Source organism: Pteronotus mesoamericanus, unplaced genomic scaffold (assembly GCF_021234165.1).
Source record: "Pteronotus mesoamericanus isolate MK-2021 breed Mesoamerican mustached bat unplaced genomic scaffold, CSHL_Meso_final contig_182, whole genome shotgun sequence".
In the NCBI taxonomy this organism is placed as follows: domain Eukaryota; kingdom Metazoa; phylum Chordata; class Mammalia; order Chiroptera; family Mormoopidae; genus Pteronotus; species Pteronotus mesoamericanus.
This window is the reverse complement of record NW_026555078.1, coordinates 21,393,045-21,536,021: the sequence shown is the minus strand read 5'-3', so window position 1 is coordinate 21,536,021 and position 142,977 is coordinate 21,393,045. Positions and strand designations below refer to the sequence as shown.

The 142,977-nt window shown below is 46.1% G+C and overlaps 2 protein-coding genes across 5 annotated transcripts; one reads left to right on the top strand and one right to left on the bottom strand.

Annotated features, from left to right (window-relative positions):
• Nucleotides 1–22,752: 22,752 nt before the first annotated feature.
• On the bottom strand, nucleotides 22,753–25,899 carry CCDC177 (coiled-coil domain containing 177). Its single transcript, XM_054567015.1, has 2 exons — nucleotides 25,887–25,899; nucleotides 22,753–25,012 (listed from the first exon to the last, which is right to left on the bottom strand). Exon 2 carries the CDS (start codon nucleotides 24,982–24,984, stop codon nucleotides 22,876–22,878), a length of 2,109 nt encoding a protein of 702 aa, XP_054422990.1. The 5' UTR covers nucleotides 24,985–25,012; nucleotides 25,887–25,899; the 3' UTR covers nucleotides 22,753–22,875.
• A 25,590-nt stretch (nucleotides 25,900–51,489) lies between these two features.
• SUSD6 (sushi domain containing 6) lies at nucleotides 51,490–142,377 on the top strand. 4 transcript variants are annotated; one of them, XM_054567365.1, is made up of 6 exons: nucleotides 51,490–51,759; nucleotides 93,175–93,375; nucleotides 132,443–132,640; nucleotides 133,616–133,754; nucleotides 137,042–137,469; nucleotides 138,334–142,377. In XM_054567365.1, the coding sequence occupies exons 2-6, from the start codon at nucleotides 93,255–93,257 to the stop codon at nucleotides 138,357–138,359; spliced, it is 912 nt and encodes a 303-aa protein (XP_054423340.1). In that variant the 5' UTR covers nucleotides 51,490–51,759; nucleotides 93,175–93,254; the 3' UTR covers nucleotides 138,360–142,377. The 4 variants fall into 4 exon arrangements, with proteins under 4 accessions (XP_054423340.1, XP_054423343.1, XP_054423342.1 ...); XM_054567368.1 differs by lacking the exon at nucleotides 51,490–51,759 and adding an exon at nucleotides 51,789–52,137; XM_054567367.1 differs by lacking the exon at nucleotides 51,490–51,759 and adding an exon at nucleotides 72,269–73,171.
• The last annotated feature ends 600 nt before the right edge of the window (nucleotides 142,378–142,977 follow it).

Sequence of the window (142,977 nt, the reverse complement as noted above, 5' to 3'; positions counted from 1 at the left end):
AACCCTCCTTGAGTGAACCATGATGGTCTTGCTTACACTCACCACGTCTGATTTGTCATTTCTTTTTTTTTTTTTTTAAAGATTTTATTTATTTTTAGAGAGGGGAAAGGAAGGAGAAAGAGAGGGAGAGAATCATCAATGTGTAGTTGCCTCTCATGTGCCCCTTACTGGGGACCTGGTCCACAACCCAACCATGTGCCCTGACTGGGAATTGAATCGGCAGCCCTTCGGTTCACAGGCCAGTGCTCAATCCACTGAGCCACAGCGGCCAGGGCTGATTTGTCATTTCTAAGCCACTTGTGTGAAACCCTTTCCTCTCCTTTTGCATGCGCGCGCGCACACACAGTACAGCTTTTTCTGTTTGATGTTCAGGGTAAAGCCTATTAGGGCTGAGGCCTATCATTAGTGGGAAATCCTCGGGAAAGGGTGGAAAGCTGGGGGCTGTGGCTGCCCTCTTAACCCGTGTGATAACAGAATGCAATTTCTGTAAGAGTAGCTCCTCCAGGAGGAGCTCATGTGCCAGGTGCAGCAGCACATGGCTTTGTCTTGCCTCCTCAGGCCGGCTTTGTGGGTTGGTTCCTTCCTGTCCCTCCCCCTCTCTTCACACGAACCATTCTGTCAATCCCTGAACCCTGTGATACATTCCTGAGTTCTAGGTCTTTTGAGCTGTGCTGTCTCCTCTTGCTCCTCTCACAGTCACTGGAGTGAAGAGAGGCTGGGAACAAGATGCATCCTCCCCATTTTAGAGCTATGCTAGTTATGGCACAGAGAGGGGAAGGGGTTTCTTCAGCCAAATAGGTGGACGGGCAACGACGGAGAATTTGCTTGGATAGAGGACCCCTCAGGACACTTCTAGTTGTGACGACAGAACTCATGTCTGGGGAGGACTCTGAATCAAAGTGTCATTAGCCACAGGAACCAGAGCCTTAGGGCCCAGAACTGGGGGTTCTGCCACTGAGATGTTGGCTCCTTCCCTGCCTGTCTTTGCTTCTCTTTGTGTGTTGACCTTGCTCTCTCCCACTGCAAACATCTGGAGAGGACATGGCCATGGGCAGCCCCAGCTTGGCGCCCCCGAGGAAAGAGAGGGCTCTTTTCTCGAGGTTCCGTGTATGCATCCCAGGAATAAACTGGTCCTGCCGCTCAGGTCGCCATATGCCCACCACTTGGCTGAATCACCGTTATGGGCGGGGAGAATGCGGATCTATAACCGCCCAGGCAACCCACCTCTCCTGGGAAGAATATGCGCAGAGGTTGGATGTGGAGGAGTGTGCGCGCGCGCGTGCGCGCGGGTGTGCAGTCCACTAGGACTGGGGTGAGCCGTGTGGAGGAGCAGCGGCAGCGGCAGCGGCAGGACTGCATCTTCCGGCGGCTCCAGCGGCCTCCCGAAGGCTGCGTGGGCGATGGTTGTGGTGGTGACAGCCTGAGGGGGTCTTCAGGAAGAGTGAAGCTAGAATGTTCTGAATGATGTATTTTTTCAAAGATTTTATTTATTTATTTTTAGAGAGAGGGGAAGGGAGGGAGAAAGAAAGGGAGAGAAACATCGATGTGTAAAAGAAACATCAGTCGCTTGCCTCTCACACACCCCCAGCCACAACCCACAACCCAGACATGTGCCCTGAATGGGAATCAAACAGGGCGACCTTTCAGTGTGTGGGACAAGGCCCAACCCACTGAGCCACACCACTCAGGACTTGAATTATATTTGCCTGTAGATGAGTCCGTTCTTGCTAAGAGACGAAGGATGGTAAAGCCCAGCTATTTGGGCCCCTCTCGCTCTGAGGGGTGTGGGGTTGAGTTTGGGTCTCCCTCCCCTGAGATCACAGGGAGCTCTGGCACCAGCTCTGCCATCACAGCCGGGTTGAGCAGAGACAGAGCCTTGGGGGCTTTACAAGATAATAATGAGAAAATTTCCAGAAACGCTCCACCGGTCCTCCCAATGCCACAGGAAACGGATACCATTAGTTTGAGATTCCAGGCTCTCTCTCATCTGTCTTGTGAGGGAAAATTCGCGAAAGGTCCTGAGAGGAATCGGGTCTCATGGTGTGGACTGCGGAGGCGGCACTCAAGAGAGGCCACCAGGTCCTTGCTTTCCGTACCTCTCACATGGAGGTGCCCCCCGGCCCGCCAGGGGGCACCGCACACCCTTCCCCAGGAATCCCTCAGGTTCCCGCGGAGCGGCCTCACCTTCCCTTCTACAGGGGGACTGATCTTCCTGTATTCAGTGAGGTGCCAGCCCTCACCCCAGTCCACCCTCAGGATTCGAAAACAGAATAAGAAAAAATAACTGTCACTATTACATTTTGCGCCTCTTCCCCGCAAAAGACAGCCAATATTAGCACAGAGTCTGGCACTCCAAACGCTTGTGGAACGGGTTCACGGCGGCGCAAGTGAGCAGGTCCACTTGCAGGGGCGACTGTCAGGCACGATGCGAGACAACGTGGGAACGGGCGGGAGCGTTCCTCGGGGGCGGGGTAGGCTGTCCGCACATGGACCGGGTAGAGCAGAGTTTGAAAATACACCCAATATTCTAATATAATTTAAATGGAAAATAATAATAAGAATCCAGCATCTTTGTCATCCAACCACAGAGAGTAGTAAAGCTTTGCTGAATCTCCGTGGGTGGGCTATGTGTTTGAAAATGTTAAGAATCAGGGCCTAAGAGATCGTTTGCTTTAAGTTCCTTGGTTTGGGAGGATGAAGTCTGTCCTGAAGGATACAGCTGGTCCTTGGGACAGTAACCACAGCTTGGCCCATCCCGGAAAGGACTGCTGCTCCCTGGGGTTGGAAGCCTGGGAATGGGGTGGGGCCGCTGTTGGAGATTTGGGTCACAGTCAATCTTATGAGGAGACTGAGGACCGATGTGAGAACACCACCAGGTATACTGCCATCTAAATTGCTTGTTTTCTTGGTGGAATGGTTCATGGAGGACAGAAAAAGGAGAGGCACAGGACTGTCAGGAGAATGACTATTCCCATGCATATGAGAACTCAGGGTTCCCAAGACATCCCGAGAGAAAGAGGCAGGGTGAGAAGGGCGTGGGAGGTGATCACACTGCAACTGTGATGGCGCAACAGGTGATGCCAGCGAGGTTCCCCAGTATCCTCTGGTTTCATTCTTTTTACAAGGAAACCTTCCGGTTGCTCGCGGTGTCCCTTGAGTGGATTTATGCCACCTCAGAAGGATGCGTGCTTTGGGCAAATGAGCGTGTGTTTCCACCATAATGAATGCGTTGGCATTGGACTGGGGGCTGACTGACGCCACCGTCCCTCCCCCGGTGAATCCGTTTCTGAGAGGGTTTTAGAACTATGGAGTCAAGGACCAGGCTGGGCATTGCGGCGACTCCACCAGGGTGTGGAGGATCCAGGCGCCCGGTTGGAAGAGGCCGCGTGACTTTTCCGAAACAAGCATACTAAGCGCATACAACCATCTGTCCGCAGCGGCGAACCTGTTCCAGATTGTCTGCCACCGCGTGTTGTCGCGCAGGGTGTCGCAGGAGCGCCCTGTGTTCCCCAAAAGCATTTAGCAGCTTGCAGGCAGGGGCCGTACTTCATTCACTGCGTGCCCTCCAGGGGGCCTGCTGCAGCCACGGTATTATGCTCACTCTCCACCTCCGCTCCGCGCGGGCGGGCGCTGCGGCAGGGCCTCACGGCCCCAGCGATGCTCCTGGCCGTTGACAGCACACCCTCACCTCCGCCGCCTCAGTCGCCCCATGAAGAACCGGAGGCTGGTGCTTTTAAAGTCTCCATTTTAAAGATGAAAAAACAGACATCAGAGAGGGCTGGCTTCAAGAGAAGGTAGAGATCCCACTTGGCCAGCCCTGAGGAATAGGATGATGCCAGGAGTGATGATGCTCTAGGCCCATGGGGGGCGGTGGCGGGGTGGCTCCTTGGGCTCTTCTCCACGCCCAGGACTGCCCTCCCAGAGTGAGCGCCACGTGTGTGGGCTGGGCCCTCTCTGCCTGCGTCTCAGACAGGAATTCTTGCTCCCTTTTCCTTAACATGTTTTTTCCTGGGACTCACTTTTTCTTAAGTAGTTTTGTGGATTCAAGAGAAAAGAAAAACAGTCTCCTTAAATAAGACCTCAGCGTCCATGAAAGAGTTTCTCATAGAGGGCAGCTCTGTCCACCGGAACAAACGAGCTTCAGAAATAAAGAGTTTGCTTCACCACCACCCCCGCCCCCGACCCCACCCTGCCCTGTCCATGACAGGATAGAGTTAGAGGATACAGGGTCTCTGGTCAGATACTGTTGCCCTGTCCTTACGCTCCTCACACCACCCATTAGTGAGCTGCCCAAGGTTCCCCCACCACAGAAGGTAGAACTGGGCCTGGAATTCAGCCTTTGGACCCAAGTCTCTGTCTGTTCTAGTCTTGAGACAATGTCAAGTCCTGATAGGGTGGTAGAAGAGGGGAAGGTGGTCCTACAGCCTTGAATGTTCTGTGAGGAGCTTTGCGCACTGGTTCTGGGCTCCTGACTGAGCTCCCACTCTGTTGTTGACCCTCCTGCAGCTGCCCGGGGTGGCCTGTCACCTGAGGCAGCTCCCGCAATGTGACCACAGCTCTTGCCCCAGAGCCTGTTACCCAGCATGAGCTAAAGTCCCCGGAGCACCTAAGACTGCTTGAAATTGGAAATTATTCTGTATCTAACTTTCCCTCCCCCTCCTCTCACTCTCTCCCTGTCTTCTTTCCTTTTATCTTTCCTTCCCTCCCTCTTTCCTCCTATCCATTCAAATCTGAGCCTACGCATTCCCAGGACATGCTATCTACTGTCTCCTGTAGGATAAAAAGCATCAGAAACCAAATACTTCCCTTGAGTTTCGAGCCATGCTGAATTATTCATAGACCCAATCCACTGCAAATTTCAGAGTGATTTTTCTTCAAGGTTGTGGTTGCAAGGCTATGGGATGAAAGGATTAATGAACATACGTAACACTCTTGGGGGTTAGAAATACTGTCAGAAGTCAGAGACAGTCCAAGGCCTCCATTTCATGGGGCCCAAGGCCACACACAGAGAAGAGGAATTCTCCACGCAGAGACTCACAGGACCTTGACCTTCCACGGATGAAACCCTGGCCTCCCTGAATACTTTGATCAGTGGGCTGATGAATGAAACACACCAACAGAGAGCTGGTCTCACCCAACCTCTACACCCTTGTAGACTCTATCTCCCTCTTCGCTGGCCCATTGAGAAGGGGATCAGTGTACCCAGAGTTTTCTGACAGAGACACTAGCTACGGTAGTGAGCTCCCCAGCCCTGGAGGTGTTCAAAGTGGCAATGATGAGCAACCATCAGGCATGCTGAGGGAGGAGCTCCTTCTTTTGGTGGGGGTTGGACTAGCTGTCTGTGGATGATCATTCAAAACCATCCTGTGGATCAGTTTGGGGATCAAGATCATCCTCACAACCGAACATCTTGAGAGTCTAGAATTCAACTACCAAAAATAGTTTGGTCTCAAAGCAAAAACTGAACTTTGATTCTCTTAGACTCAAAAATGGTTGGCTTTATCAAGTGTTGCTTTTTGGATTGCCCTGCCAATATTATCGATCCCCTCCCTGTCTCCTAGTCTTCATTTACTCCCTGCAGTGCCTGCTGTTGGCACAATTCTGCTACTGATTCCTGGAGTCTCCCGTAGCCTCACCCACCTTCTAGGTGGCTTTACAAAGCGGAAATGTAGCCTTACGGAGAGGCCAGCAGGTCTGGAGATGAGTGGACTTAAATTGATAACATTACAGCTGTGTGATCTTGGAAAAATCACCTAACCTCTTTGAACTTCACTTTTCTGTAAGAGAAAATGGGAACACCTTATTTATAGGAGTCTCAGATTTAAAGGAAATAATGTAGATAAAATACTTAGTATAGTGCATAGAATATGCCTTCCCAAGTCCATTATACTCTCTTTGGCCTTTGCCCTTCCAGGGGTGTTTAACCTGTGACCTGCAGGCCGCATGTTGCTCAGGATGGCTATGAATTTGCCCCAACACAAAACTGTAAATTTAGTTAAAACATTATGACTTTTTTTTTTTTTTTTTGGTGATTATATGTCACAATGTATTTAATATCTGGGCCACGACAACTCTTCTTCTTCCAGTGTGGCCCAGAGACACCAAAAGTGTGGACACCCCTGCTGAGACTACTCTTTCTTTGCCATGACAGAGACTTCTAATTGTCCATTGATGTCCATTCTCCCCCTCGTAGTTTTAGCTTGACACATGGCTACTGAGCCAGAGGCTATATTCTCCAGCCTTGCTGGCAGCCGGAAGTGGCCATCTGACTAAATTCTGGCCAATGAGATGGAAGCAAAAGGGATGTATGCAACTTCTACAAGAGGAAACTATTGGGCTTCCCTGTCCTCTTTTCTCCTGGAATGTAGAATTGGTGCTGGGGGGTTAGCTTTGATCATGCAACTAAGGAAAACACCCTAGAAGACGGCAAAGTAAGATAGAACGAGCTGGACTCTGGACAGCCCTGTGCCATGGGCCCATCTACTGAGCCTGGACCTCCTGCCTGCCTGTGGACTATAATGCAAGAGAAAAATAAGCCTCCTCCCAGCCTCTGCTCATCCCTCAGCCCTCCGCTTAGACATCATTTTCCCTAGGCAGCTGTCTCGGACCCTCCCGGGACCAGTGCAGCTGTGAGCTTGTAACCGTCCTCACCAGAGCACACATCGCAGGGTCCTGTAAAGACTTGTTGGCTTGTTTGCAACCTCCACCGGACCAGTAGCGCCTTGAGGCAGGGACCACAATCTTACCCGCCTTCTTTTCTTAGGACTTGGGATAGCATAGGAACTCAGTAATGTAGAATAAATCAATGGTAGTACCTCACGCTTGCAAACTGCCTTGGTTCTTGCCTAAAGGGATCTTGAGCACTTCCACCTGCTTAATCCCAAGCTAAAACTGAAGAAAGATTCCCATTCTTTTCTTTCCTCCAAACACCTCTCAGGGCTTTCTTCCATATCCAGTCTACTAGGCCAGGCTCCTAAAGAAGTGCTACCCAACTGGGTTTGTTGACTGTGGCCAAAGTATAGCCTGGCGCCGGACCCCAGTGGTAAGACCCCTGTTGTCGGGAGGCTCCATCCAATGGGAGACCGGGTAATACTTTGATTAAGTCTGTGAGGTGTAGCAGGAGTTACCCTCACTAGATTATTTTTGCTTTGAACACCTCGGCAAAAATAGAGTCTCCCGGTAAATGGTGGGGGGATGGTGTGGATGAGGGAGAATCCATACATCAAATTTAATTAGAAAGGGTGTGCACACGCCTTTATAATTTGTTTTTTAACTTATATACAGCTATAGAGGTCTGTTTACAAAGCTGGGATGGGGCAGTCTGGTGAATTTCTCTGGTCACAGTGTACAGGGAACTCACACTGTCCAACGGACGGAGGCCTTGGCAGCTGGCTCTGCAAGTCAGGGATCTGGCCCCAGGCCAGCCTTTCCTTGAAGACACTTCCCAAGAGCTTTGGCCTTGGCAGCAGTTAGATGCTGCTGCTTTTTATTAGTGCTTCCTTCTCTCTTGCGCCAGACCCTTTTTTAGGGTTCTTTGTGCAGACGGCGGTGCTCATTGAGGCCTGAAGGCTGAGAATAGCAGTCTGCCTGCCTTCCCGCCCGTTAGCCTTGGCTTCAGGGACCGAAAGCACGGCATCATCCACACTCCCAAACCAACCTCCCCTCATGCACAGTTGTGATGCTGCAGCTCAGGAGGCTCAGAAACCCCATACGCTCTCCTGAAGGCTCAGTAGGCCCAGGGAACCTCAGCCTGGGGTGTAAGCAGGTCTGCAAGGGTTGTGCTTACCCCCGAGCAAGCGGGCTGTATCCTTTAGCCTAAGAAGAATGAGACTGGTGCTTTTGAGAAGAAAGGCCACCACCTTAGAGCAGGGCATTCAAGCCCTGCATTTGTCTCAGGCATGTCCTCTACTATGACAAGTAGATTATCACACTGTCCTGGTCTTTGAGCCAGAATCCCACACATCTGGGGAGGGATATAAAGGGCTGGGTTTCCTAGGCACAGCCTCTCATGGTTATATTTCCTCCCCAGTGGAGCACAGGGGAAGGTGGGGTGGGAGGGGTGGCCACCCTCAAATAAGCCATCAAGCAGGGCACCCTCTGGGGCCACTGATCCCCTCTGTGCACTCCTCATGGGTTCACGTCAGCTAATGGTGCAAGGCGACTGTTCCAGAGTTCATGTTCATCTCACCTGTTCAGGTGACAAAGCATGTGGAAGTCATGAATCTCTGTGATCTTAAACTTTAAAATACTCAGTGTATGTTGCTTTTAAGTGGTCACCATTTTACACTACATTCTAGTATAGCTATCCTAAAGCATGTGCCAAGGTCTTAAGAACTATCTAGAATTGATAGTTTTATGCTCTGACTTAATTTTATCTGAGAATGAGGAAGAGAATTGCCCTTATTCAGCTTTGGAGGCTCAGGTACCTCCAGAGCTTTGTTGAAGGTGAGGGATCCCACCCTAATGGACCGTTAGAGTCTGTGATTTGGGTTGAACAGGGAGACCCTCAGCCAGGCTCTTGGCAGCCCTTCCAGCACTTTCTCTCTGAGAGTGAAATTAAGAGAAATAGTTCAGCACTTGAGTTCAGAGGCCTTAAGAATGTGCAGGATCCCCTTCTAGAATGATCTAACTTAAAAATGAGATTAAGAGGTGGCCCAACCCAGATCAAGGTGGTTACAAGCATGAGTTTCACATAGAGTCTTTCCTATAAGCCAGGCTTTGATCCCCACTCAGGTCGTCTGACCCACGTCTCAAGAACTGAAAGCACCCAGCCACCTATACGACCACCAGTCCTACTGGTGAGGCTGGCACCCAGGGATAACTGAACCAACACAGGTGACTATGCTGCTTACTCAGCTTTTATTAATGCAGGTTCAATCCAAATCCATACTAACCTAATAAAAATAATACTAACCTAATAACAATAATACTAACCTAATAGCAATAATAATCACTCGGGAACAATCAATAATAACATCACACAAGAAAACTGGGGAATAACAAACCCAAGTCCCAAGAGTCCAGGTCAGGTCCGGTCAGGGAGGCAATGGGGTTGGGCAGCTTGTGTCTTGCAAGGCAGAATCAGAGGGGCGGGGTTGCGGCGAAGCTCTTCCTCCCCAGAGGCTGAATGTGCAGGATGCAGAATGTGCAGGACGTCTCAAAGTGACCTGCTCTCCGGATGCGTCCCCCGTGGTCTCAAGTCTGCTGCTGTTATGCTTCTTTCGACTGCAAAGTCATGTTAATTTTGCACAATTTCTCATAAACATATTTTTCTTAATTTGGATAAGCACATGTTATTTTCCTCAGTCCCAATAGGCACATGTTTAGGTCACTTCTGATAGCCACATGTTTTGTGCAACCTCGATAAGCACATATAGTGTATGTTGCTCTATTGTGCATGCTCTGAGAGGGTGGTGTTACCCTTCAGATGAACACATGTTGTCTTCCACACTCCCTGTACTGCGCGTGCTCAGGGGTTGTAGTATTTCTCTGAGTCATTGCTCTGCTGCACATGCTCTAAACAGGCTTCACGTCCTGCTCTCCACAGTGATGTCATTAGGGCCACAGGCGAGGAGGCCCCGCGGACCACGGAGCACAGGGGCGCAATGCCCCCTCAGTCAGCACCCAAGCCACTAAGGTGCTGCCAAGCCGGGTTGCCCCCAGGGGTCACCGCCTCGCCGGCCTCGGTGCCCATGCCTCCGCTGCCTTCCCCCATGGGCTGGGAGCTCAGTCTGGGCTGCATGGCCTCTCTTGCCAGCCGCCTGCCCAGAGCCAGTTCATGCACCGCAAAAGAAACCTCAACAAAGTGAAAGACAACCTTCAGTGTGGGACAAAATATTCGCAAACCATATATCTGATGAGGGCCAAAATATCCAAAATATATAAAAAAGGCCTACAACTCAGTAGCAAATAAAACAAAATAATCCAATTTTAAAAATTGGCAAATGACCTGAATAGACATTTCTCCAAAGAAGATATAGGGAAGGCCAACATAAAAAGATGCTCAACATCACTCACTAGTCATTAGGGAAATGAAAGTTAAAACTGCAATGAGATATCACCTCACACCTTTTAGAAGGCCGTCACCAAAAAGAAAAGAGATAGATGCTTGCCAACATATAGAGAGGCACGGATGGTGGGAATACAAATGGCTGCAGCTGCTATGGAGAACAGTATGGAGGATCCTCAGGAGATTAGAAGAAGAACTGCCAGACGGGGGTGGGCAAGAGCAGGTTTATGTTGTGAGTATGTGAAACACAGAGTTTATTCTTATATTATTATATTATATTATTATAATCATAAGCTGCATGTCCTTTTCCATGCAAACAGCTGTAGGCCTATGTTTGCCCACTCCTGTATGGTCTAGCAATTCCCCTTCTGGGAATATCCAAAGGAAAATAAAACACTAACTTGAAAATGTCTGCACCCCCTGTTTATGGCAGCATCATTCTCAGTGGCTGAAACATGAAAGCAGCCTAAGCAACCATTGATGGTTGAATGGATGAAGGAATTGTGATACATGCGCGCGCGCGCGCACACACACACACACACAGAGTGGAGTCTTGTCAGCCATAAAAGGGGGAGGAATCATACCATTTGTGAAAATATGGGCGAAACTTGAGGACATTATGTAGGTGAAATGAGTCAGACAGAGTAAAACAAATACTGTGTGATCTCACTTAGATGAGGAATATAAAAAACAAAACAAAACCAATCTCAGATCAGATTTGTTGTGACCAGGAGTATGGAGGAGGGGGAAGGAGGAACTGGAGGAATGTGGCCATAAGATACACACTTCCAGTTATAAGAAAAATAAGTCCTAGGGATGTATTGTACAACATGGTGACTACAGCTAAAACTGCTGTGTGGTAGGTAGGAAAGTTAAGGAGGAGATTCTAAGAGTTCTTATCACGAGGAGAACATTTTTTTCCTTTTTTCTCCTTTCTTTTCTTTTTATTGTCTCTATATGAGAAGATAGAGGTTAGCTGAAACTTTTGGGGTAATCATTTCATAATAAATGTAAATCAAACCTTAAAAAAATGAGGTTAGTAATAAAAGCTTTTTATTGAGTGTGTGTTGGGTGCCAGGCCCTGCGCTATTCCCTCTGTGTGTGTAATTTCATTTAGTGCTCACAACAGCCTGTGAAGTAGGCACCATTATCGTTCCCACCTTACAGGTGATGAAACTGAAGCTCAGAGATTATATAATTTGCCCAAGGTGATCCAAAGGCCTGGCGTGTCTGACTCTATAGTTTCAACCACTTTGGTCCCAGGAGAATGGGTCTGTATGGCTCAAGACTCCTTGAGTTTAGGTTTGCTTGATGCCCTGACTGGTGGCAAATGGTCTGATTTCAATGCCTCTGACATGAGCACGTCCTTTTAATTCTGTTGGGGTTGAGAGCCTTTAGTATCCCCTGTTTGGAAACCACCCATGTCTGATGGTCATAGAAAAACATTCCCCAACCCTTGCACTCCTATGTAGGGAAAGATCTGAAGATAAAACACCAAATAGGGTGTCTGAATTGCTTTTTGTCTATTGTGAGTCAGGCTTTGCCACTGTAAATGTCCTAATTACTCTCAAAGTTTAAAGCTCCAGAAGTTTTATCTCCCCATGTTGGGCTACAGCCTCTTCTACCAAGTACAGTGATTTGGCACAGCAAGCTTTGTAGAGGGCAACTTACGCAGACACAAGGGTCCTGGCTCAGAAGGGTCCTGTGCTTGGTTTAATGTCTTGCTGTAGCTGCCTTGAAGTTGTTAATAATATTTAAATGAGAGGCCAATCATTTTCATTTTGCACTAGAACTGCAGGTTTTGTAACTGGTCCTGTAATTTAGGAGGCAAAAATAACCCTCTATGACATAGAGTAGCCACAGCCATGAACTGGTTACCTCAGAGCCAAAGATGACATGCCTGTGGCATCCCTTGTCAGCTCACTCTCTTTGTGCGGAGAGTAAGTGACCATGGGAAGCCACCCAGAGGAGACATCCACTGTCCCAGCCTGCAGGGGAAGCTGATGTAAACGTCAGAGCAGGCGCTCAGCACTGGCCCCATCAGAAAAGTAAAGGGGAACAGAGATGAGGGAGTGTTGGGAACTGCCCCACCTCATTTTAGGGACTGCAGCCTCGCCGACAGGCAAGAGGGCCCCAAGGCTGGAGCTGAGCAAGGAGGCCTTGGGAAAATAGGCCACTGAGGAGACAAAACATGTCCCCCTGGCAGGGGCGTGGGCACTGCCTCCCTCACATCACCCTGCTTGGCCCCAGTCAACGGGCCACAAAAAATAAATGTTTTGTTTTTTATATTCCTCATCCAAGTGGGATCACACAGTACTTGTTTTACATTGGTTTAGTCAATGATGGGTAAGACCCCTCGATGGCAGGGGCAACCTAAGACAGGCACAGTTGCATAGTGGCCATGAGGGAAGGACTTGGGGGACACGGACAAGGGGGAAAAGACCCTCACCCCTTGGTTTTGATATGGGCGGAGTCCTCATTCTATCTGAAAGAAGTCTCCTTATTTCTTGGTGGCTCTGCCTTGCCTGCCTGGCTCAGGCTTGAAACAATACTAAAAGTAGGCACAGCCCTAAACTGGATTGGGCGGTTCCCGGGGACAATTAGGCCTGGAAAAGGAATGCATTAAATTCTATGAAACTTACTTTGCTAAGAATGCCCTTGAATTAATGAGTACTGATGTTTGGGGTTGAGCATAGAATATGATCGTTTTCTCAGGTTTCAGGGTTGAGTGGGTGCCACCCTGACCTGAGGCAAATCTCTTGTGTTCCTTCAGTTGCTATCTATGATCTCTATTTGTTTTCTGTAAATGTAGCCTTTTGACATTGATTGATGAGCTTTACATCCATGCTGTATACCCCTGGGTATATGGTTCTCAATAAAAGCCACCTCAAGAGACGGGCTCAGGGGCATTCTCCACTAGAGGGAACTGCCACCCCTTTCACTGACAGACCAAGAGAAAAGTGTCTGGAATGACTTATTTTATGTCCCCATCTGTGACAACCCGGAGCGTACTCTGCAGGACAGAGTCCGCACTCCCTCCTCAAGTGAGCCCTGATGCTATTTGAAAATCCCAGGAGAATAGGAATAGGTAGCTCAAGGCTCCGTGAGTTCGGGTTTGCTTGATGCCTTGACTGGGGTATGTCCTTCGAACTCCATCAGGGTTGAGAGCCTTTAGTATTTCCTATTTTGAAACCAAATCATTGAACCGCCAAACCATTGAAGAGGGCTCTGTTTAAACAGGCAGGGTGAGGGCTGGGGACAGGTATAGTATGAGGAAGGCAGAGGAAGAAGCGCTTAGCTCCCACTAAAGGCTGCCCACAGACCTTAGGTCCTGCTTCTCCTAGAGTCATAAAGATGCTAAACCAAAGGGCAGAGTTGGGAGGGAAAATCGCTGCCATCTGGTTTGGCTCCTGTCTTTACCTCTGCTTCCAACTTGCTCCTTTGGCTTTCTCACTTGCTTATAATTTTTCTTGATGACCCCATGCACCGCCAGCCACAAGCTGTCTCCCAAGAGGCTTTTCTGGGGGAGCTGGGTCTCAAGCAGCCATTTCTGCCCTGCCTGACATTCTGCCCCACGGTTAATGTTGTCATTAAATATTAGGGAGGGAAAGTAGAGACCCCGGCTGACAGACTCTGGCCGCAGTGACATCAGCTGTGGCTGGGAGTGATACGAGTGGGTAGGGGAGGCGACATCTGTGAGACACACCATCTGGACCGTGCTTGAGATTTATAAAGAAACTGTCCATCACCAAAGCACTGGCAGCCCATTAAAAAGCCCGGGTTTTTCTTTTCTAGAGTGTTGTGATTTCCCACCTCTTGTTCAGACGCAAAAGATCTTTTAAGAAGAAAGGAAGTCCGAACTGCTCTGGACCATTTGGCTTCTGCGTTAAAGTCAAGGTTTATAAATTATCATTGGTGGACATCTGTAGACAGATACTCAGTGCTTCCCCAGAATTTGGGGCATGTTCACCCCTGGACTGCCTTGCTGCTGAGGCAGAATTTTGGCATCCGCAGCAGCTGCCCTGTGCTGCCTGTATGTTGTCTGCCCCCAGGACCACTCACCGGCTGGCTCTGAGCTGGCAGCCTGAGGCTCTGCATTGTCATGGAGACAGTTTTAAAAACGTATTGTTGGATTGTGGGCTTATTTCTACCACCTTGAAACAAGTGGGTTTGTAGAAAAGCCACAATGGAGGGAGAGAAAGGGCTTTCAGAGAGTGGAGCTGGTGCCAGAGTAGTGGGCTGCTGTTTGCTGTTTGGTATTCCACACGGGCAGCAGCGTGCTGATCAGCTTGCTTCCAGCGACTCCTGGGAGTGTGCATCAGACAGAAGGCCACTGCCTCTGCAGATAAATTTGCAGATTCTAGGGAAATGAACTGCCATGCAGCCCAGTCTGGGGCGGCGGGGGCCAGTGGGGGGAACCAAGTGAGCCCCCATTCAGATACACTGGCATAAATCTATGCTTCATGCAGGCAGAAAAGCTGTCCTTTGCCTGTGCACGCCGGCAGGCTGCCCTTGGCCTGTCTGTGCCAGATCCTTAAGGGACATCTCTTTCCACATAGGACCTGAGTGCCCGAGCCATCTGGGCTTCTCTCTCCTATTCCCAGTTCCTGCAAGGGCTTCAGACGGCCCAGTTAGGGCACCAGTCACCCTGTTGCCTGCTGCTTTGTAGGTCAAAAAAGAGCTGAATATCAACAATTACATATTGTTCAGCCTAATTGAAAGTCTTGGGTCAATCTGGCATCTTACTTCAGGATTAGATGATAAGAACATTAAAGAAAATCAGTAATAGAGTTTTCTCTTGCCCGATAACCTAAATCATTCTAAATTCCAGAAATCTGTAAGTCACCTTCCAAATGATGTACCTGCTACCAATCACTCCCTCAAGGCTTTGAAGCAGACTGCCTTTCTGTTGAGCTTTGAGCTTTGTATATGTTTTCTGCTACCTGAGGTAGGACCTAGATCTATTTTGGTGCCCACAGAGAAAACAGATACCTCAAAAGCACTTTCTAATGGATTTCATGGATTTGTTAACTGGTTTAATCACAAGTACAAGAAACTATGTTTTTGTTACCTGTATCTCCTTTTTTGCTAGGAATTTTAGTGACTTTTAGAACGCCCCTTGGAGTTAGCTTGCCTACCATTCTCTATGTAGGCCTGACACCTACAGACGGTGAACACATTTTGACTTGGGACCTAAAGAGCAGCTGTCAGTTTCTAAGACACCTCCTCTCTTTTCCCTCCCCGGCCGTGCTCTACCTGCATTAGATGGCTGCAGCAAGGGGCCTCTAACTCCCCTGCTGGGGCTTTGAGCTATTCAGCCATGATCATATATACTCACAAAATAAATATCCTGCCTGAAGTTTTCTATGGCTTCATCCTAGTATTCCCCAATCTCTCTCTCTCTCTTTTTATTCCCCTCCTTTGTTTCTATGCACTCACTGCATGGTCTCCTTTCTTGAACATGATGCTTTTATTTATTTTAATAACCACTCATAAATCATCCCTTTCTCTTCCCAGGGAAGCTCACTTCCCTCTCTCCCTGTCATTTGTTTTCATTCTTTCGGTGGCGGTGTGGTAGGTAGTTAGACAGGAGCAGAGTAAGGATGACGGGCTAAGCACTGAAGTTCGCCATAGCAGAGAGCCCCGTGTGCCCATCGATGGACAAAACTGGGAGAACAAGGACCTCGCTCCTAGGATGACCTTTCCTTCCCTAGCATATCACTGGCCATGTGGTCTGTACCCTCTGACCTCTCATATCGCTGGTCATGCAGCTTGGACCCTACCCTAACCTTTCCTCCGCTGCATGTCACTAGTCATGTGGTAGATCCGCTGAGAGGAGAAACAAGGGACTGAACGGTAGCCTCCTGTGACTCCCATGTGGGTCATTGCACGACCACTCGTTAAGCATTAACCTTGAGAGATGACATCTAGACCTCAGCTGGGTTTCAGCTCCAGGCCCAGAAAAGCAGCAAAACCAGACAAGTGAGCCATGGCTGACATCAGCACCAGCTGCACTGACTAATGACCCCGTGCCCTGGAGGCCAATCAGTGGAGACCACGGCACATCTGAAAAGCTGATGAGTAGTCATTGAGATCCTCCCCTGGGACTGCCCCTAAAATCCCTGCCCTTAAAAGCCCTTAGGAAGGAGGTCCCAGCATCTATGAAGCAGGCCCCTTCCTTCCCCCCTTCCCCCACGCATGTTTTCCTTGCCTCTCTCTTTCTCCTAAGCTCCAAGGGTCCTTCTTTTGCCTAACTTGTTTCTTGCGTCCAGTTCTTCTGTGGTTCACTTATTCTACCTCTGTGACTTGGTAAATAAACTTTCTCTTAGAGTTTGAGTCTTGGCTGTGAATTCTTTCTCAGCCAGAACTCAAGTACCAAGGTTGCTGAACTGAGGTCTAACACTTGGTGTCCTTTCACTAACAATAGCTGCTCAAAGTGGGAGCTCAGGCAGAATTCTCAACCTACCTACAGCAATGGAAGCAAACTATGAAGTGTAAGGCCAGATCTTTTGGCTGAGCCAAGCATGCTAGTTATAGCATTTGCTGTACAGCCAGACTAACTTGAGTCCAAGCTCCGTTTTGCCCGACACTAAGAGTGTGACCCTGGGGAAGTCACGTAAACTTGGTGCTTCAATTTTCTCATCTGTGAAATAGGAATAATAATGTACCTACCTCATAGACATGTTGTGAGGATTCAGTCCGTAAGACAGTCATCTGCACAGTGTAAGTGCTTAGCACACATTAGCTATCATTAGCCTTGCAATCCCAGCATTAGCAAATTATTCCCTTTGGTTATGTGTTTTGCTCACCCTGCAGGTTTTCTTCAAACTAGCATATGTTTTTGAGAGGCAGCCTGCCTACTTTACTATTTTGCTGAGGGCTCAAGAGGGTTCTAAGGCCCACTGGGGCCTCCCTATAGGGTATCCAAGGGCGACAGAAAGGTGACAAAGCAGGAGAGCTTCCAGAAGCTTGCCCCACTCTGTGTCCTCACTTCCTGATGTACAGCGAGGGCTAGCATGGACCGGGCAGCCTATCAGTAACTCTGTGCTTTGATACACATCCAGAGTTGGGAAAGGGATTTCTATAACCCCAGTCCTGCAGCTAACCTCTGGGCAGGAAAGGAGGCTGGGGCATTTTCTCAGCTTTCTCAGAGGAAGCCATTCGTTGAGGATGAAGTGATGCTACTGCACACGACCTCTCTCTGCCCCAGGGTCAGTTCCTACGGTGAGCCCATCAGCCCTCTCCTACATTGAGCTTGTCCTGGCCTGCTTCCTCATTCCCACGTGGCCACGGCAGAGATGACTGCTCATCCCGGATTTGCTGCCGGGTGCCACGTCCTGCAGTACCAGAGCCCCAGAACAGTGGTCCTCCCAAAGCCTCTCCAACTTGGTTGTGCTAAAGATGCTTCCCTAGAATTTGGGTCTCACAAGGACAGAAACATACCCTCCTTCCCCCAAGAAAGATATTAAACATCCCATCATTTTAGACACCATTTAGGAAGTCTTAAAATTTCAAACATTATCATCAGATGTCAATTTTATTGCCAAACACTTGGTAAACAAGGTACTCCCTTCTCCTCCCCCCAGCCACAGACTACAGCGCATTCCCGGGGCCCATTATTCCAGAGCCCCTTCCTTTGGAAGGGCTGGGGGACTTCTGCACAGCCAGGGATACAGACAACCCTGAAGGGCCGCAGTCCAAGCCTGGTGTCCGCCAATACCCCTGGCTGAAGTTCAACCTGCCCCATTCCTTCCCTTACCACCCTCCCAAGTTCAAAATAACAGTGTCCACAAATTGAGTGCTATCTGCCAGGGACTGTGCTGCTTTCCAAGGATTAGCTCGTTTAACAACTCCCTCACAAGTAGAATTTATTGTCCTCATTTTACAGAAGACAAGAGGGGCATGTGAAACAGAAGGTAATAGTTTGAGTAAGTCAAGACACTTGATCCTTTGCCAAACGTTTTGCCTTGAAGGTATGGTAACTACATGGACTGGATTTTCAGAATTGTGTAGGTATTAGCATTCTGCCCCACTGTGTTCCGAATATCAACATTTTGGTTTTGAAATTCCATTTCCCAGTCAGTCTCTCACACTAAGTAGGGGGAAGGAGAAGTGTAGTGGCAGCATGAAAAGGCTTTGTCACCGATGTAGATACTCATGTAGAGGGGGAAAGGCGTGAGCACTTCAAAATGGCACCTCATTTAAAAATCACGTTAGACTAGGTTTTTGTGCTCATGTGGGACATGACAATACTTGATGAATCATACTGCAGACGAGATTACCCATGTCCCTCAGAAAGACACCACCCTCCCTTTCTATATCCTTACATCTGCTACTAACTACACCCTCTGCTCCAGCCCTGACCTCTGTGAAGCCAAAGCAGCACCAGGGACAGTATGAAGGGGCATGTGGGAGAGGCACGGGGCTGGGAGGAGGCGCGTGCGGACAGTGAGTGCATCAGAGCTCTGTGGGACCGAGCACATGCACGAGCAGACAAGATGCTGTTCTGCAAAGCACGTGATCAGGTGTAATACTGTAGGGGTTGCACCTGGCACCCAATGCCACATGCGTCACATATAAGGCCTAAGCAACATTTCTTGAACTATGAGTTTATCTTCTGGATACCTGGAAGTCCCTTCCAGCCTGTGTCAAGAAATACATTTCCTTACATTCCTCTGCCAAATGCGTCCAGGGTGGGGATGCAGTTGTACGGTGAAGAAAATGCAAGTCTCCACAGCAACCGGTTCACCTCAATCACCTGGAAGTCTTAAGAAGTGGGGTATTCTGGTTCACTAAACTTTCTCATCGATTTAGTATTGATCAGAAATCTCTTTTTGTTGTGTTTTGAAACTGGAAATGTTTCTGAAATGCTGAGTTTCTTGGCTCATCAAGAACAGTTGCATGAGGGTGCCGGGCCCAGTTTGGTGATCTGGGACTGGTTCTCCAGGTCCACGATCATTAGCTATGCTGCCTCTGCTACAGGCAACACAGATCAATGCCCTCGAAGGTAATTCATCTCTTTCTTTTCTTACTGTAATGTAAAGCTGATTAAGCGCATGACCTTATGAATTTGACCTGATTAATCAAGGTTCCTCCAAGGGAAAGAGAACAACAATGACTCTGATGATGGTTGATTGGCAGATGGAGTATCCTTAGGAAATGGAAAATGCTTGAAATTAGTGCCTGAAGGACCATCAGGTCTGCCTGTGAACAGGCATGAGGGTGGCAAGGAGGTTAAGCCCAATGCGGAAGTAAAGGTGTCTGCTCATGGCATCATAGCATAAATGGTTCCTAGGATCAATGATCAGAGAGACTGTCTCCTCAGCAACCACAGTAGTGCCTGGCACAGAGCAGGTACTTAGTATAAATTGATTGAATGAATGGAGGCCTGTCCTTGACCTATTTTATACAGATTTACCCTGGTCACCATTCATTCGTCCATCATCCATCCATTGTCTCCATCCAGTGTTTATGTGCTTACCTTATGTGAGATGCTAAACCCTGGGCTAGAGGAGAACAAATGGTAAATAAGATATAGCCCTTCATAAAGAGCCAGTCACCCTGTGTTTCCACAGACTTTTTAAAGGTGGGGGAATAAGTGGTGGGTGTTACAAAATGGCATGGACACAAGCTGCATTCTATATGCCTTTTAACCCAAGACTCTTACTGCCCCCATTGAAGACTCACAGTCTATGTGCTTCCTTATGAAAGGAAATGTCCATCTTCCTGTCCAAGTGTGATGTAAGCATTGGTCACTGACTGTGCAGGATACTGGGCTAGGTTCGTGGGTAATTCCATGCGAAATAATGTCCTGCTTGTTTCCTTAGTAATGAACCAAACTAAAGCTTCTTCGAACCCTTTCCATGCCTCCTCACCTCCCTCCACAGGATGTTCCAAGAAGGTAAGTGTGAAGGTCCTGAGCCACTTCAAGGCTGCGATTTCCAGGATGAGAACTTCCAGCATGGTGCTCTGCTCTGGGGCGAGTTCTGGGCACTTATTAGAATGTCCACAGTCGGAGAAGCAAGCCATTCTCCACCATCATCTCTGCCACACCTACACCTCCAATTTTCTCTTGCTGTATATTTCAGAGTAAGAAACACTTCTCCTTTCTGGCATCATTTCAAAGAGAAGAATATATATAAAAGGCTCAACAAAGAATCTTGGAAATTGCTCCTCCTCAAAGAGCGACATGACCACTTATCTTGGAATATAGAGATGGGTCTATATTCTAGAGGGTAGTCTGAAATTTGGAAGAACCATTTTTTACTAAGTTAGACTTCTGCATTTGTTACTTCTACTTAGCTATATACTTGTTTTTGTAAGAATCCAAAAGTTGTTTTTTTTTTCCTTTACACAGTGCTTTTCTCTAAGTGCAAAACTCTCACTTGGTGACATTCAGATCTGGGCCATTATGGCACATGTGCCAGTATGATCTGCAGTGTGCCTTTCGAGACCAATCCTTTCTGCAGTTGGTCATGACAGTACAATGCACTATCTAGGCACAGTACACTCACACGATCCTCTTTAGTGACTACACCTACAGCTCCAAAATCACAGTACTGAGAGCACCACTTTCTGAGATCATGATCCCCTTGTCCATGAAACCAAGGCGCAGAGAGGTGATCTACCCAGTCACTCAGTAAGTCAGAAAACAACCTGAGTAAAGGGCCAGGTAAGATCCCCTCTGTACTTTTCAGTGCCTTATCCAAAAACCAGATTGTGTCCTTCTCATGTAAATGTACCGACTTTGGAAGTAAGTGGTTTTAGGTAGAACTTCCTGTTAAGGTTTCAAAAGGCCCCTAGCAAATCAGGACCCACAAGGCAATAACCAGTATCACATTAACACTTTAGTTAAATGCTCCTGACTCACACACAATACCAATTATTACAGCTCACTGACATCCTGGTTACTGACAAGAAGAAAATTTGAGGGGAAAAAAAGTCACCCATTCAAAGGAAAAAACCTTGGCACATCTCCTTTCCTGGTTTCATAACATTTTAAGTATAACACCTAAGCACTGCTTCTTTCTACACAATACTCCTGTACCTATTGGCACATGATGGGGCGGGGGGGGGGGCGAATAACAAAGTGTGTGTATGTGTGTAACACCAGACATTTTAGGGACAATTCTGTCCAGCACAATATACATGAAATATGTCTAACGTAGAAGTTTTCTACCCTGATTCTTTTTTTTTTTTTTTTTTGGTAACTTTTATTTCCTGATCCTGGTTTAATGTAAAAAATAATGTTTTATTTCCCACCTTCCCTGATGAAGGCAGAGTCAATGGCTGGCTACTGCTGGGGGCGGATTTCGGTTTCATGGAAGGGAAGCATTCTAGGGTTAAAGTCACCTGAAGACAACTGAACAGGACTTTTTGGATGAGGGAGTGGCCTGGTCTTACAAGCATTTCCCCCTAGAGGCTAAACAACCATATGTTCGTAATGCACTGTTCCTTCCAATGCTAGGAATCCATATTCCCAGAAGCAAACTAAATCATCAGCAGCCCTCCTGCCTCCCAACTCCAGGTTAAGAAAGGCACAAAGAAGACCAACAAATAATAGAGGTGTCACTTTGGATGCAGGAAACCTTGAGGTACCAGGAGAAGAATACCGGCGGCCTCATCTGGCCAATGGGAAAGGTGAGGCACAGAGAGACCAACTAAATACTTTCAGTCATAGGTGAGAGGGAATTTAACGGGGAAGAGGACGAGATATACCACCAACAATAGTGAGCACAGCTCTCAACAGCAGAGAGGCAATTCCAGCTCTTCAGCCACCACAGTCAATTAATTGCCCTCAGAGCCATTGTGATGATTCCTTCACAGAGGGAATCCTATAGTCCAAACTCCCTGGCGCCCACTCTTGGGACTGCATCCAGGGCTGGAGGTTTAGGCAGGATTGGCCTGGGCAGGCACATAAGGTAGCTCTGCTTCTTAAGGCATGGCTGCTGTCGGTGAGGCGTGAACTCCACATTGCGGGGTGAGCATCAGACACCGCCTTCCCTGAAACTACCCTGCGGGAACGCTTCATCAGGTGGAACACTGCTGCCTAAGGGACGCGCCGCCCCCAGAGGCTGGGGGCTTCCTCTAAAGCTAAACAGCATTACCAAATCAACTGATTTTTTTGTGTCACTTGGGAGAATAGGAGAAAAAAGACACAAATTGACCATTACTTGCAGATGATTGTCTAACTAGAAGACCTAGGGGAATTGGTGAAAGAAGAAAAAAAAAAAAAAAACACTATCAGGACTAAGACCAGAATTTGCTCAAGTGGCCGATTAAGTCAAGCATACAAAAATCAATAGTTTTTTAGGTCACTTAGGTGTGGCCTTACACCTTAGAAACACTGTGCTTTACTGTGGGGCCTCCAAGCTTCGGGAAATTTCCCATATTTTAAAAGGTGGGCGTGAGCCAGGGAGCTGTCCCCTCGGCTGCAGTAAGGGCAGTGGTCTCAGACACCAGTATGTGAAAGGTGCCTGGGGTGACTGCTGCGGAAGCAGGCAATGGCTCCTGCACTCTCTCCTAGGGGCGCCCTCCCCGCATCCCGACCCAGCCCGTCTCCCAGCACTTTTCTATTCCAACCCAAAAAACACACAAGCAAGCTTGGCAAAAGGCGGTGTGGGAGCCACCGCGGGTGGATATGGTCAAAGATTGTGCTATGTCATTTCCATACGATCTCAGTTTTTATAAACGAAGGCGGCAAACCGAAAGGTCTGGCGTGTTGGATCTCTTATCGCCTCATGGGTCAGAAGCTTCTAGAGGTGCTTGTGCTGCTCCCCAACTTGGGACTCCCACGGCCAGGTCAAAGTGGCCCCGGGAGGCCCCACAGGGATGAGGGTGGCAGTCTGGCCCTCGAAAGGCGGCGGTCATTTGCGGTCCAGGCTGGCGTGCAGCTGGGCCTCCCGCACCATGCGGTCGAAGGAGCGAGTGTTGGTTTCCTCGCGCACCTTCTCGCGCACGTGGAAGGAAGCCCGCGCTGTGGAGCGGGCGCTCTCCAGCGCGCTGCGCCGCTCCCTCGACAGCTGCTCGCTGCGCTCCAGCTTCCGTCCGATGGCTTGGAGCAGCTCCTGCCGGCGGCAGTCTTCATCCCTCTCCACCTTCTCCTTTTTGGCACGTTGGGCTCGCTCCTTCTCCAAACGACTCTGGCCTACGCGCCGCGCTTTCTGCTGCACCGTCTCCTCGGCCACTTGTGTCGCGTGCTGCAGCCGCCGCTCCCCTGCCCGGGCCAGCGCCTCAAGGCGCGCCTGATGCTCGCGCTCTTTGCGCTCCGCCGCCTCCTTGGCCCGCCGGCCCTGCAGCTCCTCCTTCCGGGCCCGCTCCCGCAGCTCCCGGGTGCGCTGCTCCACCAAGTGCTCGTAGTTCTCCTGCGCGCGACCCATGCTGGCCTCTAGGGAGCTCCGCAGGCCCTCGCGCTCCTCGAGCTCCTGGCGGGCCCGACCTTGAAGCAGCGCCAGGTGGCGCGCCTGCTCGGCCCGGATGAGCTCCCGCTTCTCCCGCTGCAGCTGGTCCCCCTGCCGCTGCTTGATACAAGCCGCGCGCTGGGCGCGCTCCTTGTGGACCTGCTCGGCCCGCTCGCGCCCTTGCTTCAGGCCCTCCTCCCGCTGCTTCAGGTTCTGCTCTTGCTGCAGCTTGCGCAGCCGGTCCTCCCGAGCCGCGCGCTCCGCCCGCTCCCGACGCAGTACGCTCTGGCGCTCGGCCAGCTCCCGCCGCCGCTCCTCGCTAAGCTCGCACTGTCGCTGCCGCCGCCGCGCCTCCTCGCGCTCCTCGCGGCCCCGGCGGCCGCGCCGCTCCTCCACCTGCGCGGCCCAGGCTCGACGACCCTGCTCCCGGGCGCGCTGCTTCTCGCGTTCCTCGCGCTCCCGCCGCCGCTCTGCACGCACGCGCTGCTGCTCCCATTGGCCGTGGGCCGCGGCGCGCTGCTCCAGCAACAGGCGCTCCTCCTGGTGCCGCGCCAGCATCAGCGCCGCGATCTTCCGGTCGCGCTCTGGGACCCCGCGCAGGCCCCGCTCCGCGCGCACTTGCCGCACGATGCGCTCGACGTGCTGAGTGGTCTGAGGTGAGTGGCTCAGATCGCCAAGGCTGAAGCTGCGGGCCGTGAGCGGCACCAGGGCCAGGGCAGACGGGCGGCCCAGAGGGTTGGGGGCGGAGGACAATGACCCCGCGGGGCAGCTGTTTCGGGCTGAAGCGCGCGTTGGCCAGCGCAGCTCCCGAAGGCTCTCCCCGCTGTAGGATGATGACGATGCGCCGGACTCAGAACTGAGGGCGCCTTCTCGCCGGCGGGACAGTGAGTCTAGTGAGTGGCTTTTTCTACCCGCCCGTGAACTCGCGGGCGGAGGTTGGGGCCGGGCCGGGGACGGACTGGAGGATGCCTTGCGGGGCGCACGCGGTGCGGGCGAGGCCGGGAGGCTGGCGCTGCTGCAGCTGCTGCTGCTGCCTGCGCTGGGGACCGAGGTCGCGGCGGCCGCGTGGCCTAACGGTGTGAAGATGCGGCGCTTCTCCTCGCGCACGATGCGCTCTCGCTCGGCCCGGCACTGCTGCAGCTTTGCGCGCCGCTCGGCCTCGTATGCTTCGTACAGGCCGGTGGCCACTCTCATGGAACGGCCTGGGGCCTCGCGCACCAGGTCGGCCAAGGCCCGTGGCAGCAATTCCACTGGTTTGACTGCGCAGCGGGCGCAGGCCTCGAGAGAGCGAGGGCTGGTCAGTACATAGCGGCTGCCCTCGGCCTCTGGACAGTCGAAATTGAAGAGGTCGAGATGCAGCAGCGGGGATTGCTCTCGCCGCCCATCTTCTGTTGCGCACTGGACTTCAGCCTTGCGGGGCACCGCCGCGGAGGCGGAGGCCGAGGCCGAGGCCGAAGAGGCCGCGGGCTGCTGGGCTCCCTGGGCATCAGGGGTCGCAGACGCAGCGGCTCCGTTTCCTCCTGAGCCTCCAGGCTCGGCTTCCACCTTCTCCTCTTCGGGTACGGGGTCCACCATGGCTGAAACGTGTCCTTTTGTGGAGTCTCTGCGGATGACAAGGGAGGGACATCGCGGGATACATTGGAGAGCAGTTCCCCTCTCCCCACCCATATCCACCCCGTCCCAACTTAATCCGCTTTGGATTTAGGCTCAGAGGCCTGGTGGAACGTAAATCAAAATACGGATGCACTGAAAACCGAGGCAGCGGGGGCGGGGGTTCGGTACTGGTGCACAGAGAGCAGCCCTGATCTCCCAGAGCCCCCGGAGTTTGGGCAGAGGCCGGGGCCACGCTCCCCAGGGCGTCTGGCCCGTTAGATTCATCCTTCCTGCTGTAAGTTAAAATGAAAAGATCGCGGTGCGGGCAGTAGCCGGCCAGGGAGGCGCTGGAGGATTCCCGGGAGGATTAGCCCATTTGTTTGTAGTTTAGGCGGGCTACCGGGGATGCAGCTTTGCAAGAACAAAAAAGAAAGCGGCCTGTTCATCCCCCACAGTGCATTGCTGCGCGGACCCCATTTGCCTAGGGAAGAAGTTATGGTTGATTTCTCCCTGGCAAAGGAGACCCAGGCATGGGGCCCAGGGGTGATGGAAGGGCTGAGAGAAATGCCTCAATCCCCAAAAGGCCCCTCTGGGAGAGGTGATCGATCTTGCTCCTGCCTCTTGGGTAGGGGTTGCTAGGAGCTGTGCCCGGCTCCTCCCTGACCCCCCTCCCTTGTTTGCCGGGGATGGAGAAGGCGCCTAAGTCCTCCCAGATGCACCCGATCCCCTACAAGTCTGATGTGCTAAAGGCACCATACACCCCAGTCTAGGCTCCGACACCTGCCCACAGTTACCCTTCGAGTCCCCCCAGCCTTTCCCAACGAGGTGAATTCCTGGAGCTCATCTCGCCTGGCCGCTCTCGGTCCCTGGGCTGGCTCACTCACCGCACGTCCCGGGCTTGGGCCCCGCGCCGAGGGCTTTTGTTAGCAGCTCGCCGCTCTCCCTTGCACCTCTTCAGTCCCCGCGCCGGCGGGGTCGGGTTACTGCTGGATGCAGCCGCGATAGTAGCCCCAGCTGCCACCGCAGCCACCGCCAGCGTCTCTCCATGGGGCCCGCACACGCTACCTACACGCGGGAGGGGGAGTGCGATAAGGTTTCCCTAAAATAACGCAGCTCCTCTCTCTTCCCTCTCACTGATTCTTAAAAAAAGAAGCGGTTCCATCGCTGCTGCATCCACCGCCGCCTCTCGAACCGTGAAAGTACCGCAGGTCTTTCTATAATCCTGGCGCCTCCTGGTGGACACTCAAGGGTGTTGGTTTGTTTGCTTAGAGGGTGACGAAGAGAAAATACATACATATATAATATATAAAAATATATGTATATTACATATTATATATTTGTTTCAGTACTTTAACTGGGTTAGAATGAAGGAGTAGTTTGGTTTGTTTCTCAAGGGGAGAGTGATTAATGGGGTAGAAATATGGCTCCTGATCCAAACTATGATATTATTTATAAAGAAACCCTAAGACTATTCAGATAGATTTGAGGCAGGTATAAGATGTGTGACTAGTGTTTAAAGCAACATTGTAGGACTTCCTGGTTCAAGATAATACAAATTAAAACCAGCTAGTGCCACTTACTGAGTATTGTTTTGAGACATCTCCTCTCTACCCTCCCTCCCATTTTGCGTGATGGTGGCCATAGGAGTTAACTGGGAGGAGTACTTGAGGGAGGGGGTTGGAGGGCGGGTGGGATATAACATTAGAAAGCATGGTGAACCATGTTGTTATTAACCTTGACATTGTTAGGCAGTGAGGAACAAGTGAAAGGCTTAACACAGGAAAATGACATAATTTGATTTATATTTTAGGAACATAATTTTGGCAACAATAGGGTGAGGGCTTCAAGAGGGCAGAAGGAGGCAGAAAGCCCAGTTAGCTGGACACTGCGGTCATCCAAAGCAGGGATGATTGGGACCTGAATGGGAACAACAGTAGGAGCAGCCGAGTGAGAGGTGGGTGTACAGATTTCTAAAATAGAGAGTAAAGCAATACCCAAAGACAGCTTGGCCCTGGGGTGTGAGGTGCAGTTCAGGGTCAAGGGTGAGCAATAGGAGCAATGAGGCGGCTGGGTATACGACAGACTGAGAACGTGGATCCAAGAGGGAGGATTAGGTGGCCAGGGAAGGATGGGTTCTTTTCGGACCACTTGAGTGGGAGGTGTTGCTGCTCAGCAGGTGACTGGATAAGTTGTGTCAGAGGCCTGGACTGGAGCTAGAGTTTAGGGCATCGTCACCCTATTTGAGGTTCCTAAAACCAAAAGAGTGAGGAGATCCCCCAGGGAGGTCAGGTGGAGCAATAGGGAGGTGGGCAGGGCATTGATGGTGTGGCTAAGGGAGAAGGAGTCCATAAAAGGGACCGATAAGGATAGGCAGGAAAGTCTGGGCTCGTGGAAGCAAACAATAGAGCACTTCAGAAGGAGGGTGTACCCTATTGTTAAGGCAGCAGAGGTCCAGGAGAGTTTGCCTGGAATTAAATTTGCCTGAAACTAATAGTGAGAGTATCTTTGGTGACATCAGCAAAAGCTGCAGCGGTATTGCCCTGGGGGCTGATGCCAAACCACAGGAGGTTGAGGTACAATGGAAGGTGAGAACGTGAGAGTCACTGACTCTTGACATTTGGATGAGAGTGTTAAAGACTGTGGAGGGTTCGAGATTTTGTATTACGTCCATGTAAACAGGGTCATAGATGTTTACAGAAGACATGAGACTCTTGGATCAGAAACAAAGGACTTTGTTACTGGTGGGACAGCAGGCAGTATGAGGTTGATGTTTTTGCTGGTTCACCTTGCTCCCCAAGTCCCATGGAGCATGAAGAGGTGGGCTCAGGTAGATGCTGCACATACAATGGGTATGTGTCACAGCTGAATGACCCTAAGCTTAGTAAATCCTAATCTTGTGTTTATGTATTTATGTTTGTTTATTTAAAAGATTTTTTAAAATTTATTTTTAGAGAGAGGGGAAGGGAGAGAGGGAGAGACATCAATGTGTGGTTGCCTCTTGAGCGCCCCCCCAACTGGGGACCTGCCTCGCAACTCAGGCATATGCTCTCACTAGGAATGGAAATGGTGACCCTTTGGTTTGCAGGCTGGCGCTCAATCCACTGAGCCACACCAGCCAGGGCTGGCTATTTATTTATTTATTTATTTATGTCCTCACCTGAGGACATCCTTATTGATTTTAGAGAGAGGGGGGAGGGGAGAGAGAGGGGGGGAGAGAAACATCGATGTGAGCAGTGAACCCACTTCTTAGGTATGTGCCCTGCCTAAGAATCAAACCCATGACCTTTCGGTTTATGAGATGAGATTCCAACCAAGTGAGCCACACCAGCCAGTGAAAACCCTAATCTTTTAAAGGGGGCTCCTAGCAAACCTGTTCAGCCTTTTCTCCAGAGGAAGTCTTAAGAATTAGACACACTAGTTGTTCAAATGCCAGCTCAGCCAGGCTGTGTGTTTTGAGACAAGTTTCTTAGTCCCTCTGAGCCACAACTTCCTCAGAAGAAGAGTGCATACAATAGTGGAAATATACTGTCTAAAGAAAATAATTACCATCTAGAAAAAATAATTTATTAAATATCCTGTTAGATCCTATAATGTAATAGCTCACTGAGAGTTTGAGCTGCTGTAACAAATTGTCATGCACTGAGTGACTTAAACAACAACTTATTTCTCACCGTTCTGGAGACTGGGAAGTCCAAGATCAAGGAGCTGGCAGATCTGATGTCTGGTGAGGACTCCCTTTCCGGTTTGCAGATGGCCATTTTCTTGTATCCTCACATGGAGGAAACCAGAGAGAGCAAACTCTCATCCATTCTCTCTTATAAGGGCACTAATACATCATGAATTCTCATGACCTAATCGCTTCCCAAGGGTCTCATCTCCAAAAACATTGCACTGGGTTTCAGGTTCCAACATATGAATGTGAATGGGGGAAGGCACAAACATTCAGTCCATAGCACTCTTACTTTGGACAAAAAAAACTTATACAGTGTAGACATTATTATCATTTCAATTCCACCTAATCAGCCCCAACCACTCTTCTCAGCTCTGTGCCCTTGTGTTTATTCCCCTTCTTAATACAATTCTGTTCACAGAATAGAGATTATTCACTCCAAAGTTCTAAATCGGGAGTTGGTAAGCTATGATCTGTGGGCCACATCGACTGGATGCTTTGTAAATCAAATTTTATTGGGACACAGCCATGCTTTTTTGTTTACATATTGTCTACACTGCTTTTCAAGCTGCAGAACTGAATCGTTTTGACAAAGATTGTATACTCTCTAAGCTTAAAATATTGAATATTAGGCCCTTTAAATAAAAATATCACCAATACCTGGTATAATGACTGATAACAGCTTGTGGCAGTTATCAATTTATTCCTCTAATTGCTCTGTTTACTACCTGCTTTGGGATAATGGACTGTATGCATTTTCTACTAGACAATGAGCACGATGTTAAGATTGGCCAGTAGAGGGAGCTCCAGGGATATTGCAGGACAAAGGTGCTTGTCTTTCTGGTTCCTGTGTGCTGTGCTTTTTCTTGCTCCTCCTGCATGGTAAGTGGTGCAGGTGTGTGGGGACATCCTGTGGCTTCCTGTTCCAGATGCGTGCCTTGAGCAGTCTCTTGGTGACCTTGCCGCCCAGGTGCAGGGCTGGCGAGTAACTTCCTGAGTGAGCCTTTCTGAGGCAGACAGCGTGTGCTCTAAGCCTTGTGCCCTGACCCCCTCTCACCAGCCTCAGCCCACCCTTGAAGATTATTTCCTGCTTGTCTGACAACTATGGAGCAGCTATGCCCCAGATGAAATTCTGCGCTGCCCCTATGGGCTGCAGCCACACCTTCTCCAGTGAGGTCTGAGCCCCAACCTTTCTGACGGGCTCCCCTTCCCAGTTATCCTTCCTTGATTAATCTCCCTCAGCTGTAGGGGACCCTTGAGAGATTTCTTTATATCTTTGTATTTACTTTTGGTTCGTAGTTTAATGCCTCTTTATATTAAGCTTCCTGTGCTTAAGCTACAATGTGGTTTCTGTCTCCCTATTAGACCCAGAATAATACATAGCGTAAAGTGTGACCATTCCTAATTCTAGTAACTAAAGCCGTCAGAAGGAATTTAGGACACAAACCAGCAGGTAAAGGTAATACTTGTTTAAAAAAAATAAAGGGTTTTATTTCATATTTTACTGAAATGATATATGTTCATCACAGTAAGAAGTGTAAAAATACAGAAAGGAAGGGAAAAAATCACCCAAAGAGCCAGCTTGGTGCGAAAGTGGCAGGGGCTTGTAAGCTGCAGGAGGACAGGTCTATGTCTGTTTCTGCTCACAGCTGCTTAGGGCCTGGTGCATAGTAGGCACTCCTGCTGAATGCATCAATGAGAGAGAATGGGGTTTAATAAGTGTTACCTTTCCCACCATATACACTATGAAACTGGCTTTGTGAAAATATTTTGAGCCATTAAGCCACTCTGAAGACTCTTCAGAGACAGGCGTTGTACACAGGTGGAGCTCACATTTGAGAACTGCCCTGTGGGGCAGGAGAGGCCAACCTGCACTAAACTGGGGAAGTGCATCGGCACGGACCTCTAGAGGGATTCTTACAATTAATCTAATGGAAGTTTCCTCTGACTTCTATAAGGGCCACTCCCCATTCCATTTTGCATGATACTGGGGAAGTTTCTGCATTCCTGAATGTGAACAGGCGTTGGGGGCGCTGCCCTACGGGCATGTGTCTATGAGACATTTATGGGTCTACTAGGAAGAGCAGGCTGCTGCGCGGGAGTCTGGCTTGCTTCCTGCTTCTCCGCCTCTCTTACTGGGTCATGATGGCCTCTGGCAGGAAGGCACCTGGCATGAAAGCACGAAGCTCCGCATTTTAGGCCCCTTCTTTTTTCAGCAGGGCTGCTCTGAAGTTACAGCTCCTGCTCCCCACAAGCCTCTTCTCCCACTATCCAACACACACACACACACACACACACACACACACTCTCCTTTTTTAAAAAATTGGACAATTCTAACTTCAAACATTGTACACTATTGCCCTCCACGATGTCTTAGACCAGTCATCCTTGTGTTTATATTTGGAGATTCAGAGATAAGTCATATCCCATTGTTGGAAATGATGGCCCCCTTTTTTGCATGTTTTTCTTGAGGCTCAGCCATCTGCCATCAGGCTCCTTTTACCCTTCCAAATGTGTCAGTCAATCCCACAAGAACAAAAAATGCACTGAGGACTTATTGTTAAAGAGCACCAAGCTTAGCGAGGAAGTCTGGGAACACTGAGAAGGGTAAGACAGGGTCCTGCCCTGACTGCCCATGGAAGTCAAAACACCCGAACACTCAAGCAGTTAAAGAATAAAAGTCAAATCAGTTACAAGATTTGATACACAAGATAAAAGAGTGAAGACATGGCAGGATGTGAATAATACATTACTAATTAATTATTATTAATTAGTAATTACTAGCTAATGTTAGGTAAGCTCTTCAACCTCTGTGTCTGAGTTCCTTTCTTGTTTATATTAGCCTGCTCAGGCTGCCATAAAAAATACCACAGACTGGGTGGCTTAAACAACAAAAATTTATTGTCTCAGAATTCTGGAGGCTAGAAGTCCCAGCTCCTGGTGTTTACAGGTTTGGCTCCTTCAGTGGTCTCTCTTTGGCTTGCAGGTGGCTGCCTTCTTGCTGTGTCCTCGGGTGGTTATCCCTGTGCCTGTGTTTCCTGTGTCCTAATCTCTTCTCATAAGGACACTAGTCATATTCAATAAGGGGCTGCCCGAATGACCCCACTTTAACTTAATTACGTCGATAAAGGCCCTGTCTCCAGTACCATTGCGACGTGTTGGGGGTGATGACTGCAACGTGAGACTTTTGAGGGGCTACAATGCAGCCCATAACGCTGATGAAATGAAAACAATGATTCCTGGCTATCTTTGGTCAAATACTGATTGACCGCCTACTGTGTGCCAAGAGCGGGAATCACGCTGGGGGAACCCCGTCGTCATGGTGTCTACAACGGGAGAGATGATTATACATCAATCACACAAGTGCTGGGAAGGAGAGGGACTTCCTGGAGAGTATCAAGTCAGGCGCAAGACGGCCATGGCCTGCACAGAAGCAGCAGCAGCGAGGACAGCGGAAGCAGAAAAAGGTTAAGGATATTTATGAGAGAGAATCGGCAGAACTGGTGAGGGATGAGGTGTGGGATCAGAAACTGGATGTGGTGGTGTGAAATGGAGGAGGAAGAGGAACAAGTTTTTTTTTTTTTTTTTAAAGAAAAATATTTTATTTATTGATTTTTACAGAGAGGGGAAGGGAAGGAGTGCACACCCCCAACCAGGAACCAGCCCAGTGTGTGCACAACCCAGGCATGTGCCCTGACCAGGAACTGAATCAGTGACCCTTCATTTTACTGGTCAATGCCCAACCAGCTGAGCCATGCTGATCAGGGCAAAGAGGAACAAGCTTTGAGCAAAGATGAAGAGTTCCTTTTTCAGCCTGTTTAATGGCCAAGTATATCAGGTGTCTAACCCCATAGTTGAGAACAGGAGCTTCTGAGTTCACAAAGCTGGGTTCAAATCCCAGCTTGTCCATGTCCTGGCTATGTGGTCCTGGGAGAGCTACTCAGCCTCTCTGAACTGCCATTTGTTCACTGTAAAATGGTATGGTAATATACCCCTTATAAGGTTGTTGCTGAGAATTAAATGAGGTAAAAAATATTCAGCACATAGCATAGTTTACCCATGTATAGTAAGCACTCAAAAAAAAAAGTCAGGTCATTGTTATCAGTATTAAATTTGAATGAAAAGATGAGCAAATCCATGCTTTCTTTGGTTGATTTCCATAGATCATGTCTCTAATTTGGATTGAGTTCCTCTGCTCCATTTGGAAACATTGCCCTCTACTTATTTTACCTTTGGTTCCTAGAAATCAAAGGATTTCCCTGGTGCTCAGTTGTTTGATTGAGCTGGGTAGAGGGCAGGATTATTTTGTTTTCCCAGGGTACATTTTGAAAGGGCAACTCAGTGCTCACTCCACATTCTCACTGCAGGTGGCGCCCTCCCCTGTGCCTTGGCCTCTGAACGAGAGACCAGATCCTGCAACGACAGAAACCAGGTCTGAAACCACCAAACCAAATCCTTGAAGCCCAGAATGCCCAATCTACCAGAGGGACAATTTCACAAGGGAACTTGAAGAAAATATCTTCCTCATTTTGGCTGGAGGAATTCCCTTGTACCTACCTTTCTCTAAGCAGGCCATGCTGTTCCATGCTTCTGTATCTCTCCGCATGTGCCATTTGCTGGCAATACTTGTTCCATAGGACTTCGTCTCACTAACTCCTTCTCATCTAGCAAAACTCAGCTCAGATGTCACCTCCTCAGTGAAGCCTTCCTTGACTGGCCTTTTAGTTGGGGTTGAAAGCCTCTCCTCTGTGTTTTCACCACACCCTGAGCATTTATTTCATTTGGATGGAGCTACAATATGTGTTTTTAGACATTCTTTTATCAAGATCCTCAAACGTAAAAATATAGACTAAATGATGTAATAATGCCAATCTTGCAGAACTGTTATTTCTGATTTTCCTATCCAGGTCCCCACTAGATAGTGACCTCTGTGAGGAGTGGACCTATATTTTATGACATTTGTCCTTGGTCCCTGTGCCTGACATAGATACCCAATAAAGGTTTGAGGAATAAGTGGAGGTACACTTGATCCCATTTCTCTACTCATACTCTTCTCCCTCTTTCCTCCTTTTTTGGGAATCCCCCCCATTGGCACTGCCAGGCTTTGATGAGCAGCTGCGGACACTCCCAGCAGCACTCAGGACTAAGTGTGGCGTGGCGTGATACCCCCCCTCCACCAAAGTTTGCTGTGGGCTTTGGAACCACACACAAACGTGCCCAAATTTCAGCTGTCGTGTAATGAACATGACAAATTACTTAATGTCTCTGAGCCTCATTTGCATCATCGGTAAAAATAAAAATTGTTTGCTTTGCAGAGCTGTTGAGAGAATTAAATAAGATGCCTGCTCGCTTGGCCCATAGTAGGTGCATAGTAGGTGCAATGATGCTCGTTTCCTTTCCTGTGGGTTTTAGGTCGATTCCAGGAAAATGACTTCATCCCTGGAGAAGAATGGCCGTTATTTGTTCTGTAGCGGGAACAATGACAGCACGGATCTTTGGGAAACACTGGCCTCCCCTGCTGGGTGCAGGGAGTGGAACATCTGCCCCCCTGCACACCCATGCCGCCTGATTCTGGTAACACAGGCCAGACTGGCCAAGGTGAAATAAGAAGGGCTGCAGGGGCCCTGCACTGTGTCCTTCCGCTTCCCGTTAGCCACCCCTTTATTCGCTTTGCATCCCGTTCATTCAGCACTCCATATTCTCGAGTGCCTTGTGTGTGCAGGCACGGGGCACGGTGCTAGGACTCGGTGGTGGACAGACTCAGCCACAGCCCCAGCGGAGCCTGTGGTGCTTGTGGATGGGATGGGGGAGAGACAGGTGCACGTTGCAACAAGGGATAGGGCCCTGAATGAAAGGTGTGGGCAGTGAGAGGGAATAACAGGGACTCTAACACGGTCTAGGGGATGGGGGGGCTTCCCTAAGGAACTGACCTTGAAGCCAAGATATAAAGGACAAATGGGAACTAGCAGACCGAAAGCAGGGGAATAAGAGAACCCTTCCATCTTTTCACCCCAGCTCATCTTCTTTCCCCATCAACTCGTGGGGTGTCCCATGTGGGGACCTCACCCAGAGCTCCCTGTCACACCTCCCAGATGTCCTAGCCCAGCCCCACTGGCCCTCCTCTCAACTGACTGAAGGGACTAGATAGAGTCCCTTTTTAACCAAGGAAGTCACCCTAAGGTGGCAGCTGAGCAGTGAGTCCCTTTCAAGGAGCACCTGCTGTCTCCTCAAGGCTGCAGACAGAGGAGCCGTCTTTAAAAAACAGCTTCTAAACACTGAGACGCAGGCACTTTCTTGCCCATGTTTTGGGGAATCACAAATGGCTGCCGACTCTTCTAAGCACAGCCTTCTTTTGAAGGCAGCCTCTCTTCTCTCCCTAGTCACTGGATCCATTAGCTTCTTCCTACCCAATACAACCCAACCGCAACCCCCAGAGCCTGTCCTTCCTGCTTTGGCAGAGGCCAGGGCCTGGGGCAACCCCAGGGGACTGAGAGCACACACAGGTGTTCTGTTGCTGGGCAGTGGTGCCCAGCCCAGCCCAGGGCAAAAGTGAACTTGACGTCAGCCCTGGGTGAGGTCAGCCAACAGATGGCCTGAGAGCCTCAAAAGGAAAATAAGGCTCACTAAGAACAGAGCTAGGCTGCTTTTATTTCCTTTTCTTGACTAGGCTGGTAGATTAGGGCAATGCTGGGATTCAGAACAATCAAAGGTGAGATCCTGGATATGCTTTGTGGGTGGGAAGGGGAAACATGTTCAGGGTCAGACTGTAGCCAGATGGTGTCATCTCTAGTGGCAGTGCTGTTCCAAAAGCTATACTGTTCAAGGGTTTACCCACAACTTGTATGTAGACAGGGTGGTCAAAGATGACATTGATGTGGGCAGAGAGATAATAAAGGCAGTCAGAGCTAGTATTTATATGCCAGGCATGTTTTACTTAGCCACATACTTCTTACTTTTTATTTAATGCTCATGGTGACCCCGAGAAATGGGAATTATTCCTCATCAGTTGACAGATGAGGAAACAGACTTAGAGGGGTTAAAATGCCCAAGGTCACACAGCTAGCAAGTGGTGAGATGGGCTTGGGCAGCCATCTAAAGCTCTTCACCAGCACCAACGAACTCCATTCATTCATTCACTCCCTCATTCATTCATTCACTCAACAGATAATTTATTGAGGTCCTTCCATGTTCCAGGCAATGTTTGAAGCAGGGCAGATAAGATCCTGCTCTCATGGAACTTAGATCATAGTGAAGAAGAAAACAAATTAAAAGGATAATTTCACAGGAGTGCTATAAAAAATAAAGTGGGATAATAACATAGGGCCATTTTAGACTGAATGGTCAGGGAAGGTGGTTCTGAGGAAGTGACCTCTGTGCAAAAAGGAGCCACAGTGGGAGGGGGAGCATCTGAGGGAGGGCCCTAGGGCAGAAGTGGATTTGGCACCTTTGAGAAACAGAGTGCTGGACTTCAGTGGGGTTTAAGTGAGCTGTGATTCTAGGCTGAGTTCCGAGAGCTTCATTGGAACAAACGCATGCTGTTGGGCTCAGAACAGCGACTGCCTAAACACAGGACACGATGGACTTGTTTAAACTGGGCTGGGGTGAGAGAAGCTAGTGTCTCAGTTGATCTGGTAGTCAACATAATCTTTAGTTGCTCTGATAAAAGGGGGGTCTGGGGTCGACCCTGGGGAGGAGGGGATGACCCTGTCCTGTCTGAGCAGGTCAGACCCCACCTGGAGATTTGTGTGTATTCTGTACACTGTACTTTAAGGCATCAATAGAAGAATTAGATTGTCCCCCTAGATGTCTCCACCAGGGTCATTGGAAGTCTCCACCAGGGTAGAGTGCAAAAGGTCAGAAAAGTCATTGTCTGAGGAAGAGGAGAGTTACGGAGGCATGCAAGCTGTCTCTAGAGAAATCCAGGATCTATGGAGTTTTAAGAAATCAGATTTTTTTTTCCCTGCTACTAAAATGAATATATGCAGACATTTTCTAAAGTAGAAAAAAGTATAAAGAAGGAAAATAAATCACTTTTAATCCTCTTAGCCAGAGGCAACTGCTGATAACATTTGGTAATTTCTAAGGTAGGAGCTATCTCTGGAAAGATACACAGGAAAGTCATGGCACTTGCCTCTGGGAAGAATTGGTGGAGACTGGTTTTACTTCTCACATTGGTACATTGTGAATTTTATACCATGTACATGTAATATAAAAGTATAATCTTATATAAATAATGGTAAAGAGTAGGCTCTTTGGATTATATAAGAAATAAATGACTCTAGTCATTCGGACTGTTGTGAATATGTAACATAAGGTGTCCTTACAAATTAAGTTTATCCATGTGCAATAAAATGTGCCTAAACTACCTCCGAGAAGCAGACCTCCTGTGTTGTTTCAGCGTGGCTCTGGGCGTGGCCAGAGCAAGAGACCCCTGCGGGCCTCTTTTCCTTTGTGCTTGCTTTGGAGTCAGAAAATTCATATTCCAATTTCTACCACTTACAGCTACTGACCTTGAGTGAGCTACTTAACTCCTCTAAGGAAGAAGAACCTTGCTTTCTCCCTAAGTAAAATAAGGATACAGGGTCACAATTCCTTATTCATAACTGTGAAATCCCAGAAGTTCTAAAAACTGAGGGGTTTTTCCCCCCCTTAGTTTGGCATAAAAACTGGTTAAGTGACAAAATCTGACCTGAACTAATATGAAGTCATTTATAGCTTTATTTATTGCACTTGATAAGACAGTTCAAACATTTTACTACAGAAAAGTGAATGTGTGGGCTACACAGTGTTTGCACCAGACTCCACCGAGGGTGTTATATAATATGCAACATAAACTCCATATCACCTTATAAAACAGGAATTCTGACTTCCAAAGCATATCTAGCCCAAAGTGAAAATAAACAAATAAACAAACATACACATATATATATTTAAAATAAAAAGTAGTAGGGTAGAGATTGCTAATTGCTTACCTCATATCTGTTCTTACCATCTTGCTTAACACAGAATCCTGATCGATTTTATTGGGACTAGAAATGTGCACAGCCAAAACATTCCACTTCCTAGTAAATAAGGGTGGCCAATAAGCTGTAATTGGAAGTGGTTAGGTGAGGCTTCCAGGAACGCATCCCATCTTCTTCTTACTGCCTGAATGGTGGATGTGATGGCTGGAGCAATGGCAGCTATTTTAAGTATGTTTAAGCCACAGTAGTTACATCTCTGTTAAAGATAATACTAACTCAGGCAATGGCCTAGTAAATGGCATAAAGACTTATAAGTGTCATAAAAGCCCATAAGAGCACACAGAAAGAGATGCGCTACCCCTGGAGATGTTCTGATGATGTTAAGGACATGCCCAACAGGAAGGAGTAAGCTGGCATTCCCTCAGCTTCCATCAGAGCTTGAGTCCTTGCCATGGGAAATAAGTGCTCAGCAATCTTATTGATGCTCAGTTTTCTAACCCGTATTGCCAGTTTCAGGGAGAGAGGGATAAGGCATCTAGGGTGTGGCTATAAGATCCCAGAAGGAACCTTGGCTCCCTGGAAAATGTGTGGAAAATGACCAGTCAGTGGTGATGGGCTTTCACCTAATCCTATTCCTGAACCCTGGAGGTCCTGAGAGAGCCAGTCCTATAAGGCTTGGGATGTGGTGGAGTTGGCGGCGGTGGGGGGGACGGATTGGGGGGGGCGGCACAGTTGCTGAGAGCCTTGGCCCTGAGAGGCCCCAGGATGGGCTAGGCACCTGGAAGGTTAGAGTTAGAGGGCTGAGCCTGAGGCAGGCCATAGGGCAGCATGTGCGGGGGGGGGGGGGGGAGGCAGGGAGGCAGGGGGTGGGGAGGCAGGGGGGCAGGAGGCAGGGTGGACCTTAGAGATCCTAGCATGGCTTCCCAAAGCAAACGTTTAGTGCTTCTACAAAGGCTACAGAGGACCCATGGGGAAAGAGCAGGAGGGCTCTCGGGGGCTGGAACTGGGTAGAGGGGTCTAGAAGACTTGTTGCAGGGCTCTGAGGCCAGAGAAACCATGGGCATTTTGTGTTCCTGAATTAAATTGTTTGTTGCAAGACACTGGATTGTTAATTAAGTATATCAGATCTTCCCTGCAAAATTGCGGTGAACTCCATCAAATTATTAGTTGTTTTTGGGCATCTATGTCACCACTTGTCACAAAAGCTTTGTCTTCTTCTGACGCATATTATAGAGCGATATTCTGAATAATTTGTAAAGCTGGAACCCAGGGAGCAGAACTGTGGAAAGAGTGGTCTTGGTTAATATGATGACAAAATATTCAAATGCCCCATAACCAGATGAAAAGGTGCACTGAACGACACTCCTCTTAACCCCAAATTACACAATCTATCACCAGAACTGACAACTATTTCTTCTTGAGGGTTGGTATCCAAATTGAATTTTAAATGGGTAAGTCACACCTGTCAGTTGTAGTGCACAGCCTTCCAGTGCAGGGTGGAAGGGCCAGAGCCGGAGCAAGTGTGTGCAGGCCCTCTCTTCTTCTCATCCTTGTGCCTCCATCCTCTATCCCCAGCTCTTCTCGGCTCCGTGGAGATCAAAGCTGCTCCCCCGACCATACAAAGCCACTGCTGGAAAAGCCATATAAACGCAGCAGCTCTTTGCTGACTGGGACTGGGAGTGGTGCCAGGCCAGCGATTTTGGAAGGGAAACCTTCCAAATGTAGATTAAGCCTCTGGAGCAGATGTTGCCTGTGAGCCGCCAGCATTCAGAGATCTGTGCGGGCTGCAGGCGTGGACTGGGATTTGGGTTGCTCACAAAACTGGTGAACAAAGACCTGTAGATGTAAAGGCCAAGGAAGGGTCAGCTGTCAGGAGTCCTGGGGGAGCCTGCTTAGTGTCCAAGAGACTGAAATCACAGTGAGTCATTTCACATGGAAAGAAAGGGCACAGAACAAGTGTCCCTGTGGACACCTCCCTGACACCTCGCCCACATGGTACTCAGTGGATATTCTTCCCTCTCCCAGCTTTACACTCAGCCTCCCCTTTTAAAAAATGGGAACAATGTAATTCCTGAAATTTGCAAAGGAGTCAGGCTTTGAGAAACCGTAGAAACAACATAGGCGCCATATCCACGAACCACGCTGTTGCACACAAAGCCCAGTGGCTGAGAGAGAACTGATCTTACTGCCTTTGGGAGGGGGTCATTTGAGGGACCAGGCACGTATGCCAGCTGGAGGACATCTCCCTTCATTGCTTTCTCCCTGGGACTCCTGTCGCCGCCAGGATGCAGAACAGCCTGCCCCCAAGGAGCTGTGCAAGAGAGGCCTCTGCGCGGATTTGAAAATCAATGCCAGGTTTACCCATGGAGTGTTCTGGCTTCCTCTACCAGATGCCCTCCAGCTGCCTCTGAGAGGCCCACAGATTCTTTCCTAAGGCCCACTGCATGCACTGCCTTTCACTACCGAGTGCAGGGCAGGCTTCCTGGGGGTGCCACCTGTGTAGTAGTTGCACAAGGCTTGGTGCTCAGAAAGACCCTGCCTTGGTTTAATGCCCTTGTTCTGACATCGTCTTGAGATTCTTAATACTTTTAATTTTGAAATAGGCAAGTGTGTTGTAAGTGAAATTCAATGAATCAATGGAGCATGCATGAGATAAGACACCTGGTGACAGCACATGGCAGGGCAAGCAGCAGAAACACAGTGCAATGGCCCTGCTGGCCCTGCACGTACACGCATGTCTGGGGCAGTCTGGGTCTCTACTAGATCCCAATGTGTCTGGGTCAGACCTGGGCCCAGACTGGTGGCAGTGACAGGGGTGGTGACAGCAACCCCAGGAGAGTGGCGGGGCTCTACAGGAAGGCTGGGAGGACCACTTGTGCCCCTGGAGCCCATCCTTTAAATGTCTGTACAAGTGACTCCTGGCCTGAGCTTCTGGACAGGAATTGCTGGCCCTTAGGCAGTAAGTGTTGTCTGTAATTACTACAAAATAAAAGTATATAAATAGATATTGCAAGAGAGCATAGTAGGGACTTATTAGGACTCTCCACGGGGGCCCCCCCCCACCGCGTAGCTCAGTTGGTTGGGTGTCATCCCACACACCGAAAGGTCACTGGTTCCACCGAAAGGTCCTGGTCACGACACATGCCTGGATGGCAGTTCGGTCCCAGGTGGGGCATGGATGGAAGGCAGACGACTGATGTTTCTTTCCTTCTCTTTCTCACTCCATTTCCCTCTTTCTAAAATCAAAAATAAGAATAAAATTTAAAAAATATTTAGTATCTTCAGTTTTAAAAACTGCTGCGAAATTGCAAAGCAAATCTTCACAGGCTTGGGAAGGGAAATTAGATTTAGAGGTCATTACATTCAATGGAAGAGAACACTATATTCATATGAAACTTTGGACAAACCAATTAACAAGCAAAACAATTTCAAAATTGATTTTTTTCTTATAATTGAAAATACAATGAAAGGATGCATAAATAGGTATTTTAAATTACATTCAAAAGATGAAACCACTTTCAGTTTCTTACATGAACTATACAAGGGCATGTCAGAGGAAACATTAAAAGCCTATTGTACAAACTTACATTTAAAATCAAATTCAGACTTCTGTGTGAAACTGATAGGTATGAAGAATTAAATCTGCTTAGAAAGATTGTTCCATGAGAACCAATAGCTCTAAATGTACTAAAATTTATATTTTGAAATAACTGATCAGAAATGTGTTCCAGCATTAGCTGTTCTAGCCCATAAAATATTCTCAAGAGCTTCAGTAACAATTGTATCAGCAAAAAAAGTCTTCAAAATTAAAAATTATTATTGCTATTTTTAAAGTATTCCTTTTTTAAAGATTTTATGTATTTATTTTTAGAGAAAGGGGGAGGGGAGGAGGGAGGATGAGAAACGTCAGTGTGAGAGAGAAACATCTCTTGTGCCTGCCCAAACTGGGGACTGAACTTGCAACCCAGGCATGTGCACTGGTCAGGATTGAGCTAGTGACCATTGCTTTGCGGGATGATGCCCAACCAACTGAGTCACACTGGTCAGAGCCAAAATTAAAAATTACTGAAAATTATTTGCAATCTTGCACTTGCCAAAGAGCAGCTAACATCATTTTCAATTATACCGATTGAAAATAAAGTTGCTAAAAATATGATTGTTTTAAATTATACATTTTGATGACTTAATAAATGAATTTGCAGAAAAGCAAGCCAGAAAATTTTTATGATCAATCAAGATCTAACATTAATGAAGTATTATTACACACATTTATAAAATATGACACCAAAAATACTTTTTTTACGATTTGTGAGTTTTTGCTACTCATGTATCACTATTACCCTTCTAACCTTTTTTAAGTAATAAAATATTTCTTAGGGCAAAAGCTTTCTATTCTAGGACCGTGAGCAGCCCTTTTTTGCTACTCTTTGAAGAAGGGATTTTTATTTTGCATTGGGTCCCAGAAATTCTGTGCTCTGCCTTGCCTTGCTTCCTTGAAGGTTCTCTAGATTCTAGCAAAGCCCATAGACATATGAACTCATATTTTGAGTTCCTCTAGACTCCAGAGCAGTGGTTCTCAACTGAGGGTAACTTTGTCCTTCCCCCCAGGTTACATGTGGCAGTATCTGGAGACATTCTTTGTTGTCACAACTAGGGGGCTGCTATTGGCATCTAGTGGGTAGAGGCCAAGACATCCTACCATGTACAAAGAATTATCTGGTTCAAAATATCAATAGTGCTGCAGTTGAAAAATCCTGATTTAGAATCTCCAGTTGTGGTTTTGGGCCAGCAGAGCCCCGTTCCTGGTTTGAAATGCAGAGGCTCAGTCTCCAGCCCAAACCCTCTAAATCAGAATCTGCATTTTAAAGATCCCCAGGCGGTTAGTGTGCACATAAAAGTTTGAGAAGCACTGAGCTAGGGGATGTGAATCTCTAACGACATGTGGGAAGGAGACCTTCTCCGACTCTTCAGTCATGCCAGCCATACAGGGACCCCAACGACCAGTGCTGTTCCTGCCACTTTTCTCATGCTTCTTGTTCATCTCCCAAGCCTCCCCTGCCCTGCCCGCCCTGGGTCCTACCCACCTCCGTCCACCATGTGACCGGCAGGCCCAGTTGCCAGGACACCATGAGTGGCGTCTGGCAGCACTTCAGTCCTGGTACTCTCTGGTTTTGAACTTGTACCTCTGTTAAGCGAGTCTGAAGAGAGAAGACCTCAGGCTGGTCTCAGACCTGGGAATGTCAAAGCTCTGGTCTGGCTCCCAGCGGTCTCAGGTCTCCCTCTGTTGTACTGGGCCTGAGGACTCGGCCCTGTGCCTCCACATTAGGGACTGGTCCTCTAACGTGCCACTGTTTTCAGAGCACAGCCTTTGAGCATGCTGTTTCCTTCACAACAGCCTTTCCCATTTTAGCTGCCTCTGGCTGAGCTTTCAGGACTTACTTGTCTGCCATCTTGGAAGCTTTCAGTTTCCCTCAAGGCCCCCATAACTAACAGCAGACAGATCTGTGACAGTGGCCCCAAATTCTAGGAGGGAAAGTAAATGGAGGTCAGTGGGGGCTCTGGCAAACGCAGGGTTGCTCACCCTACGAACAGGTGCGGGGCCCTGTGTTCACAAAGCTTTGGATTTTTATTTTTTATTTTTATTTTTTGGCTTTGTGTCTAATTTTTATTCTGAACTGTAAAGCTCTTTTAACTAAAGTACAGTTGGCATACAATATTATATTAGTTTCAGGTGTAGAACATAGTGAGATTTCACATTTATATGCCCTACAAAGTGATCAGCACAAAAAGTCCACTATCCATCTGTCACCATACCAAGCTATTGTGGTATTACTAATATTCCCTATTTTGTACTTTATATACCTGTGACTTATTTATAAGTTTGTACCTCTTAATTCCCTGAGCCTTTTTGCCCTTACTCCCACCGCCCAACCCTCTAGCAATTATCAGTTTTTCTGTATCTATGGGTTGGTTGGTTTGTTCATTTCTTTCGTTTTTTAGGTTCTACACCTAAGTGAAATGATACAGTATTTGTCTTTCTCTGACTTAATTTCACTTAGTAAAATACCCTCTAGGTCTACCCATGTTGTCGCAAATGGCAAGATCTATTTTTTTCATGGCCGAATAATATTCCAGTGTGTATGTGCATGTGTACAAACACCCACGTATCCACTTCTTCTTTATCCATTCATCTAGTGATGAATACCTAGGTAGTGTCAATAACTTGGATATTGTAAATAATGCTGCAGTAAACAGAGAGGTGCATATATCTTTTTGAATGGTTTCATTTTCTTCAGATAAGCCTCCAGAAGTGGAATTGCTGGGTCCTTCTTTGTCTCTTGTTATATAGCCTTTGTTTTAAAGTCTTTTTGTCTGATATAAGTATTGCTACCCTAGCTTCTCTCTCTTTTTTTCATTTCCATTTTCATGAAATATCTTTTCCATCACTTTATTTTCAGTCTCTGTGTGTCTTTCAATCTGGAGTCTTATACAGGCAGTATATGTAAGGATCTTGTTTGTATTTTTAATCTATTCGGTCACCCTATGTTTGTTTTTAAAATTTTTTAATTTACTTATTTCCAGAGAAAGCAAGGGAGAAAGAGAGGGAAAGAAACATCAATGTGTGGTTGTCTCTTGATGCCTCCAGCCAGGCACCTGGCCTGCAGCTCAGGCATGTGCCCTGACTGGGAAATCGAACCATCGACCCTTTGATTTGGAGGCTGGCACTCAATCCACTGAGCCACACCAGCCAGGGCCAGTCACCCTATATTTTTTCAATAGAAAAAAACACTTGGTTAACTTTCATTTAAAGTAATTATTGATAGGTATGTGCTTATTGCCATTTTAATTGTTTTTATACTAGATTTATAAGTGGTTGGTCTACTATGTTTACTATGTTTGCCTTTACCAGTGAGATTTTTTTTTCATATATTTTCTTATTTCTAGTTTTGGCCTTTTCTTTTCCACATAAATAATTCCCTTGAACATTTTTTGTAATGCTGGTTTAGTGGTGATGAACTCCTTTAACTTTTGCTTGTTTGAGAAAATCTTTATCTCCCCTTCAATTCTGAATGATAACCTTGCTGGGTAGAGTATTCTTGGTTGTAGGTTTTTGTTTTCTTCATCATGTTGAATATGTCATGTCACTCCCTTCCGACCTGCGAAGTTTCTGTTGAAAAGTTAGCTAACAGTCTTATGGGCATACCCTTGTATGTAACTAGTTTTTTTTTTCTCTTGCTGCTTTTAAGATTCTCTCTTTAACCTTTAACAACTAAATTATAATGTGTCCTGGTGTGGGTCTCTTTGGGTTCATCTTGTTTGGGACTCTCTGTGCTTCCTGGACTTTGATGTCTGTTTCCTTGGTCAAGTTAGGAAAGTTTTTAGCCATTATTTCTTCAGATAGGTTTTCCATTCCTTTCTCTCTCTTTTCTCCTTGTTAGACCCCTATGATTCTAACGTTAGTATGCTTGATGTTGTCCCAAAGGTCCCTTATGCTATCTTAATTCTTTTTTCTTTTTGATTTTCCAGTTGGGTGATTTCCACTATTCTGTTTTCCTGATTGGTGAGCCATTCTTCTTTGTCATCTGATTTGCTGTTGATTTCCTGCAGTGTATTTTTCATTTCAGCTGTTATATTTTTCTGTTCTGATAGGTCCTTTTTTAGAACTTCTATATCTTTGTTCAAGTTACTGAAGTTCTTGCTGAGTTTATTCATTTGTCTGGAGAGTCGAATGAGCACCTTTATGACTGTTAGTTTGAACTCTTCATCTAGTAGACAGCTTGCCTCCATTTCATTTAGTTGTTTTTCTGGGGTTTTGTCCTGTTATTTTGTTTGGAACATATTCTTTTCTATCCTCATTATGCCTGTTAGTTTCTATGTATTGTATTAGGTAGGTGAGCTAAATCTCTTGGTCTTGAAAGAGTAGCCTTATTTTCCTGTGGGTCCCTTATTTAGAAGATATCCTGTCCCCCTTGTCACCAGAGCCAGGTGCTCTAGAGAGTGGACTAGTGTAGCCTCCTGTTGTGACTTGGCCACAACTTCTATGGACACACTGGCAGGCAAGGCCGGTCTCTGGTCTCTGGTCTGCTGGCTGTGAGGCCTGGCTGCAACTCTTGCAGGCTCACTGGCGTGCAGGTCAAGCCTTCAATGAGGCTGGCTGCAAACCCCACCCCCGCTGCTGCAGACACGCTGCTGTGTGCTGGTGCTGAGTGATGCCCCCCACTGGGCATGGCAGGGCAGGAGGTCCTCTGGAGGGGTGCCACCCTGAGGTCCTCAGAGAAATGCCAGGGTGGGATGAACAGTGTTAGCAAGGTTAACAGTGTCAGGCAAGCTAGGTTAAAGAAAGCAGGAAAACATGGCACCCACCAGCACCTCTCACACAAGAGCAAGTTCCAACAGATCCCTGTCCCTCCAGCACACACCCTAAAATTAGCCAATGTATCACCTTCATGTATGACCTGGGTGCTTTTCTAACTGCTGCCTCTGTGCCAGAACTCAGAAAGAGCACAACCTGGGTTTCCGGCAGTCCTTTGGCTCTCCCAGATGTAAGCCTCGCTGGCTTCCAAAGCCAGATATTATGAGAACTCTGCTTCCTGATTCAGGTAATCAGGTGAGGGCTCAGACCCTTCACTCTTCGGGGGTAACCTTCGCAGTCATGATAACCATCCCGCTCATGAGTCACTGCATGAGGAATGGGGAGCAGGGTAGGTCCTGACTAGGCTTAGTCTCTACTCCTCCTACCTGTTTCAATGTGGCTTTTACTTGATATCTGTAGTTGTAGGAAATCGTTTCTGCTAGTCTTCAAGTGTTTCTCTGAGACAGTTGTGCTATATGTAGTTTGCAGTTTTGGTGTCAATGAGAGGAGGTGAGCTCAGGATCTTCCTACTCCACCTTTTGAACTTGAAGCCAGGAGCCTTGCTCTTGAATGCCAATTTAGCTTGTCCATGAAAAGTTGTTCCTTGTGGTTGGGGCACTGCCCCTGCAAGAACTGTGCCTCTGGATGGGATCACCCGAGTCACTGCCCCGACTCCTTTGCCTGCATCTCGTGTCTGCCAAAGCTTTGGATTTTTAAAGAGAAGCAGAAAGTCTGGGGTTTTAATGCGAAATTCTGATTTTCAAATACTGGCAGCTAAATGAAAAATTAAAACAAACCAACCACAAGGTAGACTAAACTCCTCTGCAGGTAGGGGTTCAGATTTGCTGCTGGTAAACACATCATGTTGTATTGTCATTATTTGTGGATCTCTTTGTCTTCCCATTCAGCCTGGTGGCAACTTGAGAGTGGGGCCTAGAACAAAGCAGTCCTCAGCACATACCTAGTGAGTGAATGAATGAATGAATGAATGAGTCTATGCTGCTACTACTTGTAAGCTCTAGTTAACCAGTGGGTTTAAAGCCATGGTTTGTAGTTGGCAATGTCATACTGCAGGGGTTGTTTGGACATGTATGGGGGTATTTTTGGTTGTTGATTGAAGGCACCATTGGCATTTAGTGGGTAGAGGGTTAGGGTGAATAAAAATATTATCAAGCATTTATTTTGTGCTCATTGTGTGCCAGGCTCTGTTCCAAGTACTTAATCGAAATTAACTCATTTAATCTCTCTCTCTTTAAATTTTTATTTATTGATTTTAGAGAGACAGAGAGAGGGAGAGAGAGAGAGAAACATCGATTTGTTGTTCCACTTATTTATGAACTCATTGGCTGATTCTTGTACATGCCCTAACCGGGATTGAACTGGCAACTTTGGCGTATCAGGATGACACTCTAACCAACTGACTTACTTAGCCAGGGCCATTCTTTACAACAGCCCTATAAGGCAGATACTGCCATCATCCCCATTTCAGAGAAAAGTATTGTTGGGGGTGGGGGTGGCACTACAGACAGGACAGCCCCACACAGCAGGGAACCATCTTGTGATTGTGTGTCCCACAGGCTTTTGTGTGCCCTGCTGGGTATTTATGTAGAGAAAAAGAAACCTATTTATAGTGACCAGAAATACAACAGTCATGTAACTGCATGCAGGGAGAGTGCATTTTATTTTTCAGCACTTTCCCCAGAGCTCACCATTTTAGAAAAAATGCACAATAGACAGTAACATTGCTCAAGGCATCTGAGGCACTAACATCACACACCTACAACCATCTGCACTTAGTGATTCTAAGTACAAGCATTGGGTCGATTAATTTTTTAAAGTAAACTCTTTATTGAATAACTACATACTTCAAAAAAGTGAGTCATGCCCTGGCCTGTGTGGCTCAGTTGGCTGGAGCATTGTCCCATGACCGGAAGGTTGTGGCTTCTCTCTCACATTGATGTTTCTCTCTCTCCCTTCCTCTTTCTCTAAAAAGCAATGAAAAAATGTCCTCAGATGAGGATAAAAAAAATTTTTTTAAGTGAGTCACAAGTATTAACCTCTATGAACTTCTGCAAAGTGAACACACCCCTGTGTAACCAGCGCTCAGATCAAGAAACAGAACATTCTCAGCACTGGCCAGTCCCCTCATATTTCCTTCTACTCACAATCCCCCCTTAAAGGTAACTGCCATCCTTTCTACCACTTCTAACACCTTACATTAACTTTGCCTATGTGTTTGAATTTTATATACCTGGAATCACATAGTATATGCTTTTTCTTGTGTCTGGCTTCTTTCAGTCAAGATTATACTGTGAGATTCATCAACGTTGTTGTGTGAATTGCTGTCTGCCTCCTTGGGCAAAGGGCAGAGAGGAGAAGCAGGTAATCAGGCTGGAGGGGGCACCTAGCCAGTTATGAAGACACAGCAGGTAGACACTCTTCTTTGCTACCTTGGCTTATCCTTGAATGTAAAATGGGGCTCATACTTTTACTCAGTTTACCAGATCTGTGTCAGAAATAAACACGTCATCAAAGACTTGTCAGTACCTCAGAAAAAGGAGAAAAGCAGTACTTCTTACACACAGCTGCTGACTGGGCATCGTCAGGTGCACCTTGTATCAGGTACACAACTTCCAGGGCTGGACTCAGAACTGGGGTGTGCAGGGAACCGTAGTTACCGCTCTGGCCAGCCCCGCTCTGAGCCCTGATCTCTGACCTCTGCAAAGGCCCCTGAGATCAGTGGCCAATGGGGACTGGGCCACCAAGCCTGGCTCTCATACGTTCCTGACATGTCAGAGGAGGGATGATCCAGGTAATGGCACAGGCCCATATATTCAGACAACTGCCTGAGCTCTGGACCTTCCTCCCCAGGAGTGGGAACCGCCCCTCAGCTGTGCTGGCCTAGCCCTGCTGTTCCACCTATCTTGGACTCTGACTTTCTGAGGTGGCATGAATATTTCTACCTCCCCTGGGGACAAGCAGGTTTACTTGTTTACTTCCTTAAGACTTTGGAGGCTGCCCAAGGAATCTTGAATCAAAACAAGGGAAACCTCATGCTAACTCCTGTCTGAGGCCAGACAAGCCAGTCATCTGCTTGGTGCCTCAACTCCCTTATAGGTAAAATTGGAGAATAATGTCTCATTTTATGGGGATATTGTGCAGATTAAAGGAGCTAGTGTGCAAGAAAGCACTTTTTAAAAGATCAAGAGATATGTCAAGACAATTTAGGCCATGATTTGCTATTATTGGAGGTAGAAGGGGCCATATATTTATTTGAAAAAAAAAAGTACATTTTAGAACAAACAAGAATGAATTCTGGTTTTGCAAAAACATATGATGTGCAGTTTTTGATGTCATAAGAATCTCTCTGAGCCTGTGTCTTCATATGTAAAATGGTGTTAACGGTACTTGACTTGGAGAATTGTTGTCAAAATTAGTTGTGAATAATAGAGTGAAGAAATAAAATGGAGTCACTATAGTCACTCTGCTAAATACTAAAATCAGGAAGAATTAAGCATGAGGAAATTATTCTATTCTCGTTTTTTAAACTAGCCTGGGCACTTAATCTTTTGAACTTTACAGTTATATATATAGATCTATATCTATATCTATATCTATATATCTATATCTATCAAACCTTCAGATAACCCAATGATTCCCTCCTGAAGGACTAAATTAAAAAATGTGCATGTATCCAGACGGCCTGACATCCATTATCCAGACCACAGGTCATCTCAGATCAATCCACAGGCTAAGAATGCAGAACTGATTCCTCTCAAGGATGTATTTTTACCACAAGAAGGCTTAGTTTGTGGTGCCCTGGTGGCTCTGTTAGAGCATCATCCCATACACTAAAAGATTGTGAGTTCGATCCCCTATTGGGGTGTGTATGGGAGGCAACCAGTGGATGTTTCTCTCTCATATTGATGTTTCCCTCTCTCTCCCCCTTTCCCTCTCTCTAAAATCAATATATATATCCTTTGGTGAGGATTTAAAAAAAAGAAAAAAGAACTCTTAGCTTTTCTTTGTTCCTTGGAACACTGTGTAGAGACTAATTGTGTTTCAGGTTTACAAACCCTAAGACCTTTGAATATTTATCATTTATTTCTAACCAAAGCCTCCAGACTCTTTTTGAGTTCGTTTGGCAGTGGTTATAAGCATAAAAGTGCCTACCCAGTACCTGGCACACAATAATAGGTGCTGTCATTTCTGTTGTTATAAGTAATAATGATAGCAACAGAGGTACAATATACTAATTCTGAACCTTTTCTCTCCTTCACTTTCAGGGAGCCAAGCTTCTCTTTCCTGCCCTCTAAGTGGTACAGGCATAAGCTACTAGATAAGATTCTTGGGAGAGAGAGAAGGAATATGGTGGCCTCTGACTTACCACATGAATGACCAATTTATCCCGATTTGCCGAGGACTGTCCTTGTTTTAGCACTGGAAGTCCTAGTCCCTTGAACTCCCTTAGCTTCAGGCAAACTGGGATGACTGACTTCTCTACAAGCAGGTCCAAGTGCAGATTCTGGCACTGATTATCAAGCAGGAATGTCTCAACATTTACAGAGCACCTGTCAGACAGACACTGTGCAAGGCCCTGGGGCACAAAGATAAAAAGTCACAATGATCACCATCAAGGGGTCACAAGCCCTGTAAATATATCAGCGGAAGACATCTGCTAGGACAGCAGTGTGATCACCAATAACTGATGTAGCCACAGGGCACAAACTACTCATAAAGCAGGTGCTAGAAAACAGCCGCAAGAGGCAAGACTCTGGATGGGAAATAAGGTTAGGAGTGTGGCGGGATTTTGGCCAGTCCTCTACCTGTCCTAGCTCTTAACTTCAGTTTTCCCAGCCTTGAGATTCGTAGTGTGCTTTTAGCGTGCTGAGGAATCACTTCAGAATGTTCATTAAAACAGATTCCTGAATCTGATCCTAGTTTTCTGTAATAGGAAGGGCTGGAGGTGAAACCCCCAAATCTGCATTTTTATACCCACCCTCTCTGAGCAATTCTGACGTTGTCAGGCTCTGCGCCATACTTTGGGAAGTACTGCTTAAATCATGATCTGCCTCAGCAATAGGTCTGGCGAGTGATTTAAAAGCTTAATAGGCAACAAGCAACAAAGTGTCTTGTGAACCTGAGAGCAGACTAATTCTTTGCAAATAATAGTAATCCGATAATGCAAATAATATAAAAAATCTAAATAATAGTAAAAGAACTGGAGGACGCATTGCAATTATTACCCAAGCCGAGCCTGTACCACCGCCCAGTCCCCTCCAGCGCAGTCGCCGTGACTGTCTCTTTAAGGCCCTCCCATCACCCCCACCCCCGCTCACCTTTCCCCAGGCGTGCGACCCGACCGGCGGCGCGTGCGTGCTGGCGGCCGTCGAACGCAGGAGCCTCCCAGCGGGGCGGTCGCGGCGGCGCGAAGGCGGAGCTTCTTGTGTACGCGCCTGGCCCCGCCCCTGCTCCTTTCCTTCCCCTCCCCCATCCACAGTTCTGCCCCCGCCCGCACGGTACAGCTGGGTCAGTGACGCGGGAGCAGCCGCCGCCGCGTTCCATTCTCTTCAGCCGGCGACAGCTTCGCGCCCTGCCTCCCGCCTTCTCCCGCAGCGCGGGCTAGCTCCAGCCGGACAAGGGCACGCGGGGCACGCGGGGTCTTGTCTACACCCGAGAGAGCTGCGGGCGCGCCCAGGCTGTGGAGCAGATCCCGGAGCCGCGGAAGCTGCGAGCGCCCCCCTCCAGGAGGTCCCTGCGCTGTTCCCCGGGTAAGTTGTCACCATGGCCAGGGAGCGGCGGGGTCCGGCATTGTGTCACTGGAGCTCCCGGCCGGCTGTCAGGGGCCCGGGGTTGGCGCGCACCGCCCCGGAGGGCCGCTGGGGAGCCCCGGTCGGCCGCCCGGCGTCAGCTGCTCTGCGCTGTCTCGCTGTCATCCGGCGTGGGCCGGCCGGGCCCAGTGCCGGGAGGGCTGCCGGGGGGACTGTGCCGAGGCCGCGAGGAGGACTACACGGCCGCTTTGCGGCCGGGAGCGTAGTGGCCGGGATCCGGGCACGGCGCCCCGGCCTCGCCCGGCGTTCGGGGTCGCGCTCGCTGCCTGCGAGTTCAGGGTGGAGACCACAGTTGGCGGATCGCTGGTTAGGAAGGAGGTAGGCTGAGGCCCTCTTTCTTTTATCACTATTATTTTCTACGCCAGCAGACTAAACTGCGAGTCCCGCGCGTGGGTAGGTTTTGTTTAGCGACGGTGGATTTCCTGAGCAGACCTCGTAGTTCGCGTGCGTGAGCCCCGGAGCTTTCTGCAGCCCCGGCGTCCCGACTGGTCTTTAATCTCAAAAACTTTTCTTATTATCCCGGCTGAGACTCACCGAAACCATTTCCTGTTTACATATGTAGACTTTCTTTTTTTTCCTCCTGCTTTTCAGAGACTGCAAATATTAGTGTAGGTCTAACCCTCCTGTAGCATTGTGGCTGTGGGGCTCCTGAACGTGGAAAAAGTTGCCTGTGTGATGAGGATGGGGGAGGTGGTTTGGGGGACCGTAAGACCCAGAAGGAAAGAGGCGTCAAAATCAGGTCTTTGGCCTAATGCTGTTGTTCCTACAGAATGTTCTCTCGGTGACAGGCAGCTCATTGGGCTTTGTTGCTCTTGCTCACTGGGCTTGCGTGTGCTTTGTACAAAGGTGCACACGCAATCTGTAGGTATTTACTCTCTTTTTAGATCTGCAGAGGTGCAAAGTGGGTCTTTCCATTTGTTTCTTGATCTTTTCATTCCTCTAATTTCAAATATATGTATGAATGATGTACACACACACAGGCACGCACACTTTTTCTGTTTTGGGAATTCCACACCCAAATTGTCACCATCTAGTGGAGGCTAGTAGAGACATGTGCTTGGCATTGAGTTCTGAATTTTATGAGCTTTGCGTTTTTAGCAAGATGCATAGTCAACCAGAAGCGAAATTTTCAGTTTGGGAGGGGATGTCTCCCTCCACCTCAGTAAAGGGGAGGTATTTAATAAAGCCACAGTAATAGTAGTGATAGGGAAAAGTTCTTGAGGACTTACTGTATATCAAGTATTGTGCCAAGAGCTTTACTTTCTTGATCTCATTTAATAAACAACACCTTTTTTTGGTAGACATTATTATTCCCATTTTTTTTTTTCAATCGAGACCAAAGCCAAACAAATAACTTGCCCAAGGTCACAAAGATAGCTTGTGGCAGAGCCCACACTGTTAACTACTAGGTTCTACTGTTTCTAGTTTGCTTACACTTTGGTAAAAGTGGAGGCATACAGGGGTGTCCAACCCGTGCCCCACAGGCTGCATGAGGCCCAGGAGGGTTATGAAATGAGGCCTAACACAAAATCGTAAATTTACTTAAAACATTATGAGATTTTTTTGTGATTGCATGTTTCAGTGTATTTAATGTGTGGCCTAAGACAACTCTTCTTCCAGTGTGGCCCAGAATGCCAAAAGGTTGGGCACCCCTGCAAATCTGTAGTCTTTTCAAAGCACTACTTCTTCAGGCTGTTTTTCAGATCCTGAGCACCCTTAACTCTTTCTCCAAGATACACATTTTGGTGTGGTTTGCACAACATTCATTTGTTCATTCTTTTTTTTTCTTTTTAATTTAATTTTTTAGGGAGAGGGAAGGGAGGGAAAAAGGGAGAGAAACATTGATGTGAGAAACACCAGTGGGTTGCCCTCCATATGTTCCTGGACCTGGGAGGACCTGGGACCGAACCCACAACCCAGGCATGTACCCCAACTGGGAATCAAATCCACAACCTTTTGGTTTGTGGGACCTACACCCAACCAACAGAGCCATGCCGGCTGGGGCTCATTCTTTCTTTTATTCAGTACTCAGAAGTATTTCCGTGATACAGAATGTATGTCAGGCACTGTGCTAGGTATTGGGGATACTGAATAACTAAGACAGAACCCAGCCATGCTCTCGTGGTGTTCACAGTCCTTAAGTCAATTTTGTTTTCATTTATGTTGTTAATTTTCATTGTTGGCCATTTGCTGCTTAAGGAATTTTAGCCCAGTGAGTTAACTAGAGGCCTGATAGATAGGACTTCCTGCCTGCACAGCAACTCTTTGAATACTTTAGTAGAAATGGCATGTGAAACAAATCCTCACCTACAGCTAGACTGCAGCAGGTCGCTGGGTGCTCAGAGTAGGGCCTGCCCCCACCTTTGCCCTTCTATGTTTGAATCCTGAGAGCAAACTCACTGTCAAATGGTGGAGTTCAACTTATTTGCCGAGGTGTGCCTTCTCCAAGCCTAGAATTTGGACTGACAGAAGACGAGGGGTCTAGGATAAGGTGTTTCAGATGCAGGCTGGCAAATTGAAGAGACCTCAGCACTTTGGTTTCCTGGCAGGTCTCCATCTCCTGGTGACTGAACATGTGCTCTTATGTAATGGTGCATCTCCTGGCAGGGGTTTTCCTTCCTTGCTGTTGCTGGGGCAGCAATTCCTGCATACACATATATGGCTTCTTAAAAGTAAGGACTTAATTCAGATTTATTGCTACTATGCATTGTTTCACTTTCTCCATGCCTTTCTATCCCCCCAGATAAAAACTTGCCTAATGTTTTAAATCTTTCCTTGTGTTCTTTTTTTCCCTATTTTCAGCTCTCCTGACAACAAGGTAACTACTGGTATCTGTTTGTGGGCTCAGAGAAGTACAGTATCTTTAAAAAAAATTATTGAATCACATAATCTTACTTCCTTACCCAAACAAGTGAACTGGGGAGAATGTCTTTAGCAGAGCCACTTGCAGGCAGAGAAGGAAGGTCAGAGAGCACATGTGCTTGTCTTTTTCCCTCTAGTTTCCTGAGTACCAAGGGAAATTCATTGAGAGGTAGCAGCAGGGTTATAATGCCTCTTACAGGTCTGAAATGCCTACTTGGAGGCCTGAATTTCAGCAGCTCCGTTGGGCCACGTTGTATAAGTGTCATGCATGAAGCATTTTACCAAGCTCCTGAACTGACCAGTGATCTCCTGTTGAAGCTGACAGGCAGTACTCATTTTCCCTATTCTGTCTGCCTGGACAGTAAAGATGTCGTGTTTAGGGGGTATTCCATCAAGCAGTAGGAGAAAGATGTGAAGGAACAAATAATAGAAGATGCCCAGTGCCTTTTTTTTTTTTTTTTTAACTTTGAAAGCAAATATTTCTCTGGTGCAAACTTGAATGGTGACGGTTAAGATACTTGGGTTAAGGATAAGCATTGGGACAAAAGCGTATGTGATAATAGAGACTCTTTCCCCCAGTTTTTCCTCAAGATGGCTTCAGTCTAGGGGTTCCCCACGTATCCCACGGTAGCGAAAATCCATTTAGTGGAATAGTTTTTTTAAAAAATTAATATTCTGCCCTGGCTGGTATGGCTCAGTGGATTGAGTGTTGGCCTGTGAACCGAAAAGTCACTGGTTTGCTTCCCAGTCAGGACACATGCCTGAGTGGCGGGTCAGGTCCCGAGTTGGGGTGTGTGTTGAGGGGCAACTGATAGATGTTTCTCTTCTCTCACACATCTGTGTATTTCTCCCTTTCTCTCACCCTCCCTTTCTCTCTCTGAAAATAAATAGATAAAAAGTCTTTTTTAAAAAATTAATATTTTTAAGTTAGGTTGCCACATTGCCGGAAACTGGGAAACTAGAGCAGTGAGAAATAATGCCTGTCCTGTGGGAGGGCTGTTTTCTTATTGGTGGGAGTGAAGGATGTTGTTTGAGGTTGGGACTGGGGGTTTAGGGATGCGGATTTGAAGCTGCTCATAGCTGTGGATCTGTGACCAGTGAAACACTTTGAGGACATCATTGGGGTGACTGTCTTTGAGCATCAAGATCTGTTCACTCCCGCCCTCAGTTGGCGTCTAGGCAACAATAGCCTTTGTTCCCTAGGAAGATGCTAAGTTTATATCTCTGTAAAAATCTTTACCTGAAAAAGTAGAGGTGCCGGGGAAAGAGTTACCTGTTATGAGCCTTAAGTTTTTGCACAGAGCGTGTAGGCACCTGTGGGTGTTTCCTTTTTCTTGTGCTAATGTGTTTCTGTGATGGTGTCCTCTTTCTTTCCCTTTTAGTCCTTTGGCCTAGACGCCAGCAGGCTTTCTCTGATTGTTCTCTCATCCTCTGGTTCTTGCCCAGGGTGGAAGTCTCCACTCTGCCAGTGGACCTTGCAGTGGCACCAGGCTGGTTCGCTTCAGCCATGAAAGGCCACCTGTGCTGTTGTCAGGGCTGGGGGACAATTGAGTCCCTGTGAAGGTATTGGTATAGCAGCAGAAGAAAATGCAACGGTAGTGGAAACTAAATGAGTTTCACAGAGTCTGGTGTTGCCTGTGATGTATTCTCTTACCCTGGCTCTTAATCTCAAAAGAGGAAAATAGCTGCCCTTGAAACATCTGAAGGCTGCATGCCAAGAATTAGAAACAGGATATTATTGAAGCATTTTTTCTCAAGCAGAAACAGATGTACTTCCCTGTTACTGTCGCTAGTGTTAGTAGATCCTTAAAAGTACCTGATAGGTATGTGCCCTTAAATATACTACCACCTCCCACACACATATACAAGTGTTACACTATTTTTTTTTTTTTTTTTTTTGGCAAGGCCCCTTTCCTTGATTTGGGGAAAGTGAGCCTGGGATTCCTGATGGCAGTAATAAGTTCTCAGTGTGTTTGCAGACTGTAGAGTTGGTGACTGACAATTCTTTATTACTCAGAAGAGGATCTTCTGTGGTGAAAATGAAATGATTCAGAATTCTTTTCTCCTGTAGTTGGAGATTGGGCACAAAACCTCATAAGAAGAGACACAAATAGGGGCTCCTTCCCAGTCCTCCCTTTCTTAGGAGCGGGAGCGTCCAGTCTTTTCAGGTGCAGCCTCCTGCCAGCAGTGACTTGCCTTCACTCACATACGTTTGAGATCAGAGTGTGGAATTGCTCAGTGTGTATACTCTCCTTGCTGAAATTTTGGCTACACTAGGCCTTGGCTTCTGACAAAGCCAGTAAAATGAAACTGGCTTCTGGGAATGGGGTAGGAGTGTTTATCCCATTTTTCCTTCTTTGGGCTGTTCTGAGTTGATCTCCATGCACTGAGTGTGCGGAGGTTTAAGAAAGGGAACTTGAAGAAGAGAACAAGGTCGTTTTGCTTATTTTGCATTTTAAATGGTAGCTAGACACACTGTAAAACAGCTGAGGGGGGATTTTTAAAAAAATCAATACACTGAGACAATTTTACACAAAGCTTGGTAAATAAAGGAGAAAAATGTCACTGTGCTTCTACCATTTTAACACAAACATCTTTTCCATGTATTCTCTTTTTTATTTTAATTGGTAATCTGGTTACATTTATTTTTGTATTTTTTTCACTTAGCACTATACCATAAACATTTCCCTTATCATGGCACATAGCCTTCTGTAATTATTTTAATGGCTTTGTAATATTCCATCAAATAGATAATTTTTGGTTTAAATATCATCTCATACATTTAGATTACCTCTGAGTTTGCTCCAGGAGATTTTTTTTCAGAAGAGGGATTTTATTTTGTCTAATATATATATTTAAAACAGCTTTATTGAGGCAGTTTATCATAAAATTCACCCATTTAAATCATACAATTCAATGGATTTTGGTATATGTACAGAATTGTATAACCATCACCACAATCTTATTTTAGAACATTTTCATCACCCCCAAAAGAAACCCCATTAGTAGTCACTCCCTGTTCCTCTATAGTGCTCCCAGCCCGTGGCCACCGCTAACTGATCTATTCTCTGTAGTTTCCCTATTTGGACATTTTATATAAACAGAATGATACAATATATGGTCTTTAGTAATCGACTTCTTTCACTTAGCATAATGTTGTTGAGGTTTATCTATATTGTGGCATATAGCAATACTCATTCCATTTTATTGCTAAATAGTCTGTTACATGGATATACCACCTTTTGTTTATCTGTTCATCAGCTGATGGACATTTGGGTTATTTGATTTTTGGTTATTAGGAGTGATATTGCTATGAACATCCACATATAAAGTTTTTTGTGGACCTATATTTTCATTTCTCAAGGAGATATTTTAAAAGCTGCACTCATATTTCTATTTTGGAGTTACCATTATACTTAGCCAGCTCATATTTCTATTTTGGAGTTAGCATTATACTTGGCCATGCAGTTTATTTGGGGAAAAATAGTGTTATAGCAAAATCTCTTGGTGTTGAGGATAATGCCCTGAATTAAGAAAAGATATTTCACACACACACACACACACACACACACACAGAGAATTTTGTGTTTATGAAGCTTGAACTCTCCAATAGCATTGTTTCCAAATCTTTGGTGCAGAACTTTAAACAGTAGTGAGAGTTGACAGATGCAATAGTGCCTAAATTCAGTGTACATGTACTGCTGTTTTGTTTTTTGTTTTTTTTTTAAAGAACATTTTCAGCATGAAGCTTCAGTTCTAAATCATGTGTTTTATGGAGAGAATTTTACCATGAACCCCACAGAGCCTTCCTTATCAACTGTAATTTATAGTTCTCGGAAGCATTTCCTTTCCTAATGAAAAATCCCATGCCAGGGTTAGTGCACTTGCTCAGAGGCTTCTGCTAGGCTGGGGAGTAGAATACTTACTGAGGAGATAGCCATCCAGAGAGGTATGGGGGAGGGCTGTTTACTGGGTGGACCTCAATTGCACTGGAGGTTAAAAATATAGATCATGCCAGACACAAAGAAGAACAGATGGTGCTGCTGGGAGCATCATTTCCTCTACAGGATCTACCCTTGGGTGGTATTATATCATACTAGCCAAGTTACTGAAATAGTGCAGTAGCTGGTCTTGCTTTCTCTGCTCCTAGATCAAGAGTGCATATGCTGGTTATCTAATTTTTTTTTTTTTTAAATAAAGAATAACCCTGGCAGGTGTGGCTCAGTGGATTGAGTGCTGGCTTGCGAATCAGAGGGTTGCTGGTTTGATTCCCAGTCGGGGCACATGCCTAGGTTGCAGGCCAGGTCCCCAGTTGGGGGCACGTGAGAGGCAACCACACACTGATGTTTCTCTTCCTTTCTCCTTCCCTTCCCCCTGTCTAAAAATAAATAAATAAAATCTAAAAAAAAAAAAAAAAAGAATAAACTTTGCCCTGACTTGTGTGGCTCAGTTGGTTGGGTGTTGTCCTGCAAAGCAAAAGATCACTGGTTTGATTCCTAGTGAGGGCACATTCCTTGTTTGCAGGTTCAGTCCTGGTCTGGGTGTGTAAGAGAGAGAACTGATCAATGTTTCTTTCTCACATTGATGTTTCTCTCCATTCTCCTCTCTCTAAAGATAAATAAAATTTTTTAAAAAATAAACTTTATGCTTAGTGTTTTTCAAAAAATATCCTCCTCTTAGGACATGCCCATTAATTTTACAAAGAGAGAAGGGAGGGAGAGGGAGAGAGAGAAACATTGATCAGTTGCTTCCCATATACATCCCTCCTGGGGATTGAACCCACAACATTTTGGTGTACATGATGACCCTCAACCAACTGAGCCACCAGGCTGGAACAGGTCACCTTATTTTTTTATTGGAGGGTCAAGATGATTCTACCCCAGAGAGATATGTGGGTCACAGGGCACATGCTCTTTGTCCAACAAACTGAACAGAAAGCAGGAACTTGAATTATTTTCTCCTATGTCTATATTAGGTTTCTGTACCTGGAGCCAAGCCCAAAGATCAGTCCTTCCAGAAAGTAGTTGTGTTTGTGTGTGCGTGTGTGTGCGCGCTCGTGTGTGTAAATGTAAATGTGTGTGAATGCAGTCATAACATTCCTGCCACAATTCATTGCCAAAAGTTTTGGATTTGGAGTGGGCTCTATCTATTAATGCAAATTCTATTCCCAAGTCTTAGGAGTCTCAAAAGGCTGAATGAAGTGACATAAGACTCTTATCTGAAGATTTGAATTCTTGACTATAGTATATGGATGTTACTACAAAACTCCTTGCACAGCGAAGAGACTGTAGGCTCATGAGATGCTGGAGTTGGAAGAATGGGACTTTGGGATCATCTCATTCTACCTCCTCACTTTATAGAATGGAAAAATGGAAAATGGCTTCTCAGAGCTGACTTCCCTGAGTGGTGACAAGGCCAGGGAAGAAGCCAGATTCCTAGCCTAGTGCTCTTTTTACCCAAGTGTGTTCAACTTCTCTTCTCTGGGCCTGTCCCAGGAAAGGGGATTGGCAGCAAAGCAGGATGTGTGATTCATATTGTTAGGAACAAATTCATGCCCCTTCTTTGATTGTGGTTTTGAGTCTAATAGTGAAATTGTTGATACAAAGAGGAATGAGGCTGTAAGGGTAGAACTGTTCTTAAAATGGGCGCTGTTGTCTCTGCAGTTTGAAAACCACTTCTGACTCCAGACCAATAAGATGTGTCCTCTGAGCCATTTTCCCCTTTGGGTGTCCCTTGCCCACCTGTGACCGTGGCAGGAACTGGTGTCATCTGAGGGGTAGAACTGCCCAATAATTGGAAACATGCTGTCTAGGAGAGCTGATGCTTTCTCCCTCCCACCCCAGTAGCAGACCAGACCCTTCTTGGCTGTGGTTCTTATTTCCTCAGGTTTATTTTATGTGGGTTTAACCACCCCATCCAAATGCAGTGTGAACACCCATCTCTAACTGTCTCTAACCAGCCAGGAAGGAAATAAGCTGCCTTTCCCTATCTTGAGCAGTTTCATGTTCATTGGGTGCTGGTCTTTTAGTTGGCAAGCTCAAGACACATCTAGAGAATTAGGAAATAGTGTGCTGGCTGGTCCACACCTCTCTCAGTCCTTGATTCCTGTCCTCCTCCAGGTAGAAACTCTGCCATGGGAAGGCCATCTACCCCCCTTGTATCGGTCCTGTGGGGATTTTGCTGGTTACACAGCTGTATGACAAGAAAAACAGGCTCTGGATTTCATAAGAGTTTATCCGTCCATCTTTTTCCCCCCTTCACTTGCACCTTGAAGTCACAATAATTTGTGAGCTGATAATCTGGTTGAGTTGTGACATCAAGCTGGTGGGAGGTGGGTATGCGATTGCTGCAGAAACCGAAAGGAAGTAGATCTAGTCATTTGTTAGGCAAGTATTTAGTGACTACCTGTGATCAGTGCTAGGTACACATTGATACTTGCCCTCATGGAGTTAACAGTCTGGGGGACTCTCCATAGATTATTTAATTGGAGAGTAGTATTGGAGAAATCTCTTGCGTGGGGATGTCTTTTAGCTCGACGACTCTGAAGGAGTAGGTCTGACTTTTTCAGTGCCATGTGTGTCCCAAACCAATAATCACCTGGGAAGGGAGGAGGGCTTGAAAAATACTCCTGGAGAATTCCCCTTGGCCTCCTGAGCAAGAAAGCAAGGTGCTTTTCATTGAAGAGTGAGCTAGGTTTAGGAGTTTGGTCTGGTGTGAGGATTTCTTGTTTTCTGGCTTTACTTAACCAATCAGCTTTTCATGTGGGAATGAAAACTTCTTCTTCTTCTTTTTTTTTAATAGAGAAGAGCAGGTTTGGATTCAACAGTTAGAAATTGGGAGAAGAAAAATAGGATCAGTGGCATGAATATCTTAGGGAATCTTTTTTTCCCCGTCTTTCCCAAGCCTCAATTTTGGATATAAATGTTGATTTGTGATACCTCTCTTCCTGATATATCTGTGGCTGTCTAACCTGCTGGAGGCAGTAAAGGAACTAATACAATACTGGCAAAAATAAGGCTCCCAGTAAACGCACACACCTTTGTATTTTACCTCTCTATGTAGCCTTCTCTGTGTAGGCCCAGGTTCCAGGCTGAGAGATTGAAAGTCCCATGAGGTCAATGACTGTCTCATCTACTCCTTTGTATTCAGCTTCTGGATTAATTTGTTAATTGATAAGTTACATTCTCATGCAGGGAAATAGGAAACCTGGAATTGCAGACAGGACAAATTTGCACTTGCTCATGAAAAGCAATGTAACAACCCCTTTCCTGTTCCCTCACCCCCATCTAAACATAGGGACTCTAAAGGTGAGTATGTCAGTATGTTTTTGTGTACTGATGGGACAAAAATGTGGAAGTGTACATAATTGGAAAAGGGCAGCTTTCATCTCCTATGGAAAAAGCATCTCCATGTAGTCTGAGGGACTTTTATTTTTATTTTTTGGAGGAGAGGGAGGCTATACAGACAAAACTCTGGTATCTAGAAATCCATGCAGTTTTTAGGTTAGTAGAGGGTCCAGCTCGGGGTATGCCAGAGCAGAAATTCTCACTTCCTTGGGTTCTAAGGGTTCCGTGATGGTGATTTGGGGTACCTCTGCAAACTTACTCTGTACCGTGCATTGTTGCAGTCTTCTTTTTGTCTTTATGCAGGTGTGTTCTGACTCCAGGGAGCAATAGTGGGTCCAGTGTCTCCTTGAGATGAGCCCCCCACCGCCATGCTGTTTCCAAAGGGGGATTGTCTTGGCTTCAGAACTCATGAGGGTTCCTGAAGGAATGTCTTCTTTTTTTTTTGCTGACTCAAGAACCCAGGCTCTCCTGTAGGCAAGGCTTGATCTCCTCTTCCCCATTGCCTTGGCCTTGTTTTCAGAGGCAGAAGATGAGTCTGTGTGGACAGTGAGGAGGTTAGAGGTAAAGGTCCTGCCTCGCCTAGGACAACTTAGATTTGTGGAAGCATAAAGTAGTTCTAATGTTACTGGGTCAGGTTGTGCTTGGCCAGCTCTGACTCTTTTTTTCCGTTTAGTTGGGAAGGTGGAGGAGTAAGACTGGCTGTGGGCCAGGCATCGTTTTCCCTTTTCCTATGTTGAATGGAAATGGCCAGTTGTGTTAAGAAGTGGGTACTGAGTGGGAGGCAGTGGAGGATAGTGGGCTTTGGGATCTGACTGATCTGCTTTCAGTGTTAGCTCAGCCACTTACCAGTTTTACTGTAAAATGGAAATGATACTGTCAACATTGCCTATTGCTAGAAGGGTAGCTGCCACTATATCAATGATTATACCTGGGATAGGGAATTCTAGGCTGAGGAGTTGTAACAGGGAACTATAATTTCTTAAACTTTTATTGTTTGTCATTTGAAGTGTTCACTGGTATATCTAAATTAATTAAATTACATTTAAAAGCACTCCCTCATGGGATTATTATGAAAATCTAATAAAATGGGGTATTTAAAACACTAGACACAGTTTCTGACAGCCAAAAGATATTGAAATGGCAGTTTATTCGGGGAAGAGTGATATTAGTAGTCAAGCTTTGCTCTTGTAGTGGTAGATTTTGTGTCTGGTTTGTGTGGCCTTGGGTAAGTCTCTTTGTTAAGACCCAAGACCCAGCTTCTTTAAGTGAAAATGGGGGATAACAATATGGAAGAGACATGTAAAGCAGTTAGCCTGGTATCTGTCACATAGTAATTGCTCAGTAAATACGAATTGTTGTCAGCACTGACCAGGGCCACAGATGTAAATGGCACCACTAATCTGGACAAAGGGAATTGTTGAGGGTCACCTTGGTGGGGCTGAGTAAGGTAGAGAGGCCAATTTAGGACCTGGTCCTTTCTCCACTTCCCAAGACAGATGGATCCAGAATGACAAAAGGGAGGGGTTTGTTTCCCCTCTCCATCCTTCTAGCTTGGCAGGCAGTAGACTCCTTACCACTGCCCTTGCAAGTTCAGATGTCTCAACTCCTTTAGGTCTGGTCTCTGTTAAACTGCCCTGCTGCTGTGATCTACACTGACGTCTCAGCAGCTGAGTCTGCTCATCTCCCATTCTTTCATTCTGGAAGGTCTGCACAAGCACGCGCTCAGCTTCTCTAAGGCAAGGCATCTCTCCACACCACTTCGGTACTGCCCGTAACTTCCCCTTTGCTCTGTAACTATCTACCTATTTGTAGGATTGAATGGTTGAGTTGAAGCCAGACTTGGTGGGACATCAATTTTGATCTTTGCTGTGGGGTCCTCTTCTCTATATTCACACTTTGAGAGAAAAAACCGACTGATTTCTGACCAGTATTGTTTCCAGAGAGTGAAAGATTCTTGTCTCCAGGTTCAGTTGTGGGGCCAGAGCAGATTTTGCCCCTGGTTTCTCACCTTGGGTTTGTACAGTAGACTTCTCACCTTTGTCCTTGGGTTCTCTCTTAATCAGAATTTCCCGTATTAGTCTTGCTCCCTTCTTCACGGAGGCCATGAAATACTCACCAGTTGGTAAAAAAATGTAGGCAATGCAGTGTCAAAAGTTGAACCAGTCTAGGTTTGCCTTGTGGACTGGATGAGGAGTGTGCAGTTTTTCAAACTCTTATACTTGATAGTTTCTATATGTTTCAAATACACCCTTTTCCAAATTTGCAGTTAGTGGTGGCCAGCAAACATTTAGTTTTTGTTTCTTTAGACTATATGCTTGGTGTAGGTATTGGTTCACATTTTATAATTCCCCATCAGGATCTAAAGAATATGAGGGGCCTGCTGTTGAGGAACTCACTTTTGAATACGCAATACCAATCCAGTCACTGTACCTCTAGACAAGTCAGCAGTGACTCCCAGCCTGGTTTCTTTTTCTTATTAATGGCATCAAAATGCTTCCTGTTAGCTTGGCAAAAGTAAGATTCCCGGAGGACCTTACCAGCTTCATGGAAAGGATCCTCTTACTCTTAGGTAATCTCAAAATAAGACTCTTCAGTAGAGAAGCCACCACCCCCCCCGCCAGCCTCTTTATAAAAAACCCTCTAAAACACAAGTTGTTCATGCAGTTTATCATGTTTCTATAGTATTTATCTTATTTTTGAAGATACACTTGCTTAAATTCATTCTGGTTATATGGGTGGTTGACTAGACGTTTTGGAGGAGATACTTATAAAAGAACCAAGCTCTGGGTTTGTTTCAGGCCTAACCATGAATTCTCAGGAGCATCTTCAGGGTGCCAGGGAGAGAGGAATGGCACACTGCCTTGGAGCTGTCATCTAGGATGCCACCTTTTGGGAACCATATTGTAGGCAGTCCCTGGCCTATGTGAAGCTGTGCCTGGGTCTTATAAGAAATGAACCAGATGGTGTCTCTAGGAAAACTGACAGATGTTCTTGCTGTCAGAATTAAACATTTTTACTTGTAAATGTAGAATTATGGGAGTCTTTCTTTTGGGGTTTTAGTGCTACCTTTGCCTTTTCTTATCCCTTGCTTCTGGCCAGAAGTGACTCTCAAATCTGTGTCTTCCCATCCCCTTTGGTTACTTTCCTCACCAAATGGGTCATTTGTGGTAGGGGGGTATAAGGTGCCCGTCCTCTCTTTAGTGTAATTTGAAGGTTGCTGATGGGACCATGTGCCCAGAATGTACCTGCTACACAGGTAACATTGGTGACAAAAATATTCATCTCTCAAGTTATTCCTGTGGATTAAGACATTTGGATGTAACAGGTATGATAACCTAGAAAGAGAGACTGTATCAGGGTCACAGAGCCCAGAAGAGAAAAAGGAAAACTCCTGTAGGGAGTGGGACAAGGCAGAAGAATTGCATTCATGTGTTGTGTGCCAGGCACTGTGCTAGGTGCTGTACCGAGGTGGGCGTGTCGTCCCTGTACAGATCAGAAAACCAAGCTTAAAAAGTTAAGTGCTGTAGTTTACTGGACTGGAGCTAAAAACCAAGGTTGGAGTGATACCATAACTGTGTTTTTTTTCAGAGCAGGTAAAATATATGTGGACAAGGCAATTGGGGTAGAGAATGAGGTGATGAGGGAGACAGAAAACAAATGCCTGGGGAGAGGAAGGCAGGGCGGGGATGGGGCTGCAGTGGAGGTGCGCCGGGGGGTGGGATGTCCTGGGTGAAGGGTGTGCAGAGGATGGGTAACAAAAATAAATCGACTGGCAAAAAAGGTCGGGGTATCACTTGAAGTGGGGTATATATAGCATTGGTATGACGGCAGCTCTCCCCTGTAGGAAGCTCTGTGGGGTTTGTTTGTGGCCTGGAGGACCCGATAGTCTCTGTATTTAGGCAGGTGGCAGTTGGGCCCTGCAGGAAGCCTTTAAATCCCTGGTATTTATAGACTGGCCTGTACTCTATTGAAAGGCAGCTCCCATTTCAGTTGGCGAAGGCAGCATTATCTGCCTTTGAAACACTGCATTTATAGATCCTCTGTTGGCCCAGCCAGAGAGGCTGGGTTGCGGTTATATTATCACGACTCCCTGCTGCCTCAGAGGTTGTGGAGGGATAGTTTGCTCTGAGTTACCTCTGCCTGCACCCTGTCCTGCAGATGTTCAGGTCTGGGAAGGGTAGCCAGGAATTCCTGGGTCTTTTTGTTCAAGGTAGCCAGGAATTCCCTAGAACGATGAGTCTGATTTCTTTCCAATTCCTTGCCACAAGGCCGGGGTTGCTCTGCCCTACACACAGTCCAATTCAACCTTGATTTATGAACACATACTAGTATGTGTGGTGGGGGGTGGTATACAAAGATGACAAAGGCAGGCCTCTGACCCAGTGAGAGGGATACTAAGTAAACAGCTCCAATGGTCAGGCTAGTTCCTTTTTCTTGTAGCTAGAAGTGTTCGTAAACTCTCAATCTTGTCTAACTTAAATGGTTATTGTGAAGATTGATTGTAGTAATAATAATGAATTGAAGACTACTTTGAAAAAAGTAGAAAAAAGCTCTAGATTTATGCAAAACTTTCTTAATGTTACAAAGTAGACTCATAATAAAAGATAACACATATTGAGTGCTTTCTGTGTGCCAGACACTGTTGTAAGTGCTTTTTATGAATTAGCTTATTTAATCTTCACAGCAATTTTGAAGTACAATAGGTTGCTTACATTATACTCATTTTACAGTTGTGAAAAATGATGCCAAAAGAGGATAAGAAACATCTTTGTCCGATGCACAGCTAGTAAGTAGCAGAGCCAGGCAATCTGAACTCTTGTCTACACCGTATCTGTAAAGATGGCAAGGAAGTCAGAGAATAGAGGAAGGGATTCCACCTCAAGGAGAGGCAGCAGCCAGGACTTACCTTCAGAGACCAGAAAGGAACAGGGAAAGGTCAGGCTGGTGCCTGAGAGAGTGTTAGCATTTCTGCAGAACTTAATTAAATTACAGAAACTGTTTCCGAACCTGATGCCGTCTTTCTTGGGTGGTAATGCAATTGAAATAGATAATTGAAGCCAAGGAGGAAGGACAGCCTTGGTGAGCTCACGTATATGGACGTTGGACACTTACTGACTCTGACTAAAACAGAGGCAAAATTTTAAAGCAAGCACTTCTTTATTTAATTTACAAACCAGTGTAAAGATCCCAGGCAATGTGCTTTGTGTTGGGACTTCAAAGAACACACAATAAAAAACAAACAAAACAGAATAACTCTTCCCTCTCAGGCTGTTGCTGTTGAAGTTTCTATTAAGGATATCTTCATTTGATCATTAATATGCCGTGTATCCATCTTTGGCACTTATTTTTTTCAGAGAAATCAAGCTCATTTTTTGAAGCGCGTCCAGCCAGGTTATTTCCCATGGGGAAGATTGGCTGTGGAGAAGGCAACCTCTTTATCAGCTGCTTGTTGGGGGTGGAGAGCGAGCTCCAGGAGATAACGGCTCTGATTTCTGTTCCATTCCACTCCGTTCTGTCAGCAGCTTTTTCAGCCTGGGGTCCCTATGACCCAAAGTGATTATCTGTCTCATTAGCAGTTCAGGGGAGTTAGCCATCAGTGTTTGATGACCTATTCCCAAAGTTTTCAGTAGCTTTAGAAGTTTCTTAGAGTACCCCAAAGCAGTGTTTCTCAAAGCGTGCTTTAGAATCTCTGACCACCCTGTCTTGGGAATCAGTTCCCTTGTGGATGGGACTCTGCAATCCAGACACACTTCCTAGTGCTCTGGTTCTGATGTAGAGCTGGGAAGCCAAGGCCAAGCCCACCCCAAGAGGATGAAGAGCCATGGGAATAATCTTTAAAGCCTCCTTGTTTCCCTGTTATAACGTATGGGAATTTTTGTCTCCTGTTCTATGATATATCCAGAATAATATTAACATTTAAAATGAATTACATTGCCCTAGCTGCTGTGGCTTAGTTGGTTGGGTGTTGTCCTGCAAAGCAAAAGGTGACTGGTTCGATACCTGGTCAGGGCACATAACCGGGTTGCAAGTTCAGTCCCTGGTCAGGGCATGTGTGAGAAGCAACCAATTGATATCTCTCTTTCTTTCTCCCTTTCTTCCCCCTCTCTAAAAATAAATAAAATCTTTAAAAAATGTCTCTAAGTGCTTACCTAAATTTCAAATAAATAAATAAATGAAATGAATTACATTAACGTGGAATAAATTTGAACCTCTACAGAGATTGTGTGCTTTAGTGTCAAACTGCTTACTTTGTAATCTTGGCCTCATGAATTGCTATCTGTGTGACCTTGGGCAAATTTAGCCTCTCTGTCTTGCCTAAAATAGAGATAGTAATAGTACCTACCTTTGAAGGTTGTTGTGAGGATTAAATAGGATAGTAGAAGGAAGACGTTTAAATCCATGTACAGTGATTAAGCAGTCAATGACCAATTAACAATGATGTTCTTGCCACTATTATCCTGAGGTTTCGTGAGTGTAACCACCCCACTTGCCAAATCGAGTCCTGCAGCAGGACCAAACATCCCACTCCCCATAGACACAGCCAGACACAGGCTTATTAAAAAGCAAAAAACAAAAAAAACCTTTGCCATCCATAGGAAGCCTCAACAGAGCACTGGGAAAATGCTTTCTGATAACAGATTCTCAGTCACATTCTAGTTTTAGTTCTCTGAGGACCCTGTGTGAAGTGTATAGCATGACTATTCTTAGGTAGTCAGAATCTGTCTCAGGTTGGGGGGGAAGTATGAGTTTAGAAAATGTCAGGCACTCGAAGTTGTTTTAAGCAACTGTTTGTTTTTCACTCAATCTGCACTCTACTCTCTGCACCGCCCCCCAGCTATTCTTGTTTAATGGTTGGGAAAGAGGGCTCATCACACTTTTCCTTTCTAAAGGTACACATCTCAAATCGATTCCCTTCCAGAGATTACTGGGATTACCACTGTTTACCTGTTACTTTGCTACTTCAGTCTAGGATGGTGAGGGATGCCAGAGTGGCTCACAGGGTATTACGGGGAGGGGCCATGTTTCTGGGAGCCAGGCTGGCCCTCCCGTGGCTTATAACCTTGTACTAGGAAGCCCTACTTTGGGACAAGCACTCAGCAACACCTTTGCCCCCAAGTATCCTCTCCCCTTCAGCGCAGTTAGCGTGGAAGGCCAGCTACTGATTTCCAGAGATGCTGCGTCCTCAAACATTTCCCCTGGTCTATGTAGATTCTGCTTTCCTGGTTTTGTACTCACTTTTCTCATAGACAAATGGTGAGGGATCTTGGGCCTCTTTTCAGATATAGGAGTATATTGACTTTCAGGGTTGATACTTTTTGGTCTCATCCCTCCTCCCTTATTAAATGCAGCTGGGAAGGATCTTCGAGGAGGAAAACTCATTCTGTAAGGAAAACACCATCTCAAGGCTGCTGCTTTTTTTTTTTTTAAATCTATTTTGAGTTTATTCTTGTGTTACTTTTTAAATGTAGTGCTCCCTCCCTCTTTTCTCTCCTTCCCAGAATAAGAGCTGCCAATAAAACTTTAGGATTCTTGAGATGTATTTATCTCTGTTGTGATGGACAAAGGAATTGTCAACTCTTCTGTATTAATACCCTTTACCCCCTTGCAAATGGGAATTACAGGAAATCATAACTAGAACAGAAAACCTTGGGCAGATGGGAAAGATGGAATGTGTAACCCCCGTTCCCAGAAACAGGCAGAATGGCCACGCTGCATGACCCTAGCCTTCGGTGGTCAGGGAGCTAGAGCATGGCTCCAAGATAATGTCACCATCTGGGAATTGAAACCTGAGTCCACCTGTTCTCTGACTTTTATGTCATCATCACTGTGCCCCTCCTTTCCAGTCATTAACCAGCCCCTGCCAGTTCTTTCTTCTGTAGGTTTCTGTCACCACCAGCTCCCTGGTCAGACCTCATCAGCCTGTCTGGCCTCTGAGGCTGCTTTAGTCTCGCTTGCCAGGTTCATCTCCTGTGAACATTGTTCTTGTCTCAAGTGAGATGAGGTCAGAGAATGAAGAAGCCCTGTCTGTGTGGGAGGTAGTATCGCCAGCCCTTCCCATGGGGGCGGGCTCCTTGAGGGCGAGGACCATGTATTCTGGGGCCTCTCACATAGTAGGTCTTTAGTAAATGATTATTGAATTGGATTAGGTTGAGTTTACTGCTCAAGAATTTTCATTGGCTCCCTACTACTTACTGAATCGAGGCTGAATTTCTCTGCCTGTTTTTTTCATGACTGTACAAACTGGACTTGCTAAAAGAATTCAGTTGAGTGCTTAATACTTTGTGATAGATACTAGGGGAACTATAAGAATTGTAACATGCCCTGAAGGATCTCAAATGGATTTTTTTTCCTGTTCTTCTCTTATTCTTGCCCTATTACCCCTATCTTTCCCCATATGTCCCCCAAATCCCCCAATTTATCATTTTGACTTCAGTCTCCAGCCCCAGAAATTTTCTCTTTTCTCCATATATATTCAGCCCTTAAGACTTTCAGGTCAGGTCTCCCTTTGTTATTTTTTAGGGCCCTCTTTGATTGTCTTGGTTCTGAGTTTTCTTTTTCTTTTCCTGCCTTCATTATTTTGTCACAAGTAGCTGCTTGTTCTTTCTTATTTTCTAATTATTCATACCTCACGATTTAGCATTTTACTGCATCCACCTGGAATGCTGAAATAGATCCTCCTGCCTTATTGTGTGCCTTGATTGTTTGCTGTCTGGATATGCGGCTTCCCCAATTCCATTCAAAATTCTTGGTGAGCTGGGGCCTGGGTCTTCTGTGCATTTTGCAAGCTATCTATAGAGACTGTCAGGAAATGATGATGTATAGGGTAGACAAAGGAACCATTGGAGATGAAAGGTGATCTGACAAGTGCTTAGGGGTGTGGTTCCTAGCAGGATTTGGATGGCCTAAAGCAGAGCACAGGCTGCAGGCAGTAAGACCATGTGTAGGAATTTTAGGGCTCTAGAAACCAAGACCTGAGAGAAAATGGAAAGGACAGATAGGGTCAGGCTTGTCTCCCAAGAGTTCATTCTGAGATTCTCTTGAAGCCCTGGTGGAAAATGTGTGCATCCCAGAAGTAAACCAGGGTTCTTGGGGAATTGTGGGGAGGCCACATGCCTGTGTGGTAGGTAAATCTGCCCAAAAGGTGGGCATGAAAGGTCCCTGGCTATGGGGAAGCTTACAGCTTAAGGGAACAACAGTTAAGGGGTAACAGCGAGCAGACCTGTCAGACTGAGAATTTGATTTATTTGTAATAATGGCATTTGTATAGATTCATCTGGGAAGTTGGAGGATTTGAATGAATTCTATAAATAGAAACATTTTCTTTGCCACTGATGAGGCTTATAGGCTTATATTGCATTTTATTTTGAATGATAGAATCTTGCATGAAATTAAAAGCAGTGTCTCCCTTTTCTGACTTGGCAGATGTTTAAGCATTGTACCCACTCCCCACTCCCCCCACCCCCCACCTCAAACTTCTTTTAATTTTTCAGACTCACCTAGCATTGTGAAATAAGTTAGTAACATCTGTGGGCTGGGACCAGTTTCAGTGAACTAAATTCTTTGTAATCCAGTTTAAATCTGTGGGGCACATCTAAACTTACTGGAATTCTAGGTAGGAAGTATGGTTGTAAAGACAAAGCCATTTAATTGTAGCTTGTATCAAACTAAAACCAGCTTGAATTTTCTCTTCACAAACTTTCTCTGAAACACCTCTTTAACTCTTTCATTTTTGGCAAATACGTATTGAGATGGCAGCCTCCTTACTGTTGTGATGGAGGGGTATAATAAACCAGAGGGTGATTTCCTAGAATCCCTGAGCCTTTGAAAAATGCTGTTCCTTTTGGAAAAGAATAAGTGCAAAAGCCAGACTGCCTGTATCAGATTTACACCCTCTTCCCATTCTCTTCTCAACTAGTAAACTATGGCCTCAGCCTGTCTGCCTAAAAACATGATGGATTATATTTGTTTAAATGTCTGTAGCAGTTTGGTAATGAAGTTTAGCCCTTTAATAATGATGGTGATAATGTTGACATAAGAAAATGTCCACATATGTAGAGAATTTTTATGAGTTTATTCGAGTCAAACTGATGACGTATGCCGGGAAGCAAAATCTCAATGGATTGAGAAAATAATCCTGAGAATGGCAGTTTTGCAGCCTACTTTATACACTAGTATCAAAGGAGGAGGTGTAAGGAGGGTTGCATGAAATTCATGGGTGGTCAGGTAAGGAGTGGGGAGAAAGGATGGGCGGGAGGACTCTCGAGGATTGCATAAAAGGTAAAATGGAGAAACACATAGTTTTACACTGGTGTGGCCAGGAGAGTTAATAATTAACATTTATAGCACATAGAGATGGTGTGCGGGGAACAAGATAAACAGTGAGGGATTCTGTGGTCTTGTGCACTGGTGTCAGCAGTTGTGCTTTCCAGGGGTAGGAAATGAAAATTACTCTGATATTTTAAAGGTGTGTTATCCTAGATGCATAAGAATAATGAACTGAGCTCACTTACGGTAAAGATTGGCCTTTGCAAAGCCTGGTAAGTGACTACCTGCTATGACCTGCCCAAAGTTAGGAATTTGTGTGGTTACTTTACATCTCTGAATGGATGATGAATTGATGATGATGATGTTTGTTAAGCTGCCTCGGGACCCTGCTTATTAGCCTGTCAGGTTTCTTGCATAGCTCCCTTTTCATTCGCAGTAATAGTAGACACTCAGTAGCAGGTACACTTAGTCGTGAACTGTGAACTAGTTCTTTCTAAGTCTCCCAGGGAGAAGCTTACTATAAATGTGAAGGTCTTAGTGTTGAGTAGAGGAGGAAGCAGCAATGGAATATAATCATCTGCCCCAAGATTACACTTTAGAGAAGTACTTTGAACGAAGCTATGTTTTTTTATTTGTAATGGGTGTGTTACTTCTTTTGAGAAGGCTTTTTACAATAGTATGATGGTTCCCCTGGAACTCATAGAAGGATTCGTTTTTGATCCTCTCCTGTATTTACAGCTGGCTTTTCCCCTAGGGAAGCATTCATCTGTTTGAAAAAGCAGAGAGAGAACACAAGAAGTTTTCTCAAACAGTGAAGTCTGGAAATCAGAACTGCATTTGCCTTTCAGGAGGGCAAGTTCTAAAGAGCCGTTGTTTGGGTGAGTGACACCCTCCCACCCCCACACACACTTGCATACCCTCCACCCAGAGGTTCCTTAATGGCAGATGTGAAGGAGTTTAGGACAGAGGGTGCCCATTATGGCTCCTTTGTTGTACCAGATGTAACATCACTTTTCAGTCCATTTTTCTGGCAGATCACTTTCTTGCCCTGAGTATTCACAGGCTGGTGTTGGCCCTGAAGGCCAGGGTCAGCCTGTGGTGATTGCACTTGAGTGTGGGGTCAGAGGCAGCATCTGAGAACATTTTGGGGTAGGAAGTATTTCTGATCGTTAGGACGTTTTCATCATACCAATGCTTCAAGGCCTTGGAGGTTCACCAGGCATTCAGATGAGGTTAGTAAAAGGGCTTAACCCTAATGCTCCTTACCCTCTTTCTGCACCCTTTTAACCAGCTAGCTGGTTATTGATAGGCATTTTTGTTTTGTTATGAGTAAGGGAGGAATTCTGCTTTGCAGTTGAGTAACTGTGCCTTCTCTTCAGATTTCTTTAGAGTTTACCCCGGAAAAGCTGATAAGCACTTTCTTCCATTCTGCACACACTGATCTAGAGTGGATGGCAGGCTAGAGTCTGGGGGACCTTCAGTAGCACATTGAAGGAGGATATGGAGGTGGCAGTAAGGGCAGCTGTGTCCTGTAGCTCCAGTGGCTTGGCCCCCTGGCTAATGGCCCATCCCCTGAGGCTGGGCCAGCGGGGAGGCCTGCAGCTTCCTTGAAATGAGTGTTTCCCCCAGCGAGGTTAGTGTGACCAGCCAGAGAAGGGGCGGGTGGTTCCTAGGGGAGAGGGTGGAGGACTCTTAATTTAAGCCTGCCTGGTTTGGCAGTAATTCAGACTCACCTATTTCTGTGTTGGCTGATAGTTCCCTTTAGCTCTCAGAATAACTCTTCTTCATTTCCAAGGGGGAGCCCATTTTTGCTAAAACACACCCTCTCCCAGAGCTACAACTTACCTTGAATATTACTGTATATGTCTTTTGCCTCCTTTTCAGAAAAGGCAGGTAGCCATTCCTGATTTTTCATAAGTTGCTCCTGCCTCGTTCCTGGAGACTAATGCTGCTGGGCTTCCTCATTTAGCAGGGGTCTGGACATGAGCCATTCCTTGGGTGCTCAGAATGGATGGAGCACAGTGGAGAACAGTGCTGGGGCTGGCACTCCATCTGAGAGGGCTCAGTGGTCAGTTTCTGATTGGGCGATATTTGTGTGAGCTTTGATTCTAAAGAGTTAGGAGAACTGAGTTCTGGTTCAGTCCCTAACAAACGCTGTGTCCCTGGGCAGGTCATGGGTCCATCTTTAGGCCTCAGATCTCTTAAAATGGAAAAATTGGGCTCTACAAGACAAACCTATGAGTCTGTCCCTGGTCAGGGCGATCAGAGGCATCAAAGGATGGGACAGAAGTTGCAGTTCCCAGTTCTCTGTTGCCTCCAGGATGTTGCATGTGCTCTTCCCTTTCCTTGGAATATTTCTCGTCCCCTCTTTACCCACCTCTTTCTGCTCTGCCTGGCTAACACCTTCCTAAAGTCAGTGTAAGCTTAGACTGCTGCCTGTATAGGTAGGAGTGTTCCTCCTTTGTGTTGCCATATTGTTCTACGCTCAGTACTTCTCCCCTGTATTACTGTCTGTTTTCCTTGTTTTTCTTGACCCTATCATGAACTTCAGAGGTCAGAGACTGTCTGCTGTCACCACTGGATCTTTAGTTGGATGGTGCAATTTCTTGAATGTGGCGAATGCTGAATGATTAAATGACCCTTCCCAGGCCAACACACCCCAGTCCAGTCTGGGAGCTGTTCTGGGTCTTCCCCTATCCCCAGCTCACCAAGGGCCTTTTTCCAATGAGCTGTTTGTTTGTGGGTGCTGGAAAACCTCAGGTAATGCTGAGAATTATTTTGGAGGTTCTTCTCATTGTGGCAAAGCATTGGGTGATGTTGCCACTTGCCCTGGGTACTCTTTCAAGGTATAGCTTTCATCTGGGATGGGCCCCAGACTTTGCCCTGTGTCTCTCCATCTCCAGACCTGGGAGGGGTGTGGGCAGACAGGTCTCTGCAGATTGCTGTCTTGGCCAGTTGCCTAGAGCTGGACCTTGCGACCTGTTGCTTGTGACCGCGATGGGGTGAGAGGTGAGCAGCAACCTAATCTCCTTCACTGCTCTAACAACTGGGCACAGACTAGTGTCCCTTATCCCCACATTCTGTCTTCTGTTCCAGGGCTCTGTTACGCTACTCTTCATCTCGGTCTTGCTTTTGTTCCAGCTGCTGCCCCCCACCTCTCTGCTAGGAGAATTCTTGCTGGATTTTTGTTTACTTCTGTGTGTGTGCTTTGCCCTTTAGCCCGTGTCCCCAAGAATCTTTATGTAATGTAAGACAGCAGCAGCAGCAAACAAATCAAAACAACTTTAGAAATGATACTTTGGACTCTTCTTGGTCTCTCATCGGATGCAAATGATGAATCTCTTTCCATCAAAGTTTGTACCTTTGGGTTCACCACCCATTTTTCCAACCTTCCTCCTGTGGAATCTGAATGGCAGGAGTGGGCCGAATTACTTAAAAGAAACGCTCTAATTTTTCTTGTACTTCAGGCTTTGCCTCTTTCTGGCCATGTGTGGACATAGGAAAGAGGCAAGGAGAAAGTTACCTATCCCCATTACTCTTAGTGTCCCCGGGTTTGCAGGTTCTGCACTGGTGTGGGGTGCAGCACATGGGCGGGGTGTACAACTGCAAGGAGGTGGGTTCAGGGGAGAATGTGGACAGAATCTTAAGATCCTCTTTACCAAGTGAAGAGGTGACAAAGCAGGGAATAGAAGGACAGCAAACTCTAAACCAGGACTTCTCAAACTTTAATTAAGCATATGAATACCTGGGCAATCTTATTAAAATGCATATTCTGATTCAGTGGATGGGGATGAAGGGTGAGATTCAGCATTTCTAATAAGCTCCAAGATGATGTGAGCGCTGCTCTTCCATAGCCTGTCCCCGTAAGTTAAATAGCAAGGCCCCAGCTTTCCTCCTCCCCTGAACACCCATGAAAATGATTGCCCTGGGTTAGGGAGGGTGGAGGCTGGTTAGGGCTTTCATATTTTAAACCTGAGAGTCTGGGCTGGGCTTTCAGCTAGTGTTTGCAGAGCTCTTTCCTGGGTCCCTTGTGCCTGATCCTGGCTACTTTGGAGCTCCCCTTTGGCCTAATTTGGTTTCCACAATATAAGAACCTCTGCCCTTAAGAGGGTGGATGTGCATATAACAAGACTGAATTCTTCCACATTCTCTTTGGCTCATTGTAAATAGATAAGGTCAAATGAAGTACTTCAAGTAGAATTTTAGAGCTGGAAGAACTCTTAAATCATTTTTTCTAACCCCTTTATTTTACTGAGGAGGAAATGGGCCCAGAAAAGTTTTGTGACATGTCCAGAATCAAATAGTTAGTAGCAGAGCTGGGATTAAAAGCCAGATGTCTGAACTCCTGATCTTCTCCCTCAGAGTTTGGGACAACTGGACAATCAGAATTTTGTTTTGAGTCCTGACCGGTGTGGCGCGATTGGTTGGGTGTCATCCTGGAAAGCGAAAGGTCACTGGTTCAATTCCCAGTCCCGGTAGGGGCGCTTAGGAGGGGTAACCAATTGCTGTTTCTCTCTCACATCGGTGTTTCTCTCCCTTTCTTTCTCCCTCCCCTCTCTGCTCTTTAAAAATAAATAAGTGAAATCTTTTTAAAAAAATGTTGTTTTGACAGCTGGAGGTAGGACAAGAAGCTTTCCAGTGATGTGATGGAATTTGTACTACATATATCTACTGGCATCTACTGCTGCAGCTCAGCATTCCCTTAGGCCAAGGTTCTCAGCAACAGCACTGTTGACATTTTGGGCCAAATAACTCTTTCTTATGGGGGGCTGTCCTGTGTATTGTAGGATGTTTAGCAGCATCCCTTGCCTCTACCCACTAGATGTCAGAAGGCCCCCGCCAAAAAAAGTTATGACATTCAAAAATACCTCAAGATGTTGCCAGATATCTTGGAAAGGGGTGTAAAATTGTTCCTAGTTGAGAACCACTAGTTAGGCAACAAGGTATTTGGGGAAGGAGGGTCCCTCTTGGGCACTTACTCTGGGGTTTTTTGAGTGTGTGTTGGTCTTAGGGTTACAAAGAAAGCATAAAACAGATGGGGCTCCAGTCTTCCTGGGATCTTACAGTTTAGTGATGAGACCAGACCAAGCAGTGCGTAGAACAGATACATTGCCATCTTCCTGGTCTGGCCAAGGTGTAGCGCGCCAAGCTGGCCTCTGACGAATGGTGTGCTAGCCCAAGGTATTTAGTGAGGAGGAGACTTTGCTGCCCTGGACTGGATTGTATAGCTAAGAACTGAGCAACTCTCATTCACATTTTCAGTTATTCTTACCTACTTGTCAAGGAGTATGTGTTCATTCTGAAAACATTTTATCTGAATTTGTAAAGGTCAGTCAGACACATTAACCAATAGATGTATACACTTGAAGAGAAGGAGGCCTACTTAAATCTGAAGCTGGAAAGGCTAACTCATTCCTTAATGAGATTTACTTTTTATTTCTAACTTGATTTTCTTCTGCTTTGGGATCAATCCTCCAACAGATCTTTTTGTCTCTTTTCCAGTGTGTTAAGCAATATTGCCGTAGGACTATTTCAGAGCTACAGTCTGTAATGCTCTGAATACATAGGTATACATAGGTATAAAACATGGGTAAATACCCCTTTTGTGAGCCTAAGAAAGGGTCTTTATCCCTTTTTTACTCCTCATAGGCTATTGTACTTACATATGTTTTTAAGGCCACTGAGACTGCCCCTCTGCCCCCACAGACTTTCCTGAAAAAACATTGTTCCAGAACACAAAAAGGATTAGTGATGGGAACTTCATAGTTATTGTCAACTTTGCCTTCACAGTATCAGATTAATTTTTTTTTCCAATACTTTAAACATGATACCCTGTTGCTTCCTGGGTTGCATTGTTTTTGATAATAAACTTGCTATAATTTTTTATTCCTCCGAATACAGTGTCTCTCTCCTTATTCGAATCCCCAATGGCTGCTTTTTAAGATTTTCTTTTATTATTAGTTTTTAGCATTTTGATTATTATGTGCCTGTGTTTTCTTCTTGTGCTTTTTTCTTTTCTTGGAGTTTGATGAGCTTGGATCTGTGGATTTATAGTTGTTTTAATCAAATTGGGAAAATTTTCAGCCATTATTTCTTACAATATTTTTTGTGCCTACTCATTTGTTCCCCCCTACCCCCATCCATTATACATATGTTAGGCAGCTTGGTATTGTCCCGCTGCTGACTGATGTTCTGTGTTTATCATTTTAGGAAGTTTCTATTGTTTTCAAGTTTTATTTTTTTCTTCTGCAATGTCTAGTCTGTTAGTCCCATCTTGTCTATTTTTTTCATTTTATAGTATTTGTATCTTTCCTTCCAGAAGTTCAGTTTGGGTCTTCTTTATGTCTTCCATTTTTTTCCTCATCATTTGCTTTCCTCTTCTTTCTTGAGCACATTAAGTATGTTTATAATAGAGATTTAACATCCTTGTTCACTAATTCTATCATTTTTGTCATTTTTAGGTCTGTTTCTATTGTTTGAGTATTATTCTAAAATGGTCATTATTTCTTTTTTTGTCCCCTTTGCCTGCCGTGTTAATTTTTTATTTGAAGCTAGATACAGTGAGTATTATGTTGCTGAGTGCTGGAACTTTTTGTATTCCTCTAAATAAATTTTGGACTTTGTTCTTAGAAGCAATTCCAATTATTTGGAATTGGTTTTATCCTTTCAAGGCTTGCTCTCCAGTTTTGTTAGGACAGGTCCAGAACCACCTTTAGTCTAAGGCTAGGATGGTTCCACTACTGAGGCTAACCCCTTCTGGAAATTCCGTCGATGTCCTGTTAGGGATTTTTTCCACATTGGCTGGTGGGAACATGAACTATTTCTGGCTCTCTGTCAGTCCTGGGGTTATGCCACCTACTTCTTCCAACTGGTTCTTTCTCCACCTTGCTAGTTTCCTTACACATGCACAGATCAGTTCTCAGCTAAAGACTCAAGAGGATCCATTGCAAATCTGGAGTTTTTTCTCTTTGCAACTCCCTCCTTTAATTACTTAGCCTGCAAATTCTAGCCATTTTGGCTGCCCTAAGTTCCCAGCTCTCCCTTCAAATCAGTGAGATTGTTGGATTCTTTCAGGTTTCTTCTCCCTATTCTGTGGCCTGGAAACTCCTTAAAGAGTTAGCTGGGACTCTGGGAGGGCTCACTACACTTCTTTTTACTTTTCTTGGGACGCTGCCCTGTGCTACCTATGGTTGAATGTCTGAAAACCATCATTTTATATACTATATCCAGCTTCTAGTTGTTTAAGGAAAAAGAGTAAATCTACTCCCTGTTACTCCATTGTGACCAGAAGTAGAAGTTCCTTAGGCCAATTTTTAATCTTAGATGTCTTTTTCCTCCTCTGTTCTCTTGTTGAAAATGGGCCCATTAAGACAGATTTTATTGAGAATTCAGCCAGGTTCAGGACATACCAATTTGCCAAACATTTATTGAACACCTACTGTGTCCAAAAAAACAATGTGGTTTAATATCACACATGTGGTATGTAACTTTGCCTGTATTCTGATGCTGTGCTTTTAGCAGAAGGCTGTTATCCTGGCATGAACGTGCGCATACACACACTTTAAGCCTCCTTCCTGTATCCCCTGACCTTGGTCCATTTAACCTGGGCAACTAATTGAACTAACAGTCACAACTGATGAGCAAATAGCAGATGCTCAGCTGCTTTTGCATGAATTAGGCCCAAATAGCCCTGTGGGGAAAGGAAGGAGAATTACCACTCTATGTGCAGTGACTCTTCCATCTTACCTAGTCTTACTCTATGCCAGATACTATATTAAACTCTTTATATGTGCGAATCATGGACACTTCATCATTCTATAAAGTAGGTATTGATACTCCGGTTTTGTATGTGACAAAATGGAGGCTCACAGCAGTGGCCGTACACCTGAGAGCTGTAGGAAGCAAGGAGCAGAAGCCTAATTGAACTCCCTTTCGTGTGACTCTTAAATCCACACTGATTGGTGCTTTCATTAACTGTTTCATTTCCCTCTTCTGGATTCAGCTTGTCTTCCTGTCTGGTCTTTGGCACTTTGGCTATATGTCATCCATGTGTTTCTACCTCATATTGTAGTTATTTGTGTATGTGTCTTATCTCTCCAAGTTGACTAGACTCTTTTTTAAAAAAGATTTTATTTACTTATTTGTAGGGAGAGGGGAAGAGAAGGAGAAATAGAGGGAGAGAAACATAGATTGGCCGCCCCTTGCATGTCCCCAACTAGGTGTGACCTGGCCTGCAACCCAGGGATGTGCTTAGACTGGGAATTGAACTGATGACCTTTTAGTTTTCAGGCCAATGCCCAACCAACTGAGCCACACTGGTCAGGGCTGACTGTAAACTCTTTAAGGGCATGTGTTTTCCCCCATCTTTGTACCTTTCATAGAATCTAATATGTGTAGGTGCCCAATATGTATGTTGAATGAAGTCAGTAAGTTCCTTAAGAAAGATACATATTAGGAATGAGTCCAGATACCTTGTCTGAAGGGAAATATCAGATTCTCTCATTAATTTATGATGTTTCTTTCTCATTTGCTGTGTTTATCATAATCCCTCTTAACATCTTCCAGGACGTTACCTGGACTTTATAGAGTTTTTTATTTGATATCTATCTCTTCCTGACCTTTGACTAATTTGAGATTACTTTTGGAGTCTCTATGTGGAGATTTAAGGGTATATCCCTTGTGAATTAACCAAATTCCTTTCTTCTAAGGTCCTGATGCCTCACATGGAAAGAGCTAGCAATAAAATTGAAGCTAGAACTGGAGTATATAGGCTTTGGTGGAGGGACTCTGTACAATTAGAGGGTTGTGTAAAGAAGGGCATACGTAGGGGGCTGGGGTGTGCAACTAATCAAAGAGGAAGGAATAGTGAGCAAGTTCCTGTTTCTCATTTTTGTTTGGGGCCTCACAGTGCAATCTGGACAGTTTAAAGGAAGTTTGGGTAATTTATGAGGAAGAAGACAGGAAGAGTCATGGTTTGGTTATAAATTAGGAGGCTTCTTGGAATTTACACAAGATGGAGAACATTTGGAGCCAACAGACAGTATCTTGTTTGGCTTAAGTGCATACTTCATTGGGGCTGTTAATGTTCAGTAGATGGAGATGATGAACATGTTCTTAGACTCCTAAACCTGAATCAACCTCAGGAAAAAATACTCAGGTAACATTTGAATAGAAAGGAGGGAAATGGCAGAAACTAGGACCATATTTATGGAGAATCTTAAGGCCTGAGAGTCACTAGGAAAGGTCAGTTCTCTGGCCCTGCCTGTTGGTTGACTGTTTCTTCTCACTCATGAAGTCTACAGAAGAGATAGCAGTTTCCGAGGAGGGGTGGCAGGGTGGAGAGGCATTTTTGCTGTCAAACACTAAGGGACCAAGGAACTCTTTAATATTCCCCCCTCAGCTTCTCCCTACCTTAGGCCAACCATAGCCTGTGGGGGTGTCATTTTAGATGGGCTCTCCCTGGGGTGACTGAGCTATCTAGATAGTTCAGAAAGCCGTTACTGAAATCCATGGGCTAACTGAGAAGGTACAACTCACAAGATACAAATTCCTTCTAGCCCAGCATCTAGTCTGTCTTCTACCTTCTTTTCCAACTCCCCTCCCACCACCCAATAGCTTTGCCCTTAGTTCTATCTACTTTCTCACTTTGAATTCATGGTAAAATCAATATGATCTGCCCTTAGCACTCTAATGAAACTGTTCTTGATGAGGTCACTATTGATGGTGGCTGAATCCAATTGGCATTTTTAGTCTTCCATCTCACTGGACCATTGCTGCATCTGCCAACTACCCCTTACATTCTCCTTGAATCTCTGTGTCTTTCCCTTGACATCTGTGATGCACCTTATTTCTCTGTACCTGATATGCCTCTTTAAAAAATTAGTGTTCTCTCCAGGATTCTGTCCTTGACTCTCTTCTCTTCTCGCTCAACTCTCTTGCCTCAGTGAGTTCTTCTATTTTGCATGGTTTCAACCATCACTTACTCTAGGGCTATATCCCAAGTTCAGAGTGCTCTGCAGAGTTTCATACTCATTTCTGATTTGCCTGCTAGACTCTTCTACCTGGATATCCTTCAAGTACTTATAATTTAACATATCCAAGAATAACTTGAACTAAATTCATTCATTCGTTCTTCAGCAAAATCTACTCGTCCTCTTGTGCCCTTTTTCTCCTGCTGTAGCTTTTACCATTTATCCAGTCACTTAAGCCAGAAACCTAGGGGTCACTCTGTTGTTCTCACATATGCTATCCTATTAATTTTTGGAATCTTCTGTGTTTGGCACGTCATGGACACTGAATGAATTAATGAATGAATGAATAAAAGAAAACATAATTTCATCTGAATTTAATTACAGTTTAGCAGTTTGTTTTTGATAAAGCTGAATACTTCTGGTTACAGGCTAACTTTTGGGAAGAGTGTTTGATTTTTGGCTATATTCATATTATGTTAAGTAAAGGGCTTTTGTTGTTGTTGTTGTTTAAAACAGGAATACTCTGTGGAAGGATTAATCACTATTAGAAATGGGTGGATTGGCCACCGTGCTGTCCTCTGGGGCTGCCCCAAGGACCTGGTGACAGGTAAAGATGAGGTCGGTTAAGTCAGATGGTGCTGGCCCAGGAGGACATTGTCCTTGGCGATCGTGGGAGTAAGAGGCGGCATATTGTGGGTGAACTGGCCACATGCTCTGTGTTTAGTGCAAGGGATAGGCTAAGACTTTTCCACTCTGGAGGGAAATTTATCCCTTTACTTACTGATAAATTTCCTAATTGTATTCTGCTTTTTTCACGAACACTGAGGATGTGTTTGTAGCTGTCATGCTTTGCCAGGTTCATTCCCCTTCCTTTCCATCCAGACCCCTAAAGAAGAGTAAGAAAAGAAACAGAGAAAGTGACTTACAGAATTACAGGATTTTGGAGTCAGAGAAGTTCTTCAAGTAACAGTCATCTAGCTCAGCCCTTAAATTTTCAGATGATGATGATGATGATGATGATTGATGGTGATACCTAGAATACCTACAGTCATTTTTGACAACTCATTAGGTGCCAGGTACTATGCCAAGTGCTTTACATGCATTTCCCATATAATACTTACACTAGCCCTGTGAGCTATCTATTATTAGTGTTATTTTAGAACTCCAGAAAGATTGGATAACTGCATTGGCGTTAAGAGTATGCTGAAGCAGCTATTGTGCAGAGAGATGAAACATCTTGCTTGCTCAAGGTCACATTTTCCAGTTAGAGGAAGATATGCATAGAATCCAAATCTCCTGACCTTGAACTCAGTGAGCATGTGTTTTGTTTTGACATGAGAATTTATTCTTTCTGGTCATTTTTGTCTCACTTCTTACTCAACCTTTTTAATTTCAGTGAAATTGAATGAAATAGAGGAAAGGGTGGTTTAGAGTTGGGGTTTTGGTGAGGTTTTAAAGTTTATTTTTAAATAGGCAGCCTTCCCAGACTGACTGGGAATGTAGCAGAAGGCCTGAGAACCAGGAAGTGACACAGACCTGTTTATACCATCCCACTTGGAGGCCTTGGAAAGCCGTCTACAGAGATGGTAAAAGGTAAACATAACTGCATCAGCCAGTTCTCTTGGGTTCACTATTTTTGACCTGGAGGAGGTGTTTCCTGCGTAGCTATGAATACTTTGAAAACCAAAATCTAGCACTTAAACATCCTCTTGAGTAAATTGTGTGTGTGTGTGTGTGTATGTGCGGGCGCACGCACGCGCGCATATAGACAGATACTGTATATATTATTTCATGTTACCAGACAGCAGCAAGCAGCATTCCATGGGTCTTGGGAGCCAAAACCATCACTTTTTTCTCTTTCTCTCCCATTATTTTGTGAGTTGTTTTTCCATTTTATTTCTTTACAATGGGCGCTACACATGCAAAATGGTCCAGCTCAAAGCTTTCTCTTTCACTTTCCCTCTACTGCCAATCCAAAGTATTTGTTCCTGTCTCCTCTTTGTTCTTATAGTACTTTTTTTTTTAAATTGGGTCCTAGTAACAATTTCACAGTGTTATACAGATAAACATATAATTCCTCTCACGTAGATTGTGAATTTCTTGACAGTAACAACTACGCCCCACTTCATTTGTGGTCACCCAAGCCTTGCACTGAAGATAGTCAGTAAATATTTGCTGAATTGTAGTATAGGCTCTGCAAACACAGAGCCTGAAGAAGTCAGATTTAGCACATCAGCTTCCCAGACTTTATTTGCCAAGCGAGCATTGAAGCCTGTTCCAGTCAGTTCTAAAGGGGACAAAACAGAGGGGTGTGATGACACATAGATGTATCTCTGGACTCTACAGACCAATTATAGTTGCTTCTGCCAAGCATCTGTTTTGCTGTCTGGCTAAAACTTTAGGATTTAGACCCTTTTACCCTCCTCTTTTGTATCTGCTGCTACTTTGACATCTGGTATTGCCTACACAAATCATGTCTTTGGATTTATTTTTCTTCTCCCTTCACAGAAAAAGTAAATGTTGTGCACTTTGGGGCACAGAAAGAGGCAGAATTGGTGTTCTCTACTGGAACTTATTGCCTGCAGTAAATGCAGCATATAACAGTTAAGTAACTGAGAGTGGACCCTGGGGAGGGATATGATTGGTTGTCCCATTCGTGGTCCAGACAGTGCTGCCAAAGGTTCAGAAGAGCCTTCCATGCTTGTGGGCTGAATTGATGAGTTTTCCCAGAAGAGAGGCAATTAAGCTTGACCATGTTTTTGGAAAATAAAAGAGCAAGGAGCCCTTTGCAATTGGAAGGCAGGAGGAAAGCCTTCTAGACACCTTGGATCCCAGTTATCTGTAAAATGGGGGCAATAGCACCTATTTAATGAGGTAGGAAGAGAGAGAGAGAGAGAGAGAGAGAGAGAGAGAGAGAGAGAGTGTGTGTGTGTGTGTGTGTGACATACACACATGTAAGCTCCATGCCCTTGTCCTTCCCTTCAACATATTCAAGCCAAAAAGCCTCCTAGGCCCTCTTAGACTCAAATATTACTTTAGTATAGTCATATACACAATTATTTAATTTAGGGGGGAGAGATTTCTAAATTCTTTAAAAATATTTTTTATAATGTCATGGTAGAGAATCTTGGTGATTCACTTGTTTAACCTGTTGGCTTTTCTTTTGTCTAAACTAACTTTGTGTTTTAAGCTTAATTTCAGGGTCTGTATTTTCCAGCCCAGCTAAAACATTGCCTTTAGGAGTCTAGGGGGGGCTCAGTCACAGGCTGTTAGAGCAGGAAGGGACCTTAGCCAGAGCTAATTTGAGTGCCCACTGTTCCAGATACTGTTCTGAATCCTTCACGTTTACCTCATTTCCACCCCACAGCAATTCCGTATGGTAAATATTGTTTACCCAATTTATAGATGGGAACTGAAATTAGCTTGCCCTAGACCACTAAACTAATAATTCCAAGCAGACCAGACATTCTGGCCCAGTCTGGCAGCATCTTTCCACGATCTCAGGCTCCCTGAGAGATATTTAGTTGAACTGTTTGATTTTACTGAGGAGGAAATAGGCATAGTGAGGGAAGTGATTTGTCCTAGTTCAGCCTATCAGTTGTTGATGAAGCTGGGCCTAGAGAAGTGGTTTCCTGCCTTCAGAAGGTCAGAAATTTATGGCCTAAGCCAAGGTCCTGCTTATAGGCACTGTGTCTTCTTGCTCCTGTTTTCTGTCCTGTCCTTAGTCTGCCTTGTTTTGTTCTCTTTTGCCCTCTCTTGCATCTTTTTTCTGTCTGGGCCACTACAGCTCTGCAGTGATCCTTTGTGTGTGAGGGCTGGGTTTTTTTTGTTAGATGTTTGTTATTTTTGGAAAGCACTTTAGGAACATTGTGTACAGATGGCCTGTACAAATGTGCTGATGGATTGATTAAACTCCAGAAGGGAGAGTGGTGTCTTCTTAGTTTGCTGCAATGCAGAGGGACAGAGATGCTAGGATAGGTCTTGGGAGACAGAAGTGTACAAGGAAAGGACTGCTCATACTGAACAAAGAGGCTGGACTTCACATTTCTTCATTCCAGTCAGAACTTTTATTACCTTACGTTTTCAGAGGAAATACTTCTGGGCCCCTCCTATTCCCTAGAAAACATTCCACATTTCTCAGAACTGAAAGGGCATTTGGGGATTGTCCAGGCCCATCCCTGAGGACTGGGAGGAAGGATTGACTTGCCTGTGGCTAATTCACTGTGGGTCGATGGAGCTAGGACTTACGGCTTGCTCCCGCATTCAGGTCCATGCTGCTGTCATCCTGGGTAGTCTCTAGAAGAGGGGTGTTGGAGACTGTTGAAGAGAAGGCTTAGGGATGGGCTAGTAGTATGTGTCTGCTGGTATTCCTGCTGTTTGAAGCCTGAGGAATAGGGTAGGTGGAAAGTGTGACAACCAGAGGATGTAGTGAGCAGTTGTGGGGGAGCAAGACAGGGATACAAGAAAAATCAGAGCAATTAAAAAAAAACAAAACCCTCTTAACACCTGCCCTGCAGTGGCTCGGGTGACTTGTGAGGGAAGCCAAGGGTTATTGTTGCAATTTGTAGGAGGTGAAAGTTTTAAAAAATTTACTTATTGACAGTAGACAGAGGAAGGAGGGAGGAGAGAAACATTGATCTGTTGTTCTACCTACTTACGCATTCATTGCTTTTTCTTTTTTTTTTTTTTCTTTTCCCCTGACTGGGGATCGAACCTGCACCCTTGGCATGGGGAGGATGCTCTAACCAACTGAGCTACCCAGCCAGGGCTGTAGGAAGTGGGTTTTAACAAGAGTTTGATATTTGTGTCTTCTGGGCTTTGGAACTGGAGATTAAAAAGAAGTGGATAAGGTAACATACTGCTCTTAATGATCTCAAAGTCCATCAGAAGATGCTGTGCCTCTTGAAGCACTCAGATGCCAATGGCACAAAAGAAAGGGTAAGATAGAGAGGTTAGCAAGATTGGAAGGAACCATTTATCCACAAGGGTAAGAATAAACTGAAGACATCTAGAAGTAACTTAATTTTGGCCTTTTTGGGGGGAAGAGTGGGAGGCACTAAGATTTGATCAACACTTAGATATCTTTTGCTTCTGTGGCCCAGCCACTTCAGGGTGGGTGGCAGTGAAAAGGGGAGACATTGAAGGGAAAGAAAAAGGAGAGGTAAGGGAGGGCCTCCCTAGCATGTTAGTCGCTTCTCTTACCACACTGCTCTGGGGAACTCTGGACTTCACAGCGTTAGGACTTCTTATCCCTATACTCTGAAAAGTGATTAGCTAATTAAATTCTGTTCACACTTCAGGAACATGAGCTGTTCTTTGTCTTCCCCTGTCGCATAGCAGTATCAGGGTCAAGGAGGATGATTAATCAAAGGATTAAACTTTCTTGTTAGATTTTGTACCACCACCATTCCTTTTCTGGACTCGTTTGAGGCAAGAAAAGGATTTATATTGGTTTGACTGATCCTGCCCCCTCTCCTAACCAATGGAGAAATGGGCCAAGGTTTAGGAAATATTCTGTCCTGAAAATTACATGTAAACTAGGCCAACCTCACAGAACTGTAGGTAAACCCACCAGGGTCTGGGAGCCAGGCTTGACAGTCAGGACCCTTTTGCTTCACACAGAGGAGAGCTTCACAGAGTGTGACTCAACCCTGTTTCCTCCAGCAGGACTATGACATTCTCTGCAGGGTAGACCCCCAGTGCAACCAGGCATGTGGTCTGAGGAGATCTGGGCCCCAGGGTGTCTAGGAGACCAGGTGCCCTTACTATTTCATGGCTGGCCCCACCTACTGCTGCTGCCTCCCCAGGCTGTGAGCCGTTTTTGAAGGTGACTTCCAGGATACCTTTAACCTTAGGAGGCTCTTTGGTTAACCTGGAAGCATCTATGACAACAGCAAGCAAGCAAACCATGGGAACTTTGGGCTCACATTCCAGGTTGACCCTAAAAACACCATAAACCTACCATACTTGTCATCATCACTTTTATGATGAGAAGTTTCTCAGATAGCCCTTTGCTGTCATTGCTTCTGGGCTAAGCCTGTAAATAGAGAGACTTGAGTCTTTTTCAGTTCGTAGAGTAGTTCCTCATATTGTGTCTCTTTGAGCCTCACTAGAGACTAGCGAGATATTCAGAGCAATGAACAACCCCAATTTATACATGAGGAAAAAGGCAGAGATGAGGTGAGTGGCTTCCCCAAGATTAGAGCCATGGCTTAAGGGCAGTGTTCTTCCCCTTGGAGGGTCATTGTGGACAGGATGTGATGGTTCATGTCATCACATTCAGCCCAGCACAGTCACCCAGCTTTTGATGTTGTGGGTTTGCAGAGGTGAGAAAGGCCAGACCCTGTCCTCGAGGGGCTGACAGTGTAGCTCATGGGGTCTCCTTTTACCACATTCTATTGGGGCAGCAGCACTAGTCCCAAGAAAGAAAATAAGAAGGGTGAACGCAGATTTTCTATGACTCCTCACTCCGTGTTTTGAAGGAGAAAGCTGGCGGCGGGAGGAAGAGATAGCTTATACAAAGAGAAGTTTGGATGCCACCAAGAATTCTGTGGCTGAGAGAAACCTTAGAGCCTTTTTTAGATGTGGAAAGGGAGTCATGACCAGCCATGTGTTTGGTGGCAGAGGTGGGACTAGCTATAGCCCCAGGCTGGCTTCTCTCTTCTCACATCTAAGTTTAGATGGTATATGCCCTATAAGGTTGGGTGTGTGCAGGCTTTGAAAATGAAGCTTAGTTCCAGGGTCTTCTTTAATCATACTTTTTTCCTTTTTTTTTTACTGTGGTGAAAAGCACAAAATAAAATCGGCCATCTTCACCATGTTTAAGTGTACATACAGTTCAGTAGTATTAAGGACATTCATAATGTTGTGTGACCATCCCCACCATTTGTCTGCGTAACTCTTCATCTTGCCAAACTGGAACTCTGTACCTGTTAAACAATATAACTTCCTATTCCACCTCCTGATAACCACCATTCTACTTTCTGTCTCTACTTAATCATATATTTTTTTTTAAATTTGGAGAAGTAGTCACTAATATGCCAAAGGAATATTGAAGTGAAATGTATCCCCCCCCGCACAAAGTTTTTGCCTGTGTGTTTCTCTAGGGATAATTTGTTCTAAAGTGTTTTTCTTTTGACTTGGTCTAAAGCCACAATTCAAGGACAGACCTCTCTCCTTCCTCCCTGCCTGCTTTCCTTCCTTCATATGTTCAAAGCAGATCTTTTCTTAAAATTATTAGATGTGTAGTGTGACCCTTTCTGCACAGTAGCTGGATTCTCGTGTTGTGGGTGATACCCTGGCAGTTGTAGGGATTCACTTTTCTCTGTATTATTTTTGAAGTGCTGACCCTTGGCCAGACTTGCATGTAAATACTCCATTGACTGCCCTCCATTCGTCTTTTTCCTTTGCAAAGCCCTCATTTTCATCACCCCATCTGTTCTGCACTTGATCAGGTCTTAGGCTTCATGTTGGAATTGGTCCCTTGTCAGTGAGGGAGGAGCCAGCTCTTTCTTTAAAAACAAGAGTTCATCTGTGTACATCTTTTCCCCAATTTTGTACTCTCTCATTTACATGCAGCCACAGCAGGTAGCCCTACCAGGAAGTCACCATTCCCTCAAGGCAACAAACAGTGGATCATCAAGAATGACACCTGTTTGTCCACATCACAGCACATGCACAGCAAATATTTCTGTAGTGAATGGATGAGGCCGATCAGGGTGATGTTTTGGGAGTAAGAAGGGGGTTGGTTCTCCTGGAGGCGGGCATGGTGTGAGGTGTCAGAAAAGAATTCTTCCTGAAGATGACCCTGTGCTGAGCCCAGAAAGTGACTGGGTCCCTGTCAGAGGGAACAGTGGGGTTTATTTGCATGTTGGTTTGTTGAGGAAGGAAGCAGGTAGTCCATAGGAGGACCGTGCTACATTAATTTTATTTTATATTTTATCTGTTTAAACAAGGAGTACATGCAGAAGGTACAACACTCAAGGAGATTAAAAGGGAATACATTTGGTGAAAAATTATTTTTCTTCTCTGTTAACCACTCAGCTCCCCTTCCTGAAGGCAATTATTAGCTACTGGTATCTTGTGCATTATTCCAGAGAGATTTTAAATGCACGTGGCTGGTGGGGGAGGGGAGGGTGTCCTTTAAAAATACACTCATACACAAAAATGGTTTTCTTCACATACTAATTTTGGAAGTCATTGTATACTACTATAGACTGAACTGCCCACTGCATAGTATTTACTATACGAGTGTATGGCAACTTATTTAACTAGTCTCCCTTCAGTCTTTTGCCAGTACAAATAATGCAGTGAATATCTTGCATGCACACATGTGATTTCTGAGGACAGAAATTGAAGTAGAATTGATAGGGTAGGGAATATGTGCATTTTGACAGATACTGTCAGAGAGCTACACATTAACTATAAAATAATAAATGTAAGATTCTTTACCACTTAGCATCTCCCTCTCCCCAAATCCTCTAAAATCCCTGCCAGAATGAGCTTCCTAAATGAATTTGGTCTTGTAACTTCCCTGTTTCTAATCACTGTAAGCTCCGCATGGTTTCAGGGTATAGTGTAAACTCCTTAGCCTGGTCTCTGCCTCCAGCCTCTGCCAGGAGTGCTGTGCTCCCATTGCTTTTATCCACTTGTATTTGTAAAAGGTGTCTCCTTTTTTCCTTCTTTTTCATTAGACACATCCTTTAGTGGTGAGCTTAGCCATCACCTCCCCTGGGTAGTCTTTGCTGATGATTTCCATTCTTGCACAGAACACCTAAGCACCACTCTGATCTGGCCTCAGCTATTCACTACAGAAATATTTGTGGTGCGCATGCTGTGATGTGACACAAGCAGGTGTCATTGTTGATGATCCAGTGGTTGTTGCCTTGAGGGAACAGTGATTGCTCACGGGGTTACCTACAGTAGCTGTATGTAAAACAGCAGCACCAAAGGGCCTATTGCTAAGTGGCTGGTGGCCCTGGGCATATCCATTAACCTCTTCAGACCCTAGTTTGGCATCTGTCAAGTGAGAAGATGAAGCCAGATAACCTCCAAGGTCCCACAGCTCAGATCTTACTATTAATTACAATAGCACCAGCAGCCGGTGTTCACTGAGGACTTGCAAAGTTCAGGCACTATGTCAAGTGCTTTGATCCTGATTCTTACATCAACGCTATGAAGACACATGGTTACTGTCTCCATTTTACAGATGAGGAAACTGAGGCTGGAGAGTAATTTGGCCATAATAAAAGAAACATTTGAATTCTGGCACTCTAATTCTGTGGTTCTTAGCCACATAAATGTATACACATTCCATACATTTACATACACACAGTTTTATGTACTATTTTGGATCACTCACAGACTCCACCCCTAGGACTCTGCATGAACCATCCTGTTGTACAACTGTAAAGGCTCAAGTTAAGAGTCTGGGAACAGAAGACCACAGTCACAAATATTTGTGGGTAGTGGGTAAGGTCCCAGCGGCTAGCTCTGTTCTTGAACCCCTGGCTCATACTCATTGAAGACCCTCACAGATGCTTTTCCTTTGGACTGAGACAGCTCATTGCTGTTTGCAGTAACTCTTTTTATAAGGGGAGCATAAGCCTGAGTCAAAGCTTCAGACATGGATTAAAGTCAGGTCTGGATAATATCTCTGACAGAGTCTCAGGGGCATCCTTTATTAGGGTGGCAGATGGCAGACTCCCCTGTCTGTTTACATAAGGTCTTTTTAATGGAGAAGGAGGTGTTGTATGGAATTAAAATAAAAAAGGAAGTGTAATCTTATTATTTGCAATACCTGTTATAAGCTAGGATAAATTAAATCAAATGAGTTAAGTAAAATATAATAGGCCCATATCATAATGTGTCATCAATCCAGCTGCTTCCCTGAAGGCATGTAGGAAAACTTCCTTAAAAGCCTTGCTTCCTGTTTTTTTGGGTTTTTTTGTTTTTTGTTGTTTTTTTTTTTAAGATACTGGTTCTTGCCCTTCTAAAGTCTTTGTCTGAACTAGAGTGGGTGGTGGGGCTTATTAACAGCTATAGCTGTCCTCCCCCCACTCATCGTCAGGTCCAGCCAGCCAGTATGGTCTCTGGGGTCACCTGTGAGCTGTTAAGTCAGAGTCAGGTCCTCAGGGGCTCATCCAGCCTCAGGCATTTGAGCAGGCCAAGCTGGGGGCCCTTGGCTCTCACTGCTGCATTCCTTCCCTAGGCGGTGCATTCTCCCTTTAAGACACAAGTTCATTCTCATTCATATTCTCATATTCATTCTCTCTCTCTCTCTCCCCGCTTCTCTCTCCTCTCTTCTGTTCTCTCCCCCCCCCTTCTCTCTCCTCTCTTCTGTTCTCTCTCTCTCTCTCTCTCTCTCAGTTAACTTGAATTTACTCTGAGTGCAAGTGGCAAAGGCGAAGCCAGGCTCTGATGCAGCAGCTCTGTGTCAACAGCTGCCTCCCTCCTCCTCCCTGCTGGAGCCTCCCTCCTCCTCCCTGCTGGAGCCTCCCTCCTCCTCCCTGCTGGAGCCTCCCTCCTCCTCCCTGCTGGAGCCTCTGAGGCAGGCAGGCAGGCAGGCAGAGTCCGGGCAGTCTCTGAAAGCTTTGCTGTGTCCGACTGACCTCCAGGTGAGCTGGTGAGCCAGTGCTTGTCTCCCTGTCCTATCGCAAGGATCTGGCTCCTAGATGCCGATGCTGTTTCGCAAACACCAATCGCAGCTGTTTCAGGCCTTGGTATTTCCCCAGGAAGGAGTTGAAAAGCCACCGAAGTGCTTGTGTCTTCTTCTGAAAGCAGGAACTCAATTGCTAGAATTCTTTCAACTCTGTATGTGCTTATGGCATCTTTACCAAAATGCCTACTTGTAACTAATATATGGATAAAATTTTCACTTCACTTATGTCTTTGTTTTTTGTTTTCTATAGGTGAATCTACCCCTGGCTGACTTTAGAATTCTTCTGGCTTTTAATTTTCTTCTTTTTAAAATAACTTGGACGGATAAAAGATGTGCCATGGCAGGATAGCACCAAAGAGCACCTCAGCGTCTGCCGTGGCCTGTGTGGGACATGGAGTGTTCCTGCCACTGGCGATCCTTAGCACCCTCCTTGGAGACGGACTTGCCTCAGGTGAGTCCTGGCCTGCCTTCTGTCCGTGGGAGGGAAAAGACACGGTGCCTTTGTTTCCCCCAAAATCTGGGATAGGGGATTCTCCGTCTTCTGGGCAGTTACAGGGAGAGCCCGGCGGGGAGGCCTTTGTGCTGCGGTGTAGCAGGGAGCCAGTACTGCTGGTGTGGCACCAAGGGGCCTAATGCCCTGGATGGAGCACAACTGTGTAGGACTCTGCTGGTATTGACATTATCACCCCTCTCCCCGCTGCTGTAATCATCAGGCAGGATGGCGGTATGGGATTCAGAGTGCAATGTACAGGTAAGGGCGCAGGCTTGGTGCCAGACTGCCTGTGTTCAGAACCCAGTCCTCCTGCTTGCTCGCTCCGTGACCCTGAGCCAGACTTGACTTACGTAAACCTCAGTTTCCTCAGCTGCAGAATGGTACCTAAGGTGGTTATGAAGATTGACTGAGATAACACAATAAGCACTTACTGATTGTTAGCTCTTTATTAGTTGTTTCTTGTCTTTCTGTTGTTTTTCTCAGAATGAGTAAAGAATTCAAGTATCATAAGTTAGTGAAGCAGGACCAGGTCATTGACACCACAGACATCGTGATCTTGGACAAGCCACTTACTCATTCTGTGGCTCAGCTTCTGCATCTGTTAAATGAAGGAGTTGACCTGGATAACCTTTAGGGACACATCTAGCTCTCTCAGTCTATGCTTTCATGATTCTAAGGACTTCATCCTGTTGAAGATTGTAAGCTAGAAGAGCCCTAACAGGGCTACAAATGCAGCAGCGAGCCCTTTGAGGTTTGTATGGTCCTTGTTGCCTTCAGCAGTGCTCTGAAGACCCTTCTAGGTTTTCTTCATGTGGTCCTCTAGACCCGGAATCCTTATTAGAAAGGGCATATTTGGCTGTGTGTGATAGGCCTCTGGGTGATGCCACAGAACCCGCCTCTGTATCTGCAGACACCAGTAGTGGTCTCAGTTATGATTGAGCTTATCAGCAATGGTGCCCCTGTCGGAGTTCCTTAGATACATGTACATGGCAGTTTTCTTTGGCCACTGTTCTCTGGAGTGGGATCTCAGCTAGACTCTGGAAGGGGTCTTGGGGGAGGCAGGTACGATTCAGAGTCTGCATAGCTCAGCGCTATCTCTTTCATTCCCTTTCTATGAAATCCCATCACCCATTTACCCAACACATACAGAACAATGAATGGTGCGATCTCATTTAATCTTATTTTTTTTCTTCTGAATTTTTGGGAGAAACAATTGCTGATCTTTTTGTTCTATCATCACTTTCCTCACCACCCACATACAGATTTCCTCTTCTGTTGCCTCTCATTTATCTCATTCTGATACTTAACGCAAACCTTTCCCATAAGCCTGAGACATCATGGGCTGTGAGGAACCCCTGGCACAACCAAGGAGGCCTCTAACACTTGGGATCCCACAGTGTCGACGTCATGGTTATATGAGATTTCAAAGGAACAGAAGGCCAGCCTACACCAATGTGCAACAAAATTAAGCAGAGCCCACATTCATAGGGCCACTCTGAAGCCAGAGGAGGCCTCTAGAACAGCAGTCACAGAACCATAGAATGTGGAGACCCTCTCTTGTTCACCACTGTATCCCTAGAGTAGAAGTTGGCAAATTGGTCCACAGGCCAAATCCTATCTGCCATTCGTTTTTCTGTAGCCTGAAAGCTAATAATGGTTTTAAATAATCGGAAAAAATCAAAAGAATAATATTCTATGATACATAAAAATTGTATGAAACTCACATTTCAGTATCCGTAAATAAATTTTATTGGAACTTAGCAGTGTTCATTCATGTATATATTATCTGTGGCTGCTTTTGTGCTACAATGGTAGAGTTGAGTAATTGCAACATAGACCATATGGCTCCCAAAGCCTAAAATATTTAGACTGTAAAATATTTTGCCCTTCATAGAATAGACTTGCCATTTTACCCATTTACAGAATAAATGATGCTCAATAAGTAGGTGCATGAATGGAATGACTGTCAGCAGGAAGGAAGGAAGCTAAGACTGGTCCAGATCCAGGACAGACTTTAGAGGTTGTGCACTTGCCGAAGGTCTTAGGGCCAGGACCAGAACCTGGCCTAGTGCCTGGTGTAAAACCATGGCCATCCTCTTCCAAGGCCCCATTGGGGAAGCTGATTTGGCTTGTTACCTGGCTGTATTGGGGTCTGCCTTCTATGTCTGAAGTCTTTGGCTTCCTTATCTTCATTAAGCTACCCCCCACCTCACCCTCCTTTTTATGGGCCTCACCCCTGCCTCTCCCCATTTTCCAGCTATCCACACCTTCCCAAGTTTCCATCTAAAGTCTGAAATCAATTATCAGGGACTGATGGTTCCAGACTGTCTGGATAAAGGGATTATTATTCTACAATGTGGAAAAATATGTCTATAACATGGGTTCAACCGAGGATGGGAAAGTTGGCTCTGTTATTTTCATTCCCTCCCCCATCTGCAGAGAGTCTTCTCTCTCCTGCTATCCCACCTCCAAAGTCTTTCTAATCCCCATAAAACATGTGTACTGGTACAGAGCAGGGTGCAGGCAGGGGGAGGAGTTTTGCCATTTCTTAGATCCAGTGTGCCAAGTGGCTGCCAATGTTTTTCCCTCTCTCTGGAGTTGTCTCTGAGGGAAGAAGATGCCCACTCCTTGGCCTAAAATCCAGAGCACACCTGTATGGCCCTGCCTGCTTTGAGCAATGTGCCAATCAAGCTTGCCAAGAAACTAATATTCTCAGATACTCTGAAGTCAGGGAAAGGCAATTTAGTTCAGGAAAGGTCTCGTCCTCCTCTTCCTGCATTTCTTAGCTTTTTCTGTAGCTGCCCCTGAATAGGCATTCCAAAGGCATTTTAAAATGAGGTGTTGGTAAAGTTCACAGCCTTGTTACTCAGTGGTCTCTAGTAGACCCTGACTATGTTTATGTGAACACGCACATTCATGACTGTGAGAATCCCACTGGACATTGGTAAAGTGGGCATATTCTGGGGGGCATTTCATCTGCATAGTCTCTGGTCACAAACACCATAGTCACCCTAGTCTTGGTCATACTTGCTCAGGTTTATAAGAAAAAAATCATTTATGAAGACACACTTCAGAGTTCTGGAATAAAATTATGTCATGTTTGGAGTTCAATTTTCCATCCTGGTTTCTCTTGTCCTTAGTTCAGAGTTGGTTGTTACAAGGGAGAAGGTGTTAGGCATTGGATCTAGCTTCCTCCTAGGTCATTCCTTTAGCAGAGACGGGAAATTATTGAAAGTTTCCTTTTTAGGAATGGCAATAGGAAGCATATCTGTTCTTCACACACGGTCACACTGTGCAGGAGAAGATCAGAATTAAAGATAAGATCTGTGCTCATACTACCCAACTTGCCTTTTGTAGGGGCTCAGAGGATTGAGGATCCCAGCGATGTAGCAGCCTCTCTCAGACCTCACACTCCTTCCCTTTGCCTGTGATCTTAATAAACTTGCTGTATGACCTTAGGCAAATCACTTGACCTCTTTGTCTCTTCTATAAAAGGAAACAAGATACTTAAGGATGCTAGTTCAGTGGTGTATAGACTAATAAAAATGATTGGAAGGCACTTGACATGTAATATGTGTGGTGTAATTCTCAAATAATAACAACAGAGATGGTATGTGACCCACTGTTGAGTCATACTGGGCAGGAGACTGGATGCAGATGGCATCATTTACTGTCTTTAAAAAACAATACTGAAGATGCAAAGTCATTTTTTGGGTTGGGGATAAGGTGTTAAACTTGACCAGGTGAGGAAAGATTGATTATTTCTGGGGTCCTTTTTGTCTTCCATGTTTGTATAATTCAATGGTCTCAACCCAGCTGGCTTGCTGACTCATGTAAAAAGCTTTTGATTTTTATTCCCCTTGCCCTTCCTTAGCATATTTATTGAAAAAACTTAGTATTTTAATTTTTTAAAAAATCCTCACCCAAGGATATGTTCGTTGATTTTTGGAGAGAGAAGGAAGGTGGAAGGAAGGCGGGGAGAGGGAGAGGAAGAGAGAGAGAAGAGAGAGAGAGAGAGAGAGAAACAGAGAAACATCAATGTTAGAGAGAAACATTGATCAGTTGCCTTCTGTATGTGCCCTGACTGATGATTGAACCTACAACCTTTTTGGTGTATGGGACAATGCTCCAACCAACTGAGCCGCTTGGCCAGAGCTAATACTCAGTATTTTATTAGCGTCTGATTTTTTTCCCCTTAAAATGCTGCTATGACACTTTATGCCATGTTAAACATCACAGAAGAACCTAAAGCAAATTTAAAATAGAAGGGAAAGCAGTAATCTGTGTTTCTAAAAGCAGAGAGAAAGCCAGGTACTTTGTGTTCATTGAAGATGGAAAATACTGAGAACTGGGCTCTCAGGGGGGTGATGGCAGAAGAATGCTGACAGGTGGCCCTGGGTCACCTCCCCATGTCTGAGGGGCCTGGAGTCAGAGATAATGCACTCTGAACCGAAAGGAAAGGACAGGTAAGAAACTGATGCACATAGAACATTATTTGTCAGGCTCTGTATTATCATCCCGTTTAAAGCTCTCAGAGGACATTTGAGCTAGGTGGTCATGTGTCTGTTTTACAAATGAGAAACAGAGGCATAGAGAGGTTACATAACTTGCTCAGAGACCAGCAATTGTAGGTAGAGCTGCTGGTTGGGATTTGTGCCCAGTCTGTCTGACTCTGTTGCCCATTGTCTGCTGAGAACCACATTACCTGTGCTAAGTTGCAGGCTCCTATGAGACCTCTTCCTTGCGTTGCTCTACTGGAGCACTCAGATGAACATTTAGAAGATTATTTTGACAAAGGAAGAAAAACACCATTGGTTTTCTCTCCTGGATAAAGGATGGAGGAGTTACCATGTTCCCCTCTGTGGTGGTTTCTGTTCTCATTTACAATGGCCCTTAGTTATTTGGTTCCCAGTTTAGGCAAAAGATTTGTCAAGCCAGTTCTATTCTTGGGAAGGATCAATATGGACCACAGCAAATTGTTTGCTAAATGAGGTTGTAGTTACCAAAACATATTCAGAGCATCTTCCTGTCAGGTGTAAACACTGCTGACGAAATGAGTAATCTCTCCATGGTGTAATTACCTATAACTATAAAAAGACTTGAGGATTGTGGTAGGAGGCTGGGCAGGTCATTATGGGGCTTGTTACATTCTGGTGTCGTGAAAAGACATTGAGAAATTACCTTCTTCAGGGTTATTGTGGTGCCATGTTTAGGATATTGATACAAATTTTACACTTTAACTTGTGAACACAGAAAACTGGGAGTCCACCAGATTGAACACCTGAGTGGTCTCGGTTGGGTTAAAGTTCTCATTAAACACAGATTCCATTTGCCAAGCAAAGATGCCCCACTATCCTGGGCTAACTTGAGAGTTTGGAGGTTATCCTTCTTACCTGCCCAACTCTTTTCTGCAAAAGAGAGTTACAGAGTGCTAATTTAAAAAAAATAGGGTTAGCACTCAGTGTTCAGTGACTTCTAGGTGGGGGTGCAGTTGGACTCTTTTCACCACCTCTTAACCATCGAAAGATTCCTTTCCTACTCATCAGTCGGAAGCGTGAGCCTGGAGAGGGTGAGCAGCCCTCCCAGTTCAGGTGGCTTGTGCTGGTATGGCTGGCTGCCTGGACTGTGGCCAGGTCAGGAGTGACCTTGACCCACCTCATGTTTAGCTTTGGGACCTAGAGGGACAGAGGCATTTAGAGACAACCTGTCTGTGGTGTGTGTGAGTGAGAGGGATGTCGGCTGCGGACTCCTCCCAGCCCTGTTCACCTGCCTTGCCTTAAGCACCCCTAACATATGAAATGAGAATTCACTGGAAGATGAGGGTGAGATTATAACTGCTGAAAAACCCTAGGGTTCTCACTGACCAGTGTGGCCTCGTTGGTTGGGTGTCATACTGCAAGCAAGGGGGTCACCAGTTTGATTCCTGGTCAGAGCACATGCCTGAGTTGCCAGTTCTGTCCACGGTCAGGGTGTGAACAGAAGGCGGCCAGTCGATGTTTCTCTCCCTCTCTTTCTCCCTCCCTTCCACTCCTTCTCAAAATAAATAAATAGAATCTTAAAAAGAAAAGAAAAACTGTGGTTTCTTCATGTAGCTGTCTCTTGTCAGGTAGAATACGATTCAATTCATAAATGCCTTCAAATGACAAATGCCACCTGTAGCTCTCATGGAGCCACTGAGGCCACTAGTACAGCTCAGTATAATATCTCACTGTCATTATGCTCCAATCCTGTCCCTTGGTTTTTAGAGAGGCAGTGCAGTCTCGTTAAAAGCGTGGGCCCTGGAGTCACAGTGCCCGTGTCTGAATGCCCCCCGTACTCCCAGCTGCCTGTGTTACCCTGGGTAATTTGCCTCATCTCACCGTGGATGTTTCCCTAGAATAGGAATGATCATAATGCCTATTTTACAAGATTGTTTCAAGGATTGAATAAGATAGTATATAGAAAGCACTTAGGACCGTGCCTGGCACACAAAGAAGTAATTCCCAGGCTGGAAGATCAGGTTCTAGCACCAGTTGGTACGGCCTGTACCTCCTCTGACACTGCAGCCAATTATTGGGTTGGCCAAAAGGTCTGTTATGTTTTTTTCTGTAGAATAAAAGCGACATTTTTTATTTTCACCAATGACTTTACTGGTATGGATATTTTGTTGAGTACGTCCCACTATTGGCTTCTAGTGGGTAGAGGCCAGGGTGCTGCTAAATGTCTTCCAATGCATAAGACAGCCCCACAGCAAAGAATTATTTGGTTGAAATGCCAATATACCAGGCAACTTCTCAAACTACTTTTGACATGTTCAGTCAGTCACAGCACCTTCTTCGGCACTGCACAAATCTTTCTTTTTGCATTTCAGTTGCGTTTTTACCTTTCTTGAAATAATAAAGCATAATACACCAAAATGTTGCATATCTTCTTCCATCTTCAATATTAAGATGGCTGCACAAAAATTCACCAATTTTGGTATTTTTTTAAATGTGTGCTGATATGACAGCTGTCACAATACAGTCTAACAAAATTGTTTTGAATGAAGTTAAAGGCAACTAAGCACTACTAGAGCCATCGTATGGAAAAAACGTAATGGACTTTTTTGGCCAACCCAATAGTTCAGGCAGACTCAGTTAGAAAGTGCTCCTTGTTTTTTCTCTGTCTCCTGGGTCTCTCAGATTTGATTCAGTACATCCTGCAGACTGCACAAATTCTTCATAATTAGCATTTTTAATTCTCAGATGCCACATCTTGGCATTCCACACATGAAGACAAGTGGAAAAGAGCAGTAATGCCCCTCTGCAGTGTTGGTGCTGGGGGGGTCAACTAAGTAGCCTCACAGTAAGCCGTTCCCTTCAGTGAGGCTCTCTTGTTGGCATTTCAGAGCCTGGGTTCCTCAAAGCTGCTATTTGTTAGGAACTTTTGGAGTCATTTTCGAAACCTTATAAATTTGAGAATGCCACACAAGCGTCTGCTTTTTAAAAAAAGATGTATTTTATTTCATCAGCGCCAAGTTATGATTGAAGGATTACATTTCAAAAGATTCCTAAACACATCTGGAGAATACAACATTAGAATTAAAAAATGAGAACTTGCCTATCTTCTCTCCATTTGGTAGTCCTTTGCCTCCTCCTGCTTTTCTCAGCTATATTTGACAGCATTCCTTCTTTTAAGAACCTTTCCCACCTACATTCATTTGCTTCCCCAGAGATGGATATTTCTCCCTTGTTTAACTTCATTGACTTTTTAGCTCTGCCAGTAGCCAAATCTTTTAAAGTACTATTGTTTAATCATTCAGAATTCTGGAAGTAGTGCAGAAAAGATAAACAGATTCCCTTTAATACTTTGTTCTTTGCTAAGCTTTTTTTTTTTTTTTTTTTAAAGAAAGTCACGGAACTCTTTTAGGCGTTTCAGCCCAGGAGGGGAAATGTGTTTCAGGAAGCTATGGCTGAGTACAAATAGGGTTATAAAATAATTCTGCTGGAGCCTGTGTTATCATGAGTAAACAATACTTTATGAAATACAAAGGATCTGATGTGATCAGTGCTTCACGTGTAGTAGACACGTGTCTCCTTGGGAAAGGGCAGGACCTGTGTGTTTATTGTCACTGGCTTTGAGTTCTGACAGTTTGGCCTTGTTGATTCTGGTAGTGGTGGGAGGCACAGAGAATGTAGTTGGGATTGTCACACACCAGACAAGGACTGAGTGGGCGTGTGGAGCTGCCTGTTATTGTTTACTGAGCACTGATTTTGGGGCAGCTGAGGTAGAAGCCTTGGATGCTTTTGCTTCCCAGTTGATCTCAATTCTTTGGAGGCCAGATTACAGAGGATACTATGGTGTCTTGAGCCAATGCAGCTCCACTAAGTCCCCTGATAACCGTGTATGGTTGCTCAGAATTGCTGATTAATGGCCTGTGAATGTAGCTGGTGACTTCATTAGGTTGTGTAAATCTCTTCTAACACCCATCATATAGTAGACACCTGCAGTCTTTGATATTTGAGGTCTTATATACATGTGTCTCTCAGTATTGATTCTTGTTCTCTGTTCTTAGTTTTGTAAGTGTTTGCACATAAGATCCTTGAAGGCCAAGACAAAGTTTTTAATACTTTGCTGTAATAGGACAATGATCATTCCAGGTGGACCCAACAGCACATACCGGAGAAGGTATTGTCAGCACAGGTGGATCCAACAGCACATACCGGAGAAGATGCTGAGGGAAGGGGGAGATCCCTCCAGGCAGGAGTGTACAGAATCATGGCCTGTCCTGTATGTGAGGAGGAGAAGGATAAGTCCACCGCTGTGTGAGCAGCAGCCACCAGTGGGACCTCCCTACTGGTTTATGGTTCCCCATAAGAGTTTGGGAAGTGAAAGTGCCCTCATGCTTCAGGGAGTGCATGCGGTGGGGCTCTTCTGAGAGGGAAGGAGTGGAACTGGGCCGGCTGCCCGGAAGAGTTTATTGTGGTGTCCTAACTTTCCACCTGGATGAAGATCTTTGAACCCAGTGGAGGTCCCCTTAGGTGATGCGGAGGGAGGAAAAGTGGGCCTTTTTTACCCACGGGGAGTGAAGGTCATGTGCAGGAATGCATGTAAAAACAATGTTGGCTCTAAAACATACCTGCCATTAGAGAGGGCCTGGGGAAGGGCGGCTTGGATGGGTTTGGCTTCCCTTTCTCACCCACAGTTCCCTCTAGCTTAGTCCCTAAAGTCAAGGGAAAGGGGACACCTTTCTTCTCTTTTCCTGACCATAGCACCCTTAAACCTATATTATCCTGTTCTTCCTGCGACTGGAGACCCGCCTTCTCCTCTCCTACCCATACTCCTCTTTACCCTTTAAGATCCAGTTCAGAGTCCTATCCTCTGTGAGATGCCACCCATCACCTTACCCCTAGAATCAATAGGGACTGAAGGAAGGAGGGTAGGCTTTGTGTGTGTGTTTAAAAAAAATTTTTTTTTAAATCCTCACCTGAGGATATGTCCATTGATTTTAGAGGGAGGGAATGGAGGTGGGGAGGGAAAGAGAGAGAGAAACATTGATTGGTTGTCTCCCATGTGTGCCCTGACCAGGGATCAAACCCTCAACCTTTTGGTATACGAGACGTCCCTTCAACCAACTGAGCCAGGGCTCTATACTTTTTGAATGGAATAAGCAGGAGCTGCTGGTCTCAGGTCTTTCTTTTGGGAGGATGTCAGAGAGGTTTCCTATGAGCAGGATTCTTTTTCCAAGAATCTTGACCATCTTCAATCTGAAGGGATTGGACAGCTTGTTAAGTCTTCAGGGGCTTTCATCTTTAGGGAACTTGAACCCTTTGTGCTGAAGATCATGACACACAAACCCTATAGACTTGTTCCTGATGCCCACTTAGGGTTGCCAGGGTTGCTGCAGGACAGATTGGGTTTGGTATTTTCATAGATGACATTAACTCCTTTAGCCAGTCTGTGCTGACATATGGTGGACAGGTAGGACAGCAGGAGGTATGAAATGCCATGGAGGGCCTTCTGGGACAAGGTACCAGACTGGATCTCAGTGGAAGTTACCACACGTAGTTGGGTCCTCATAGTCAGCCTGTGAGAGGAGGGCAGCTAAGCCAGGAACAGTGCTCTACGCCAGGAAGAATACAGAGCTGGTGGTTTAGTGCTCTGATTTATTCAGTTACTTGTTGAAAGGCTACTGGATGCCAAGCCCGTACCAGCTACAGTTCTGCGCGAGACATGCTGTGATCAGGGAATTCATTGAGTCATACTAGAATACACACATGTGAGGGATACCTGACTCAGATTGGGATGGCCATGGAAGACTCCTCTGAGGGAGAAGGGTATGTACATTGAGACTTGAGGGCAAGTAGCGGGTAGTGAGTAGGGGAGACAAGATGGCTTAGTGAGGTTAGGAATGTAGTCTCTTGGGCCAGACAGGCTAGTTAGAATCCTAGTTCTGCCAACTAACATGCTGTATAATTTTGAGCAACTTTCTCAAAGGTGATGTCTCTTGGTTTTCATATGTGTGAAACTGGGGTAATCACATACTTACCATCTAGGGTTGTGGTGTAATCATCATTGTTATTATGTGGCAACTTACTGGTGGCGGGTACAGCCAGCCTGTTGGGGGCAGTCTGGAGGGAGGAAAGGGGGAGAGTTACATAGTGTCTGCTCTGCTCACCTTGAAATTCCTCTACTTTGAAGGTGAGAAGCTGGAGTGTCAAAAGAGAAAAATAAATAAAATCTAGCTTTAACCCAAGATTTCAGAGATACGGGCTGAACGTCACCAAGAGCACAGTTTGAAGGAAGCACCCAGAGGGGTGAGGTGCTAATGGTGGAGGCAGTTGCCTTTCCTGAGTTGACAGAGTTCCTGGGGAGGGAGGAGGAAGAGGAGGAACAAGTACCTGTGCTGTGTGCTGTGTGCTGTGTGCTGGAGTGTCCGAAAGATCACAGGGTTGAAGAAAAAAACAAACACCAGTTAATGGATTAAGGGTTGAATGAATCTAAACAGGGAAATCAGGAGGGCTGGAGGGGGTGTTGATTTTGGTACACGTTACGGAGAAGATGGGGGTAAGAAGAATGACAGTTGGGCTCCTGTTTGCCCAGGGGAAGAGAAGGAAATTGGATAAGTGAGGCTGCCCTTCCAGGCTGTGGAGGGAGGGCACTCAGGGAAGGCCCCCTCTCCTCTGCCTCAGCCCAGCAAGCCCGTGGGAGGCATGTCTGACAAGGACTCCTTGTTTCAACCAGTCTGATGCACCACACAGGGTCCCAGGTGGGTCTTGGATGGAGTCACAAATTGCACAGGGGGGAGGCCAGAGGCTGTGGGAGGTTCCTAACTGACTGGGGAGGAAGAGGAGTCGAGGAGCAGCTGGCGTCTAGGGCGTGCAGATGTATGCCAGGACTGCCACCTTGGATCAGGCCAGGGGAATCGGAGACATTGGGGTGAGAACTGTCTGTGATTTCATGTGTTCAGGGGCGCAAAGAACTGTTAGGACTTTCAGCAGAGATGTGTCTCGGGTTTCTTTAGAGTGGCTTTCAGCACAGGAACCCATTCTTCATGCTATTGTTCTCAGTACCTTGTTGTTAGAAGTTTAGAGGCTTTGCAGTCCCTCTCCCTGGCACCCAGAAGTTCTGTTGCCAGCAATGGCAGGCCCTGGCCTTGCAGGAATAAGTAAGATTGTGAATATAGGATTAGGTGAGATATTATATGCAAAATTGCTGGGTCAACAATAAAAGTCACTTTCAATGGAAGGGATTAGTATAATGCTCTATTTTTTAATCAGCATCTGTTTTCTGAATTGCTTAAAACCCTGAGTTAACACTAACTGGTTAATCCTTCATCCATCTCTGGGTGGGATCAAACTAAATTTTCCAACAGAGCTCCAAATCTTGAGTTTGAAACACAGATCTATGGAGTCTAAATCTAAAGCTTGGACCTCTGAATATGATACAATGCCTCATTTCTGGGAATAAAGAAAGGAAAGGGGGGGATGATTAATTTTTTTTTTTTCACAGACAACTGGTCATGTGAGACAAGGGTGTCATTGTCAGGATTTTGAAAGACCTAGAAATCTGACGTTCATTTTCCACTGAGAAGCCACAGAGTCCCCATTGGGAATGAGGACCTGGAATAAGCTGGAGAGGCAGAGGGGTAGTCAGAGCAAGTTTTGGGTAAAGAACAGGGAAGCAGAAAAGGAGCTAGCAGGGTTCTTAATTCTGTTCTGTTTAGGTTGTGGTTGGTGTTACCTGAGGTGCCAGATTCTGCATCACAGTGCCACCTTCCTAGTACCCACCAGTGGAAACCCACCTGCCACTGCGATGTGTCCTAGAAAGTGTTAGGCGGACCCAGAGAAGGTGCTTATTATATTCTGCACTGTCTATGGTGAAGCCGTATGTAGTTGGGTTCAGGAGCCTCCCTGAATGTCTGTCTGGCCCAGGGCAGTTTTCCTGCAGAATAATCACTGGGTCCTACATTGAGCAGGATGTCATCTGGGAAGGATGGCCTCATGTCAGTCCTCCAGTCGGGGAGGCTCAGGCCTTTGGGCCCACCTTTGTCCCTTCTAAGGTCTGGTGAAGAGAGGTTCTGCTTTCTTTACAGTACTAGCCCATGCTTTCCTGCCTCTCTGGTCAAGGCTTAAAAGTTCGTTTGTGTGCATTCTTACACAAGATCTTGAATGCGAGAAGCAGGAGAAAGATATGCTGAGTTGGGACGTTTTTCCTTCCTCTAGTGGCAGCTGTGTGGGCTCCTAGGCTTGAAATTCTAGAGGTCATTCAGGTGTGCCAATTAATGCTCACATACTTGTGAGAGAATCAGCAGGCTGAGCCTTCTAGGTTGTATGTGCCATTGGGTCTCAGATTTGTGCATCAGAGTCCCCTGAAGGGCCCAGACTGCTGGGCACCACCTGCAGAGTTTCTGATTCAGCAGGTCTGGGATAAGGACTGAGAATTTGCATTTCTGCCCAGGGTGATCTGGGGACTCTACTTTGGGAACTGCCAGTTTACGCTTTGGGTGAACAAGCCCATCTTACCCGTTTCAGAGCAAGTTTTGGTAGGGTGGGGATAGAGAAATGGAGTGGCCTTAAATCCACTGGGGAGAGAGGTGGGTCAGAAGTAGGGTGCTACAGGTGGACCAGCCGAATTTGAAAACTGGGAAAAGTTAAATGATGAAGGAGGATGCTGGCAGGTCTCCCTCTTACCTACTCTGGGCTGGTGCTGGCCCGTGCCAGTTACCCTACAGAGAAGAGCCAGACCGGTGAGTCCCTTGCTGGGCCATCCCTTGCTGGGCATCTGTGTCCTCCTCCTACTTCTGTTCTGTCCTCTTACACAGCAGTGAGTTCTGAAAGCCTGCATCTTAGGAAATCTTTCCACAGCTTGGGGTCATGGTATGAAGAGCAGGGCCTTGAACTGGGAGTCCTGGGCATCAGCTCTAGCACCACCTCTAAAGAGTAGTAACTGAAGGCCCTCACTTTGCTCAAGGGTGAAGGGAGGGTTGGACTAGCTCTCCATGTCCCATTGAGCTCTGATACCTTGGATTCTGCCAGGGTCCCCAGGGTCAGGAACTTTGCTTGCTTATTACTTGTTTTTTTATTTTTTATGTGTGTGAGAACTTCTGTTGATAAGCTGTACTGAATCAGAATCCAATTCAGAGACTGTCTTACTGAAAGTGAAACTAGAGAAAAGTTTGTAAATGGAGTTACTTTGCTTTTTAGAGAGTCTCTGGCCTCTGCAGTTCTGCTGCTTCCATAAAACCTGTGTCCAGAGAGGAAGGACTTAGCATTCTTGTTGGGTCCTGATCCCTTTACTCCAGATCTTCACATTTGACTGGAAGGTTTAGCAGGCTGTCTAATCAATTCTAGTTTCCAGCGTGCTGGGGATTGTCATTCCACATTTTTTGCTGCCTGGCGTTGTGCTCATGGTGGGCCTATGTCAGTGTTTGCTGGGTGGATGGGATAGAAGGTTGTATCCATGTACCTTTTTCCTTTTCCTTTAGTTTCTCCCTCCCTCCTTCTTGACTTGGTATGATTGCTCTGTTTTGCCTTTCATTCCTCCATTTCCTCTGCCTCCTCCCTCCCTCCCTCTCCTTGTGCTGTGCTCAGTTTAACTCCTCTGCACTCCGGCAGAGCCGGCCAGGGATGCTTGTAGAGTGTATTAAGGGTTGGGGGTTGCCTGTGGAGATCACAGAAGATCCTACTTAAACCTTTTCTCTCTCTGGTCTACTTTATCTGGGCTAGCTGTGATTCACAGAATGTTTTCACTGTCCTAGGGGAGTTTGCTCTTCTTCAGATTGAATTTGACCTGTTTTCAGCCTTTCTTTCCTGCTGTTGGCAGACTAAAGGACACCAGGCACATCCTACCTCAGAACCATTGTCCCAGCCTCTGTTTGAAGGGGCACAAGGAAGATTTCCCAGACTTGGTTAAAGGTCACGTAGCCCCTCTGATCCTGTCTGGGCAGCTAGCTTTCAGGCAGCTCAGACGCCACTAACCTCAGGTCTTTGCTGAAACAGGGAAAGATTGGATCGATTTAATTCATTTTAAGTGAAATCACTGGCCTTTTGATGAGTCCATTAATTTCCTTCCTTCTGAACACCCTCCTGTTAGCAGTAATGGGAAATCCTGATTCTGTTTTTCATTTTACCCCACTACCCTGCTTTAATCTGAGCCAGCTGGATGCTTACTGCACTCTGCGTTTTCATTTACTAGAAGGGAGGTTTGAAGATGATTTTAATGACTGCCTTTGACAGTACTTCCAGAAGCTAAGACTGTTGCTGTTGCTGCGCTTAAGTTCACACTCATTTGGGGGCCTCAGTCTTGCTCATATCACCTTGCTGCTATATAATTGCTTACTTAGTTCCTAGTGCACAGGTGGAAAGGATCCCCATGAATGCTCTCTTGTGCCAGGCAGTATATGCAAGTTTTTCACCACTCAGCATTATTTGTAAAGCTCCTGGGGTATGCCAGGCACTGTTCTAGTCACTGGGTGTTTCCCTGGCACCTCCTCCCTGCTCTGGTGGAAGCACAGAGGCCCAAGGGGATGAGGTTCCAGCAGGGTGGTGGCTACCTACAGACGTTGGGAACTGTAGTCTCCGATGCTTTCTTTCTCTCTGTTTTCATGGTTGCAATGCCTACTTCTGTACTTTCCTTTCTTGGCTCTAAAGAGGGGTAAATAATATGAACCACTTTTGAGATGAGAAATGATAGGTAGCAACAGCTGTAACAGCTTACCACAACTGGCAGTTGACAAGATGTAAAACACTTTCTTGTATATTTTCACATTGGTGTCTTCACAATAAACTTATCATAGCCATTAAAGGATAAAGCTGGGATTTGAACCCAGGTCCCCCCATTGCAAATCAAGTATTTTTTGTACTACATTGTATGTGTGTGTGTGTGTAATACTGACTTCCCCATGCCATTGTCTTTAGCATTATTTCAACCACTTAACTGTTAAAAAGCTATTCCATGTACACTGGGCCCTCTGCCAGGAACTGAGGGCCTCACAGTCTGATTGGAGGAAAAGATAAGATGGAGTACATCTTTGTTCATCTCGAGTGGTTCAGGGACTGAATACTCTTAGAAAGAAGAGAATTAACCCTGACGTCATCCAGGAAGGCTTCCAGAAGAGCTGAGACTCACACTGGGCCTAGGGGGAAGGCAGGATCCAAACCAAGGCAGAGCTGGGAAGGGGAGTTCGGTTGGCATTGGGCTGCCCGAGACTCTTGGATACAGAGTAGGTAATGAGGTTTGGTTCCTTCGTCAGATGCTTCCTCTGGGGTGATGCTTTTCCCACTTGACCTTGCTTTTAAAATTAGATTCCCACAACCCATGCCCACAAAGAATCATTCATATGGTCTGGGGTGCAGCCCAGCCATCTACGTCCTTTAGAAATCATTAAATAATATGTTACAGTCTCCTAGCCCTTCCCTTCTTCCCCCTGAAAAGAAACCAAGCACACAGGTTTCACATGTTCCCTCTTAGAAGCAGAAGCTGTTGCCACCATAGTTCTGTTGCAGATGGTGACAGTAGCCTACACTTTGAGAAACGCTGAACCACCTTAGGGAATACTGGTACTGTCCATGTCTCAGGAAGCATGAGGAATTAGGGACCTGGGTTTTAACATCATAGAAGCCCCACTTCTGAGGACTAAGTGTTCAGGATAAACTCAGGATTGGGAGGAGTGGATATTAAATGATGTAAGATCAGCTGACTCTGAAAGCAGCTGGGTCATTCTGGCTGCTCCCTTGACTTGAGGGCAGGTGGTAGGGCCATCGAGGCTGAGTACCTTTGAAACAAAGTCCATGCTAAGAGTTACTGCACGTTCCTCTGACAAGCATTTTTACAGATATGTTTGGTAGTGTAGCTTTCGAAGGCGGGGTCAGTCAGTGGGTGGGTGGAAACAGGTCTGGGATTCAGGATCATATATGTTGAGAGCCTTGAAGGCAAATCCCTAGGATTTGGCAGTCGTGGTGAAACCTATGATTTCTGTCTATATTTTGAGGCCAAATGGGACCTAGAGTGGTTGTGAAGATTAGAAAAGTTACCAAATACCTTGTTAAGAAATGACATGTCTTAGTTTTGGGTTATCATAAAATATCTATAAATATTGTGAAAAGAATGAACACATATGTGCAATGATATTCCAGGTAATAGCCACTTTCTTATTTTCGAAATCTCAAGTTTACTTATTTATCTTTATATCTACACATTGTTTTTATTTTTTCCCATTCCCCCACCCCTCCCCTTTGGCAACCATCAGTTTGTTCTCTATATCTATGGGTCTGTTTCTATTTTGTTTTGTTTGTTCATTTATTTTGTTTTTGGTTTTTTTTTTACATTCCACATGTAAGTGAGATCATATGGTATTTGTCTTTCTCTGATTTAGTTCACTTAGCATAATATCCTCTAGGTTCATCCATGCTGTTGCAGATGGCAAGATTTCATTCTTATTTGTTGCTGAATAATATTGTGTATGTGTGTGTGTGTATCACATCTTCTTTACCAATTCATCTATCTAGGTTGCTTCCATATCTTCACTATTACTAGGAATGCTGCAATGAATGTAGAGGTGCACATATCCTTTCAAATTAGTATTGTATTTTTGTTTTCTTAAGATAAATATCCAGAAGAGGGATTACTGGATTATATGGCAGTACTATTTTCAATTTTTTGATGTAACTCCATGCTATTTTCTAGAGTGGCTGAACTAACTTTCAGACCTACCAACAGTATATGTAGGTTCATTCTCTCCTCTTCACATTCTTGCCAACTTACTTGTTGATTTATTGATGATAGCCACTCTGACAGGTGTGAGGTGTTATGTCTTTGTGGTTTTAATTTGCATTTCCCTGATGATTAGTGATGCTGAATCTTTTCATATGTCTGTTGGCCATCTGTACGTCTGTCCTCTTGGGAGAAATGTCTGTTCAGGTCCTCTGCCCATTTTTTCCCCTTTCTTTTTTCATTTTTGACATTAATACGGATGTTCCCATTCCCCCCCCGCCCCCCGTTGCCTGCCTTTACCCATGCCCTGCACCCCCTTCCCGTTGGCCGTCACCATGCTGTTGTCTGCATCTGTGAGCTCTGCGTGTGTGTCTTTGGCTGGTCCCTCTGCCTTCTTTCATCCAGTCCCCTTTCCCCCTCCCCTCTGGCAGCTGTCAGTCTGTTCCATGCCTCTGTTTCTGTTTTGTTTGTCAGTTTATTTTGTTCACTTTTTTGGTGTTAAGGTGGCCACTTTAAATCTATTAACCCTATTTTCAGTTTTTCAATGAAAATTTTCATACATTGAAATGTATGACTAATATTATACGTGGATATTTGCAACTTAGATTTAATATTTTGGCATGTTTGCTTCAGATCTTTTCCTCCAGGGGTAACCAGTATCCTTAGTTGATGTGTATTTTTCCAGCTGTGCTTCTATATTTTTATACATCACAGGTATTTTTTTACATTACATGTAAGTAATGTACATTCACATGCACAGGTTTTATATTCCTAAAAATGAATTCCTAAGCAGTATACAGTATTTTATATGTTTTGAAATGTATGTAATCTTCCATAGCCTCCTTTTGTTCACTCAATACTGTTTCTGAATTTAACCATGTTGACAGGTTTGTTTTACCTGCAGTATAGCATTCCACTGTGTTAACATACCAAAAAATATTTGTAACCATTCTCTCATTGATAGATGTATAGGTGACTTCAATTTTTCACTGTTAGGAACAGTACTGTAAGGAACATTCTGTACGTGTGTCCTAAGCATGTATACAGGATTCCTCTGGCATACACTTCTAGTAGTGGAGTTGCCGGATTATTAGAAGTGCACAACTTCAACTCTACCTAATGTCAAATCAAACTAGGTATATTAATTCATACCACTAGTGATGCATAAGAAAATTCTGAGTTCTTTGCATGCTTTGCAACAGCTGGTATTGTTACCATTTTTGCCACTCTTGATATACAGAAAATGGAATCCCCATGTGGCTTTAACTTTGTAATTCCTTGATTATCTTCTCCCAATTTGTAGATTATTTTAACTTTCTGTATGGCAGTGGTTCCCAAGGATCCATGAGATCCTTTCAGGAGATTGACGTGGTTCAAACTATCTTCATATTAATACTAAGATGCTGTTTGCCTTTTTGCACCCATTCTTTTACAGATGTACAGTGGGAATTTCCAAAGGCCACATGGCATATGTTGACATGTTCACTCTGATATTTACTGTTCTCGGTTTTTTTTAAAAAAGATTTTATTTAATTTTAGAGAGAGGGGAAGGTAGGGAGAAAGAATGGGAGAAAATCCTCAATGTGTGGTTGCCTCTCAGGCACCGCCTACTTGGGACCTGGCCTGCAACCCAGGCATGTGCCCAGACTAAGAATCGAACTGGCAACCCTTTGGTTCTCAGCCAGCACTCAGTCAACTGAGCCACACCAGCTGGGGCTACTGTTCTTATTTTTAAAAGGCATTTACAAATAAAAATTTTTTTAGTTTTATTTTCAGCTATGGTATATATTGATAGATGTAACACACAGACAACTCTTTGGAGGTTCTCAATAGTTTTCAATTGTGTAAAGGAACCTGTGTGAACAAAGAGTTTGAGAACCATTGCTGCTTTATAGAGTCAGCTTTATTAATTTTTTTCTTTCTAGAATGTGTTTTATTTGACTTATTTAAGAACTCCTTTCCAAATTTCATAAATATGGGCTCTTATATTTTCTTTGAGGAGTTTTGGAATGTATTTTTGTGGGTGGCATCTGCCATTTCCCAGGCCCTTCGACCACTAAGAGTAGTTTTTAAAAACTGTATACCTTCTCAAACACATTTCTGTAGCCTGAATAGGGCATTTTCCACGTCTATCCTTACACATTTTTTTGAGTTTTTCCTTTTTTGGAGGAGGGAGAGAACGTGTGAGACGATGGGGGAAGGCGAGGCAGAGATTTTTGTCACCTTCTCCGGACCCCGTTTGTTCAGAAGAGTCTTCCAGCATTTTGCAGAATACAGCAGCCGGTCCTCAGAATGGTGTACAGTCTAATTGGGACCCTGAAGTTCATTAGTTCCTTGCAGCTTGCTGTCTAGAGGGCCAGAACTCACCACTGTCGGGGATTCTGGAAGCACATCCGCATTCCAGAATCCGCATCTCCGCTGGGCCGGTGAGTTTCTGATAGCATAAAAGCACCTGAGCTCTTCTTCCCTGTTGTGGTGAATAGTGGCGGTGGGGGGCAGGCAGCCAGCAGGTTAACTCCCGTCAGGGGCATAAATGCTGGCCTCCTCCTAGAACAAATAACACCGCTGACATCCAAGGCCTCATATCTCTCATCAGGCTCATTGGTTTCTTTGTCTCCAATGTCTTACCCACCTTCCTCCGCTCAAATCTGTGTTCCACCCTGCTGTCATAGTAAGACAAACTTTCAGACAGGAAGCATGATACTCCTCCCTTTAAAAGAAACAAACTCAGGGCTCTCTGTAAGGCTTATATTAGGTCCGTACTCTTTATTAGCAACATAACCCTCCTCTGCGCTTTCAGCTTGCTCTCCCACCCCTTCCCTGCTCTGTGCTGTGTCCTGGAACTTTACCAGGAATTTTATCATTCTCATAATATATCGTGGAATGTGCCTCAGAGCCTTGCTTACACTGTTGCCTCCATCTCAAATGTTTTCCATTTGTCTGTTGGAGGAGAGCCTGTTTGACTCTCAGACCCCCACAAAACTCAGGAAGTATGAATGCTGAGAGGATGTGTCCTTTTTCATCTTGGTCTTCCCAATGACTCAGGCTTTCCAAGCAAAATGAAAACTCAGTTAATTTTCATTAGACTTTGTTTCACTTGTGGCTTTGTTAGGGGACAGCTGCTATGTCTCTATCCCTCCCCACAAGTTCCTTCTGCATAAATTCTACTTATAGGCTGGGTCCCTGTCATTTTGCAGCCCAGTTCTTTTAGTAGCAAGAGAAGGGGCTTTCTTTTCTGTGGTTAAGGAGCTGATGTAGACATCTGATAAATTGCGTTCAAGTCTGTCTTGCTTACAGGGAGGGAATGCACTGAACAGATGGATGGAAACACCTTGTCCTCACTTTCCTCACCACCAATTCAGTTAATGCTCACTTTGAAAGATAATAAATTGATATTTATTTTAAACTGACTGACATACTTAAAAAGTGGCTCATGCATTGCATGTACAAGTTCATGCTGCCAGCAAGAAGACCCTGCTCATCAGGGTAAGAGTTCTGGATGGTGCTGTTTTTCCCATTTAGCCACACCCAGCCTCCTGCATCCCCTTCAGCATCCTAAAAAAATTAAATTTCATGAACCCTTGAAATCTGTTAGCGATGGAAATTAGGTAGATTAACTTTTATTTTCTGAAGGAGCTTTATAGCAGGAATCCACATGGGTACAGGTACTGAGGAAAGGGACTCCTTCTGCTTGAAAGACTATAGGCAGGCCAGATGGCCTGCAATAAAAGGCTGGAGTGGGGAACTGGGAAGGGGAAGTCTCTGCAGGGGGAGCCAAGCCAGAGACTGTAAGCTGGCAGGAACCTCATTCACATCAGTATTGCATCTGAAAAAGTTGACTTTATTTGTAGTTTGTTTATGGCCCTTTCATTACTTCTTGAGAGTGGTCACTATTTAGGTAGGGGAAATAAGATAACAAAAGGAGAAGAGTTTTATCCCTTGGCTCAGGCTGCTGAAGAGGGCAAAGTTAGGGTTTGATCTGCTGCACACTGCCTTTTAGTCCATGCAAACAGGTTAGGTGGATATGAATTCTCAAGTTTAGGAGGAATCTTGGGCTTATGCCACAGAAGTGAGGTCTGAACACTCCACAAATGCTGTTACTAGTTACATTAGGTCTTCATACCGACCTGAACCCTGAACCCGAGAGCTTTCCTTTGTGGGTGACACTTTTCTTTGTTCTTCCTTGAAGAGTGGTGCTAATGTTGTAATGTTTGATTAGTAGTAGTTTTAAAAGTGAAACATGAGTGGTAGTAGTTAGATAAACATTGCAGATAAAGCAAAAATTATCTACCCTAGTTTGCCTATGCCCCCTCCCCTGAAACCCAGGTACTCAAATATATGAGAAAACAATCCTTAAACCAAATGTATGAAGTACAAAATTATCCCTCCCAATTTTTAAAAAAGTGTTGTTATTAAAGGATTTTTACCATCCACCAAAGGAGTCACTGCAGTTTTTAAGTAGCAAGTGTTCCTATGTATATAAAATATGATTGCATTTTCAACCAGCTTTTTAGGATCACATCTGTTGTTGAAGGCGTGTAAGAGAATGAGAAGGTGGGGCAGCTCCCACTAGCACTTGGGCAGCATCAAATGAAGCATTGGGTTGGGCTTCCACCTTGAAACGAGGCTTAGGTCTACGTCTGGTCCTAAGCGTTTGCCCCCTTTTTTCGCTCTGCACCTCTCGTCTTTCCTGTGCCCTGCACAACAGGCCCTTTTGCCAAGGATGAAGAGAAGAGCCTGGATGTCAAATCTTTCCTTTCTGTCCTGGCAGGGAAGCTGTTCTGTTTGTTTTCCAAGAAGACTTTTTGCACTTGGGGAATTTTTTTCTTGCTTCTTATGGGAAGTTGTTTCATCATTTCCCAAAAATATACTGTACCTCTTGTTTAAACAGGGTGCCCTTGAAGAGCTTTGGAGCCTGAGGGGTGTGGAGGTGTTGCGAAATCCTTTGTTTGCTCTTTGATGTGAGCAAGAATGCTGGCTGTCTGCGGGCAGAAGTCTCAGAGTTTGCGAGGACTGGGTCCAGGAGTGGAATGTGGGGAGGAGAGACTCCATGGAATGCAAGAGCTGGGGTCTTTTTAAGCATCTAATGAGTCCATGTTGTACGAGGTGTCAGCCCTTTTGCACACAGATATTTGTCCAGTGCCTTAACTGTACCCAGGCTGATGAAAGTGGCTTCTCTACCCTTTTGAGATGCTCATGGTAGCCTGGAGAGGCAGGACCAACTCATGTAGCAGTGGTGGACAAATGATATGTAACTGTGTGCTAGGTCATGTAGCCATGGCTTCTTCAGTTCAGAGGAAGGAAATTTTTATAGAAGAGACCACTAAGATCAGGCCTTGCACTATGGGTTGGGTTTGAGTGGACAGAGGAAAAAGTGGAGGATTTCGAAGAGAGGGGAGGAGGAGGAGTTGAGAAGAGCCAGGAGGCTGATCTGAGGCCATGATCATGGGTGAGTGAGGCCAGTGGTCGTAACTTAGCGGGACTTAGTGTCGGAGAAATGGAACAAGTCAAATTATGGAGAGCCTTGTATATCCAGCAGACACATTTTAAGACTTGTGGAAAGACATTGGCAGCTTTTTAAGTACTCTGACAAGAGATCATCCCTAGGTAAAAATGTATTTAGGGGCAATATTAACCTACCAGAGTAAATTGGAGTTGCTTCTAGGTGGGCAATAGGAGGGAACCCTGCTTCATCCATAGTTCTTGGAAGGAAGTTGCGGTGTTAGGTGCTGGGTGGAAGAATGCCCTGGTAGAAGACTTTTCCTGTCTTGCATGAGCATGGTCCCACAGTACCTGTGGCCTGTGGCCCTCTGCAGCTCCCCCTGGCAGGGTGCAACAGCTTAGGCCATAAGGCTGTTGCTGGCTGAGTGAGTAGGACTAGCTATTGGGTGCCACCCTGAATAAAGCTTTGATCAGGCCCTCGTCAGTGTGGAGGTGATAGCCCATGGTGGGCCCAGGGGGCCCAGGCATAAATGCATAGCAGGTTCTAGGCCTCCAGCAGGCCATTTTAGAATGTGACTGGCCAGGGATTATTGCGTAGACCTAGGTGACACCAATCACCTCATGCCTAATCAGCAGTGAAAGTGCTGTTTCCAGAAGCCTTGCCAGTGCTGAGTACTGTCACCTTCCTTTGTGCCCTATGCTTGCTTAACAATTTTGTATAAGGAATTTGGGTAACTTTGGATTATTGGTAAAATCAAAGAGGACCAGTCAAAAAGTGCTTTTCTCTATCATGGTATCTCCACTGCCAGGTAAAATGGAAATTGGGAAAATAAGTTTTTGTTGAGAGAGATTATCAGTGGAGACAAACAAGCATAAACATGTTGTGCTTACCATAATATCTATTAATTTCCAGTAGGAGGAGAGAAAAGTAAATGACTGCCATGGGCGGTACTGCCCAGGTTTGTTAAATCGGAAAATTAATGACAGTTTCAGTACCAGTTGCTGTGCCTGGACCGGGCCACCAGTCTTGGCTGACCCACCCCCAGCTCCTTGGCACAGGCCCAAGGCACGGCCAGTACAAAACATGTTGTGTAGCCCTGGGAAGCAAGCAGTTCCTCTTTGGGGATCGTCCCAGCCTGTTGCCAGGCCAGGGTGTAAGCCAGGCAGAGGCTTTACTGCCAGCCTTAGCTCTCTGCCGAGGGGTTTGGTGCCCTTGTGCAAGAGAGGTGCTAGGGAGGAGTACTTAGCTTGGAGCTTTGAGTCTTCAGTTTTTGCCTTATGTCATTGCCTTTAAAAGCCAATGCCTTCTTCCCCTTTCTGTGAAAGCTGCAAGGCCCCTGATATTCTGTTCTAGATGGCTGGTAGATAAACAGCTGTAACTGTTCTGAGTAATCATTTTGTTACAGTTGAGTAACAGGATGGCTCCTAAAAGATGGCTTGAGTTTCCGTGGCCCTGACCACATTTGCAGAAAGCCAGTGGTCTTTACTTTTGTTTTTCTCTGTCTCTCTGAGAGATGATGCCCCCTGGGAAGATTGAGGGGATTGGTGAGGGGAGAAAGCAGCAGGCCCAGAGTTCAGAATTAGTTGCTCTGCAACTTCTGCGTCATTTTGGGGTGTATGGTTTCATTTAGTTTTGCATAAAGACTGAAAATAGTACAATGAGCCAGCTCTAGAGCACATTACCCACTTGCACGGTCCGCCAGGCACACTGATTCTGTTTCCCATAGGCTAGTTGCTCCCAGTTGGGGAAGGAACTATTGTTTTACTAACATTTTTCTACTCTAAAGTCTGGCTGGAGGCATCTGCAAGGACCCTAAGAATTCCTGATTGCAAGTGTGGCAAGCCTTTTCCATCAACAAGGCATAGAAGCTGGGAAAACCCGGGATGAGCTGTCATCCTGAGTAACAGGCCTGTGGCAGGTGCTGACTAGCTTGACTTCCCTCAGTGCAGTGCAAACCTCTGAGCCCTGGATGCAGTCCTGGCTTCTCTGTTAAATGCAGGTGTGTGTTTGTCGCTGCGTGCTAGAGGCCATTGGCTCTGGATACATTCTTCATTTGTATATGGGCCTACTTAAGTATATTTTCTCTAGGCCCACCAAGATGATTCTGGGCCTTTGGAACTAGGAGGCTGAGGAGGCGAGAAATCCAAACTTCATCGTTTGCAAGGTGGTTCTGAAACAATGCCGAGCAGTTGGCTTTTAAACATTTGTCTTAGGAACAACCTGTACTCTGGCATGTTGTAAATCGACACCCCAATCGCCTTTGTGTAGTGAATTTGGACTTCAGTGCAGCAGCTGAGAAAACCTTTTGAGCAGCCTTGAGGTGTGGCTTCTTGCCAGCCTACAGCACACCCTGAGCAGCCTTGCCTGCTCCTTCTGTGGGGCCTGTGGGTGCTGAAGCAGTAACCTGAATTTTTGGACCTTTGTTTTGTAAGGATGGGTTGAACATGGAAGAATGGCATTGCTGATGGTAGTCGCAAGAGGGTAGGTTTTCTAAAGTTGATGTAATAATTGAGGAAAAGATTTTGAAGTTCACTGAACATGTCAGAAGTGGGGAATCATTAGTGTCAGTTGAATGCTCGCTGACTATAAGTCAAAAGCCTTGCTCAGTTGTGAAGATGAAAAATCAGGAGTTAAAGAATAATGTATAGAATGCTCAAATTATGTTGTTTAAGATTGTATCTAAAAGGCAGAGTATAATTAGGCATTTTACAATCTTGTTTGGCTTTCTGAGAACATGATTTTCTTATAATATATGAACCTATTTTTTGACTTTGGGGGGCCCTTTTAGGGAAATGGAGGGGACTGCCTATACCCAAGCTCTGGCGTGACTAAGACTTGTGCAAAAACAAAACCCTCTTTGTAAGTGTGCAAGGCCTATCCAAAACGGAGAGTCTGTGCTTTGGAATATATTCCATGTTGACCCACTCTCAATGTTTTAATGTTGTTCCTCCTGCATTGTACTCACTTACATGTTCTCACCTTTTTTTCCATTTAGACACATTTAACCTATGATTTTATCTGTCAGATGGGCTTCAATTTTTTTAATTAATTAATCTTTAGAGAGAGAGGAAGGGAGGGAGAAAGGGAGGGACAGGGAAAAGAGAGAAAGATCAATGTGTGGTTGCCTCTTGCATGCTCCCTTTGGGGATCTAGCCCGCAACCCAGGTATGTGCCCTGACTTGGGAATCGAACTCACGACCTTTTAGTCTGCAGGCCGGCACTCAATCCACCAAGCCACACTAGCCAGGGCAGGTGGGCTTCTATTTAAAGAGCTAAGCTGCTCAAACATTGCTAGCCTTCTCGATCTGGTAAAGCCCCAAGTTTTGGGGGGTAAGAGAAAAACAACCAACAATAAATAAACTAGTTCCTAGATTGTAAACTTTTCATGTTCTTCAGTCTCAGTCCCTAACTTTGTGGGTACAGAGTTTGTGGTATGTGTGTGCTTCAAGCAACTAAGTTTCTAAGGGCAAAACAAACAAACAAAAAACCCCAACATCCCCGCACCAGGGAACCATGATAATAGAAAGAGGAAAAAAAAACTCTAATTAGAGCAGTGTGGCAGACTTCTCCCATGCCTGGCTGGCCGAGGCATGGAGTTGATAAGCATACAGTGTCTTTCATACTTGCCATTACAACATGTTAATTAAGAGAATTCAGCTGTGGCACCAGCTGGGGATGTCTGGCTTTGTGAGAGATTGCAATTAGATGCTTTATTTTCTGTTTTCTTTTTCCCCTTTCAACTTTGGTGGAATGCCTTTGAGTAGGGGCTTTTAGTCTCAGCAGTATAAATACTTTAATGTGCCTAATTATGTAATCATACACTTACACTCTTCTGTGTACATACATACCGTTTTATGGATTTTTATCCTCTTTTCTAGTACATGAAACAGTCAGCTTGTGTTTTTGGTTGGTGTGGTGGAGCCAGACTCTGTGCTTTGGGCAGGAAAAAGAGGAAGACCAGAGGCAGTTCGTGATTTTCCTCTGGTTAAGATCTGCCCCTTTGCCCACAGCCTCCCCCACCTCCCCTCCTTGAGAGAGAAAGGGCACAGTCCTTTCTCTCTCAAATAATTAGTATCTCAATAGTTTTTTTTTTTTTATCAAAATCAAGGTAATTTAAATAAAATAGGACTTTATAATACTGTATCCTCCGTTAATTTGCAAGTGCAGTCTTGCAAAGTGTATAGTGTTATTTTTCCCAGGCCCTCTGTTCCACGCAGGCACAGGGCACGAGCCTGGGTGTGAGAACGCATGCACACAGGCACAATGGAACCCATTGATTTCTGGCATTCAGCTCTGACGAGAGGTCCTGGGACCCCAGCTGTTAGAATCAGGACCTGGGAGCAGCTGCTTTTGGAGATGCAGTCCTCCAAGGACAGGCCATCTGTTGCCCTAGGAGGGAACCCCGAGAAAAGAAAATGACCACAAGATACCTTTTTGTATTTCTCTCCTCTGCTCCAATCCCTCCAGTTCTTTCGTGGCCCCCTTCTCCAAGGCAAATTTTAGAAGCATGATGAAAACTCACATAGCTTTCCCTGCTGTCCTTCCCACTTCGCCACACCAGCGTACCCAGCTCCCCTGAAAAGTAGTTTTCAGAGTAGGCAGGCGGGCTTATATGTTTGGTTTCTTTGGCTGGATTAGCACTATAGGACAGACTTTCATTTTATTATTAGTAATATATGACTTTGCATTTTAGGGCTGGAAGAGTCCTTAAAATCTCATTTTATGGAGGAAGAGCCCAAGATTTTCATTCTTTAGATTTGTATTCAGGGCCCTCCTTATTCTGATGCTGGCCTGATTTTCTAAATTTCCAGCTTTCCCCTGTTAAACCTACAGTCATTTGCTGGTTTCCATATATGTACCACCTCTTCTTGCTGCTCTGCCATTGCTCCTACCCTTATCTTCTCCTTGCGTGTTCTTCCCACTCTCCTTTATCACAGGCACAACCCCATAGTCACTCTTTTACGTGGTCGTAATCCTACTTCCCTGTGAAGTCTGACACATTGGCACATTGCGAGGTGCTCAATAGAAGATATTTGTTTAATTTACAAAGGGGTTCCTATTAAGAAAGTGAAACCTAGAGAGAATAAGAATCAACACATGTAAATTTTTTTTCTCTTCTGGGTGAAAGTTATTAAACCCATTCTTTAAAAGACAAAAGATTAAAGGGTATTTTCTATTCACCTGTGTGACATTTGGACATAGTTATCTACTGATACACAGGATGGCTGAGGCTGCCAACAAGCAACGTCTTCTTACCAGGAATCTCGGACTGGTCAAAAGTGGCTTGCCAGAGTCAAAAGTCCAAAGGTGGTCAGGAGAGAAGAGGAGAAACCATGGGCCTCATTGTGACAAATAAAAGCAGAGTTGAGACTCTGTCCCTGACTCTGTCCAGATCAAGGCCTAAGCTTTACTAATACACCTGTTTTGAGGTCGCTCAGTGATCAAGGCGTCACAGCAATACGCTAGAGCTGAGCTGATACACATGCAGGCTAAAATCAAAGGTGAACAAAGCCCCAGCCATGTGGGAAAGCACCTTGAAAGCCAGGTGCCCTGCTTTGGACCTCACAGCAGGTTTATTCGAATTCCTGTTGTTTTTAAAGTTCCTTAAAGAAGCTTAAGTAAGGCTTTCTCAGAGAAAACTATGTGGGAAGAATTCCCTGGAGAGGAGAGGGTCTTTCTCGCTGCCTGAGAGGAGGAAAGGGATCTGTCTGCTAGGAGTGCTCTGTGGCGTGCAGTCCCTCCACCGACCTTCATTGCCCTGTCTGGTCTAGATCTTTAAAAGACCCAAATGTTGGAAGTAGGGAAGGACAAAAAACGAAAACAAAAACCCGGGTAGTTTTGACTCCTCCCTGCCCTTGATCAGCTGATGATAGCACAGGGTGATAAGGTTCCCCTTTTAGGAGGTTCAGAGGAAACCAAGAAGGCGTGACAAGCTGCTTTTCCTGTGGCGGCTGTGTGGGAAAGGGTGGTTTAAGATGGGTGCTTTAAAGAAGAGGATCCCATCCCCCACACGGTAGAGGAAGAAGAATGTCCACACCAGCGGCCTTTGTAACTTCTGACTCCATGTACCCGTGCTCACTTGTCAGTGTTCCTTACCCTCGCTGGTTTCAGAGGTGATAAAGGCAAGACCCTTAGCCCTGGCAGCCTCATTCCACACCGCACCTCAAAAAAGCCCACCTTTGCTTTCTCTTTTATATGTCCCTAGTCCCTTTCTCATGAGTCAGGGCTCACTTCATGGCGTCCCTTAGCCTCATGGTCTGTTAGATACATCTTCTCGGTCACAAGGAGACCTAGTCACAGCCCTTTCTTCAGGAAATTCCCTTTAGACCTTTACCCCTCAATGACGGGTAAGTGTTTTTCAAACAGCTGTGGTGTTTTGCTCGTTTTAGGCCATCACCTCAGCAGATTTTTGCCACTGTTCATAACTGGAGTTTTTACCAATTACTTTCTTTTATTCTTTGCAGCTCTGTAGGCCTCGGTGCATATCAGTGGCCTGTTGGGGACCTGGGAGAAGCAAAATGCTGTCTTACTCACTGTTTGGTGGTACATGGCAGACGCTGTTTATTTTGGGCTTCGGTAGAGATGGCCCAGGGTCCCTGGACAGCTTAGCTCGCAGAAAGGCAGCCCTTTATATAAGCCTAAGTCGTGTCCCTTTTCTGTGTTTCGTGGCAACCTTCCTCACATAACCCTCTTGGAAGATTTGTGTTCTCAGCTAAAAACACTCCTATAAGTTTCTCACTTGCAGCCTTGGTATCTGTGATGCTTAAATAGCTCCATTGTTTGTAGTGCTCAGAGATTAGTGAAGGAAACTGTCTTGCCTTCCCCCTCAACTTCTCCAGAAAAATGTGGCCCCATGTAAGGTATGAGCCAAATCCTCTGGGCTCAAACTCACCAGTCCACATTCTTCTCCAAACAGGAATCACTGTAACTTTTTTCCAGATATACCTCACCCCCATGTTATACTTCTGCAGGTCTTGGGCTAAATTTTTTCAGTAGCATCTGCAATGAGAAAGGGCTTTTCTCTAATAGAGAGCAAGGCAGAGTTTGAATTTAGACTCTTAATATAGTAGCCCTGTAACCTCAGGCCACTACTAAATTTTTCAAAGCCTTAGTTTCTTCATCTGAGCAAATTATAGCACCTTCCTCACAGAGCAGGAAAAGTAAGTAGAATGGCAACTTTAAAGTGCCCAGTGAAGCCCTGACTGATGTGGCTCAGTTGGTCGGGTGTCGTCCTGCAAAACGAAAGGTTGCCAATTCTATTCCTGGTCAGGGCACATGCCTGGGTTGCGGGTTCGGTCCCCAGTCAGGGTGCATGTGGGAGGCAAACTGATCGATGACTGTCCCCCAGTTGATGTTTATCTCTCTTTCTTCTCCTCTCTCTAAAAATAAATAAATAAAATTTTAGGAAAAAAAATAGAAGTTCCCAGTGTAATGCCTGGTAATAAATGTTAACTCTCACTTCTGCCCTGTTGAATGTCAGACATCTTTAAATTTATTTTAAATTTATATTTGTGTTTCTTGGAGGCCTACTGTGTGTTCTTGGCATTGTGATATCAGGAGTCACAATTAGATCGTAGAGTTAGAAATGAAACCATAGCTGTGACCTTTGTCCATAAGAGTCCAAACCTGTTTTAAACTCAAGGCAACCTCCTACATTACCATCTGTTCACCAGTTACCGTTCTGAGGTTGAACATTATGTTAAGCAGATGACTGGAACCTTCTTCCAGAGGACCAGCCTGCACCCTCCTGGATGTGGGCATTCTAAGGGGGAAAGCAAATACAAGTGCAGCTTAGTTCCATGATAGGGTGAAGGAAAGGAAACCAGAAAGTAGCAGTTGCTGATGAGGAAGTAAATAAACATCATTTGCTTTCTCTTAACCCTTTAACTAGCACTCTCAGGGGAGACATAGTAATGCTTGTTAATGCACGTGGAATGGCCTGGCTCCCCAGCTCTGCTGTCATCCCACCGTCCTAGGAGTGAGCGTAGGGGACAGTTGTGTGCTCTGCTCTGTAGATCCCTGCACTGGGTGGGCAGCTTTAGACACTGAGTGGCCCAGGCCTAGAGCAGCTGGATGAAGGAAAGTGGTCCTCCTGCCCCGCCTTCTTTCAGCAGTCATGCAGTAGAGGGATGGGAGGGGTGCAGCCCGAGGTGGAAGCCTGCTCCCCTGAGCTCCTGCGCTGCGAGGACAAGTGGAGGTGGAAGGGTGACAGGCCGTGTAGAAGTCAGCCACTCGTCAGCCAAGAGGGGCTGGGTCTGTTCTGCTGAGAAGGGAAGTTGGGAAAGGGGCTGGCATATTACTGAGCTGGGGCTAGGGGAGAGCAAAGCAAGACTTCCCAGAGTGCTTATCTTGCTTTCTTCTCTGCCTGTTTGCTCTCCAGATACCCCAAAATTGATGAAACAACCCTTTCTCTTTTCTTTGTCTTACCCCATTCCACAAACTAGAGGTGAGGGTTTAGTTTGCTATATGAAAATAAATGTACAGAAGTTATCAGTGCTTGGTATGTGCCAGGCATGATGCAAGACATTTCAGGTACATCGTTTCATTTGCCCTTGCAAATACTTCGTAGCGGTGGGTATTGGCTGTTAAAGAGTAAGGCTCAGAAAAGTTCAGGCAGGTGACAGGGTTGCAGATCAGGCGCCCTGGTCAAGCCCAGATTCGTCTCTCTGACACAAAGACCATGCTCCGGACTCACGCCGCCCCAGCCTCAGCCCTCACCCCCACCCCACAGCCCTGATCCTGGGGGCCTCTTTGCTGTTACCTATTCTTGAAACTTATCTCAAATCGAGAACCGTGTGACCCTTTGCCATTAGAAACGAGACAGTGCCTTGACATGTGGGCAAAATTTTGCAAGGTAAGTAGTTTTCTACTAGGCATCTTCTCTCTGCTAGAGTCTGTGCCAAGAACTGGAGATACAAAAATGAGCAGAATAAATACTTGCCCTGTAGTATGGGTGGGTGGGTGGGTGGGTGGGTTGTAGACAAGCGGCAGAAGGACTGACCTATGTGAAAGTAGTTGCAGAGACAATGCGGTGATAGTTTATAGAGAGGAGTGAAGAAGGTGTTAGGAGAACACAGGAATAATAAAGCTACAGACTCAACACCAGATACTTTACTTGCATACTTGTGATTAACCTGCACAGCAACCCTATGAGGTAGACACCTTTAATATCTATTTTACAAATGTGGAAACAGGGTAGGAAGACCTGCCCGAGCCCACACTGTGGGTAACTGTCGGAGCAGTACACACCTGGGCGCTCTCATTTTAGGCCCATGCAGGTAAGCTGTACCTTGTGCTCCTTAATTCTCTCTGGCATTTCTCTTTGGGCTGCTTTGGGTTTCTTGGCACAAGACAGTTCTGAAGCTTGAAAGATGGGTGCGGTTCCAGCTGACCGCTTGTGCTTTCAGGTCAGGGTGTCCAGGCTGAAGAGAGAAACAGCATTTCTTCTTTCAGAATGACTAAGGACTTTGGTGGCGACTTCCAGGTGACAAGAGTTTTCTTCTTTGGGCCAGGGTCCAGTAAATAAAATGTTCCTTTTCGTTGGCTCTGAAGCTGCTGACTGGTATTTCCCTGCTCCTGTGAAGTGGAGGGACCGAAAACAAGATGGACTGGCTCTGAAGCCAGACCCACCCCTGAGTGGCAGGGCTGAGGCTGGGCCTGACTTAGGAAGGTGACGGAGACCTAGGAGGAGCTGTAGCAGGCAGCCCAAGCCACGGGTGGTTTCTCCCTGTTTTCCCATCCCTGCCCCAGGGCCACACTCTGGGAAAGGCTGGCCCTCTCCCAGCATGTGGGAAGTTCTCATGAGAAAAGGAATCCTGGCTGGACAATGGGCTTCCTGTCTGACTGCTGGGAAGTTTTGTTGTAGAGAAGAGGAAGGTTGCAAGTGGCATGAGAAATCGTCTCTTCCCTCTCGCTGCAGCCTGTTTTAGACTTTTGACTATTTGAGTCGGGGGCCAGGAAGGCAGAAAGCCAGGGAGAAGCATGGACTGAAGAGAGCCCCTTGGGTGCCTCTTGAGAGGTCGAACTCCTCCTGCCTGTTTCTCTGTTCCTTGCTGTCCTGAGGGATGCAGTAGCTTTTGCACAAGCAGGATGTTCTCCTCAAATCTTTCATCCTGTGCTCAATTCAGAAAGCACTGTGGTTGTAGGACTTTTGTGAAGGACTTTTACTCAAATAGGTGGTGAGGCCAAGACACCCACCCGACTTGAGACAGATTTGCAAATGTCTGAAGAGATTGAGGAGGTCATCTAGTTCATTGTCCTCATGTACTGAAACTGAGGCCCAGAGAGGCTGGAGGCCGCAGGCAGTACCCAGATTGTCTTCATCACTGGGTTCCCCTCACTGACGCTCCCTTTCCAGGGTGTGGGAATGGGAGGAGAAGCTGGGCTTGGAAATTCTCTGTTCCTGCCCACTGCCACTGCGACCATGCACAAGTACTGCCCCCTGCTGAGCGACCACGAGCAAGTTCCTTCACCTCAGTTTGCTCATCCGTCTAATGTAGTATGTTTTTTACAGGGTTTCTATAGTAGGTGGCCAATAAATATGTTACTGAAATTTAAAGGAAACCTCAGAAGAAACCTTTTGACTGTCATCAAATGTGATCATATCCCCCTCCACCTCTCACCCCTGTTTGCATGTGCCTGGAAGTCCCAGTTCCAACTTTCTTGGGAGGCTTTTCTTGAGAATTGCCTCCCCTTTGTACTAGCCTGTTCACATTATACAGCATGACTTTCCCTTTCGCATACATAGCAGCCAGATGTTGCAGAAGCTCCAGAGCGTGGGCCACTCAGTGGAACCTGGTGTCCTGCCCTGCGCAGCCAGCCCACATTAGCTTAGTGGTCAAGCCCGCAGCTTAGGAGCCTGAGTGCCTGTTGAGTCCAGCCTCATCATTTAAAAATGTGTGATTGGGGCAAATTACCAACGCACGCTGTTCTTATTTGTAAAATGAAGAAAATACGGGGCCTGCTTCATATAAAGAGACAGTGCTTAGCACATTAATACACTTTTTATAGGTATTATCTTCCTTGTCTTATTTCCTGCCCCCCTCCCAACCCCCAAATGTGCTCATTTGAACACCTTTTTTCACAGTTTTCACCTTGTGTTTTTTTTTTTTTTTTTTTCTGGCTCTCTTTGCTCCTAACAAACCATTCAGGGCTAAAAGTAGAAATTGGACCTTCATTTATCAAGAAAAGGTTTTGAGAGCAAGCACATAAGCAGTGCTTTTTAAAACAACCTGAAGGGACCCTCAGCACTCAGTGCTGTCATCTTTCCACTTCTGCTATTCACCTCAACACTCTGTGCCCTGCGGTGCGTTCTGGAAGCCTTTCCGCTGTTCCCAGATCCCAGACTCACCCTGGGACTCTCAGACAGACCCTCCCTGCCCTGAGCCCTTGTGCTGTCCAGTGCAGTGGCCACTTGCCCCATGTGGCTGCTGAGCGCTTGAAATGCGGTTAATCTGACTTGAGATGCGCTGTAAGTGTAAAGACCTACTTTTAAAAAAAGGACATAAATTATCTCATTAATAAATTTTTATGTCAGTTGCATGTTGAGGTGTAACCAGTAATCTTTCATGTGTACTGGGTTAAACAAAATATATTATTAAAATAAATTTTACCTGTTTTCTTTTACTTTTTTAATGTGGTTACTAGAAAATTTTAAATGACCCGTGTGGTCACGTATTTCTCTTGGACAGTGCTCTCTTAGATGTGCCATGTCCTTCTGTTGCTTCCTGCCCTCCATATTTTTTTGCTCTGTTTCTTGTCTTTGCCTGGAGCTCTCGCCCTCCTCTGGTTGCAGGTGGTGCTGAGTTGATCAAGAAGTCTCTGCCCAGAAGGACAACCAGGCTAATAGAAAAGCTCATTGTTGAACATTTCCTTCCTGGACTTACTTTGGAGTTTGCTGTGTGCATGCCTGCGTCCTCCGTAGATTGTAAACTTTTTGAGGGCATAGTCCTGTCACATTCAGTTTCACGGCCCTCCTAGGGCATCTTGTGTGGTGAGGCCAGCTTTAATCATTTGGTGGAATTACAGCCAAATAGAGACATTTACGATACTGCCTCAGCTGTGTCCCTGATGATTACAACTGCCACGTTGGTAGCTGGGTTTGAGGGACCTCTTTTCTTCTCCCCTAAATTCCCAGGAAATCTTTCCCCAGCCGAATTTTCTTTAGCACCTGTTTCTCTGTGCCCTGTTGAGTTCTACTGCACAGATTTTGTCTAAAACTGCATTATGTCAGGCATGCGCATGAACACTGACGCAGTTCCTTACACCCTCAGTCACTTTGTGTGGGAGTGCCGTGTGTTCTTGATAACTGTCTTTTGCTGAGATCTCTTAAAAATGTGCTAAGTATTGAAAAGTCTACTTCCCCTTCTCAAGCTGATCTTCACACGCCCTGTTCCCCACACTTGCTTTGAAGGAACTCAAGTATTTGTTCAGTTTGCTAAACTGAACATTGTGACCCCCTGGTCTTTCCTGGAGCTTGTTTTGATAGGTTTTTTATGGAATCTTATTGAAGGTTTGTTCTGTTTCAATTTGCTGCCACCTCCTAAAAAAGCTGGTCTCCAAAACAACAAATGCAAAAAACATTTGAAGAGCAGATTGAGGGTTCTTGTTGGTTTCTACTGAGGGTTTGAGGCTGCAGTGAGGACGCGGAGGTGGAAGCATCTGCCGGATCATTTCGCTTCCCCGTCCGCACCCTCGCCAGCTGGTGGGATGGTCTGTCACTGAATGACCGCTGTGCACCAGGCTCGCTGCTGGGCCCCCCAGGAATTACATCGCTGCTTCCTGTGCTCACTGGAGGCCTAAGTGGTTGTAAGAGATAATGGAAAACAGAGAAGGAAGCTAAGGAGAATTGATTTTTTTTCCTGCAGAATTTCTATCTTCTGGCTTTCTCCCTCTCTTTTAAAAGTTGTGCATCTTTGCCAAATCAGATGAGTTCATTGTCTTCTTGGGGTTAAGAACAGAGCTTGAAACTCCCTCTGCGGACCTGGAGTTGTCAGGAAATGAGCCTGATGCTCAGATTAAGTCAGCCTCTTGCCCAAAACAGTAGCTTCAGGAAGCCCCTGGATAACTTGTTTGCTATTCCCGATCTCCCCTTTCCCGTGTACCCCAGGCATCACTGAGTGGGTCCTCTCCAACACCCACCCTTTGCCAGGACTCTCCGCTGTGCTCTCTAGGCAAGAGGGCCATTTTTCTTCTTGTGTTCTTGGTGTCTTAAATGCTTTTTTTTTTTTTTCCTTACACGTCCTTCTCATTTCTTTTTTGGTCTGGGGCAGCCTCTTTGTGATGCTGAACCTCATATACTCTAGTTTGTTTCCTTTGTATGACCTTCACAGGTCAACGCAGAAGAATTTTTGTACATTTTATTTACCATATTAGGGTAGTGATACCATCGACTTAGTATAAAGGCTCTCTCTCCCTCCGGTCTACCTTATATCTATCTAATTCAGCTCCTCTTAACAATTCTGCCCTTCTCAAGACCCTGCTGAGGCCCCCCTTTAAGCTGGGTTTAACTTTGCTTTCCTCAGTCCGTGCATGTGCTTCAGACTACCCCTCCTCTCCAAAGGAATCAAAGCCCCATTTGAAATGCTGCTGCTTCCGCGAGCCTTTCTGCATCTCTCCCACACAAGACGGGATCTCTCCTGCTTTGAGCTCCCTCTCTTGTGGCACCAGTCACATTCTCTGACATGTCTGAGAACAAACCTGTGCAGAGTATCTTTGGAGGAATACAGGGACTGGCACAGGATCTTTGGAGAGAGGGGCCAAGTGACTCAGGACCAGGAGGAGGGCTTACTTTCGATTGTGCACTCATCTTAGTTTTAAAATTGTATTCCTTGGATATATTCTTCCTGTGGGTTTTTTTTTCCTATAAAAGTATTATCTTCATAACAAAGATCTAATATATAAATGTTGGATAGTGTTTTTATAACCTCAGAGTAGGGAAGTGTCCTTAAACAAAACACAACATCAGGTACCATAAAGAAAACAACTTTCAAAATATGTGTGTACTTATTGGTCATACCCCTGTTTGGCTGCAGGTACCCAAAGTGCATATGTATTTATCCTTTTTCAGAGCGTGGGACAAATAACCCCTACACAGTAGTCAATAAATACTAGTTGAATTGAAATGAAATTGAATTGCCAGTCACTTCTTTGTAGACCTCACTTTTTTCACTTATGAGTGCTAAGTGACCTTCAGGGTCTCGCTCAAAGATTCTGTGAAGATGTGGATGTTAAGGACAGAAATTCCCAGCAAAACATGAATGGCTTTAGAATCAGCAGCTCTTCCCCCAAGGCCGTCTTACCTAGCACAGTGGACCCGGGTGTGGGTCCTGCCAGCTTTCAGGGGCTGTCCTGGGGTGCTCAGCACTAATCATGCTGAGGGAATGAACCAGTTAGACACAGTCAGAGGGGAGCAGGCGGGATCTGTGGGGGGCTTGTTGCCTGAACAAAGGAGGGACAGAGTGATGGGTGAAGTTGTTTGCTGAGGTTTCTTTGGGAATTCAGCTGGCCAGCTCTTTGAATTTCTGGGCCGAAGTATAAAGGGGTACCAGGAGTGTTTGCATCTGTCTCCCTCCTGTTGAAGACTTTGGGCGAGGTGGGTGGCTCGGGAGCAGTCTGCAGAAGGTGTGTCTTGAGAGGGGACGGAGGGGACTTATGTGGGCTCAAGTACTACTTTCAGAGAAGCTGCCCCGACGTCCCCTTCTGATTGCTGTGGCACCTACCACAGCTTTGTTTTGTTAACAGCTCTTTAAAAACTATGTGTCCTCATCTTAGTGATAAGCAGCTTGAGGACAGGGAGCCATCTTCTCCTTTTAGACGTGGTGTCCACCCCCCAGCCTGCCCGACAGTCACCTTGCTTAATAGCAGTTTGTAGGTTGAAGGGAAGTGGTATTTGGTGAGAGGCTGCAAGGGCTGCTCTGAGTGGGAGAGTAGTGGGTGGGCCTCTGAGTGAGGGATCACCTTATCTGGGACAGACAGAGACTCCAGATCTGTTAGAGGAGGTGGAAAGAAAGAAACCTACAGTTCTGTTCTCATACCGATGTCCTTGTGGTTTTCAGAATAGGGGCAGGTATTGGTGTGGACACAACTTTTATCTTGTATTAGTAAGGCTTTGGGAAGCTGAAGTCCGTGGATGCCTGGCCATCCTGCCAGCTGGTCTTCTCCCCCAGCTTAGTCTCCCAAACAATGATCCCTGAGTGCCCACACTGTGCTCCTCCTATTTTGGCTAAGCACACCTCTTAATTCACTTCCTGGGGACTTCAATTCTGCTGCGTCTGTCCAGCGTTAGAGGGCAGGCCGGGGAACCAGAGGCCACCCTCCCCCGCCCTCGGGCTGCTCAGACGCTCTGCCTTCCAGCCCCTCTGGCTTATCACCGCTGCGGCTCACCTGCCCTGGGCCTCCTGCCTGCTCAGGCACTGCCTGCCCTGGCCCTCACTGGCCTGCTTCAATCATGCACTCGATACACTTTGTAAAGGCTTCCTCAGCTCAAGGGGTCGAAGCAGTCTCTGCCGGTAAAAGGAGCACAGGTTTTAGAACCAGAAGACTTGACTCCGCTCTCAGGCCTGCTGTGCCGTCTGCGTTTCCTGGCTGAGAGCCATCTAACTTCTCTGGGCCTCGGTGCCCTCATCCTCAGAGGGGGTCACGGCAACTACCGCACGGAGTTATCAGAGCGGATTAATAACATGGGGGTGAAGGTACTTCTATTTATTTTTAAAATATTTTTATTGAATTTATTGGGGTTACATTAGTTAATAAAATTATGTAAGATTCAAGTGTACAGTTCCATAATACAGCACCGTATAATGTATTGTGGAAAGTGCTTTTAAAACTAGACAGTCCTACCTCAGTAAAAATGGGGGACTCACTGTGGGCTGGAGACAAGTGATGCCAGTGACTGTTCGGTCAGGAAGTGGGGACGCCCCCAGGAAATCCCTCAGGAGTTTCTCCTCGGCAGGGAAGGCTTGCTGTTAGCACACGGTGGAGGTCTTTTCTGGTGTGGATCCTGGAAACAAGGCTAACATTTCCCACATGGAGGCTAAGAGTATTTTATCATCCTTCACTGACTTGTGTGTTTCAGTAGGAGTTGTTACAACCATATTATGCGCCAGATCTCTGTATGTTCAGGACTTTGTCAGAGTCTACCATTCAGTTGTGGGTGCAGATCTCTCAAGGAACAGTGAGGAGGGGAAGGGGAAATGTTGCAAGCAGCCAAATTTCCATTGTTGTGGTGCCCTTCCCTCTCTCAGTGGCAACCTGCGTTTCCAGGGCTGAGCCAGCAGCCTTTCCAAGGGCCGGCCCTGTGCTCCTCGTGTGTCTCTTGTCGAGGCCTTCGGGGCAGGCCGCTGAGTCACTGAGGGGACTCCCACCAGAAGACCTCGTCACCTTACCGTCGCTCTCTCTTTGTCTTTGCAGTGTGTTCCCTGCCCCCGGAGCCAGAGAATGGTGGCTACGTCTGCCACCCTCGGCCCTGCAGAGACCCCCTCAACTCTGGCAGTGTCATCGAGTACCTGTGTGCTGAAGGCTACATGTTAAAAGGCGATTACAAATACCTGACGTGTAAGAATGGTGAATGGAAACCAGCCATGGAGATCAGCTGCCATCTTAACGAGGGTCAGTGTGGCAGATGGGAAGGGGGTTCTATTTTCTTTTAACCCGAGGGAACTGGTGCCTGCTTCCTCCTGACCATCCTGTGGGGTGGGGCAGTATATATAGCCCCTTCGATGCCCTGCAACTTCCCTTCATTTGGGATTTCATGTCTTTGTGAAGGACATTTGAGGTTGCTGGTGCCTGTCCCATGGGGTTCAGCTGAGGCACTGGGGGGCTCAGTAGCTTTACTGAGACATCTGTTCTGCTATGTAAGGTCCCTTTGTTGCTCGTGGTCTCTTGTTTGCCTGGCTGAGTGCTGGTGACCTTTGACCGAGTTCTGCTGACACATGAGCACAATGCTAACATCTTCTGTAGTGTCTCTTTTATATTATTTTTTCTTGAATGGTAATGAACTGTTTTGTTATGGAGCTACAGTCTGGCTGGACACACCTCCCCCCCTCTCCTCACATGCATGACAGGAAATCCAGCCGCCTGCAGGAAAGTAGGTGTCATATAGCCATCATTGTGCTTCCCACTTGGGCTCTGAGGCCATCACACCCAGAGAAGGCTGGGGACTGGCCCAAGCATAACTAAAGCTATAAGATCTTAGAATAGGGGGTTAGTACAGCCCAGTTCTTATACAGCTTTCTGTCACATGGGGAAAAAGATGAGTGGGACTTAAAATGGTGGACCGGCATGTTCCTATAAATGGTTGATGTCCACCAGCTGGCCTCTGGAGGACAGGGTCAGGAGTGGTTTATGAAGCGAAGGTGTCAGATGGTCCTCAAAGGCCCACAGCGAAGGGAATATTAGATTCAGGAATGGGATAGGGAAATGGCCCCTTTCCTTGTGTGTATAAACTGCTTTGCACTGTTACTCCTGAAAGTGCCCTGGTCAGGGCGTGTCTCTGTATGGTAGGGGCCTGATAAGATCAGCTGTGGGACTCATGTTGTATGTGTCTGGATATAAACCTCTTCTTGTGATGGCTTATTTCTGTAGAGAAAGACACCAAGACGTCACTCGGGACCCCCACGCTGTCCATAGTGGCTTCCACTGCCAGCTCCGTGGCCCTCATTCTCCTCCTTGTGGTGCTGTTCGTGCTGCTGCAGCCAAAACTGAAGTCTTTCCATCACAGCAGGTGAGCCCAGGGTGGCAGGTATCTTAGTGGGGACTGGCCTTTGACTGGCAGAGGGTTGCTGACCTGTCTACCAGCCTCTACTGGTGTGGGTGCCCAGGGAGAGGGAAGAGCTCTTTCATGTCCTGAATGTGCCCGACACAGTGCTTGTTGCTTTGCAGACATTATTTTGATCCTCACAGGGACATTCCAGATAAGAAAACTGAGGCTCAGAGAGGTTAAATCATTTACTCAAGGTCATCCCTCTTCAGGAGTGTCCAACCTGTGGCCCGCAGGCCACATGCGGCTCAGGATGGCTGTGAATGCAGCCCAACACAAAATTGTAAATTTAGTTGAAACGTTGTGAGATGGTTCTTGTGTTCACCTGTCACAGTGTATTTAATATGGAGCCCAAGACAATTCTTCTTCCAGTGTGGACCAGAGACCCCAAAAGTTTGGACACCCCTGCTCTAGATGATGACAGAGCTGAGTTTTGAACTCATCTATCCAACTCCAAAATCATGTCCTTTTCCCTACGTCAGTGGTTCTCAAAGTGTGGTTCCAGCAGCATCAGTATCACATGAGGGCGTTAGGAATGCACGTTTTTAGGCCCTACCCCAGACCAACTGAGTGAGAAACTCTGGGGCGGAGGCCCAGTGGCAGGGCCCCACAGGCCCTCCAGGTGAGGCTGGTGCAGGCTCATCTCTACAAGCCACTGCCATGTGTACCTGGGTTCCAGTCCTGGCTGTACGCAGAGACTCCTGCTGGGAGCTGAAAACAAATACCAACACCTGGGTCCCCATCCCCAGCCATTCTGATTGGTTTAGAGTGAGATCCTGGCAGTAGTGGTTTGCAAAGCTCTTCAGTTGGTTCTAAGGTGCACCTGGGACACGCAGCCAGCGCACTATACCACATACGAGAAACAGGGGACGAGGTCTTCTTGCCCGACTGTTTTCCAGTTGAGTGCGTTAGCCGTTAGCCGCAGATCACCCCAGACTGGGTGGGCGTGGTTGGGGAGGGGGTCGGCACACGGTGGGGAGCGGCCTGAGGGGATCCCTGGGGATGGCCCCCCTCCCAGGCCCTCGGGGCCCCTGCGGTGGCGTGCTCCCCCTCGCGCCCAGTTTCTGTTCACTCAGAGCCCTCCGGCAGCCACAGTTGTCACCCCGGCTGGAGGGGCGAAGGAGCAGGCGGAACCACGTCACATAACAGGCTGCTTGTTTGGGATTTACAGACAAGGACCGAGCTCAGTTTAATCTTTGTGTACTCTGTGTGATCTTTTTATTTTGTTTTGTTGGATGGGAGTGAAGAGGAGGGTAGCGGCTATTTTTAAAGGTTGTTAAGTGGTTAGTAGAATAAGGAGTATTTGGAAGGGAGTGTTTACTTGAAGGAATCAGTTATTTCCACATAAAGGCAAGCTGATCTATTTAGCATTTTATTCACATTGGAGTTTCCCCGCCTTGTAGTTAACTAGTAAGACTGTTAAAAGTAACTGGCTGATTTTGCCTGACTTGAGTAGAAGGGAGACTTGGTTTTCAGATGAGACCTTATTTAAATTTTGTACTGTGTTTATGTATTATTTTTTAAACAAAAAAAATTTATTTTGAATAGAAGTTAAGCACATGGCAGAACGCACACTGCTTTTTCTATGCCACCTTGCCATGAAAGTTTGCCCTCCTTCCAGAAACCTCTCCGTACTTTTACGAGCGCCACTTCTGTTGTCCTTGAAGTGTGTACACCATTTGAACTGGGTAGCACAGATTTTTATCTCCAAGTACAGACAAGGAGATTGGAACTAATCGCAGTCTAGTAACAGTGCAGTCCAACCATAGACCATACGTCTCCCATGAGGAGGGCACACCACCTATGCAGTAATCTAGTCAAGAACTGGCCTGCATCTAATCCCAAAGAAACAATTAGACAAGTCCAGAGTGTGAGACATTCTAGGAGACAGCTGGCCTGCAGTCTATAAAAAATGTCATTGTCATGAAAGAAAAGCTATACAGGACTATTCTAGATGATAGCAGATAAAAGAGACAGGACAATTAAAGGCAGTGCATGATCTTTAATTTGGTCCTGGATGAGAATAAACCACAGCTGAAATGGGTATGTTGGTGGATAGTTGGGAAAATTTGTGTTACAGTATCATGCCGATGTTAAATTTCCAGTATGTAATGATATTGCAGTTATTTGGAGACAAAGTTTTTGAGAGGTGTGTACTCAGTGTCTTCAACTTACTTTCAGAATGGTTCAGATAACAACGTGTTTGCATAACGAACGATCCCAGAAAGGTGTCTGCGTGAATAAATCTCACCAATGTAATGCTGACTAAAAGAAGACACATACACATACACACACGCAAACTTACTGTGTATCCCATTCATATAAAGATCAGAAATGCAGAACTAAATGATGGTATGGGAGGATTCATGTGCAGGCAGTAAAACTTTTAAAATAAAAGGCAAAGGAGTGATTCGCGTGGAAGTTAGGATACCAGTTCCTTACAGTGATGGGGAAACGGGAAGGGGTTGGGCCAGGAATGAGGGGTGTCTGGGGAGCCAGCAGTGTTCCCTTTCTTGACCTGGGTAGGGGTCATGCAGTGCTACCCTTGGGATGACCAGTGAGTTATACATTGTTCTATGTGTTCTTTTCTATATGTGTGTTATAATTCACATATAATAGTTTACAAAGTTAAAAATAATAATAAAAGGCAAGCAAAGTGACTGAGTCAGAAGAACAAAATTCTTCTGAGTTGGAGTCCATTGTCCCATTTCAAGACCATAGTGCTTCTTTCTCCTCTACTTTTTAAATAAAAGCTTTATGGAGATATAATTTACATATCATTCAATGTACTCTTTTAAGTATGTAGGCAATGGTTTGAGTATGTGCACAGGTATGTTCAGTCATCATTTTCTCACTTCCTATTCTAGCTGTGCTGAATGAATGGCTTTATTTCCAGGTCTCTAGATTCCTAGTTTTGCACAGGACCAGAGAGCTCGGGGCTTGTGTACCTAGAGGTTAAGAACAGTTTCTGGAAGCAGGTGGAACTGGATTCAAACGCCAGCTTCCTCCCTTACCAGCTGTGTGGCTGTGAGCAGTTATTTAACTTCTCTGAGCCTCATTTGCATTTTTGGTGAATTTCTACCTGAAAGGGTTCAGGTGAGGATTTGGTGTGATAAAATATGTAAAGCATTTAGTGCTGTGTCTGCCACATAGTAAGTGCTCACAAATGTTTGTTGTTGTTAGTGCTTTGGTATCTATTGGCCTCTGTGTGTATTTTAATTCTTCTTTGTCGTTTCTTCCTCTTGATGCAGGCGTGACCAGGGGGTATCTGGGGACCAGGTCTCTATCATGGTGGATGGAGTCCAGGTTGCTCTGCCGTCCTATGAGGAGGCTGTATATGGCAGTTCTGGTCACTGTGTGCCGCCTGCTGACCCCAGAGTGCAGATTGTGCTGTCAGAAGGATCTGGGCCTAGTGGGAGGAACGGGCCAAGGGAGCAGCAGCTGCAGGACCAGGGGGCCTGCTCCTCTGCAGGCGGAGAGGAGGAGGCCCCGGGCCAGTCTGGACTGTGTGAAGCCTGGGGCTCCCGGGGCTCAGAGACTGTGATGGTGCATCAGGCAACCACCTCTTCCTGGGTGGCTGGCTCAGGGAACAGCCAACTGGCACACAAAGAAGCCCCCGACTCAGAGAACAGTGACATACAAAGCCTTTTATCCCTCACCTCGGAGGACTACACAGACGGTAGGTGGTCTGCACTGATGTGAATTACTAGCGGCTCCAGGTCCTTGCTGGGAGTAAGGAAGGATGTGAACCTCTCTAGCGATTGGTGTAATGGGGGCAAAGAAAGATCTTACCTGGGGCGTTAGCCTGCAAAATACGATTTCATCCTCAGCTCCAGGTAGCTCTTTGGGCTTTGTATGGGGAGACTTTCACTGTGGACTGTGAATTTTGATAGTTTGCAGTCTCCAAAAATTATTCATAACCAAAGAAATATAAATATTTCTTTGATCTGCCTGGACTCTCAGTCTGTTGGGAAGATGGGGCTTATACTTGAGAAGTAATGGAACCAGGAATCATAGGGTCCACTTCAGAATGAGGGGTTCAGAAAACAGAACACACAGGTTATGGAGTTCGGTGCAGGCCATGCCTTTGCTGTCTGAGACTGGCTGTACCGTAGGAGGTCAGGACCTTGAGGCATTGGTCTGACCCTGTTGACTGCGACCCAGAGAGGGGAAATGATTTATTCACTATCACACAGCTGGAGGGTGGCGGGGCGGCGGAGGTGGGACTTCAGCAGGGCTCGGTGCTCTGATAGGGTGAGATTAAGGACAGAAAGAGATGCAACCAGACCAACAGTTAAGGCAGGGGAGGGTTCAGGTTGGTAGGACCAGAAGGGGTTTGAATATCAGACTGACCATTAAGATTTTATCACAGAGGCAGAGGGAGAGATGAGCAAAAAGGGCCTATAGAAGAGGCAAGGGACTTAGATTCCCTAAGAGTGTATGAGTAGTGCACTTATTTCTTTAAACTAGGGGCTACGTGGGGACCCCTGTAATGGGATTGGGCGTGGTAACCACTGCGCTTTCCTTCCTTCTCTCCCTGCAGATATCCCACTGTTGAAAGAAGCATGAGGCTTGCCACTGGCCTCTCTCCTCTCTGCAATGGCCCTCTCCGCCCTCCTTCCCTCCCTGTGGGTGTGAGCGCCCTGTACTCCAGCCGCCCTGCCCGATATCTGAGCTGCCACCTGTGGATCTGTGGATCTCTGAGGGCCTGCAGGCCCACCTCGCTGGAAACTCAAGGAAGATTCTCGCCACCTGCCTGCTGGACAGCTGGAGGAGCTGGCTTTTTGCCTGGCCCAGCCTTCCCATCTGTGTCTGGGACATATTTGAATGTGTTGGATTGAACCCTTCCTTACCCTGAACGCTCTGGGTCCCCTCCGGCCAGCTGTTTGACGGCAGCCTCCACCAGCCCATGTGGGCCAGAGAGCCGCTGTGTTTACTTGTGCCTTCCCCCCACCCTGTCCAGCTTCGCCGTCACGCAGGCCTGTTGCTCTCTGCCTTCGTGGCTGCACTGCTGCCTCCTGCCACACAAAGGGCTGGGCCTGGGGCTGGCTTGTTCCTTTGAGGGCTGGTACCACTGCCCTTACCGGGAGCAGATCCAAGAGTGAGAGCCGGGGAGACGAGAACGACTCTAACTGGAGCAAGCGTGTGGGTCTCCGGACCTGCCCGTGGTTGACACTGATGGCACATTTCCTTGACTGAGGATGGAGGATGTGGGGAATCCTGCCAAAGCCGTCCCAGCACCCGGCTATCTAGCTCAGAGGGGCTGCCTCCTGGCCCTGCTGAATCGAGTTTCCAGGAATCATCCAGAAGATCCCAAGGGAGGGCGGGAAGGTGGCTGATGATGATTGTCTTCCTAATATGCAAGTTCTTGCCTCCTCCTTCAGCGCCGGCCTCCCTGGCCTCCCTGGCCTCCATTTTTCTTTCCCTGGAGTACAAGGGGAAGTTGCATGCTGCCTCCTGTGTTGTATCCTGGGCAGCGCCTGCTCTCTTGCTGCCCACAGAGGCCCGAGGTGAGTCCTCCCTGGGACAGGAGATTGCTGAAGTGCCGTGGGCTGCCCATCCGGTCACTGGCAGTCAGGGCATGTTGCCCCGTTCTGGGTTCGTGGTGACGGAGGGAAACCTGAGAGGCACAGACTAAATCCCCAGGCAGCTGCAGGCAGCTCGAGCCCTGGTCCTGAGGGTCCTCCTCACCACAGTCATGTGCCTTAGTAACTGTTCCCAGGAAGTGTCCTGCTGCTTGCTGCACTGCTGCTTTTCCTACTTCTGCCTCCCCTCCTGTCCCCTCCTGTCCACAGCTGACAGACACCTCCCTGGTCTTCTCTGGCACCTGGGGGAGAGGCTGAGAGTCCCACACACCCTCACCCGGCTGGGTGCGGTGGGTGAAGGGTCGCAAGGCAGCCTGGCACCCGGGCCTGGTGTTGAAGGAGTGGGTTTGATGCTCCAGACGCTTCTGCCAGCCGTCTTTGCCTCAGTCACGTCTTCCGTGCTGACGAGGCTGCGGTGGCAGAGCTCAGGCAGGCTGCTTCTGTCTTCAGAAGATGTGACTTTAAGTGAGACTTGTTTTTGAAACACAGGGGCTAGGACATTTCAGAGCTGATTCTGCCCTGCACTTCTGCTCCTCCTCTGAGTCTCTCGGGGGTGGTAAAAGTAATGAAGAGCCCAATATACTTTCAATACCTGACCAAACGGGGTAGCTCCAGGAGCGGGTGGCCTGGAAGATTTAGGGGAATGGCCTCTCAGCCTCCCACCTCCGCTCTCACACGCGCACTTTACTGCCTTCTCTTCCTGGCCTCTGGCTTCCCCTTGTCTTCCTTTCTCTCAGGGTAAGGGCAGTGCCTACTGTGCTTGCTGGCCACTCCCACCTCTCCCCTCTGCCCCCGCCCAGGAGCCCAGAGTCCAGGTCAGCATGGTTAGATGCGGAACAGGTTGTCGAAGATGCCAGAGATAGAAGGCAGAAGCTTTTGAGGGAGATGAAATGCACCAGGGGACTGTCCTTGGCCTCAGAAGAAGCCATTTCCAGGGAGTGCCTGCCAGCAGTTGCTGGCTCTGGGCCCATCTGGAGGGCAGGTCCCTGGTGACCCAGCCGCCTCGCCATGCATGGGCGCTCCTTCCCAAAGGGACTGCCCTTGTCTTCCTCCAAAAAAGAAAGCAGAGGCAGCTGGTGTGGGGTCCCGTGTCTCACTGCTGAGCCTGCAGCTTTTATTTCGACTCATCTAAAACCTGGATTCTAACCTAGAATTTTTTATTTTAATGAAAGATCTTGCCGTTTTTAAATATTATTACTCTGGGCTTTTTTTCTCCCTAAGAGATTGCACTTTTTGTTGTTTTGGATTTATTCAGCTGCATAGGTTACCGGCTTGGGCCTTGGGAAAATGAAAAGCCCTTCTGAAGCCTTCTTCCAACTAACCGCCGTTACCACCGTCCTGGGGATCACGAACCCACACTTGTGTGCCTGGTAGGAAGGAAAGAAGGGTAAATGGGAGCCTCCAGTTTCCTCCCCACCCACCCCCTTCCCCTCCTCCCCCTCCCCCCTGCTTACTGACTTGGATGCGGACCCCCTCCCCCTCGGAGGCCAGGGCCCGTGGATGCGGGGACCAGGCCTCTTTCCTGCTGACATCCGTGACGGCTGTTAGTGCTCTTCCCTGAAGCAGTGTCTTAGCATCAACCATGTGCTGCTGTTTCAGGGGCTCCTGGGTTTTGGCCCTTGCAAGGGATAGGAGACTCTACAGCTGCCTTAAGATGGGGCCTGGCTAGGAGACGTGACAGTGTTGGGTGGCAGGCTGTCAGAGGACCCTGGAGCAGCGGGGGAAACTGTCCCTAACCTGGCTTTTCTGGGCTCACCTCTGGGGGAGTCGCGCAGAGGGCTTGTCCAGGAGAATGGTCAGCACCAAAGGACTTCGTTTTTTAAAGATATTATTTTGCACATGTGAGCTGACTCAATGCAGGTTTTATATCCTGGCAACTTGAAGTTACATTCCAGTGACTTACAAGGGCCAGTACATGGTGAAAATCATTTAAAATTTCCGTCCCTTTCTATGCCTTAGTTTAGCAAGTAGGCTCTATCTTTTCCCATTTCCAAATTCTGTGTGCCACGTTCCCATTTCACACGGCGTGAACTGTGAAATGGGCTGAGTCCTGGCCGCTCCATGAGTTCTGGTTTTTTATAAGGCATTTCAGCATGTGTTCTACTAACCCGTTTGCAACAAAACTGGAACTAATGTCACCTTCCCCATGCATCTTGCCCCCGTCGTTAAAGTTCTGTGGAGAAGCTGGACAGCAAGGCAGACAGAGGCGCACTCTTGCTGCCTCACTAGGGGCGGCACAGGGATCAGCGGCCCTCAGCCCCCTCCTGGCCCCAGCCGAGCCCTCAGGCCGCTTGCTTCGCAGGGACAGCGTCCATTCCCAGGTCACACCCGGACATCCAGAGGGGAACATGCTGCGAACATTTCTATGTCCTTGCCCTTTCTTTCCTCAAAGAGAATAAAGGACCCAGAAGGGAGGCGGTGTGCAGGCTTTCCAGCTGAGCTCCAGATGTTCCCGCTGGGAGCCTCTCATGGGGCCTGCTGGGGCTCCCGGCTCGGGGACAGTCATTGCAGGTGCTCAGTGGCGGGCTCAGAGGGGACTTTGCTGGGCAGGCTCCGCTTTGCTGGGAAATGGCTCTTAAGTCCCAGTTGAAAACTTAGTAGAGTTTTGAATGAAAACCCAAAGCTGAACCCTGCGCCAGGCAGCAGAGCTCTTTGGAGCGGGGGCGGGGCAGAGCACTTGGCCTGCCAAGCAGAGGGGGAGAGGGATGCAGGTGCGAGGCTGCCCACCACACGCTGCCCTGGCTTATTGCACCACTGTGGACTTGCAGAATGGTACTCACATAATGGTTTAAAACAACACATGCTTCATTGACTCTGTGCAGGATCTCACTCAATCAGTTTGGGTTTGCTTTATTTTATATATATATATATATATTTTTTGGTATCCTGTACATTGCAGTGGGTGTGAAGATAGTATTTTAATATTTGTACAAAGTTTAATTTAATTTTAATTGTTCTATGTATATAACTGCATTTCTAAATAATAATTAAAAAAGTTCTTATGAGGCAGTTGTGAGAGATGTGGTTCTTTCATAGTTTTTATAGAAACCAAGATTGGAAAGGTGGTCTGTGGGTAGGAGCTCGTGAAGAGAGGGAGCACAAGCTCAGGGAGGAGGGGTTCCTGGCAACGGAGGTGGGACCGGGAGGTGGCCCATGCTACACGGAAGAGGGACCACAAATGTAAGGGGAAATTATTTCTCTCTTTGAAAATGCTCTCAGCGGGCCATCCACCGTTCTTAAGCTGGGATTCAGCAACGAGCCAGACCGTGTGCTTGGGGCCGGCGTGGCCGGCTGATGTGCCGGGAGGCGGGCGGCCTCGACAGTGGGCCGTGGCCCGTGCCATCGGGGAAGGGCCGGGGGCGGGCGGTCAGAAAGCTCCTTCCAGGCAAAATGGCACTTGAGCAGAGAGGTGAAGGGTCGGCACAGCAAGGCGGAGGGGAGCACACGGCAGGGCGCGCCGAGGGCAGGGGCTCGCGCACACGCTGCGGGAGGCGGGCAGGCCGGGCGTGCGGGCCCTCACCACCGAGCCTCCCTTCTGAGAGCTTCGGGAACGGCCTTGGCAGTTCTAAGTTGTGGGTGGACCTACTAAGCTCTGCTTTTGG

Excerpts from the sequence above, each read along its gene's own strand:
- CCDC177 (XM_054567015.1), bottom strand. The coding sequence starts at position 24,984 with ATGGTGGACCCCGTACCCGAAGAGGAGAAGGTGGAAGCCGAGCCTGGA.
- SUSD6 (XM_054567365.1), top strand. The coding sequence starts at position 93,255 with ATGTGCCATGGCAGGATAGCACCAAAGAGCACCTCAGCGTCTGCCGTG. Across the intron at positions 132,641-133,615 it reads CAGCTGCCATCTTAACGAGG|AGAAAGACACCAAGACGTCA; the intron begins GTCAGTGTGGCA and ends TTATTTCTGTAG. Across the intron at positions 137,470-138,333 it reads CTCGGAGGACTACACAGACG|ATATCCCACTGTTGAAAGAA; the intron begins GTAGGTGGTCTG and ends CTCTCCCTGCAG.